The sequence below is a fragment of the Panthera tigris genome, chromosome A1 (genome assembly GCF_018350195.1).
Source record: "Panthera tigris isolate Pti1 chromosome A1, P.tigris_Pti1_mat1.1, whole genome shotgun sequence".
Classification (NCBI taxonomy): domain Eukaryota; kingdom Metazoa; phylum Chordata; class Mammalia; order Carnivora; family Felidae; genus Panthera; species Panthera tigris.
Genome location: NC_056660.1, coordinates 195,316,937 through 195,441,298, shown reverse-complemented (window position 1 = coordinate 195,441,298; position 124,362 = coordinate 195,316,937). Strand labels below are relative to the sequence as shown.

The following is a 124,362-nucleotide window of genomic DNA, read 5'->3' as shown; positions in this document are numbered from 1 at the left end:
GCAGCTGTGCCTGGTGGTGGCGGGCAGTGAGGAGCCAGGCCTGCCTCTGCGACGCGGGGAGAATGAGCCGATGATTGCAATGGGGGGACTGTTCCTGCCAGACTCCCCACCCCCCAGGGCCATGGCAGGCATGCGAGCCAGCACGTGTGCTCCCATCTGTAACACTCATGTGGTACTCAAGAGCTGGCCTGCATGCCGCGGGCTGGCGGCCAGGGGTGGGAGCCCAAGAGGTCACTGAGCACAGTTGTGGCATGTGAAGGTGGGGAACCTGAACGTGAATGCAAGCTATACCCTGGGTCTATGGGGTGGGATGGAAAAAAAAAAAAAAAAAAAAAAACCGGGACCAGGGCCAAGTTCCTGGGCCATAGCAGAGGTGGGAAGGGGGTGGGGGGAATCAGAGCCCGGGAAGCATTGTGCCAGCCCACTGTCATCCCACCTGCCACAGCCCACACACATACTCTCAGGCACATGCCCAAGGGCCTCAGGGTCCTGCAGGGCCTGGGCAGGTACCACAGAAAACGTGCCGTCTGAAGGGTCCCCACGAGGCCTGTCCCACTAAGGGCAGTGAGCGTGAGGGGCAGAATTGGTGGAAAGTGGGCCAAGAGAGAAATGATCCGGCAGAGGGTCTGGGTGGAGGGTGATGTGGTTAATTAACTGCAGTAAGTAATGCCAGCCTCAGACTCTGGAGAGAGGGAGGGGTCAGGGAGCATCGCTGTCCCCTGAGGGGGTCCCACATAGGAGACATTCCTTCCAGAGCAGAGGGAAGCAGGAAGCCAAGGGACAGAGGATGGTGGCTGCCGGGCCAACGTCTGCACAGCACAGCCTGCAGTTAGAGGACCCAAGTTCAAGTCTAGCTGTTGGCTAGGAGTGATTATGGCAGGTCTCTTTCCCACTGGGGCCTCCATTTCCTCCTCAGAAATATGGGGACAAGATGTTCCTTCGCTGACTCCAAAAATACGAGAAATAGTTATTTCCGCTTTAGAGCCAGGCCCTGTGCTAAGCATACTGCACAATTTATACCGCACCACAGATATCTGTGAGATAGGTATGATCACTGTGTATCTTGCAGAGATGTGACATGACTTACCCATGTGGGGTCTGTGTGACCTCTGCACCCCTGCCCTATGCCCTTTGGCCTACACAAAGGCTGAAAGGGCCCTGATGGAGCCCATGTCCCACACAGATGGAGACCAAGGCCCAGAGAAAGGAAGCTGCTGCTTCCTCCCTCGGCAGCAGAAGTCAGGGGCAGAGTTAGGACATAATCCAGAATTCCTGACTCCCAGAACAGTGCTCTTTCCCTTACCCTGCTCTGCCCTCCCTCTTTCTGGCACTGAACGGCTGCTTGCCTAGGTCCCAAGGTCCCAAGCGAGAGGAGGGAATACTGTCAAGGCCCAGGGTAGGGCTCAGAGCCCTGTCCCTCTAGCCAGGTCCAGGGCTCCCTCCCGGTTCCTGGGGGACTGGTCGTCCCTGCCCAGGACTCCACAGGCAGGGCCCAGCTTGGACAGGGCCCCCCCGGTTCTAATCTGGGTGGCAGATCTGCTGACATCTGGTCCAGCCAAAGGGGAAATAGAGGGGCTGTCTGGCATCTCTGGACTCCACTCCCCCAGATCTGTGACCTAAGGGGCCAGAGCTGCCTCCCATCCACCCCTCCCCACCAGGGAGATGGTCTGCTCTCCCATCCACCCCTCCCCACCAGGTAGGTGGTCCAAGCATCCGTCTAGCAATGCCAGTCAAGGGCCTAAAACAGTCCAGACCCAGGTGCCCTGGCTGGGGGAAACTCAGGGGCCACAGGAAGACAGGAGGAGATGGGCAGGAGCCATGCTGTCTGCTGGGCCCAGCAGACACCACAGCAAGCAGGCTGAGCCTCCCCTCACCACACTCTAGTCCTGGTGACTCCTTACCCCAGTACCTTCCACAAATCTCAGCCCTGGGTCAACCGCCAGCACCTTGGTTAGGCAGGCTTGGGGACTGCTGGGCTGTGGACCAGGTCGTTGGCTGAAGCTTGAGTGGGGCTCTTGGGCTGTGTGCCAGGTTCTGGGTTAGGTAGAACTCTGAGCCAGGCAAGCTTTAAGCTGGGCTTGAGATGAGGCTGAGCTTCCTTCTTAGGGCATCAGGAGCAGGGGCTGGCCTCTAGCCCCAGCTGGGCCCTCTATGTTTGAGGCCACGTCAGCCACAGGAGGGTAGGTGTTGGTGTCTGGGGAAGAACATAAAGGGACTTTTATGGTCCAGCTCTCATGGCCCCCAAAGGGCATAAGAGAAGCAGGGTTGGAGCTGGAGGCTAGGTCACCTAAGGCAGGGCCAAACTCAGCAGGCATGGGAGAGGCCTCCACTCAACTGGTGCAAGCCTGGATCCGCAGGGGAGCCCTGGCTCCACGCGGCTCTGGAAAGGCACAGCCCAGACAGCTGGGAGAGGCACCCAGTAGAGCCGGAGAATCCTGGGTAATGGGCAGACTATGAACAACCCATCTGTGGGATATGCTGGGCCTGGGACACCGTCTTCTTCAGAGTCTCCCTCCTGAGCAGGCAGAAGTGCTGGGGGTGGCCAGAATCCAGAGGCTTCAGCCAGTCCTGGCCCCTGCCCCACACAGCCCAGGCGTCCACATCCTACAGACAGAGAAAGCTCCAGCTGGAGGGGTGGAGGAAGGGGCCCAGGATGTGGACGGTCACCTCCGTCCTGCAGCCCCAGGCCAGACTCTCACTCCTGGGCTCAGCTACCTCTGCAGCTCTGGAACCAACACCCAAACCCCCTCCACTGCACCGCACCCACCCCCCCCCCCCACCCGTCCTGCTCATCCACAAGCTGACGAGTCCTAACAGGCCTCCTTTGCCAGTGACAAAAATAACTATTTTCAAAATTCACAGCAGGGCTTTCGCCTACACACGCTGCACCGACTGGAACCTGAAGGGAGATATGCAGAACGCAGTGTGTGCATGGAGGCGCGCTCTGCAGCGAGCAGGCTCTGAACCCCCCACGCCCCTCCTCCCACCACTCAGCCCATGCCCCCCCCACACACACGCACAGGGGTGTCCAGAATGACCAAGTAGGAGGGGCTCCTAAAGCATCCATTGTACACAGGGGGGCCCTGAGGCCCAGAGAGGGTCCAGGATTTGCCAGAGGTCACACGGTGGACCTGTGGCAGGACTGGACCAGAACCCATACGTGCTGCTTCCTAGCCAGGCTACCCACCTCCTCTCCCATTCACTTGGCTAATGGTGAGCTCGTACTTGCCCTCAGGATGCACGCGCACACGCCCCAGTGCGTTCACAGACCGCACCACAGGCCTGGCTTCCATGTTAGTAGCATTTTAATCAAGTGCACGGGCTCCTCCACAGCCATTACCTTGGCCAGTTCTCTACAACCCTGTGAGGTAGGCAGAGCTCAGGCTAGCATCCCGATTGGCAGTTGGGGAAACTGAGGCCCAAAGGTGAGAGGATGGGCCCAAGGTCAAAGAGGCACCCAAGTGTCCTGACTGTTGGTTCAGGGCCTCTTTGCACAGCTGTTTCCACCACCCTTGATCCTGCAGCAGCTAAGAGCCAGGTCAATCCTCTGGGTCCTGGGGGCCAGAAGGAGAGCTTTCTGCCATAGCCCCCAGCACCAGTCTGGCCCCAGGACTGACCCAAGCCATGTGAAGACCCATCCCTGCACCCCCACCCTCAGCATCAGAGGATCCCTTCAGAGAGTGGCCAGATCGCCATGCTTCAGCTGGAGTCCAGGCCTCGAGCTGCCTCCAGTGGCCCCTCACCCAAACAGTACCACAGAGGTGCAGGGTCCAAGGGCAAGGCTTTAAACGAGCTGGGAGGCGGCAAGGTCAATGGCAACTCCACCATGCTCCCAGGCACCAGGTCCACACCACAGGGCCACAACATCAGAACTCATTTACAGATGAGGAAACTGAGGCCCAGCTCTCATGCAGACCACTTGAGGTCACAGAGCAAGTCAGTGAAGAGGCAGGATTGGAATCCAGGCACCCCAGTCTAGTTTATTCTCCCCCAAGCCAAGCTCCCCACCTTTCAACCGAGGGGCTCGATGCCCCCCCCACCGATTTCCCTGCAGATGGGGGCTTGACCTCAGGCCCATCCCTGGGGAGGAACAGGGCCAGGTTTGAATGGGGAAGTACATCTAGAGGGACAGAGATCCTCACCTCCCCCCACTCCCCATCAGATCCGCTGTGACATCAGCCTGGTGTTGAGTTTACGAAAAAAGGATCGCAGCTTGCAAATCTTGCATTTTTTCTTGCGGCGTCCTCGGGAGAAGCTTCGAGCCCTGCCTGCCTCTTCCTCCTCTTCCTCTTCTTCCTCATCACTGGCCCAGGGCCCCCAAGCACCCCCGTTAAAGTCAGGGTGGGCCCGGGGATTCTCAGCCGGGTAGCGCACAGGGATGGCTGTGCGGTTATAGTCCACCAGACGGGCCAGCAGGGCACGGACCACATCAGGCCGCTGGCCAGCCAGGTCCTCCCGTTCATAGGGGTCAGCGCTGATATTGAAGAGCCACACTGCCTGGCGGGCACTGGCCATGCGCTCGAGGTTCCACCAGCTGCCAGGGAAGGCGGCCAGCGTCTGTGGTGGGATCCAATCGCCATAGCCAGGGTCCCCTGTTAGCAGCTTCCACTCGCCCACACGGATGGCGGCCTGCACGGCAGTGTTCCAGATGCCAAAGCCAGCCTCCAGGGAGCCGTGCCGGGCATGGTTGTAGAGGGGGTCAATGTTGTGCAGGATCTCTGTGCGCGGTGAGGCCCGGCCCTCGCTGATGGCCGGCCACACATCGTAGCCATCCAGCCCATCGGCCGCCGAGGCGGTGCCGCCTGCCAGACCCACCAGGGTCGGGTACCAGTCAGTGATGTGCACCAGCGCCCGGCTGGTCCGGCGCTTCCGCTTGAGCAGGGGGCTATGGACAAAGCCCAGGCCACGCACACCACCTTCCCAGTAAGTGCCCTTGCGTCCTCGCAGCGGCCAGTTGCTGCCCCCCGAGAAGGTCTGGCCGCCGTTGTCACTGGAGAAGATGATGACACTGTTGTTGTAGAAACCATAGCGCTTGAGAGCCCAGGTGATGTTACGCACAGCCTCATCCATGCAGGTGACCATGGCCGCATACTTCCGCCGGGCCACGTTGCCCATGGTGCGATAGCGGTACAGGTACTCACGAGGGGACTGCAGGGGCGTGTGCACCGCCTGGAAGGCCACGTAGAGGAAGAGGGGCCGCCGGGGGCTGTGGCTGGCTAGGATGTGGCTGACACGCTGGGCATAGAGCATAGTGGAATACTGGCCACTGAGCCCCCAGGCCACACTCTCGCCCTCGTGCAGGTCAAAGCCACACACCCCGGGCCCGTCGCAGTTGTCGTAGGTGTAGTAGTCCACGTTGCCCGTGAGCGAGCCCAGGAAGGTGTCGAAGCCCCGGCGGGTAGGCAGGCACTCCTTCCGGTAGAAGCCCAGGTGCCACTTGCCCACCATGTGGGTAGAGTAACCCGCCTCCTGCAGCTTCTGGGGCAGCGTCACCTGGTCCAGGGGCAGGCAGTTGGGCTGCCGTGGGCGGATGATGGAGTGCTGGAGTCCCGTGTGGATCTGGTACCTGGAGGAAAGAGGGGAGGGCAAAGAAGGCCCGGGTGAGCTACAAAGCACTGCTCTGGCCCACCGGCCCCCAGTTCTCACCCCGAGGTGGGCTCTGGGCCCAGCACTTCCGGCAAAGGTACAGCAGGTATTACGACACGTGACAAGCACTTCCAATGTATCACCTCATTGAATCTTCAAAATTAGTTGAGCTCATATTATGGTCATTTCGCAGATGAGGAGACTGAGGATCAGAGTGGTTAAACCACTCGGCCCAGGATCACGCAGCTAGGAGCTGGGGAGTTTAGAGTCGAATGCAGGTTAATCATGACAATGTAGCTAACATTATTCTCCAAATAAGGCAACTGAGGCTCAGTACATGAAATCGCTTGCCCACTGATTCAAACAATCTGTAACTGGAGTTGGGATCTGTATCCCAGGCAGTCTCCAGAGACTTCAGAATCCCTAAACTCGAAGCCACTAATTTGCTCTGGGGCCTAGAGCAAGTCCTGCCCTCCCAGGGAAACTCCTGCTCACTCTTCAAAGCCCAGTCCAAATGTTACCCCCTCTGTAAAGTCTCTTATAACTCTCTCCAAGAATGAGTCACTTTTGCTTCTGGGTTAAATTTAGTACACATGATCAGTGTCCTACTTGACCATGGGGTTCTACTCAGTTGTACATGTTCTTAGGCCCAATCATCTGTAATCGGATTGTCCTTTACTCAACTTTGTGGTCTTGGCACTCAGGTGACGTTAAAAGGACACTCAATTACTTACGGAATGAATGGATGAAAGAACGAACGAATGGTGGCACTCCCAGACAATTTTAGAACCAGAAGGGACCCAAGTCAACTTCCAGTGTATTTACCTTGTTTTAAAAACACAGTTCCAGAGGAGGGGAAGGGCCTTGCCCAAGGTCACTCAGTGGTCAGGGGCAAAGCCAGGACTTGAACATAAATCCAAGCCAAGTCCAAGCACAGGCTCCCTTCCAGCAAACGAGGCTGCCATGTCTCCTCCCCCATGGTGGCCTCAGTTTGCTCATCTATAGGGGGAGAGTTGGGTTGAATGGGAGATCTCTGAAAACCTTTCAGTTCCCAGATTTTGTAAGACCTGTTCTCGTGTGCCTACCCACAAGTTCATGTGGCCCCTGGATCCGGTCACTCACACATGCTACTGCTATGAGGCAGGAGTGAATGGTTAGCAGAATGCTATATTCCTCATTTATTCATTCAAGTCCCTTCTGTGGTCAAGGCCCCCATGCGATCTGCTTGGGGTGTCCCGCCTTTACTCAAGTCTTAAAAGTCCCAGGGTAAATAAGAAGCCTGGAACTTCACTAGGGTCTTAGAATCCCACACCTGAAGGCCTGACACCTTTAACCCAGGCACTAGGTGGGCTTTCCTGTTTTTAGTTTCCTTAACTTAAAGCTGTTATTGTTGTTAGCCATCATTAGCTACTACTGCCATTTTTAACACTATAGGCCACACGCATCGTTTCACTTAATCCTCATAACAAACCTACAGGGGAGACCATTATCCCCATTCTACAGATGACAAACCGAGGCTCTCAGAGGTACCGCAACAGGCCCGACTGCAGACAGCTCGCAAGCAGCTGCCCCGAGCTTTGAACCCAGGTCTGCACACCTCAGGCTGAAAACCTCTCGGTGATCCTGGCTCAACAGACCTCTCAGTCAACCTCATGAACGATTCCATTTAACAGAGGAAGTACCGTAGCGCCCGGTCACAGCCGAGTCTCTTCCTAGGGCTGGGCACCACGGAGCACTGGTTTGTAAAGTGGGTGGGCCAGCTCAGAGTCACCGAAGCTCGTCTGTAAGCGAGTAACATGAGAAACACTGGCTCTCTCCAGCTTCGCCCAACACGACTGGATGCATTAACAAAACACTAATGAGAGCAGTCAGCATCAGTCAGATGGAGCCAGCTGCAGGGGGCGGAGGGCAGACGCTGCCCAGCCACACTCGGCTCACTTCACAGATCAGGGGGTTGGCACACTGCCCCGTTGGCTGCTCATTCCCCTGCTTAAACCCAAAGTCACCTCTCGAGAGAGAAATGCTAACTTGTGCACAGTTCTCAGGAATGCAGATTCTTCTTCCCTCTCCTGGAGGTTGGTCAACATTTGGGCTTCACCACCACCACCAACGTCCCCGCCCACGACCCATACACCAGCCCCTCACCCTCTTCTCCGACGCTCTCTCTTGCTGTTCCCGGAGCTAAATGCTGAGTGCCCGAGTGAGGGAAGAAAAGGCACCTATTTTGACTCACGGCTCTGGGACCCCTGCCAACCACCTGGCCTCTCAGCCCCCTCCCCAACGGATGCTACAGACTCTAGGCATGAATTGGGTCCTCCCTGACTCCATGCCTCAGTTTCTCCCACCCAGAAACAGGGACAGCAAGGCTCCGGTTCCTGAGATCATACTCAGAGATGGAGATCTCCCTGGGTGGAACTTGGGAGAAGGCATGCCTTGGACCCCATCCAAGGAGGATTAGCTTCAGCCTTGACAAAGGATTTTCTCCTAAGTGGCCAAAGTTTGCCTTCTACACCCCCACCTCCTGTTTCCCTGCTCTTTTAATCCTGTAATCCTGCCGCCTTGCCTGTGGGCCACTCCTTACGGAGAAAGCAGCACGTCTCCTTGGGACTTTCGGCCAATTTAGGAGGACTTTGCAGATGAAAAACCAGAGGTTTGGAGAAATGAAGTAACTACCGAAAGGTTCCACCGGTCACGGCATCCTGTGCATATCTTTCTGCTCTATCTAGAATGTCTATCTATCTAGACATTCCCTGGCTTCCTTCCTCTCCTCGCAGCCATCAAACAGTTTGGGGACCCTAATCCCTCCGGTGACATGGGGGCTGCCATTTATTGACAGCCAAGCAGGTGACACACAACTCATCCCATCACCACTCTTTTTCAAGTAAACACTCCTCTTCACTCCGTTTATGAACAGACAAGAAAACGGAGGCTTAGAGAAGGGAAATGACTTGTTCGTGGCCTCAGGGTCTGTATACAGAAGCAGCGTTAAAACCCAAGGGTCAGAGACTGCCGTGTTCCTCCAACAAAGGGATGACCAGATGTCTCCTTCACATGGTGTGTAATGCGTGTCCTAGAACATCAGAGGGAGGAGACCTCAAAGATGGTCCAATCCACTCCGTGTACAATTGGAGAAACTGAGGCCCAGAGAGGATAAAGGACATAACTAATGATCACACAGGCGACTGGAGACAGTCGTGTCTGAGTGTCTCAGAACTGGCCCTGAGTCCTTGCTTCCCAGGTCCCAGAATGGGGGGGGGGGGGGGGGGGGCGGGACTGTGAATGCACAGGAAATCTCCAGACCGGATTCATTTGGAGCTTACACGGCCAGCCCCAGCAGCCTGGGTCATGCCTACCTGCCAGTGAGAAGTTGGCTCCGCGAAGGGGTGCAGATAGGCTGGATATAATAATTCTCCAACTTGACACCCTCAGCTGCCAGCCGGTCCAGCGTAGGGGTCTCAATATCTGAGCCATGGTAGCCCACGTCGTGGTAGCCCTGGTCGTCGGTGAGGATGAAGATGATATGGGGAGGCTGGGGTGGAGCGGCCGAGGGCTGCTCCACGCCCGCCTCCCCGGGACCGTCGGCCGCCAGGCTCGGCTTGGACCGGTCCCAGGACAGGTAGCCGAAGCTAAGCAAGCTGACCAGCGAGAGGCCAGTGAGGGCGTGCATCGCCATGCCGGCCCGCGCGTCCCGGCGCACAGGGTTCCCCGGGCCTCACCGCCTCGCGCGCCCAGGGCGCACGGCCCGCACGCCCGCCGGCTGGCCGGCCTGGACGCTGCGAGATCCTTCAGCGGCCCCGGGGGTGGCCCAGGGGCTGGTCCAGGACTGGCGGCCGGACCTGCGCGGCCGCAGCGGGGCGCTCTGGGGAGGTCAGGCCCGCGCCGAGCCGCCTCCCGCCGCCTGCGCGCCCGCCCTGCGCCGCCCTCGCTCCCTCTCCCCCAGCTCAGCCGGGCCAGCCTGAGACGCGGCGTGGCTGCTTCCAAAAAGTGCTCTCCACCATCCTCTGGCTCTCCCCTTCCTACTAGCCCTCGATTTCTCCCGCCTCCTAATTTCTCTCGCCTCTGCTTTCCCTTCCTCCTCCTCCCGACCCTCCAGCCCCCAGCCCGGCCTCTCGCCCCGCCCGGAGTCCGGAGAAGAGTCGGGCTCCCAGCAGGGAGGCGGGCAGGACCCCAGCGGGGAAGGGGAGGGAGGCACGGGTTGGGCGGGCCTGGGGGGGACACCGCGGGAGAGAATGCGAGAAAGTTGTAACATCTGCCGGGCCGAATCCCAGGTGGAGGGGCGGGACCTGGAGCAGCGGCTCCGCCCCCGGGCGGGAAGCCCAGGCCCGGGCGGCCCTCTGGCTCCGACCCCCTCCCGGGCCCCGGCCCGGGCCGGGGAAAGGAGGGAGAGGGGCTGCTTGGAGTTCAGTGGAACAGCTCCGGAATGGCCCGGTCAGACGTTCCTCGATCTTGGGAGTCTTAGCATCTCTGCGTGCCAGCCCTGGAAGGGACGCGCATAGTTTTCTATTCCAACCGGGTCACTGTGCAATTGGAGAAACTGAGGCCCTGAGATGGGTGGGAACTCGTGTAAGTCACAGAGCATGTTAGTAGCTTCTCCCCTGGCTCTCAGTGGCTGTTAGAGTGGCAGTAGAGGCAGCAGTGGAGAACAGGGATGACTTTAGCAAGCACGGCGTGGTGGGGGGGAGGGGGGGTCTGGAAGTCGGCAAACGCGGTTCAAGCCTTCGCCAGCTTCCCTCTCCCCAACCCCTCCCCCTCTTCATCCTGCGGTTCGCAGCAAGAATGCCAGCGCCGAAATCCAGAGGGCGGGGGCTGTTGAACACATCTCGTATCCACGGGGTCCAGAAGCTGCATGAGTACATGTTGCATGAGTCAATGGATGAATAGGCCTCCCGCATCCGGCAGGCCAACTCGCACCCAAGGAAATCTCCAGGGTGGAGAAGGCAAGCCCCAGGGACTCCTGAGCCAGGCAGGTACCATAAATGAGTGAAGCAGGGGATGGTGTATTAGGCCGGGGCTACAGGGAGCCAAGGACCACAGCCTTGTGTCCCGCCGACCATTGTCATGCAAGAATGTGGCCCAGTGTTTCCAGATCTTCCGATTTTCCAAGGACACCCAAATCCAGATTATTATGAGAAATATTCCAACTGCTAAGTGCTAGCAACTAATTTGAAGCACATTTAAGCACCGCACAGGCCAACTCAAACCTATCTGAGGAACAGTTTAGGGCGTCGGGAGTCCTTTGCAACTTCCACTCTGCAGCATTGTTTTCAGACGTTTTACTAGGCTACATTCGTAAATGGGAAAGCTGACTTAAACAAAACCAGTTAGGCTTCTTTACTACCAGGACTTCAAATGCTGGATATGCTCATCTCCAGGAGGGGAGTTCCTAGCGCTGTATTTTCCGATTTTATGTGAGCGAGGACCCTCCTTTTCAGAGCTTTTCAAAGCGCCAGTGTTTGGGGAAGTTGGGGAAACAAAGACTGGCCAGGTGTGTTTTCTCTGCTAGCATCTTTCCCCTGCTAGTATTCTGTCATGATCCCTTCCCTCTTCCTTAAAACCACTGTGTGTGGGGAAAGAAACCAGACCTCCAAAATAGCAGCCCGAGTGAATCCACATTTTGAAATGAGGGCTGCGTGGGGCTGGCCGCTCCTGTTTGCTCAAAGCCCCATATTTAGGGTGACCAGATTTATCAGAAGGGAAAACTGAGCCTGTTTTTCTGGCAAAAGAAATGTTGAGGACAGACAGGAAAAATACAGCCTCCTGAGGGGAAGGCTGTTAAAATGGTGCTCCGGGAGGCTTCAGCCTGAAGGCTGTCCTGGGGGGGGTCAAAGTGGGACAAGTCACAGGAGGTCCAGTGGACTCGGGTCTTGCATTCTGTGCATTGTCCCAGACCTCGGTCAGGAGGACATGGAGAAATGGCACGAGGAGAAACGGCAAGGGAGGTGGGGTAGGGATGCAGCCTGGAGGAAAAAAAAAAAGGTCTGGGGAGGCAAGCTCACAGGCTGCAGATCTCGGAGTGGGGGGTGGGATAGGGGGAGTGTCATAGGGACAAGGCCAGCAGAATTTCTAAGAGTTCAAGACTGGGCACCGACGTCAAATTGCATGTGTTCAAATCCTACCACTCCTTTGGGGTCAGGCCTTGGGCAAATCATTTGGCCTCCCTCGGCCTCAGTTTTTTCTTCTGTGAAATGGGATAATAATATAAATAAGACACAACACGGTGTTCAGGAAAATGCCCAGCACATAGTAAGTACTCAATGAATGTGAACAATTACGACGATTGTTCTCTGGGGTTCTGGGAGAAGAGACTAAGTCCTGTGGGTGAATGTTACGGGGAGGCAGATTTCGGGCCAATTTAAGGGATTACTTTTGTAGGAAATCTGGCAGTTTTCCTAATAAAAGGATGGCAGTGATGGGTGAATCACCACATGGAGAGGAGTAGGTGGAACTCTGGGGCCCAACTCTTGCTGCCAGTATTCACGTTTGAGAGCCCCTCATACTCACTGAAACCCACATGGCCTCAGAGGGCACCTTTTCCCCTCTAACGTCCTAGGGATATAAACACTGACCCTCAACTCTTCTTTTAATACCGTGACACAGCAGGGCCGGGCTGGAACATTTAAGCTGGACATTTCCAAAGGCTCCGGGATGACAAGGGGGAAATAAACAAAGAGTAACGTGAATCCAGGTCATATCGCTATTAAGTTGTGACTCACTCGTCTTCCCTTTATGTTCCCTACAGGATGCCTCCCTGCCTCCTTCCCCGGCACGGTGTCCATCAGCCCCACTGCAGCTCAGATGGACCCGAGAACTCCAAAATGTCTCAGGGTCAGGCCCAAAAAGTAAGTCACAGAGAAACAGAAGTTCCCTCTTCAGCTAAGCTAGTCTCTGCAGTTTCTAATTTAGGACCCACCTTTTTCCAAGGTGAATGACAGCGGGAATATCCACCCCTACAGATAGGGAAGATCTGACCCTCATTCACATAGATGCACGCTTACCCCTTCATCCCCCCAAGACCAGCTGCATTGAAACAGTATGAGAGTGGTGCCCCTGGGTGGCTCAGTCGGTTAAGCATCCGACTTCAGCTCAGGTTTGTGTTCTGCTGGTTCGTGGGTTTGAGCTCTGCATGGGGCTCTGTGCTGACAGCTCAGCCTGGAACCTGCTTCAGATTCTGTCTCCCTCTCTCTCTCTGCGCACCCCCCCCCCTTTCTCACTCTCGAAAATAAATAAACATTAAAAAAATTTAGTTAAAAAAAATAATAAAACAGTACCAGAGGGGCACCTGTGTGGCTTACTTAGTTGAGCATCTGACTCTTGATTTCGGCTCAGGTCATGATCTTACGGTGGGTCATGAGATTGAGCCCCAAGAGTCAGCCCGGAGCTTGCTTGGGATTCGCTCTCTCCCTCTCCCTCTGCCCCTCCCCTGCTTGTGAGTGTTCTCTCTCTCTGTCTCTCTCTCTCTCTCTCTGAAAAGAAATAAACATTTTTAAAAAAACAGTACCAAAAGCCTAACATCTGCACACAAAATGCAGATCAGATGTAGCAGGGATATAGTGTTGTTACTTCCTGTCGGGCTTAAAAAAACACTGCACTCCTCGTTACCAGCACTGTGCAAGGAAGACGTAAAGTGCCCACCTGTTCAGGAGGTAGGGAGATTCTGAACTAAAATGGGGGGCAACACTAAAGGACTTTGGAAGGTCTTTCCAACTCGAAAATGTTATGGTTTGCATTATGTATCCATAGAAAACTTTCTAGGATACAGAAATGTAAAAGTGAAAAAGTGGTGAGTCTGTTTTGTGGTGTTGTCTTTCATGGCTATGCATGTTGTGGGGTAGGTTGTACGGTGTGTGTGTGTGTGTGTGTGTGTGTGTGTGTGTGTGTGGCCGTCTTTGAGCTAAAATTAACTTCGTACAGATATTATTTTCTCCTGACGTGACTGACCTTGGCAAAGATCTTAGGCACAGATTATACACGCTGTTGTCCTCTGGAGGTCAATTTTCTAGGCTGGGCCAAATCAAGGACCTGAAAGATAAGACAGAAGGCCTCTACACAGTCACAAGTGTCACAGAGTTCAATCCCTTAATTCAGAGGAGAGCTTGTCAGGCCTTCCTCACTCCAGACCTACTGACTCTTGTTCCACACGCAATTCTTACAAAGCTAATGATTTTGTTCCCTGGCCCAAGAACATTGGAAGCAGTTCAGAAGGAATGTATAAGAAAGTGGCTTGAGGCGCTTGTCTGTCTTCTAGTAATACAGTTTCCCAGTGGAAACATCAGGGGGATACAAAAGAATAAGCATAACAATCAGACCGATGAATTCCAAAAGCCTGGGAGTTTGGGGCCCTTTGGTGCAAAGGCAAAGGAAGAGCTGTATGCATCTGAACAGACCCGAGGGCACCACCAAATCACAGCCGCACCACAGCAGTGAATGATGGGTCACCCTTCAGAGTTGACATTCTGCTCAAGGTTCTCTTTTTAGGAAAGCTGGAGAAGCCATCGGCAATTGTTTAAAGGTTTCCGTCCAGAATGGTTGCTTTGACAGGCCCACGGCGTAAGCTCGGCCAGAGCGGTACAACATCCCCCCCAGCCCCCCGGAGACGCGGGCCCAGGAAGCAGCATTGGCTGTGGCGGGTTCTGTAGTGAGGAGGACGCCGCGGTGAGGCTGGGGGTCCGGGTGCCCAGTGGTCAGCCCGGCTCCTTCACCTCCCGTCTCTCTTGCGGAGCCCACAGATGCCAGCATCACGTTCCCTGCCCCTTACGCCCCGCCAGCCTCTGGAGTTTGAAAGGGCACATGGCCCCGGAGCGCAGAATGCTACCGCCGGCACCCTTTCCGACAGTTATAGGCCATATCCTCCTAAGGAGCAGTTGCTCTATATGAAAAATGCCTCCATGAGAGAAAGTTCCGTGGGCTTCCTTGGTCATCTAGTCCTAGCGGCCACCGGTTCTCTCTTTACCTCCCACACTCACGTGTAGTGCATCGTTAATTACAATAGATTAATGATCAAAGGTGATGTCGGAGGTGTTTAAGACAGCCATGCTGGCTGTATTATAGAAAATATATTGTCTGCCCAGCTGAGCTGTTCTCACCAGTGGGTAGACTGAGGGGTATCCGAGGCCCGGTCCTTGCTGGATATTATCTGGGCAAAATGTTCTGGGAAGAGAAGCGTTTTCCTCCTTAATGCTGGCACGCCCCCTTTTGCATTTCTGGGAGGGGGGAGACACACAGCCCTCCTGACCCTTGCTTCCGGCCCTCTTGGTGGTCTCACCGAATCCCCCTTGCTTTAGTGTCAGGATCCCCAGATCAGACATCTGAACCCGGAGTGGCAAGAGCCAGGGCACCGTAGCCCCTTGCCTTTAACCCTTCACGGGGCCCCAGTCCTGGGCATTTCAATGGCTCCTTTCTCTGGCGCTCAATGAAACATTCTTCCGAGTAGATTATTGAAAGCAGAGCTCTGGGTCCACAATGGGCGCTCTGTGCTCGCAGCCGCTGCCCAATCTGTTTGCCCAGCCCGAATGCGGCCTCGCCTCTCGGCTCGTTCCCCGCCCTCCACCCACCGACCCCGGCCCCACCTGGAGGCCAGCTCAAAGGGAGGCCGTATGAAAGGACTTGTTCTCCACCTTCTCAGAAGTTCCCGCCATGGCCTCTGCCAGCCCTGGGAGGAATTAGCCCAACGGGACCCAGGCCTGCCTCCAGCCCATCCATCCGGGGCTCTGCCCACTTTGATGTCCAGAGGCTTCCATCCTCACTGGTCAGCTGGTTTCTCTCTCTCTCCCTTTCTCACACACACACACACACACACACACACACACACCAGGTGGGACTTTCAGAGAAAGAGGTGAAGTCCCAGAGCATCAGACTGGGGGGGGGGGGCACTGAAATCCAGATAAATGGTGGGGCTCCTAAAAGTGAGAGTGACAGGTTGCCCACCAGCACCCCCTCTTCTGGGTTCAGGGAAGGAAAAAGAGTACAGGGGTTAAATGGCAGACCCCTGGAGCCAGGTGGCTGTGTTCCAGCCCAGCTCTGCCATTTGCTAGCTGTGTGACTTAGCTACCTGAATCGACCTCTCAGTGCCCCAGTTTTCTTATTTGTAAAACGGGACTAATTATAGTAGCTACCTCATAAGGTTGTTGTAAGGATTACAACAGACAAGGCATGTGAAGCTCTTAGCACGGTGCCTGGTGGGTAATAAGCTCTCTCGTGAAATGATAGCTGTTGTTATTATTGTTACTATATTTAGATTCTATTGTCATTATACTTAGAGTCTATTCCTACAAGTGCATAGAGCTTCAGGGACGAAAATCTGCATTCCCTTGATCAAGTCCTTTTTTTTCTTCCAAAATGTTCAATGGCGACCGACTGCCTGTAGTAAATGGCTCAAACTTCTTGGCTTGGCTCGCAGGGACAGAACCTTGACTCCCTCCTTCTTGATAATAGTCACTGGACACTCGGAAGGTAAATGGGTCCCCTCGCTACCCTCACTGTTGTCATTGTCCTCGTCTGCTATATTTGGAGAACCTGGCTTTTAGCACAAATATAAGGAAACTCTGCCTGGTGGGGGGAAAGACACTAAAACAATACCCAATTGAAACTTGGAAGTCATAATAGTGCTATAATAACTTGCATTTATTGAACATCCACTGTGTGTCAGTTACCATACATGACTGTGTTTATTATCTCACTTAATTCTCATGCAGGCCTATGATGCAGGTAAAATTATGACCCTCATCTACATCTTACAGATGGGGAAACTGAGAAGGAAAGAAAGGGTAAGTAATTTGCCCAAGGTCACACAGCTAGAAAGTGTCAGAGCCAAGATTTGAACATATGTCTGGGGTCTAATGTCTGTTGCATTAAATACCCCACCATTCGCTCTCCTGTTAGAGACACCTAACCTGTCACTGGCGTCTTCACTTACGGTTTCCCCTGTGCTCTTAGTGGTTAGATGCCAACTCTCTCAGTGCGTTGGGATGCCCTGGTGGTCCCCAGGGGCCCTGGGAGGCCACGCTCCGGGAGGTACCCTCACACCCTGGCGTCCCGGATAGAACTCTACCCCTTGGCCACTTCTGGTTCTCAGGCCTGTTCCCTGCCCTTCGCATTCCCTCCCTGATGTCCCAGTGCCTGCTCTAGTAGCTTCGGGATGTCCCAAAGCCCTCTGAGGCAGAGGCTTCCCCTGGCTGGCTATTTTCTCTGAACCAGATGTCACCTGTCAGCTCTCCTCCCTATGAAACAAGAGCCAGTCTCCCAGGGCAGCAATCTTGCTGGGCTTTTCTTCTAAGGGACAGCTCAGCCCAGCCCCCGCTGCCTCCTGGCCCTGGCTAGACAGCTCAAAGCCAGGGATGCTCACTAATGACAGGGATGAGGCTTGCCTCTGTTCCTATGGCAACTGCTGCGCTCCACTTACTCAATCACTTTTTGAAGCTCCTGCTGGTGTGAAAGTTATTTTGCATAGACATGCTTAACTCTTATCCAGGAACTCTGCACTGGGCCTTTAGATCCTTCCAGATCGCTTATAAAGTTGATTTTCTCTCTCCTCCCTTTGTTGAAGTCCCTTTATCTTTCAAGCTCAGTTCAAATCCTACCTCTTCTAAGAGACCTTTCCAGGTCCCCTCCCCTCACCCCTCCCCAGGCGGAGTCAATCTCTTGCTCCCCACACTCCCCTGGGGCATGTTTATGGCTCTATTAGATCACAGTCTGCCTGTTTCACAGTTATTTATGTGTCTCCCTCTGAGCCCCTGGTGAGTGATCAGCCCATAGTAGGTGCTAAACAAACATTTGTTTGAATTTATTTGAATTTCCCTTTCAGGGTTTTAAAAAAATTACTATTATTAACAGTACAGACCATTACTAATAATCCCTATGCTTGTAAAATTATTTACAGTTTATATATAGCTTCATGCTTGAGGGCACTGCTTTAAACCCCAGCTCCACCCTTGCTAGCTATGTGACAGTGTACAAGCCTTATAACTGCTCTCAGCTTGCTTCTCATCGGTAAAACGGATTGTTGTAAATATTAAAATAAATGTGTCAAGAGTTGACTTAGCACAGGCCAGATGCCTGTGATGGCTCAATAAATGTTAGTCATTATTATAACTCACAGCCTTGGTGGGACCTCACAAAAGCTCTAGAATGAGGAGAAGCACTGGGTTTCTGTCAGGGTCGTCTTTGTCCCCAAGGACAGGTGAAGAGGGCGAGGCTCAGAGCGGAGAAGTTTTGCCTACACTTCAGGCTTTAGTCGAGTGCTATGGTGGGCACCTGCGGTCGGCCGTGGAGCCACCTCCCCTTTCCTGGTGATGAACCTGCATTTTCGTTTGCAGAACTACTCCTTCCTACTGGTGGGTCAACTCCAGGGCAGGCTTGGGTAATCAGAACATCAGATGTCCCTGGCCACAGGGATTAGTTTGGGAATGGACAAGGGACCCAAGTCTATCCAATGAGACTCACTTCTGAGATTTTTGTTTGAATTTCTGAGAACAAGATTGTCTCTTTTCTGCTGGACTGTAGGCCTAACTCCAGACCAACTCTAAGGGCTAAGAGAGAGGAAAGCCAAGTGCAGAGGTGGAGACAGATTCATCATATTGTCAGTTGAGCAGAAGAATCCTAACGTTATAATTACTCCGGGGACTTTGGCGATATGAATGGCTACAGTTGTTCCGTCTCATGCCAGGTGCATTGGTGTCTACCACCTGCAACTGAACAAGTACCAGCTCTTGTGATGTAAATCTATGGTCTCCTCCACGCAGAGGTCAAGGATCTCTCTATACCATTCATTCACACGACAAACACCTACTAGGGTGCCATCCACTTCCGTGGGGCTGAGACAGGGATGGACAAGACAAATCACCCGGCCCTCTTGGAGTTGATGGTCCATTGTCATCCCATTTGATATATGAAGAGACTGAGGCTCAGAGAGGAGGACACCCCCAAGGTGTGTGTCCTTCAAGTGATTCAGGGTGCCATGGTCCAGAATGAGGCTGGGCAAAAGCTGAGGCAGGCGGCTGGGACTGGTCAGTCACTGGCAGGAAGGACTTATGCTTCTGGCAGTCATAGGCTTCTGCTCATCACAAGTCAAAGATGGAAGAATGTTCTGAACCAAAGCAAGAGGTTGGACACAGGGGCTGAGGCTTTAGGCCCCGAGGTCTAGGACTCCTGACAGGGGACATTTTCCTGGGGAAAGGGTGGCTCTGAGGTCTGATTTGGGGGATTTTACTCCTGGCTTAATGGATAACCTCTCTTTGGGGGCTGTGTCCAGCATCAAGATTCTTCTAGGAGGAGGCTTCTTTTCCCAGGATCTTTCATTACACTTCTCAAAGGGAAAGGCCAACTTTCCAGCCCAAGCTGGGGCTAGTTTTTCTCCTCCATCTGATGACTCACCCCTGGGAGAGCCCAGTCTCTCCAGGGCTGGGCCCCCGGGGAGGTTGTGATGTCTAGAAGTTGGATTTGCTCTCAGCTTGCTTTGTTTGTCTCCGCTTCATCCGGATCTAGCACAGGCTCTGGCATATAATAGATGAACACGTCCTTCTTGAATGGATGTTTGTGGAGTTTTGTTTGTTTGTTTTCTGACTCGTGGAGGCTTTTACGATGGAGAGAGCCACTCATCCAGAGGCAAATCAACCGTGAAACCAGTCCAGTTTAAGCTTCAGGACCCTTTCCTGGCACAGGCCCCCCTCTAAGCCAGGGGAAAGGCCCTAGCAATGTGTTCACATGGTCATGTGTTTCTGTAAAAATTGCACAAGTCATTCTAACTGTAATCAGTTGAGATCATTCACTTTTTCCCCCTCTGACCTCCTTACTGCCAGATTTTTCTTGTTGTCAGATGGCTTTAGAAGGGTCCGTGGCATTTTGGGGTTCTGGTTAAGGGGACGTTGAGTTGGCGATACATTTAGTTTGCATCTGGTGGCTGTCTAGGCTTTACGTATGGTTAAGTCAGCTGTCTCTGGATAGACATGTCTCGAAGGACCCGCCCGCTGTCTCCTGAGCCCACTCACCTGGCATAAAGACACAGAGGTGAAGGTTCAGAGCTGCATAGCCACATGAACACGTCTTCCAGTACCTGGCAACAGAACTGTGCACGCTGGAAAGGAGGGATACTCTGAAATGTAGGAAGCTGGAAGCTAGACTGTAGATAGTTCTTCAAAATCCTCAAATGGTCAGGCCTCTACAATTGTAAGCAGAAGACTTGCTGTTCAGAGATACTTATGCAAAATGGCAGTTACTTCCTGTCAGGAATATTCTCTGTAATACAGTGGATATAATCGTACCCTAAATCTTTCTTGATGGAGGGATGGAGGGATATCTTGTTGTTTATGGTTGAACTGTGTCCCTCTGAGAGAGTATATTGTTATCCCACTCCCGGTATCTCAGAATGTGACCTTAGTTGGAAATAGGGTCTTTACAGAGGTAATCAAATGAAAATGAGGCCCTTAGAGCGGGGCCTAATCCAATATAACTGGTGTCCTTATAAATGGGGGGAAGTTTGGACACATAGACAGACACACAGAGAAATCCCACATAGAGATAAAGGCAGAAATCAGGGTGATGCTTCAATAAGCCAAAGAATCCCCAAGATTTCCAGCAAACCTTCAGAAGCTATACGAGGGGCCCGGACCGGATTCTCTCTCATAGCCCCCGAAAGGAACCAACACCTTGATTTCAGACTTGTAGCCTCTGGAACTGGGAGACAATACATTTCCATTGTTTAACTCACCCAGCACGGACCTTGGCTATGGTGGTCTGGTAAACTTATGTGCGTGGGAGATAGAATTTGTCAGAAGACCTGCGTCTGTGGGCCATGAACCTGGAGCAATTCATCGATGTGTGAAGTCCCATGTTTCATGCACTCCAACTATCACGAATTAAAAAGAAGAATTTAATTAACTGTGCAAGAAGGAAGAGTCAATTTTCTTTCCAGGAGCATGTCTGAGATGGCACGGGTGCCCTGCCCCATCCTCCAAGGACTACACAGCTCCCACCATCTGGCACTTTCTCTCAGTGTCCCCAATTAGGACTTCCCTACCTCCGCCCCCTGAGCCCTCATCTCGTTACCTGTGTGTGCTCCCCGGATCATATTTAGAAAACAACCAACTGGGCTCTGCTCCTGTGGGCCCAGATCCCAGATTTGAGATTCTAGAGAGAATTAAAGGGTAGAGTGGCCCGAGCCCTGTCTCTACAACCACCCTTCCTCATCACTTTCCATTTCTTCCCCCTGCCCAGAAAACCAAATCGGAGTTGTTTCCTCTCAGACCCTGAAAGAACATTGCCTTCATGGTTGGCCCCAGACGAGCTGTCTCAGTTACTCTGGAAAGGCCATCTAAACATTGGCGATTCTGCTGAGTTTTTCTTTCCACCTTTCCCCCCCTCCTTCCCCTGGCCTGGCCTCCAGCCTCTCTTCCATATTCCCTGCCCCACAGTGTCCTCAGGGGAACCCGGCCCTCTATTCCCACTACAACCCACCTCCCACCCACCCTTACCACCAGCCTCTTCTCTCTTATCAGATGACAAGCCACAGCTGTTTTCCTCAGGCATCTGTCTGAGGCTCTTGGCTGAGGACAGGAGCAGAAGCAGAGGGAACCAGAGGGCGGTTCGGCTGCGGGTTCCAGGCAGGGATTTGGCGTCTCACAATGTGGAGGGTTCCATCTAGAGTACCCTCAAACCCAAATGGACATTGCTGGTGGGACTGTAAAATGCCAGTGAGACCCGGCAATTAATCCCACACCTAACTATGTACCCCGAGGAAGTGAAAACAAGGACTTAAACACATACCTGTACACAAATATTCATACAGCACGATTCGCAATAGCCAAAAAGTGGAAACCGCCCAAATGTGTTTCAGTGGATGAATGGATAAACAAATTGTGGTAAATACACACAGTGGAATATTACTCGACCATAAAAAAGGAATGGAGTACTGATACATGCTACAGTGTGGATGAGCTCAGTGAAAGAAGCCAGACACAAAAGTTCACATATTGTATGATTCCATCCACTTGAAATACCTGGGTTAGGCAAGTCCATAGAACGCGGATTGGTGGTTGCCAAAAGAGTTGGAAAGAGGAAATGGCAGAGCAGCTGCTTAATTGGTAGGAGGCTTCCTTTGGAGGTGATGAAAAGGTTCTCGAACTAAACAGAGGTGGTGGTTGTACAACGCTGCCTTGAATTGAATTGCTCACTCGCTTTTAGAAAGTTAATTTTAGGCTATATTCAATTCGCTGCAACTTAAAAGCCCCAGAGAAGTGCTCTAGTTGGTCTACCTTGGGTCAGGTGACCACCCTGGCCGATCATTGAGGATTGGGGGTGACATCTACAAAGATGGCAGGCCTCCTTGGAGTCACATGGTTGCAGTTGGGGGAAGGTACATTTCCAGGTGCTCTTCTGAGAAAATGAAACTCTAATAAATAAGAGAATCACCAAACGTCAGGGCTAAAAGGGTTATCTAGAACTGCACCATCCCTTTGGTGCCTACTAGTTAAGAATGGCTGTTTAGATTTAAATTGATTCCATCTCTTTTTTTTTTTTTTAATGTTTATTTATTTTTGAGACAGAGAGAGCCAGAGCATGAACAGGGTAGGAGCAGAGAGAGAGGGAGACACAGAATCTGAAACAGGCTCCAGGCTCTGAGCTGTCAGCACAGAGCCCGACACGGGGCTCGAATCACGGACCGTGAGATCATGACCTGAGCCAAAGTCAGACGCTCAACCGACCAAGCCACCCAGGCGCCCCAATTGATTCCATTTCTAAATGGCTCTAGCACCTTCCAAGAGCTAGCAGCTACCATATTGGACAACAAAGAGGTAGAACTCGTCCATCATTGCAGAAAGCTCCATTGGAGAGCACTAATGTAGAGATTGTAGAGTCCAACCCTTCATTTTGCAGGTGAGGGAAATGAGGCCCGGAGAGAGGAGGGGACTTAGATACATAGACACAGCCAGCGATTTAGGGCCATCTCCAGAACCAACACTCAGGCTTCTTGACTCCTTTTCTGACGATGTGCTGCCTCTATGTTGGCACACAGTGTAGGGTGCTGTCTCTCCTCCGGGGGGCTCTCCGTTTCGTGGGAGAGGAGATGCGCCCACAAGCCGGGGCAACCCCTCCGATTCCGATCAAGGACGGCACTGAGAGTCTGCGGTGGGCCAGGCATCGGGTCACACCGGGAAAAGCAGTGTGTGCCACAGAGGAGACGATTGGCAAAAGGCCACAGGGGAGGTGGAGAAGGAGTTTTAAATTAGAAAGAAGCTCTAATGTCTTTCTGTTTATAAAAGCAACATGCTCGTCGCATGCAATTTAGAAAGCCTTGAAAAATATTAAGGAAAAATAAATATCACCATCATCTTCATGACTCAGAGATTGTCATGGTTAACGTTTTTATATATATCCTTCTAGGCCTTTTTTTTTCCTATGCATTTCCAATTATAGACACGTATATATGGATCAAAATGCATTTTATGCACTTTATTCTGCCTCCTGCTTTTTTCGCTTAATATATTTTGTACATTTTTAATGCAATCACATGTAGATTCATGACATTGTTTTAACATCTGTGAGAGATGAGTTTTGAATGGAAGGTTCTGCAAGGCTCCTCGGTGAAGCCACGATGGACCAGGCCCTTGAAGGACCAGGAGGCAGACAGTGGCCAGGACATCCTCAGCGGGGGGAGCAGTGTGGATAAAAGTCGAGTTGGTGACGGCCCACTCTGCCCACTAGAAGCTGGCTGTCGACAGATGAGGGGGTTGAGGGCCAGCGTGGGGGAGGTAATTCTACCAAGTCCACATGTGAGGTGGTGTTAAGGGTGAGACTTGAGACCAGGACCCCAGCCCTTCCCCAGGGCATCGGCCTCCACAAATTCCAGCCTAGAGTCCGCCTGTGGGCACTTGAGGTTCTCGTTCACTTTCATTGTCTTAACTGCAGATGACATCCCATCATGGACCATGCGGGGCCTCTGCTCCATGCACCCACAGGGAAATCGAGGCCCACCAAGGAAGAGCTATCTGGGTCACTGAGCTAGAGGATAACATTCGCTCTCGTGGACAGCCCTCACGCGTGTCAGGCCACGAGCTGGGGGGCTGGCCGCCACTCCACCTGGGGACTCTCTCCTCCCTTCCCGAGGGAGGGCTGTGCCTGCACCGCCCTGAGTCACAGCCGGCCTGCCTGTCTGCTGTGAGTCAGCAGCATTCCTGGGGGCTGAGAGCGTTGCAGCGGAAACACAGGCCCTGCCTTGTACCCCGGTGAGCCTGGCACATTCTCCAGTGAGGGAGACTAGACGTGAGAGAGTCAGCCAGATGAGTGGCCTCAGGTCATGGCCTGACAGCCTGGGAGCTGACCTGTAGGGGCCTCAGGGGTTCGGATGACTCAGAGAAACCCCAGCTGCCTCCTACTGCCTGGGAGCTGGGCGTTGACCCTACGTGCTCTCTCTGAAGGAACCTGGGGCGGACGGCACCAGCAGCTGCCCTGGCTGGGAGAGGCTACGGGGAGGCAGGGAGAAGGTTCTCTCTCCAGCCGGATTTGGGCAAGTCATTTCCCACCTCTGTGTGCAGGGGAGGATGTTAAGAGCACAGGCTTTGCCATGAGGCAAACTTGGGTTGAGATTGGGGCCCCACACCCTGCAGCACATGTGTCTGTGGCCCATTACTTAAGCCCACAGGGCCGCAGTAGGACCCAGTGAGATAATGTAGGCAATGCACATAGCACAGTGCAGGACACAGAGACAACGCTTACGAATTGGTAGCTATTGGGAGGCAAACCATAAGAGACTCTTAAGCACAGAGAACAAACTGAAGGTTGCTGGAGGGGTGCTGGGTGGGGAAATTAGCTAAATGGGTGATGGGCATTAAGGAAGGCACTTGTTGGGAGGAGCACTGGGTGTTATATGTAAGTGATGCATCACTAACTTCTACTCCTGAAATCATTATTACACTATATGTTAGCTAACTTGTATTTAAAAAAAAAAAAAGAAAAGAATTGGTAGCCATTATTAAGATAGTAAATATCATCCAGGGTCTTTTCTGGCACTCCCCTTTTATGCATTCACCCATTCACTCATTCATTCATTTAACCGGTATTTACTGAGTGCCTCCCAGGCAGGGACAGAGCTTGGAACGGGGCCTTCCGGGAACTGGAGGTCACTCAATAGCTCATGTTCATGGGTAAGGCCTTGGCTGAGCCAAGAAAATACAGATGTTGACAGTCACAGTCTCTGCATCATGGAACGTACATTCTAGTGGAGACAAGCGAGACCATAAAAAGCTAAATGGCCAATAAGAAAGAAAATTACAGATACATGGTCGAGGGTGACGGGATGGGCCACTTGGATGGAGGGGCCAGGCAGCCTCTCTAAGGGGGTGATGTTTACGCTGAGACGTGAGGGAGGAGCTGAGAAGAAGCCAGCCTTGTGAGGAGGCGGGAGGAGGGCCTCTGTGCCAGGGTGAGGACCAGGGCAAGGACCAGTGCCAGGAGAAGGTCTGCTAGGGAAGGCAGAGCGAGGAGCTGCACGGGCTGTGCAGAGAAGGGGAGCGGCTTGAGGTGAGGACAGGAAGCATCAGGGTCTTTCAAGTCAGGCGCAAACAGGTTGCCTTTCTAAATGCGGTTCCATGCCTCCGTAGGCTGGAGTTCCAGGCCACGACCCCGCAATGCCTGACTCAGATCTGAGCTGGCGAGAGCTTGGCCACTTTCCCAAGGGGCATCCTGTGTCCTGTTTGGGCTGCCGTGACTCTCAGCCTTCCCAGCAGCAGGGCCCTTGGAGGTGAGCCCCCCCTCAAGCAGGGAGACCAGAGCAAAGCCACTGGGAGGCTATTTCTGGTGGAGGGTCGGCCCTCCAGCTGCATTCCAGGAGGAATGCTGCCGGAATAGTTGTTCCTGGGGAGTGCAGAGTTCACCCCTACCCCAGATACAAGGAGCCTTTTCTCACCCAGGCCCCTGGGGGTGAGGCCTTCCGGGGCTGGAGGTCACCCGACTTCCGCTGTTTACAGGGAAGACCTTTGCTGAGCAGAGAAAACACAGCTGTCAGCCAGAAGCCCAGCATAATACCTGAAGGGAAGGACCTGGACAGGGGAGGGGAGGGAACCACCAGGCTCGCTGCGTCCTCTCCCTGCCTCCCTAAGTTCAGTCACCCTGGCATTCAAGGACCTGCATCTTCCTTGACCATGCTAAACAGGAATGACAGCTTCCCATACCAGAGATCATCCCCTGAACCCACTTCAGAGACAGGGACACTGAGGCCAGTGAGGGGAGAAGGCCACCCAGCTAGATAATAATAACTGCTGACATTGAGAACTTGTTATGGGTCAGGCAGTATGGTAAGAGCTTGACCAACATTTCACGACAATCCCGCGATGTGGTCACCCATGTTAGTGCCATTTTCCAGATAGGGAAACTGTGAGGCTTAGAGAGGTTCCCTTACATGCCTGAGGTCAAGGAACTACTAAGTGGAAGAATCCAGATTTGAACCAAAGCCTTCTGACTCAAAAGTTCACTCTAGTATTTTTTGTTGTGTTTAAAAAAAAAAATTTTTAAACGTTTATTTATTTTTGAGAGAGAGAGGGAGAGAGAGAGAGAGAGACAAAGCGTAAGCGGGGGAGGGACAGAGAAAGGGAGATACAGAATCTGAAGCAGTCTCCAGGCTCCAAGCTGTCAGCACAGAGCCCGACGCGGGGCTCGAACCCACGAACTGCGAGATCATGACCTGAGCCGAAGTCAGACACCCAACCGACTGAGCCACCCAGGCGCCCGCCCCTGTTGTGTTTTATTTAAATTACTTTTTTTCTCAAAGGAAACTTCTTATTACTGCTACTAATGGAAAATGCATGCTGGACAAAGGCAAAAATGCATGCCACAAAAGCCAAATAATATTAGTACATTCTAACTGAAGTCTGAAAATGCTGTTGTTGTTCACAGACCGGAACCCGAGAGGTGTTCACAGTTGACGAATGAGATCAACACAGGTTGGAAAGGGGTTGGTGATACGCTGGTACTGAAGGGGGCTTTCTCCTTGAAAGAATCTCAAAGCTGAAAGGAGATGGTGTGATGGTGTGCGTACCTTGTCCTTTAGTGCACCTTAGCTCTGTGGTTCTCATTAGTGCTGTCCACCGAGCATTCCTGGGTTTCTGCCTCCCGGCCTGGGGAAGGATGACACCACCTGGTCCCTTTGTGGCGGTAGGACCACATGACCAGTGCCGGTTCTGAATTGCACCATGTTATGAGCTGGAGCATGTCACCGCCGGGGGGGAGGCCCTCCAACACCCCCTTTTCCAGAGTGAGGGTCCCTGAGTGAGAAGGAGACATAGTGAATATATCACAGGAGCGAGAACTAAGCCTGGATGTTACAAGCCATTAAGACTTTCAGGTGTTGATTTACCGCAGCGTAATCTAAGTATTCTGACTAATATGGCATACCATCCAGAATCATGCTGAAGACGCAGCCCCTTCTCAGAGCCTGATCTACTGTGCCGTGCGGACACTGGCCAAGTCCAAGCCTTCATGTTCCTGTAGAAGCCATGGCTCCTTCCCTGAGTTCACTGCCTTGGAAAACTATTTCCCCAAAGTGCCCTTGACTCTTCCGTTCCTGGGGCTTAGCTTATGCATCTCTCTCTGGCAGGGATGATAAACGCCTCCATGTTTGCCAAAACCAGCATCATGGTAGAGATACACCGCCTGCGTTTGGATCTGGGCTCTGCTTATTACTAGCTGTGTGGTCCTAGATTCGTCACTTCGCCTCTCTAGAATGGACTGATAGGAGTATTAAAGTACTCAAGTGGAGACAGCAATAGTATGGTACTACTCTCAGAGCCATTGGGAGGATTCAGTGTGTGACTGTCTGTACAGCAATAGAACAGGGCCTGGCACATGGTTAGATATTTACAAGCATTAAACTATCAGCATGATCCTTGCTTACTGAAATCCTGCCTTGGCCTTGCTTCTGGCCTGTGCATTGAAGATCAGGGACCCTTCCCCTTATTTTGAGGGTCACTTTGCATACTAGGTAGAAAGATGAGACATCAAGTATATTAGTTTGCCAGGGCTCCCGTAACAAAGTCCCCCAAACTGGCTGGGTTAAAACAATAGAAATGTATTCTCTCACAGTTCTGGAGGCTAGATGTCTAAAAATCAGGTGTCAGCAGGGTCATGCTCCCTCTGAGACGCCAGGCAGAATCCTGCCTTGTCTCTTCCTAGCTACTGGTGGTGGCCGTCGATCCTTGCCTTGACATTCCTTGGCTTGCCCCCAATTTCTGCCTCTGTCGTGTTGTGGGGTCTTCTCCTTGAGTGTACATATCTTTGCATGGCATTCTTCCCTTCTAATAAGGACAAAGTCGTGTTGGATTAGCGCCCCATTCCCATCCAGGAAGACTTCAGCTGCAAGACTCTATTTCCAAATAAGGTCACATTCACAGGTGCTCCTGTCAGGACGGCAACAAAGTATCTTTCCGGGGGAACACAGTTCTACCCGCAACGCCAGGAGGCAGACCGCATGGCCCTTGGGCTTCTGGTTTTCCCTTGAGGGTGGAAGAAACTAAGAGGCACAAGGTTGAGCAGGAACTCTGGTCCTGGTACTGGGACACCTGGGCTCTGCCATCAGCACCCAAGGCGACCTCGGGCACTCCCCTTTTCTAGGCCATGTTATCCTTCATGGTAAGATGGAGAAAAGGACGCCCCACCCCCAACCAGGTTCTTATGAGACCCAAACGAGGCAGGGGGTGGGAAGGGCCTCTGCAGCCTGGAACCCCAGGCACAGATGCGGAGACTGGCCCTCAGCCTTTGACCTCTCTCTCATCGTCTCACATGAGCTGTTCAGCATTCCTGAAATGGTAGTTTTTCCAACAACGTTGCAAATTAAGCAGGCTGGGCCCTCACCCCCTCCCCCTCCAGTCCCAGAGTTCTCTCATGAACTCTTCCTTTCTCCTGGTTTCCTTAGCTCGATTACTTGGCTCTGAAACTTTTCCTGCCTTCTCTCTCACGTGGGGAGAAGGTTGCTACCACATGTGGTTGTCGCAAGGATTAAATTTGGAGGCAATGCAGTTAAGTCAGCACAGTGCCTGAGACACGGCAAACTTGAATGAACATCCATTAATATTGATTTGCTCATCACCACAAGGAAACAGCCTCTGCAACATAGAGACGCAAAATGCATTGCGGCCATCGCGTCTCCCTTTAGCTGGTGGGCCTCTGTTGATGCCTTTCTCCTTCAGGCTCGGATTCATTGGGCCCCTCTTGAGCGCCGTGCCAGGCTTCAGAAAGGACGGGCCCGGTTTGTTGGGACACCGCACTGGTTCTGCTCACTGTGTGGCCTGGGAATGGCCCCTCTCTCTCAGGCCCTCAGTCTCCTCATGTGCATAATGAGAGTATTAACCTGGGCAATCTCTGGGAGGCCCCAAGGAGCTCTCTGTGTGTCGCATGACTCTAGCCTGCTGGGGTCCCGTAGGGACTTCTGGCCCCCGACCTGGAGGGGCTGAGGGAAGGCGCAGTGGCGGGAACTCAGATAAAGGCCGGGACTCCTGGTCCTGCCCCCTGTGTGGGCAAATCCTTTCCCTCTCTGAAGCTCTTTCTTCCATCCCAAAAGAGGCTGGGCAGGATGAAAGCCCTTGCAGTCTGCTTTTCCACAGTTCAACAGCCAGCCCCGCTTTGGAACATGTCGGGGTCGTCTTCACCTGGCCTTAATGCCCACCCAAGAATATGAGCCCTATGCCAACAGGAACCTTCTCTGTCTTGTTCAACACAGCACTCCAGGGCCTAACATAGGACTGGGTGCATAGCAGGTGCTCGATGTACTGTGGAAGGAAGAGTGGGAAAGAGAGAAGGAAAGGAAGGAGGGAGGGAAGGATGGAACAAAGGAAGGAAAAAAGGAAACATTACCTACATCTCTGAATTTAGCCAAGATCACCTAAAATGCCTTTTCTTTTCTCACCATTGCTGTTGCTAAGTGATGTTTTTTTGTATTTATCTACTCAACCAATATTTATTGCCAGCTGGCTCTGCCCCAGGCATGGAGCTGAGCCCAGGGGATATGGAGGCCATCTCCTCTGGGTCTTACATTCTCCAAGGAACAGACAGTTAACGTTTTACCCAAACAAGAAACTAGGCTTACGGTCAGTGCAGTGAAGGAGAACAGGGGCACTAAGTTACACTGGAAAGGGTCACAGGCTGAGGGTCAGGGAGGAGTTAGGGAAGGCTTCTCTGAGGAAGAGACACGGGGCCCAAGTGGTCAGTCAGGGGAGGGGGAGGGAGGCTGGCTCCCTGGTGTGGACTGTGGCAGCCCCCGGGGCCTGGCCTGCTTTCCTAGGAACCCTTGCTCCCTAGCTGCCCAGTAAGACACCCTCTTCCAACCAAGCCGGGACCTCTCTCCTGTCTCTACAGCCTGGGATAACAGATCCTTGCTCTCGGAGCTGTCCCTGCCTTGCCGTGGGCTCCACTGCCTGACCTCTCCACAGGGCAGTCCCTCCCCGCCTCTCTTTGACACATGCTGGGGACAGGCCCTGAACACATTCCCCAACCTCTGCCCTGCTGCAGCTTACAGACCACCTCCCTCCCCTCCTGCCTTACCCCTGTGGCTCCCCTTTGACTCCCCTTCCCCTGTGGCTGGGGCACAACCCCTGAGGGTTTCCCCCCTGAGTCAGGGCCTGGCTGACCCCCAGGTGGTGTTGGAGGATGTCCCAGGAGGCCACCGTCTAGGCAGGCTCCATTTAACAGCAACAACAATGACGACAACAGTCATAGTAGCAGCAATAACAACAAACACAACAATAATAGTAACAACAACAATAAAGTGCATCCCTCCGGCACTTGTCTTAGTAGGTGGTTGAGCAGGGCCTTTGAGACAGGGCAGTGACACAAAGCCCTCTGTGTCTTTCAGAAGAGCAGGGTCTGTCCTCTCCCCGCCCCCAGGTCAGGGCAGGGCTTGCTGGGGCCAGCGGGGCAGAGGGGGGGTGCGGGGGGCAGCTAAGGGCCTGCTCCTTTTCCAGGGAATCCACTGTGCTCCCGTCCTGAGGGAGTCGGGGGGTAGGGTTAGGAAGTGATCAGAATCATGGATCTTTTCAAATATGGGCAAAACCTTGGAGACGAGAGTTAGATAGCTATCTTGCCCTCTAGACATTTCCATAAACAATAGTGATTTCAACAGCTATCATTTGTCTAGTGCTTACCATCCAGCGTCAGGCACTGCTCTAAACAATGACACGTGCATTGATGGCTTGATCCTCACAAAAACTGTTATCCCCATTTTACAGATGAGGAAACTGAAGTGGGGAGAGTTACATCCCCACAGCTACTAAGGGGATGTCCTGCCATGGAAGCCAGGAGGCTCCGAAGTCAAGCTCTTAAGCTCAGCTGATGAAACATTTCACAGTCGCTAACATGGCCCTGCACACAGAATCACCCAGGCTCACCCCCGACCCCAACTTGGAACACACAAGGGCCAAGGGGCCTGTCATCACAGCTCACATACACACCCAGCCCTTGTCCTCCAGACCAGGGGCCATTTTCACGGTGATGGGTCTGGATGCCTTTTAGAAGAAAAATACAATTTTCTTTTCCACTCAACAGGCCCGTGTTTCTCTCCCCTACCTCCAGCCCCAGTGTTTATTTCAGCAAGGAAATGGCCTTTGAAGTCCTCACTTCTTGAAAGCTGAGAGGGAAGGGAGGCACTACAAACATTTCAAAGCATGTCCACATTTTGGTTGGAACGTGGAATTTTTTTAAGGATTAATAACAGTTTTTGGAATCCACTGACCCTGCTGCTTTTTCAAGGCGAAAAAAATAACCCCTTGAATATCATAGCTGTCAGGGTCTGGCAGGGAGTGGGGGGAACCCCGCGAGGGCAGGGAGCAATGCCAAGGGTCTCCTTAAGCAGAACCAGGCAGAGTCTGATGAGGAACAGCCCAAAGTGTGGTCCAAGGGGGAGATTTCACTGTAGCAAAGTGAGAGTAAGAACAATCTAGTTGTTACCAAAGCTCCATTCACTCAGTTTAAAGAATTGTCTTTTGCTCAGGGGTTGTGGTTTGTTTGATGTCAAAAAGTACTCCCTGGGGCGCCTGGGTGGCTTAGTCAGTTAAGCATCCAACTCTTGATCTCAGCTCAGTTCATGATCTCACAGTCTGTGAGATCAAACCCCGCATCGGGCTCCATGCTGACAGCACAGATCCTACTTGGGATTCTCTCTCTCTCGCTCTCTCTCTGTCCCTCCCCTGCTCTCTCTCTTTCTCAAAATAAATAAACAAACTTAAAAAAAATGTGGGGGCACCTGGGTGGCTCAGTCAGTTAAGCGTCTGACTTCAGCTCAGGTCATGACGTCACCTCTCGTGAGTTGGAGTCCCATGTTGAGCTTTGTGCTGACAGCTTGGAGTCTGGAGCCTGCTTCAGATTCTGTGTCTCCCAGTCTTTCTTTCCCTCTCCTGCTCGTGCTATGTCTCTCTTTCTCTATGTTTCTCTCTCTCTCTCAAAAATAAATAAACATTAAAAAAAATAGACTCCCTTTAAGGAAATCATCACTATATTAAACGATAGCCTTTTAGAAGTGTCTTTAGCAAAAGAAATAGTTGCCAACCCTACTTTTGGTCTCCCAGTTTTTAATTTTTAAATCTTTTTGGAATGTGTCTGGTCTATGAAATACCAGGGCTGAGAGTACAGTTGGGGAGAAAGAAATCGCTGAACCTAAGCTCTCATAATCCAAAGTAGAAACTGGGGCCTCGTAAGACTCCACCAAAGTGCTGTAAGGTTCAGGGAAGGTCTCTCCAGATGCAGATCCTGGAAAAGGCTTCTTGGAGGAAGGGGCACTAGCTTAGACCAGGAAGAGCAGGGACCATCGGCCACCCAGGGCCAAGGCAAAGCTCCAGGGAGAGGGAAGGAAACGAACAAAACCACAGAGGAAGAAGCAGAATGGCCCTAGGTGGCACCTGCTTGCCCACAGCTTCCTCAAGCTGATCTCATGCACTTCTCATGACAACCCTGCAAGGAACATACTCCAGTTATCACCATCTGACACCCTAGGAAACAAAGTCATGGGCAGGGCCACACAGCGAGTGGAGGCAGAGCTGGGTGCTCATCCAGACCACCCTGGCATGACCAGCTAGAGAGTTTGCAAGCCCAGTGCACAGTGAACATGTTGGGCCCTGAGTTCAAACATTATTAAGAATTTCAATGGGGCGCCTGGGTGGCTCAGTCAGTTAAGGGTCCGATTTCAGCTCAGGTCATGATCTCGGGGTCCATGGGTTCGAGCCCCACGTTGGGCTCTGTGCTGACAGCTCGGAGCCTGGAGCCTGTTTCAGATTCTATGTCTCCCTCTCTCTGACCCTCCCCCGTTCATTCTCTGTCTCAAAAATAAATTAAAAAAAAAAAAAAAAGAATTTCAATGGGGCATCTGGGTGGCTCAATCAGTTAAGGGTCCAATTTCGGCTCAGGTCATGATCTCGCGGTTCGTGGGTTCGAGCCTCACAGCGGGCTCTCTGCTGACAGCTCAGGGCCTGCAGCCTGCTTCAGACTCTGTCTCCCTCTCTCTCTGCCCCTCCCCCGCTCACACTTTGTCATTCTCCTTCTCAAAAATAAACATTAAAAAAAAAAAAAAGTCAAAATGGTGACAGCAAAACATTCAGCCAAGCCTAGGGCCCTCCTAAGTGCAGGGCCCAGTGTGACTGCATGGGTCACACACCCAGGACATGAGCCCTGCCACCTGTCCCAGAAGTCCAGCTCTTTATATGCTGCTGGCTGATGGAAGTGTTAAGTGAAACAGAACCAAAATCTGCAATATACCTCATTGTTCCTCGACGGCTATGTTTGGGGGGTTTCGGACCACAGGTGAATTTTCGCTACGTTTCTATATAACTTACTTTTTAATACAAATACGAATTTCTTTAAAAGAGAAATGAAGACGGTGCCTTGACTCTTCATTTTGGTGGTTCTTCCTGCAGAACAGGAAGAATTACGGAGTTTCCTGGCCACTCTCTGCGCTTCCCTTTCAGCACCACTCCGCTCCTCATTGCCTGTCATTCCCTCTGACTGCAGACCCCCAGCCACCCCCTGTCAGGGCCCCAGCCTGGCCCTGGCCTGTGGATGACTGTCAGGACCGGAGTGTGCTGTGATAAACCAGAGCACGTGCACCAATGGAGAGACCACCGCCTGGGAGAGAAGGTAGGTCAACTTCCTGCTCTGCCACGAATGTACTGTGTGACCTTACGCAAGCCCCTTTCCCTCTCTGGGCCTGATGTCATAGTAAAGCCCTTTCATACAGAGCGGCCTGCAGCTCAATCACTGCAATGGTCAAGGAGGCAAGGCCACCCCACCCTTTCTTGAATGCCCTCCGTCTCCAGAGAGGATAGCAGGAGTGAAGCAGGACAGCCTGGGGAAGAGGCAGTGTGGTATACTGGGCAACACGCTGGGCCCGCCATCGGGAATTCTGAGTTGGAGATTCTTGTGGTGGGTACTATCTGGCCCTCTTGGGACCTCTGTCCTCTCTGTTCCAAACTCTCCATGGCTTCCAACTCTACCCAGAATAAACCCCAAACTCCTTACCATGGCCCTACGTGACCCATCTTGCCAGCCTCATCTGCTTGCATCTCTGCCCCTTGTTCAGAGGCCAGGCTAGCCACCCCCACCCCCCATGCTAGCCTCCTGCTTTCCCTCATTCGCCCTCAGGACCTTTGCACTGGCTGTTCCTTCTGCCTCGAACTGTCTTCCCCAGACCTTCCCGTAGCCGTCTCCTTCTTGCATTTGGAGCCCCAGCAGCAATGTCACTCCTCAGAGAGGTTTCCCCAACCCTGAGAACCGTCCAGCGAGCCCACGTCTGCGTCTTCACAGTCCTCCCAATCGTCTGAACATTTCTTGTTTGTGTGCTTTATTGTCTGTGTGTCTCCCCTTTCCCTGTCTGTGATAATCAGCAATCAAGCCAGCTGGGACCTTCTGTCTGGTTCCCTACAGTGGCCTCAATGCTTCCATTTGATGAAAGCGTGGAGGAATGACTAGCAGGGACCTCAATTTGCCTATCAATGCAGTGGGAGGGTGGGTGTTGCTCAGCTCTGGTCACAGATGCCTTTTCAAATATAACACAGTTTAGGGATCCTTTCCCTGAGAAAGCACCTACACACAACATTTTGCATCAGGTTTGGAGAGGGTGTCCCCAGCCCCTTTGAGGCCTACCCCAGAGACTCCCTGATCTTGCTGTGAGGTTTTCTGATTTGGGAACAGAAAACAATGAAGATCAAATGGCTGTTCCTTTGGTCGCAAAAGGTGCTCAGAATTCGGCACTCCCCTTTCATGCACTTTGCATTTCCTCATTTGGAGGCAAGGGTGCCCCTTGGTGCCCCCCCTCACTCCTGTTCCTAATGCAGCAGACCCCTCATAGTCTGGGCTCATTATTCTTACTCCTTGGTTGGCCACCCTGTTCCTTCTGGCCCTCTCCCCTCCTCTTCCTGCCTCTGGGATCTTAAGACAGCAAACTCAGGCCCCCTGGAGAAATGGTCTCCCTTAACACCAACATAGTCCCCGTCTACAAAACCTTTCAACTTCATAAACTCGTAACTGCAGAAATCTGTCCAAACATTCCGGGGCAGTTGTAACTATTGGTGTTGGCTTGCGGACCTGAGCCCAGCCGCCAGGGCTTTAATGAGGAAATACTTAACAGTCCCAGCCCAAGGTAACGGCCAGGGAGGGCGGGGAGCCCACTGACGGGCACCAAGGAGCCATGAGCTGGCCTCCACCGCAGAGTGGATAAGACGGGCTATGGAGCATTTTTCTCAGAAAAAGTGAAATTGACTTAATCCTTTCACCCTTTGCGGGTGTGGGCGGAAGAGGCTGAAGATGGGTCAGGACAGCTGTCAAAAGCAAGAGCTTGGCCAGGGCTGAACTTTTGAGTTCAGCATTCTCAAGCCCTGTAGCCAGACAGATGAAAAAGGCGCTTTCTCCCTCCCAGGCTCGGCGCGCTGACTTTTCCATGATTAATGCGGAGAGAATGGCTTCGACGCTTCGCAGGGCCGGCCGCGAGGACAAGTGGCCCTTTCCCTCTCCTCCTCAGGCGCCTGTCTGGAGGACGGTGGGCCAGGAAGGGTCAGCCGTGTTGGTGGGGTCAGTGGCAAGGTTGCCTGAAATTTGCACAGGAATCCACATCACTGAACTCCCAGGGCCCCTGGCTCCCTCAGGAAGCTGCTGCCACCCCAGCCGGGCAACTACAGAGAAGCAACCGCCCCCCGCCGTGGTATTTCCCCTCCCACAAGCCACATGAAACAGCTCTTGGGGGAGACGGAGAGAGAGCACACTTCAGAAGTGGGTGTGAAAATTTGAGCTTGGTGGATGAGGTGCCCTCCACGAGAAGGGGGCAGCTCTGTGGCCTTGGAGGCTAGTCCGGAGGAGTTCCCTCAGGTCTGGTCTTTGGGAGAAAGGGCACATTGGCTATGCGGTGGGGGCAAACCGCTGCCCCGCCGCACCCCTGCCAGAGGTCCCCTCTCCCTACAGAGTACGGACAGGGCCACACTCTGCACCCATGGCTAGTGGACAATTCTAAAATCCGGGTACCTGGAGGTACCGAATAAGAATAGCGTACCTGACTACCCCACATGGCCCAGCCTGTCACCATACCTTGGGGGCTTCGATTTTTCAGGGCGGTTGGCCCTGGGCCAAGGGAATCCTATAAATTCCAGGTACATGCAGAAATAAAGGTCATGCTTCTAGGAGCCAAGGGATAGGGTGTTTCCCAAGAGAGTGATGGATTTCTTCTCCCTTCATTACATCAACAGCCCTTAAGACCTTGCCTTACCTAGTGTCCTGTACCCCATTGACATTCTCCAAGACACCCCCGGGATGGAGCCTTATTCTCCTGACAGATAAGACCTTGGGAACTATGCTTGAAGCCCCGGGGGTTAGGAAAAGCACTGGTTAATTTCCTGACTGCTAGATGAAAGAAGAAACTGAGGCTCCAGAAAAAAAGCTGAACTCGAATCACAAAGTGGACTTTCCCTTGGAGGTCGAGGGAATCAGCAACAGGCTGATTTTGCATGTGGGACCCCTCCAGCTCAGAGAAGGGAGAAGACTAAATGTGCCTCCCGACTCCCCCAGTCCCAACACACATGCCACAACGCTGCATGATTCCCCCTGCCCAGGCCCCCTGAGCACGGCCTCCCCTTCTCTTCCTCTGCTCCCGTCTCTGGAGAGGGCGCAGCAGGCCCAGCCTCTGCAGAGGCTCCCCCAGCTCCCCGCAGAGGCTGGGCCTGAGTCAGAGTCTCAAGGACCTCATGAGAGCTGGGGGGGTGGAGGCGCTCGCAGGCAAGAAGGCAACAGACGCAGGGACGGGAGTCGTGAAAGCTGATTTCAGTCCTAGTTCTCCGCGAGAAAGCTGTGTGACTTTGAGGGGGCGCTTTTTCAAATATCCCTGATACTTGAAGAACCCATTATGTTTGACAAGGCTCTCTCACATATGTTATTTCATTCTACCCTTAGTCTCTCGGGGCCTCAGCGTCCTTGCGTCAAGATGAGGGGATCGAACCTTCAAGGCACGCTTGGTATCCACGTGCTGGTAGTTTGTGAGAGACCGTGTTTTATGGTATTAGGGATATTTTATTGTTCGTTTTAGGATATATGGTGCTGAGATGCCGCATTCTGGGGTTCTAGAATCTTTGGCTTCTAAAATTCAATGGCCTTTGGTTCTGAGAATATGTGACTTTTTTGTTCCATGGTTGCAAATGTCAATGTTTCCCAAATTTCTGTCGTACCAGAACCACCTTTACCACCGCGGCTATGTCTGCACACACACCTGTATTATTGTTCATTTAGTATTTTTCTTTAAATAGACTCTTTTTCACTTAAATAAATGTCTTTAAAATGGAAACTTTATATCACTACTGCAAATGGAAAACCAGTCTCACCTGCCATAAATAGGACCTAAAAGTAAAAATAAATACAATAAAAACAATGTTATTAAATTCTAACTAGATACTGTTGCCCTGCCAAAGGCTCAGAGCCCAGGGCCTGCTCTTAAAAAAAAAAAAATTTTTTTTAGCACACATGCACACACACACACACACACACACACACACACACTGGCAAGGCTTGGAGAGGTAGTAAAGACATGTTAGCATCAAATTAAAACAGTATAATGAGAAGAACTGAAAATATCACTGAACTTTTCATTTCCTTCTCCGTAAGTGATTCTGTGTTCACTGTTGTCCCTGGACACCACCCACATTCATCGTCAAGTGTATCCCTTCACCCTGCACGTCACCTCGCTCTACCCCACGTGGGATAAAGGAACCTGGGATTCTTGCCTCCCAGGCCACACACACATTGTCCAGGGGGCAATTATCCACACTTCGTCCAGCCGGTTTCTTCTCTTCTGAGCTTTCAGCCAAGGCTTCTTTGCATTATTGCAAAACTAGGCCCTCAGACTCCCTCTGCTCATCTCCCTCTGGCTACAAAGAAGCTAGAGAAAGCCTGGAAGCCTACCACCTACCAGAGCCACCGACGGGACTCGGCATAGGTCTAGTGACATCTGGGCCTGAGGGTGACACCTTCACTTGTAGGACAGAGAGAGCACACACTGCCCAGGCCATGCCACACCCCCAGAGTTAGGGAGGGTGGGGGCTGTGGGAAGATTCTGATGTTTCCCAGCACATACCCCCGTGGGTTCAAGGCTATGCTCACCTTCCGGCATGGAGAAGAGCTGGCCGCAGAGCTAGGGTGGCCTCAGGATGGGCACTGACCTGTGGGCAGGAAGACCCAAGCCCTGGTGCCCCCCTCCCCCCGCCTCGCCACTGCTGGCCCAATGTGGGACCTTGAACAAATCCCTTTTCCTCTGTGGAGCCACTTCCTCACTGTAAAATTGGGATGGATACACTGGCTCTGACTGTCACAACCGATCACTTATTGGATCACATTCTATCTTAAGCATCTGTTCACGTTCAAGTCAATGGCTGCTGCTATTATCATTAGAACAACAATAATCATTATTTGAGCCTCACGGTTGTTCAAGGAAGGGTAGGGTGGGCAGTAATTTTCTCACTGAGAGGGTCAATGCATATAAACGTTTTGGTACACAGTGGTACTTCATAAATTTGATGACAGTCCTATCTCCCTCCTTCTAGGCTCTCTGGTGCCTAAGGGCAACATCACTCACTAGACTGAATTCAGTTTCTGGAGCTGGCCACATGACAACTCTCCGTGATAGTGACTGGGCCCTACATCCAAGGCAGCCTCTGTCTGACTCTAGCGCAATTTATGAAAAGCCAAAAGTATCTTCCTCTCTGCTCCCTTCATCCTGTGCGCATTCTCACCTCTCGGCCTTTGCCCTCGCTCTTGCCTTCACTGGGATGCCCTCTTCTCTTCGCCTTGTTTGATCCAACCCCCCGGGACCAACCTCTGAGACCCAGCTGATGGTCCTGGCTGGACCCCTGGTTCTCTTATTGCTCTGGGTAAGTCCCATGGCTGCTCTGGGCCTCAGTTTTGAAATAAAGCATTGAACTGAGGGTCCTCTAAGTTCCTTCCGGTCCTGACGTTGCAAATGGCAGATACTGTAGTGTCCACCACAAGAAGGACATGATCCTGACTACTTGGACTCCCTCGGCTCATTGAAGACCTGTCAGACTTGCAGTCAGGAGAGTGGGGACAGTTGGCTGTACAGCCCATGAAGGTTTGTAGCCATCACCGCAGAGACTGTAGGCAACCAGAGGAGAGGGTTGGGCCTGTGTTTACTGACCCTCCCGTTCTCAGCCCAGCACAGTGTTCAACACCAAAGCTGCTCAATAAGTAATCAGCAAATGAATGCATGCATGTTTGAAAAGCAGTATGGCAAGTATTATTAGTAGAAGCTGAGGTTGGAGTCCAATGCAGTCAAGTTAGGGCTCCTTAACCTTAAGCTCCAAAGAGAGAAGCCCCCTTCCCCCACCTTTGTCTTTCCCTCCAGGCTCAAAGAGCTGCATCAGTGCGTTCCAGGAGTGTGTGTGTGTGTATGTGTGTGTGTGTGTGTGTGTGTGTGTGTGTGAGAGAGAGAGAGAGAGAGAGAGAGGAAAAAATAAGACTTTATTAACTTATTTTAACTAAAGAAAACTTTAAATCCACAGGCATCCTTTCCCCACCCAATATTCATTCGTTTATTTCAAAAAAATTTCTTGAGAACATCTGTGCTGTTGAGGCTACAGAGAGGGTTGGGCGGACAGGCATGGAATCTGGAGAGCCAGAACATTTGGTTCCTCACCCCAGCTCAGACAGACACTGTTTGTATGACTTTAGGCAAGTCACTTTCTTCTTAGTAGCCTAGTATCCTCATCTGTAGAGGAGGGGAACTGGTCTTGATAATATCTAAGGCTCTTTTCCTTTCTTATTATCTGTGATCAAGCTGCATGTTCCCCTGCAGAGGAGGGGCAGAGATTTTCTCAAAGATCTGGGAAGTTGTCCATGCAGCAGGCATCATCTGTAAACTAAATACGTGCAATCATAAGTCCTTTTATGTGTGTTGGAGTGAGATGGCGAATTCCTTCACAAAAGTGTCTCAAACTCTGAAAGGTAGAACCTCCAACGGAAATGGCACTGGCTCCAGTCCTGACTCACAGGGAGCTTACAGTTTTGCAAATAAAATAGAATCCGAGTAACTTGAACTACAAGGCAAGAAACAGATGTAGGTCCTGAAAGTTCAGAGGCATCAAGACCAGTGATTTTTTAGAGGTCACACCCCACTGAGGATCCGAGAAAACTACCAGCTCTCCCCAGTAAAGGTACCCTCATGTGCTAAATTTCATGGCAATTACTTGGTGATCACAGATCTCTGGCTCATCTCACAAACCTCAGGTCAAGAACCCTTGATTTAGATAAAGCCATAAACAGAAGTCCAGCAAGTCTGGAGCAAACGCCTAGCTTGAATTCTTGAACAAAAGCATCGCATGAATTATTAGGAGAGGCTAGGGATATATAGGTCCATAGCCTAGGGACCTAGGGGCAACGGTGCTGATCAGGGAGAAAAGAGGTGAGGGGGAAGCTTAGGTAAAATAAACCGTGAGCCATCCTGTCTGTTCCTTCTGCTAGACAAAGCAATTCTTTAAGCTGTTTTAAAAGACCAAACTCATAAGCTTCAAAACGTAAACAAGCAGAGCTTCTTAAATCATTGGGGAATTGTTTATGAATGTAATTACTGGACTACATTGTCTGTTCATAATAAACAGAGACTGGCTGAGAATCCACAACCTCTGTGATTGGGTGGAGAAGGGCAGAGAATCAGGAAGGGTCCCTGTTGGGATGAGACCCCGTCTAAAACGATCCTGTTCACAAGCAAGACCACAAGCTAGAAAACTGCCTCCGTTCCCAGAAACATGTTCCTTGGGGTGCTAGAAACCTGATGGACAAGCAAGCTTTGAAAGGTGAAATATGCTTTTGATCCTTAAGTGGTACTAATTTTGAAAGACACAGCCACAGCCACCAACACTAACAATTACACCCAGCAGTCTCATGGCAAAGGACAAAGGACCTAATGGCCAAGTGCAGTTTGATTGAGGCTGCCTGGCAGCCAAGGGCTTAGACCCCTGAGTGAGGTTGGGGGTGGACCAGCTGGGGAGGAGGGAGGAAGTACAGATCACTGAAAACAGACTGCTCACACTTTGATGCATATCTGCATCGCCTAGGCGTCTTGTTACAATGCAAATTCTGATTCAATAGGTCTGGGGTACACGGGGAGATCTGCATTTCCAGCAAGCTCCGAGATCATGCTGATGACACTGGTTCTCGGGCCATACTTTTATAGTTCCCTTCAAGGTAATGGCATGGCTAAGCCCATAAGCTTCAGAGTCAGACAGACCTGGGTTCAAATCCTGACTTCCCCACCTCACTAGCTGAATAACCTGTTACTTAGCCTCTTTGAGACTCAGCTCCTTACCTGTAAAATACGAACTAGAGGTAGGATTATTTGTTCATTCAACAAGTATGTATTTAGCATCAACTCTGTGTCAGGCTTGTGGTAGGCCCCGGGGATGCATTGGTGAGCTAAAACAGGCCCGGTTCCTGACAATCTTAGAGATAATGGATGTGAAGTCGTCAGCACAGTGCCTGGTACATGGTAAGAACTCAACAAATACCATCTATTTTTATTAGGAGGGGGAGGAGTATCATCCATTTTAAGCACCCAGGGGAGAGAACTCTTCTGTTAAATGCTGACTACATGGAAGGATTTGGAATTCGTTCTGCAAACCAGGAGACCCAGATGTGAAGTGTACATGGCCCCTCTCCTTGAGGAGCTCCTAGTCTAGTGGGAAGATGGGTGTGCAGCCTGAGTGGCCCCTGTAAACAACCCCCCCCCCCCCGCCGGCTCTCTCCAACAGCACACGTCAACGCGGATTCACTGTGTTCACACACTTGGTCCTGGCTGCCAGCCTCTGCTCACTTCTCCAAGCTGGCACCGGTTCTCTGTTCTCTCTTGATTGTCCCACCCCAATTTTACTTTTCTTATTCTGCCTCCCATTTGTCTACCCTTCCCTCACCCCCTTTGACTTGAAAATCACTATTCTCCCCTCAGGAAAGACCCTGCCCCAGCTCCCGCTTCACGGGCCAGACAGCCCGTAGACCTCCCGCTCGGAGCTGGGCACCACCCCAAGGGCCTCCCTACCGTCCTGACCATCGGGACCACACCAATCAGTCAATCCAGACACTGAGCGGACAACAGTGTCGTGGGTTCTGCGGGATGAAATCACAACAGCTTGGACTGCTCTGCAAATCTGCACACTATCCTCAGGCCAAGACCTAGCTGGGCCGGGATAGGCTTACGTCAAGAGGCTGGAGTTCATGGAAGAAGGAATGACAGCCCGCTTCCAGGTGGGGTTGGCCCGGACACCTGGGTCTGGGCCTCCCTCTGCTTCCTTCCTGATACAGGCTTCGCTGTAGTGAGGTTCTGAGTCGAGGCCAGAGAGAAGGAGCAGAGGGAACCTTCAAGAAACAGCCAATGACAGGAGACCTGGAGGCAGCCTCAACCTTCAAATAAACTTCAAGTGACAGGGACTTCTTACAAAACTATAGTGAGCAGTGCTAGGCCATGGGGACACAGTGGGGATCGGGGCTGAATCCCTGCCCTCACGGAGCTTACGGTCTAGCCAAGAAAGCCGATGTGTTGGCGGGGCATTTCAGCACAGCGCAGTGGGCACTGTCCAGAGCACGCGTGAGCCATCAGCAACGATTCCCAGGGGGCAGGACTTCAGTGAGACCTACCAGAGAATGAAGGCTAGGCAGAGAAGGTGAAGGGAAAGAGCATTAAAAGATGAAAAACAGCTCATGTGGAGGCCGGATCAAGAGGACTGGTCTGTATGGTCGAAGCGGCAAGTGTAAGAGATAGGTGTGGCAAGGAACGAGGCCAAGGGCAAGCCACGGAAGGTTGACCATTCCACGAAACTTGGGAGCTCTTTTGAGGGCAACGGAGGGTTCCACAGTACAATTCAGCAGTACAATGATTAGTTCCCTTTTACGGATAGGGAAACTGAGGCACTGAGGAGCAGTAGGTAACTGGCCTGAGGTCATACTACCAAAAAGCGACAGGGGCAGGATTCCATCCCGGCAGCATGAAGCCAGAGCCTACACTCTCGAGCACTTTACATACACAGACACAAATACACATACATTAAAACTAAAAACAAACAAAAAAAAACAACCCTGCACCCTGGGCGCAGGGCTCAGCCAGAGGCCGTGCAGGCAAACTCTATTTAAACCCGTTTAACAAGGAGCCTCTTAATGATCTCATTAGCCCGGACAGGGCCCTTAGGAAACTTGAGGCAAAGCCCTGCTTTAAATGGGGCTTCTTTGAAGTGGCCACCACCTGAAGCAGCCACCTGAGGGGGCGGGAACAAAGCCAGACTGTGAGGCCCACACTCTCTTGGGCAGGCGCCACACGGGGCTGCTAACGCTGTAAGACTTGGCCTCCGTGTGGCCCAGGGCACCCGTCGGGTTTCCATTAGCTCCATCCCAGCTACCCTCTCCACAGGCTTGTTCAGATGGGTGACCTGACTGGCCACAAATGAGGTCATGCACCATGATGGCGACAGCCAGGAGCCTGTGGCCTTCCTTAGGCCTCCCCTCTCGGGTTTGGACTTCAGGCTTCCCCGGTCTGGCTCATGACCGTGCATGGGTTCTCCCTGACCCCAGACTCAACCTCCACTCTCTGTATCCCCCATTTCCTGTCATCAGTCCTCCTGTGTCTAGACTGACCAACTCCCATCTCTCCATGACGCCCTTAAGGGCGAGGGCCTGATCTTCCATGAGAGCTGCTGTGGAGACCCCAACCGGACCATCCCCCACCCACATGAATGTCTGCCTCTCTGGCCAGCTCTGGGTCCTCTGCACTCCCTCTCCCTCCGGCTGGGTCCAGCATGAAGGGGCAGGGGCAGCATCCCAGCAGGGTCATGCCACTTCCCCAGCTGCCCCAGCAAGGCTCGGGGTGACCGACCTTCTGAGAAATAATCACCTGGCCAATTGTCCCCCCCCAGGGTGCAAAATCCAGACAGGCAGAAGGAACTGATTCACCTTTCCAGAACTACAAGCCGAGGCCCTCCCAGCAGGCTGTGGCTGAGGCCCCTGCCTATTAATAGTCAAGCAGATGTTTGCCTCCCTGAATGAGACTCTTTATTTGCAAGCTGCGTTGACAAAACAGATTCTGCTCCTTCCTGCCGGGAATATTTGGGGGTGGAGGGGCCGCAGAGAGATGTTTCTTCCAGGGAAGTTCAGAAGGTCAGCGTAGGAAGAGACCTTAGCGGTGACCCCCCTCGACACTGGGCAGACCAAAGCTAAGCTCATTATCACTGTCCTTTCTGCCCCCTCCCTCACTCCTCCCACCCTGGTTCCCAGTGTCAGCCAACAGCCCCATTCTTCCCCAGGTACTGCCTCCTCGGCATTCTCACCCCTCCTTTGACCCAGCCTCATTCTGGAAGCCAACAAAGTCAAGTCCTTGGGTGACTGCCCCCTGCTGACATCCAGGCCTCCTCCCCTGCACCCCCAGCCCTTCAACCCACTGTGTCTATGACTGCGTGCTCTCCCTTAGCTCCTGGCCTTGGCACATGCCGTTCCATCTGCCTGGGGTTCCTTTTTCCTGCCCTCTTCCCATGTTTAATGGTCCCTTACATCTTGGCCTAAAAGAAACCAGTAAGCCTTGCCTCCCCATACCCACCTCAGAGTGTTTTCATGCTCTGCTGAATTTACTCCCTCATCTGAAGTTCTAGGAGGGGCAAGTGAGGCCTTTTTTTTTTTTCGTTGCATTTCTCTACCAGCCACGAGGATACCACAAGACATTGAACTAAATCAGAGAAAGGGCATATGAATTCTTTCTTCCCCTTCTCCACATCAGTCACCAAGTCCTGTTAATTCAAACTGGTTAAGAACAGGAGATCTGGTGGGGCACCTGGGTGGCTCAGTCGGTTAAGCATCCTACTTTGGCTCAGGTCATGATCTTACGGTTTGTGAGTTTGAGCCCCACATTGGCCTATGTGCTGACAGCTCAGAGCCTGGAGCCTGCTTCAGATTCCGTGTCTCCCTCTCTCTGCTCCTCCCCTGCTTGTCCTCTCTCTCAATAATAAATAAATAAACATTTTAAAAAAAGAATATGAAATAAATCATGATAGCAAAACTTTACAAACTCTTAAAAAAAGAGCGGGAGATCCGGAAATGTCGGTTTGAATCACGGTTCCGCTGCTTACCAGCTGAGAGACCATGGTAAGTCCCTTAAACTTACAAAACCTCAGTTTCTTCACCTGTAAAATGGAGCCAAGCATCGTGCCTGCCTTGTAATCTTGTTGTAAGAAGTCAATGAGCTAATGCTTATAAAATGCCTAACCGAGTGCTTGACATATTCAGTAAATGTTAGCTGCAAAAATAACTTAACTTTCAACATTTTGATTCAAAGCAGAATCTCCCACCCATCCCTGCCATCCCATCCACTACCACCCATGAGAGTTATCGCTCCACCGCACATGCTTTGAGAAATGCCTGTCTAGACTAACCCCCCTGCTATAAACAGGCAAGGCATGGAAGGCCCGAAGGAACAGAGGAAAAACCCAGGAACCGATGGGTTAGGCACTGTCACATGGCTGCACCTTTACTTATTGGCCAGGGCAGCTGAGCCTGTGGCCACACACTGGCCCTAGAACCTACAATGGCTGGCCTCCCACAGAAACACCAGGCACCAAAGGGTTAGCTGTCTTCACATTAGAGCAGCCCAGGCATGCTTTTTGGGTCCCGAAGCCCCTCGAGGGTGCTAAGGCATGTTTGTGCCAGGAGTTAAGGGATTTTGTTCCTTCTCTGCCTGATGGGGGTTGACAGGGGCCTGGAACGGTTTGGGGAGGAAGGAGATATTCATTCAGGCCTTGGAGCTGGTGCTCTCTGCTTCCAGGAGGTCTGTCGGTTGTTCCTGGTCCCCTGGACTTCAAAGCCTTCTCAAATTGTCTTCAAAGAGTGAGTACTAATCTCTGCCCGGTGTAGGAGTTTTCAGTCCCCAAAGCACATTGACTTCCGTGAGCTCATTTGATATCCTAGCTGCCCTCCCTGTGAGCAGAGGAAGATTCTCCCTAACCTGGCCGATGGTAAATTTGAGGCTCAGAAGAGGCAAATGCCTTGCCTAAGGCCACAGAGTGAGGATGTCGCCATGCTGAGGCTGGAACCCGGGTCTCCTGGCTTCCCACCCAGCACTATTGGGTTCCCTGGCTGTTGTTCAAGGCGGGTAGCTAGCAGAATGTTCTTTGGCTGTTAGAGGCCCGGGCCCTTTAAGCAAATAGTTCTGAGCCCAAACAACATATGAAAAGAGGCTCAACCTCATTCGGGTTCAGAGAAATACAAATTAAGTCCATTATGAGATGCCATTTTACACCCACGAGATATTCAGAAAACCATCTGCTGTTATTTTCATAAAGTTGATCATTCACTTTCTCTACAATGTAGCAATTCCACTCCTAGACCTATATGTTTCCAGGTATATATGCATGAGTGCTTACCATTTTGACCACACTGGTTATTAAAATTTTGAAATAATTGCAGGTCAGTTGGAAAATAGCTGCTGTCCCAAGTCTCTCCACCCAGCTCCTTCACTGTATGGCCCCCCACCCCCACCCGTGCCCCCATGATCTGGCTGCCCCAGCCCCTCTCCTGGGGACCCTCCCAACATTCTCATGATCCGGGAACTATAAGGTTAACACCTGGCCTCTGGGAATACCCCCGGCTCCATAACATTCTTTCTGATCACTCCATGCCCTTACCTTTCCGGCTGTTTGTTATTATTATACATACCCCAGAGAAACTCTGGTTCACATTCACCAAGAAAAATGCACAAGTTTATTCATAGCATTTATATTCTGAGTAGAAACAACACCAACTGCAATAACCACAATAACAAATCAACTATAAATAACCCAGTGTGCGTGGATGGAAGATGCCCATCTGACCTACCTCCTTCTGTTGGGTCAGAGAAGCTGTCCGGGGGCTCAGAGATGAGCCTGTCTCCCAGCAGGGCCCAAGCCCCATCAGATGTCATGCTGGATAGCAGCAGGTCCTAAGCCCTCCTTTCTGTGCCAGGAGTGACATTCCTTAGGGTTGTCTCTTATTTCCCAGCCAAGGAGGCAGGTACTAATCTTCATCCCATTTTGCAGGGAAGGAAGCTGAAACGCCAAGAATTAAGGTGGTTTGCCCAAAGTCACACATTGTAGCGCTGATTGCAAAGCCCGGATTCTTCTTCAGCGCTGTGGGCTCACTGCCACAGACTGGGGGTTTCTGGGGTGCAAGACTTTCTCTGCTCAGGATCCCCAGCATCTAGCACAGAGCCTGGCATGTGAAAGATGCCCAGCCAACAGAGACCAATAACTGCAAGTCAATCAGCCTGTTGTGTCTGCCCTCAGCCTCTGTGCTGGCCTTACCCCTGCCTGGTCTCTGAAATCCAGGCCAAAAGGCCATTTCTGCCCTGAGTTCCCTTGCTTCCCGATCTCCTGATTTTGAACCTGGACTTGTTAGATGCATCTCTGAGGGGCCCCTCCAAATCTTTAAACACAAAGAATGTGACTCTGCTCACAAGCACCTACTATGTACGAGGGGCAGACTCAGCTTGGGAGAAACAGCTCTGACCACAAATCGTCCTTGCTTTCTGAAGCTCTCAGCCCATGCTGGGTGACCCCAACCCTGTAAGCACATCGTCCAGAAGTGTGGGTGCTGAAGTGAAGCCCACGTGCTCGGCTCAGTGGCCCGTCTACCAGTCGAAATGGTAAATCACGTTGGCACTGTGGTGCTTGGTTGGGTGTTCTGTCCCCACATGCCTCCTGTCTGACCTTTTGCCTGAGAAAGAATTTGTTTTTGCTCCGGGAAGAGAGGTATGGCTGTGGAAAGTTCAATGTGCTCATTTATTTGTTTGGCTTCCTTAATTTAATCTCTTTAACAAATAAAAATAAAGATAGTGTGTTTGCCCAAATAGTGACAGGCCCCATCTGAGATGTTATTATTACTCTTCTAGAATTAAAACCACACCACTGCTGCTGATGGACCTCGGTGCCCGGGGCAGGGGGAAAGTGCCGGGTGGGGTAGGATCCCGAGCCCCCAGCCCAGCTCCGCCAGTAACTGATGTCGGAAAAATCATCTCGCTTCCCCAGGCCTGTTTCCCTCCTTTATGAAATGAAAGAGTTGAACACGCTTATAAAGACAGAATTTTCAGGGCGCCTGGGTGGCTCAGTCGGTTAAGTGTCCGACTTCGGCTCAGGTCGTGATTTCGCGGTTCATGAGTTGGAGCCTGTTCATTGGGCTCTGTGCTGACAGCTTGGAGCCTGGATCCTGCTTCGGATTCTGTGTCTGCCTCTCTCTCTCTGTCCCTCCCCCACTCATGCTCTGTTTCTCTCTCTCACTCTCTCTCACAAATAAACATTTTTAAAAAATCTTTAAAAATTGTTTTAAAAAAGACAGCGTTTTCACATTCACTACCTCATTTTGCCATCATGATATCCACAAGGAAGGCTTTTTGATCCCTAATTTATTGGAAAAATTAAAGCAGAAGACTCTAAAGAATCCAGGTGACTCAGCCAGTAAGAAACAGAGACAGAACTTCAGTCCAGGCTCCCAGCCCCTGCCTGGAATGCTCTTGTCTTCACCAAGGGCTTCTCATACTTGAGTAACGGACACATGCCTTAAAAATGTCCCACTGACCATGCTCAACTGATTAAGTGTCCGGCTCTTGGTTTTGGCTCTGGGCGTGATCTATGGTTTGTGAGTTCGAGCCCCATACTGGGCTCTGCGCTGACAGTGTGGAGCCTGCTTGGGATTTCTCTCTCTCTCTCAAAATAAATAAATTAAAAAAAAATTTTTTTTCTCACTGACCTTAAGAATATTTCCAGGGATCTTAGGGGTCTACAGACACAAAATATAAGAACCTGCTCAGTTTGACCTTTGTGAAAATCTTGGTTTATTCAGGAGGCCACAGAGTCATTGATTATCCCAGTGCTGACGTGATCATAAATACAAACACTAACACAGGTATAGTCACACAGCTGTGCCATTATCAGGCGGACATCCAGAGGATCCAAAAATATTGCCTTTAATTGTTTTAGATTGTCATCAAAATGAACATAAAAAAATTAAAGTCTTAAAGAACTTGTGGGGATGCCCACCCCCCAGTCTGAGATTCTGTCAGGCGGCCTCCACATTGCCTGAAAGCCCCTCCCAGTTCTAACATTCTTCAAGTTTCCCTGGTAACCATCTGCTGGTGGAAATGACAATGAAGCTGTTCAGCTGCCTGGTTCACTTGGTTCCCCCCTCATGATGGCTCTGTGCCAGGGTCAAGAAGGCCTGAATTTACCCACCTTCAGTGACATGCCAAAGGAAGAGGGAAGCTCCCAAGGTCAGGGGTGAGTCTCACAGAAGAGAGTCTAAAAAGCCTCAACCTGGATGAACATCGTTCATTTATTCACCACCCCATCCACTAACCCATCCACTCTTCAAGTATTCACTCCTGCCCGTTATAGTCCAGGTCCTAAATTTGGGAGAGAGAAGATAGGGTGGAAAAAAAATAAGCAAAGTTTACCAAATGTGTATAATGTGCTACTCTCGATGTTATTTAAACCCATATATGTATACACCCTCCAATAACATTGCTTGCTTCCTCCTGGGGAGCTGGGGAGAAGGGTGGGAAGCTGGGAGACTTTTCTCTGCATCCTTTCTGTACCTTTATAGTTTTACATCACGCATGTGTGTGTCGCCTACTCCAGAAATAAGTTTCCATTGTAAACGCTCCCAACCGCCATCCCAGTGCTCTGGTCCCTTAAGCAGAGTAAGGTGATGGTGGAGGTGGTGGGGTGATTTGGGGTAAGTGGAGTGAATATCAGGCATCCTTTGACCTTATTGTCCATGGGCTCCGTGGTCTTGTCCAAATGGCTGCTCACCCCAGAAGGCTAAGCCCACCTCCCCCCCAGGCTTGATCCTGCCCCAAGAGGATGCCACGCCTGGGATGAATTGCGTGGAGGTGATGGGGGTAACCCCCTGCTGTGGCCACATGACACCCGTTTGTGTGGGCTGACATGTCATATATGAGTGAAAGCGACTGGACACGTGTGCCCTTCTCATCCCCCAGGTATTTTGCTTGGAGCCATCAGATGCTCTCCCAAGCCTGCTGCCGTGGGTAACTGGCTTGCAGCAGCCACGGTGTGCATCCTCCCACCTTTCCTGCAAGATCAGGAATGCGAATTCATAGCTGTCCCCACCTCCGGAGTCACCTAACACGGGCTCAGGGCACAGGGCCTGAATGGGATTGGAGGGGTGCGAGGTCTGGCTCTCACATGTCCAGTGTTCCTCCAGAGACGTAGCCACATTCTGAGATGTAGTTAGATTTGAAGAGACTGTATTGATCCCTTTGGACCAGGGAACGTTGGGATATCCATGCTGGATGGGTCTCAGGTGACAGCGTCTCTGGAGACTCATCTCAGCAAGTCCTCCCTCCCCTTCTGCGGTTGCCTTCCTCCCTCCAGCCTCATAGCATCCCTGAAGCTTAAGCCTGTCTTTATCCCTGTTTTACAAGAGAGGAAGCTGGAACCCAGAGGTAAAGTAACTTACTCCCAAGTTCACCTCACCTGAAGATCTCCCAGCAAGGGTTCAGCCCTAGCTGGCCCCCTTCAGGAGCCCATTCTCTTCCCACTCCAGCACAAGGCCTCCTATGGAGGGCGCCACGCCGGGGAAATGGCCTCTGCTTTCCACAGACTGCAGAAGCCCAGACCGCAGAGGGAGAGATTGACACTGTAATTATATTAAAATGTAAAAATCCTTGTTCATCAAAAGACTCCATAAATAAAGTGCGAAGACAGGCCACCGACTGGCAGAAGATAGTAGCAACAGGCCCAGGATTAGAGCTCCCACAAATCAGTAAGAACGACACAGACGGTACAATGGAAACACGGGCCGGAGATACAAAGGCAATTCACAGAAGAGGAAATGCAAGCGACCAGAGAAATGATGAAAACATTTCAGCCCCACTGATCAGAGACATACAAATTAAAAACACCAATGAGAGGCATTTGGCCCCCATCAGAGCGGCATAAATTCCAAAGTCTGACAATTGCTAGCATGAGTCTGGATGTGAAGCGACAGAAGCTGGCCAGCCTTTCAGATGCGGTCAGGCGATGGCGAGTGAACTGGAAGGAGATCACGCGCCCGCGACCCCTCCCCAGGCACACGCGGGAGACATGTGCAAGGACGTTCTTGGCAGTGAGGCTTGTCTGATGGAAAACTGGAAATGGCTCAAATGCCCATCAACAGGAGAATAGACTAATACATCGTAGCACATACTTGCAATGAAATGGATTAGAACCGTGGCAATGTATGTACTGGGCTCTGCACATAACGTGGATAAATTTCAAACAAAATGTTGAAAGAAAACAAGCAAGTTGCAGAAGGCTATATGTACAATATTATATCACTTACAGAAACTTAAAAAATCTGCAAAGCAATACATTACATGTTTTATGGATGTACACATATATAGCATAAACATAAAAATATGTATAAGAATAATTCACGCCAACCTCAGGGAACGGGGTGGTGACTGTCTCTGGGCAGGAGGGTGGGGAACAGGCTGAGACGCTCCTACTTACTTGCGCTGTCTTATTCCACAATCTAGGTCCTGGGAACATGGGAGCTATGTGTACTTTTCCCTATAGTTTTCATACGTTGAATGTTTAATTTTTTTAAGACAACGGCTCCAAGGTCAGTTGTCTCCCGGGTCACTGATCACTGTTAGCCACTGCTCCTAATTCTGTTCCTTGAGGATCCCGTGTGGTTGTGCAGGCTGGCAACTGCAGAGAGGAGGCTGAATCTCCCAGCCACCCCCTCTATTACCACCCCCTCCGCCCCTCACCACCCCTTCCAGTCTTTAAAGCAGATGGCTTTCACACAGCATGTTCTTTTCTGTGGAAAGTCCTTGAGAAGCCCAGACGCAAAGGAGGCTCAAAGAAATCCCACCACATTTGTCAGTGGCGCTCTCTCTGCTAACCACGGACTAGGCTCAACAAGGGATGCTCAGTGGGAAGTTCTGAGCTGGGCGTCAGGACATCTGCTGTTGATTTGCTGGGTGACTCTGGGTGACTCTGGGTAAGGGATAAACCTCTCTCAGCCTCGGTGTCTCTACTCAGGTGTGCTGAGTGAAAGGTGTGCTCTAACGTGACGGTTCCAAACCTAGAAGCATTAGAGTGACATCCGATTGTAGTGGCCCCGTGATCAGAACTGCCTGCGGTGGGGCCCTGCAACTGTGTTTCTGTTGAATTGCCAGCTGATTCCAATGCCCGGGCAAGTTTGGGAATCAGCCGGTCATTCCAGGTTGGGCACTCACATATGTGAGAAAACGCTGTCCACATCGCCTTATTTTCTCTCCCCATCCCCAGTGCCTTCCTGCATCCTTGTTAATCATCACCCTGAATAGTTGATGCCAAGCAGGGTGCTGGGTGAGAATGAGGGAGCAGATGAGCTTCCAGAATGCGGCCCCTCTCAGCCTCCCACTCCTTAGTAACCGCAGGGAAGCTGAGAAAGAAGGCGGGGAGGAGGGGCAGGCACTTGCACCCCTCCGCAGGTGGAGGAGGGTCCGGTGGGGGGGGGGACAGGACCCATCTGCTGAATTCCTGCCCCTCCACTCCAAGGCCTGGTGCCCCAGCCCCTGGAGGCAGTGCCTTCCTCCCTGCCCCCACCTTTGGCAAGGGCAGGAATCACCCCAAATCACAGAATTCTGGAACGTCAGAGGCAGACCAATCTTTTTCAGATCAAAACCATTCACTGCCGTCTTACCACCTGTACTATTATTTAATTGCTACTTTCTTTTACATTGACTCACTGTTTTTTTTTTACCTGAATGCCTACTTTAGCCCCATTCTAAGCAATAATATCTGTGAAATAACAGGTTTGATGTGCTAGTTATTTTTTGTCTAATACACATTAAAATAAATACATAATGATTTCCATTTTAAAACGTCCATCTATTTATCTCCCGAAGTCACTTTGTGCGTCACCGCACTTTCAGAAACCCGGAGCTGGTCCAGCCCTCTCGATTTACAGAGATGCAAACTGAGGCATGAGGAGAGGGGCAGCTTGCCAACGGTCACGCCAGTGGGGTGAACCTCATATTCCCACAGGCGTCTACACTGGAGATGAAGCGTGGACACCAAAGGGCTTGTGGTGGGCCTCGGTTACCCTAGTGACCTTGACCTTTAGGGAGACCTTTCTTTGGTTGTACACTGCCCCCTCCTGGTGGGTCCTTCTGCAATGTGGCTCCTCCTGGACCACGCGGCCAAGCGAGGCCCCCTCCTTGCAAGGCAGAGTTGACTGTGCTCAGGTGACACGCTGAGGCAGTCAGGGAAGGCACCGTTAAAAAGGTGGTGTTTGCACTTGGCTTTGAAGAATGACCAGACAGGGATGAGCTTGAACGCCTATCAGGCAGCTGTGATTTATTCTCCTGGTCAGCGGTTCACCCAGAGGAGGTTTGATAAGCAGGGGAGAGATGTGATGCCGAATGCAGTGTGGAGAATGGACAGGGGAGGGGGGAGTGGGGCAGATACAGCTGGAGGCAAGGGACGTGTGGCAGTGGTCCAGGGAAGTGGGGTAGGGCCTGCCTCGGCCTCTACCCCACTGGGACCTCACCAAGTTAATTCCTGCCTCTGGGCCTGTTTCCTTACCCGTGAGAGGAGAAAGCCAGGCTCCATGTTCTCCAAACACTCTCTTCCAGCTCTGAGAAATAAAACCACGTAAATCAGAAATTATGCCGATGAGGTTGTGAATGGCTCCACCCTTTTGGCAGTTAATCCGGCTTTAGCTATTAAAATAAACCAGAGCATCCCCTCTGGCCTACTTTCATTCCATTCTACAAAAATTAAAGCTCCAGTCTGTAAGGACGTATTTACCAGGGTGTTAGAGTGGTGCTGTCGTATTAGCCAGAAAATGGGAAGTGAATAACCTAGGCCATGCATGCTATCTCCTCCCTCTGTCCGTCAGGAGTCCCCCGACCCTGTAGCCCGTGTCCATCCAAGCCTTGCCCTGCACTCACCAGCTTCACGGCCTGGGCCTTAACTCGCTGAGCCTCACTTTCCTCCTCCGTAAACAGGGCAGGGAACCAGTTACCTGCTCCATAGGGTGCCCTGAGGGCTAAGCCAGGAAGTGCTCCCCACAGCACAGAGCCGGCTCATGGTTCAGGAGCTGCCACTCTTACTCAAAAGGCTGTGGCAGACCCCAGCGTCTGGAGAAATGGCTCTGATATATCACTAAGGGAAAAGTGTGAGTTGCAGCGAGAAAGAGAAGAGTGATGAAAACGCGCAAACGGGAAGGGAGGATTAAAACCCTATGCAGGGTGTCTGTCTGTGTTGGTCTGAGGGAAGGGAGGAAGGTGAAGGGACTTGACCCCAGGCCCCTGAGGTTACCAGCCCGTTAGGGGAGGTTCTGGAGGGACAGGGAAAGTGGGCTGGGAGTGGATGAGATGGAGGGAAGGACTAACTTGGTCTTTATACATCCCTGAATTGTTTGACTTATGATTTCAGTAATCACTTTTAAACCTTTTGTAAACCGTTAAAATCTCCGATGAGGCTGAAGAAAAAAGAAAGCAAGAAATTGTCATCCAGGGAGAGGGAAGGAGGCTATGGGAAACCTCCCGGCCCAAGTGATTTGGCCCAAGGCTAACCCATTGTTACAGTGAATGAAGGGGCCATCTTTGGGTCCAGGGGGGCAAAGGCAGTCTTCCCAGATGGGCTCCTCTTTTGAGAGTTCCAATGCCAGAAGGGCCTTTGTCTAACCTCTTCAACCAAAACAATTGTTGAGGATCAGAGAGGGCAAGAGACTGGCCCAAGTTCACACAGCAGAGCCTGGCCAAAAAGGCAGTTTCCTGACTCCTGGCTCAGTAGCCACCACCCTATATGATGCTACCTTCCAACTCTGTGCGGAAGCCATCCTGCTGGGAAAAGAAGAATATCATGTCCCACCTGCTTAACTTCTTTCCGCTCCGCTGATAGTCCTTCCTTCACTCATTTCCTGAGTGCCCTCACTGTGCCCTGCTTGAGAATTCAAGGTGACTAAGGCATGCTGCTTACCCGAGAGGCACTCATCGTTAAGTGGTCTGGAAGCTTCTGGTTTCTACCACTAACAAAAACATCTTTTTCTAACTGGTAAAAAAAAATGCTCTGAGGCTAATTTTTTTTTTAATGTACTGTTTTGTTTGCTGCTGTCTTAATTGTTGCCATGTTATATTTGATCAGTTTAATGTTTTAATTTTGTGCTTGGGCGCTGAGGCAATTCAGTGAAGGGTATCATTCAGAAAATCAAGAAAATTAAAAAAAAAAAATTGTCCACAGAAGAGGAAGCCTCCCAGGAGCTGAGGACAAAGCATAAGTGTCTGAAATGAATCTTATTAGGAACGAAACAAAATCAAACAACCTGTTGCCAGACAGAAGGTATTAGACCATCCTGGTTTTGGTTTTGTTTTTAATTTAATATCAGTTCTTCATTTTTCCCAACGTCAGCCCAAGAGTCATCATCCCGTTCCCTTTACATTGCCTTCTAGAAGCTTCCCCATTTCTGCTTCCAGGCCTGTACTCACAGTGTGTGTTCTGCCTGATCTGCCCTCTTTCTTCTTCAGGAGATAGGCTATATGCTCTAACCACCCTTGCGTTTGCCAATATTTGTTGACAGGTGTTGGGATAACACAGCCAGCAAGACAACCCCAAATCTGCCTTCAGGGAATTTATATCCTACAAAGGTGTTCATTCTCAACAGGGGTGATGATACCACAAGGGAGTGAAAATTAGTTCTTGGAGCTGTGAAAAACATCTTTGGTTTTTCCCAAAGATTTGTATGTTCATCAGCCTGTTGACTAGCTCAGTCGGTGGCCCATCCAGCCACCCAGTCAGGCACCCGGGCATTGCCATCAGTTTGAGTCGTCAACCATCTCCAGGCTCAGGCTGCTGGTTATCAGCCTCAGGGTCGCCCAGTCCACAAAGGCTTCCCCTCTCTCCCTGCAAACTGACCCTGTCTGTCTCCACTTCCCTCCCTGCCCAGAGCCCAGAGGTTGGGCACCTCTCTTGCCAACACTTTAGACCTCTGTGCCCCTTTCCCCCACCCATCTGGCAAAACCCGAGGCCTCCGGATAAACCCCACTAAGTACTTTCCCCTGGCCTGCACCTGGGTGGGAGAGCTACGAAGGGGGATATCACTCAGTGGGATGGGACAGGACACACATAAATTAACGATCGCCAGCCTCAACTGGGTTGTCAACACTGGGGATTTTGTGGGCAAGTTTGCTTCTCAACTCAGAATGCTCATTCTCCTCCTTCCTCCAGACTCTTCACCACCTCTTCCTCGCTCTCAGCAGAAGACCTTGCCTCCCACTTTGCAGAAAAAATAGAAGCTCAAGATGAAATCTCCCTTAACATCCCACTACAAACCTACATCTACATCTGCACCCGTCCTCTCTTTGTTCCTTCTTTTGGTTTTAGAGAAGTCATCCCTCCCCCTCTCTGAGACCAACCCCTCCACCCACATGCCTGATCCCTCGCACATGCCCGTGAACATCACTTACTGATTTTCTCCCCTATTCCCTACACCCCTAATTAAACTCTCTCCCCTTGATCTGCCTTTAAACAAACCCAGCTCTCTTGCGCCTTAGAACACACCTCCCCCAACACGCACACACTGACCCTGTCACACTCTCTCGTCCGCTTCACTCAGAAACTTTTCAAAAGACCCACAACCTCCCTCATCCCTCCTTCAGTCATCAGACCACTGCCACCTGACTTTCCCCATCACACCACAGAAGTGGAACTCCCGAAAGCCATCAACAATCGCCATACCTGTCATTAACCCAACGCTCTTGGCTCTCTCCTCACCCCATCTGACTTCTTAGAGCATTCCCCATGGGCTCGCCCCACTTTCCTGAAGCTCTGTCCTTGCCTTCCTTCCCTACACCCACGGTCCTGGGTTTTCTCCTGTCTGTTCACTCCTCAGTCTTTGCAGACACAACCTCCTGTGTGCAGCTCTAACCTGTGGGTGTGCCTCTGAGCTCCATCCCGGGTCCCCCTTCTCTCCTCTGCCCCTGTTCTGCTCCCTGGGCAATCGGCCCTCATCCACAGCCACGATGAGCATCTCTCTACTGACAGTTCCCCGTCTTCACGGGAGTCCAAACCCAGGCTTCCAAGTGCCTACTCAACACCTGGACTCGACGTCTCAAAAGCATTGCAAGCTCCACGTGGCTAAAGTGGAACTTGTGCTTTTCATGTCCCCCTCACCACCCTCCCCTCCTCGCTCTGCCCCCATCCCAGTCCTCTCCCAGTGGTCTCTCTTTCGCAGGGCAAGTAGCTGCCTGCCAGGCTGCACAGAAACCTCAGAGTCCATCCTGACACTCTCTCTCCATTCCAACACAGCTCGATGACAATTTTACTTCCTGATGACTCTGGAATCTTCCACCACACTCCACCTTCACTGCCACCGGCATCGCCCCATTATATTCTCTCTGGATGCCTGCCTGTGCTCCTACCCCTCACTTGGCTTCCAGCATGTACACATACACACCCTACTGCACTCTCCACTGAGAATTCACACAGGTCACATTAAAATGAAAAATCATCCTGTCCTTCTTGGACCTACACTGTCAAGTGGCTTCCTATCATACTTAAGATGAAAAGAAAGATCCTTAATGTGGAACCTGCCTCTGTCCACCTTCCATATTCCCCAATCCCCCTGTTCCTCTACGCCCTGCTACCAAGGGCCATTCTCGCCTCTTCTCTAAGCTGCACCTTCTGCCTCAGGCCCTTTGCACTGGTTCTTCCCTCTTCCTAGGAGTCTTCCCCTCTCATCCTCACCTATACATAGTTCATATTTCCTCACAAATATCACTTCCTCAGGGAGTCCTTCCCTAACCCCTCCTTCCTGTTAAATGCTCTCACGACAATGGTTAACACACATAGAAGCACAGCACTATTGTTCGGAGCCCTTCTGAGCATTTCTGTTTAGAAGGCAGTTACTCCTCGTGACAACCCTACGATGTAGAAAGTATAATTATCTCTATTTTACAGATGAAGAAGCTGAGGCACAGAGAAGTTATGTAACTTATCCAAGGTTCCCTAGTGAACAAGAAGCAAAGCCAGAATCTGAACCCTAGCCCTGTGACTCCTGCCCTGTGTTTACTGTTCCATAAGAAAACTCTATCCTTTTCCTATCTGCATGTCCTCGCTGTTTGTAACAATGTGTTTGTATGACTGTTTGTTAAGCGTGTCTCCAGCGTGTCTCCCGCTTTAGACTCTAAGCTCTGTTGGGGCGAAGATTGCTTCATCCCCAATAGTAGGTGCTCAATAAATATTTTTTGGTAAATGGCTGAATGCAGACTCGTCTCCTCCCCCTTTCTCACTCACTGCATTCAGTCACCTAGCCCTGGCCCTGGTTCTTCCCAGAGCAGCAGTAACCCTAGGAGGTTCAGTTATGTGTTTATGTGCATCCTAAAACTGGAAGGAAAATGTTACGTCTGTACACATTCAAAATTTTCTACAGCAGGGTGCCTGGGTGGCTCAGTCCGTTGAGCGTCAGACTTGATTTCGGCTCAGGTCATGATCCCTGGGTCGTGGATCGAGCCCTGCATCGGGCTCTGTGCTGAGTATGGAGTCTGTTTAGGACTCTCTCTCTCTCCTTCTGCCCCTCTGAAAAACAAAAAGGGGGGGGGGGAAATATTTTTAATTCTCTACAGCAAAGTCTAGGTGGTTCATGCTGTCTCCAGTTTCTCAATGGGTTCATGAAGTTAAAAAGAACCGATGCAAATATTCCCCAGCCTACTTCATCCTCTCCCTGCCAACCTCTCCTCAACAAGTACAACAACCTTACATCTAGTTTTTGCTCTCCACGCATCCATCTCTGCATTTTGATGATAGCAATCTTTTAAAAACACACACCCAGGTCACCCTCCTACATAAAACTGGAGATTCTCTATCACCCTTGGAACAAAGTGCAGGCTCTGCTGGGCAGGAGAGGGTGCTGTAGGGCCTATTTCTTCCCCCATCCTCCTGTGTCCTTACTCTTCCCTCTTTCCCACAACTACAGCCCACCAGCACAGACTGGGTTCTATGTTTGGGCTTCCCAGCCTATACCGGGTGGTTTCTCCTGTCTGTATACAGGCACTGCCCTCTACCTGGAATGCCAGTCCTGTCTTCTGCAGAATCAGAAATTCCTATTGCATCTTTAAGCCTCAAGCTAGATATCTCTTTGGGGTTAGGTGCCCCTCCTCCCTGCGTCCATAGGCTGTGCCTATCCCTGACAATGCGCTCAAGGCATTGAACCATAGTTGCTTGGTTACCGACTCTCCTCCTTTTGAGCTTTGAGCGCAGCCACCATTTCTTAGTCATCTTTTTATCCCTCCATTCTAGGTGAACACTAGCCTAAGGTATGGTGCTCAAAAACGGTTTATGCAGTGAATGAATAATTATAAGTAGTCATGGGTCCTAAAAAAAATCTGTGAAATGAATAAGAGTGGGTAACTAGAAGTTCGGGACCAGAGAGAGATGCAGATTTAAGATGTTCAGAGATGGGTAAGACCCTATCGCACCCGTCAGAGCTAACATGGAAGATAAACGCCTGCAGTGAACCAGTCTGGACGAGGTAAGGGGGAATCATTCATCTCAAGGCTGGGAGGAGGGTCTAGGTCTCAACACGCCCTCCTCCCGCCAATGGGAGGCCTCGTAATCCTCCAAGCCTCCGCCCCTTTCACCCGCTTGGGGCGGGGCCGGCCACTCCAGGAGATAAGACTACACTTCCCGGCGCGCCTCGCGGCCAGGGCGAGCGAGGAGCCGGAAGTGGGCCGCGCGAGGTCTAAGGGCACGAGGGAAGTGGCGGGCGGGGACTCAGGGGGGCGTGCAGGTGAGCCGACTGGCAGGGGTTTGCCGGCATGGCTGAGGCCAGGAAGCGGCGGGAGCTTCTTCCCCTGATCTACCAGCATCTGCTGCAGGCGGGCTACGTGCGCGCGGCGCGGGAAGTGAAGGAGCAGAGTGGCCAGGTGAGCGTGCGCGGGCGGTGTGCGAGGGCCGCGTGCTAGATCTGGAGAGGTGCTGCCTGCGCCCCCTCCCGTGGCGGCCTGGCGTGCGCCCAGAGCCGGACTCTGCGGTGGCCCGGGAAGCGACCAGGGGTACCGAAGGAGCCGCAGCCTCTGCACACTTCGGCTTCCTGTCGCTCTGGGCCTCAGTTTCCCGAGCTGTGCAGTGGGCGGGCCGGGATGGGAGATCCGACGCGGAGGGCTTTGTAATTCCCGCGCCCCTTACCTCCACCCCTTCCTGGTAGCGGCGGTTTAAAGTTTCCGAAGTCTCTGGCCACGTGGCTCCGCGGGCCGAGAAGGTTGCTGAGAGCCTGAGGGGTGGATCGCGACCAGCCCCCAGGGGAGGGTGAGGAGGCGAAAGAGGGAGGCGAAAGAGGGAACCGAGGCGAAGGGGCTCGTGGCCCCTTAGTTGAGCTGAAGCTCGGGCCCTTATCCCTCCCGTATGGAGTCGGGCAGCTTTGGGATTCGAGCTTGTGGTGGAGTCATTGCACACTTCATTCATTCTTTTCAGCAACTCCTGAACTAGCGCTCAGGGTGCTGATGATAGAGTGTTGAGCACAGTCCCCCGGCCCTACTAGAGTTTACGGTCTAAATCCAGTAGGGGAGGTAGACATAAAGAATCGCAAAAGTAACTGTACACTTAACACATTAAGTGCCAAGAATGAGAGGCGTAGGGCGATAAGACAGGGGTGGCAAGTTAGTTGCCTGTGTCAGGGACACCCAGGACAGCTTTCCTGAGGAAACGGATGTTGATTTGAGACCTGAGAGAAGAGAGGTGGATATTCAGGCAGAGGGGCACATGCCCTGTGGTGGGAGGGAACTCGTTGCATTTGTACTGGCCTCTGGAAATTCCATCGTGGCTGAAGGGTGGAGTACAGGGTGACCGGGGGGCTGACTGGAGCCCCGCGGTAGTCTGGTCTTCATCTGAAGAGCAGTGGTAAGCCACTGGAGAGTTTTAAATCGGTAAGGTGGATATTGACCTGATTAGTCAGCCCTCTGGCTGTGGTGTAGGCTCTGGTCCTGATGCTTGCTCCCAGGATCTGCATAGTCTAAAGGGTGATGGGCCCTAAGACATGATCAAAGCTTTTCCCAACCCTCTCGGGACCTTGACTGTCTTGGGCAAGAAACATTACCCGTCTTCATTGGGGCATTTGCCGAGGCAAAAGTATCCTGTCCTCATGGAGCTTACATCACAGCAGGGGCAGACAGATGACAAATCTTTAAAAACAAAAACAAAAACAAAAAAAAACTAAAGATACCGTGTGTCAGGTGATCATATGAGCCATAAAAATAAGGCAGGCAAGGAGGATAAGGAATGTCAGGGTTCAGTTATAAATAGGGTGATCAGGAAGCCCCACTGAGAAGGTGACATTTGGGCAGAGACCTGAAGGAAGTGAGGGAGTGAGCTGTGTGGTTAGCAAGAGAGAGCATTCTAGACAGACAGAATAGCAAGCCCGGATGGGGCCGGTGGCCTGACACATTTGAGGGACAGTGAGGAGGCCAGAGTGCCTGGGGCAGAGCAGGGTAAAACGGACTATTGGAGTCTCCCTGTTATCAGCTCATGTGCTGGGCACTGACTAGAATATCTTGTTCAGGCCCGACAGCACCCTGGGTGCTGCTCTTATCCCTGTTAGAAAGAAGGAGCCTGAAGTGTGAAGAGGTGAAGAGATGAGCTCAGCCAGTTAACACAGGAGCTCTGCCTGACTCCAGATGTACCCTCTTGGCCACTCTGCCCACGTCCCTGACACTGCTGTCACCTTACGTTGCTTTACTCAACCTCCCTGGGGCGATTGACACCCTCGGTTCTTGACATTTGCAGAGTGGGCCATCTGGCCTCGGCTCCAAAGGGCCGGATTCCACCCGCTTCCCTCTGCGTCTGTCAAGGGACTGGCGCCGTTTGGTTTAGTCTCTTCCCAGCGGATGAGTGGACTGCGGTCATGCCACCTGGATGCCTTGGATGTCTGGGCTGTGGTTCGTACTGCCCTGGGACGATTGACCCACCTGACCTTTAAAAGACTTTAGAAAGGTCAGGGGTAGAAAAAGCCCCGTCTTGTGGCCTCTGAGCGTGGTGAGTGTCAGGGAGCTGGATAATGCTAGCCTGGCACATTCCAACTCCAGGTTCTCAAAGGTACCCCTCACTAATGTGTTGTCTTAAAAGGTTTTGGCTGGAAGGACTTGCCCTGCTTGTCTCTGGAAGGTTTGAGTGGCACTGACGGGGCCAAGCAGACATATTTCCCTGAGCAAAAAGTCTCCCATGAGGCTGTGGAGAGTTGGGCCCAAAGAGGACCCTTATTGTGCCGAGGGGTTAATTGCTGCTTTCTCTTTACTTCTCTGCAGAAAAGTTTCCTGGCTCAGCCTGTAACCCTTCTGGACATCTATACTCACTGGCAACAGTAAGTCCGACGGGGCCTCAAGAGTGGAGTAGGGACAGCCCAAGCTGTCAGCTTGAAATAAGCTAGGATGCTAATCTGGTCTGCAGTCTGCCTCCATAGCCCAGTGTGGGCACCAGTGTTGCCCCCAGGAAGCCAGGTCGCACATGGGGGTGCCCGATAGGGAGAAAGGACGTTGGGAGCCGTAATCAGTGCTCTTAAGGACCAGAGCTTCTTGGCCGCTTGTTACTCATCCAGTCAACAAACACGTATTGAGTACCTACCTCCTAAATGCTGGGTCCTGCTCTAAGTATGGAGACACTGTCATGAGTGAGACAGACATGGTTCCTTCTTTCCTGGAGCCGATATTGGAGTCACGGAGGTAGGCACGCCTCAACGAATGAAAGAAAGAAATGTAAAATTAAAATGATGGTAAAGCTTATGAAGAGGACTTGGTGCCAAAACCAGGTAGGCTAGCCTCATTTAGGGGTTTAAGGAAGGTTTCCCTGTGGTGACCTTTGATTTGAGAGCTGCAGGGAGCGGGGAGTGAACCAGGGAGTAGTAGGTCTCATGAGGCAGGAGTTCACCTGGCATTGAGAACTGTGGGTGCTGAAGCCTATAGCTGCAGTCACAGGACGGATAAGGCTGGGCAGTTGGTGGGGCCCACCTCACTCCGGATCTGAATGTCTGTGGTGAGGAGCTGTGTCTTTGCCCCAAGAGCAGCGGGAGCCCCAAAAGGGGGGAGTAGAGAGCAGCGAGGTCACTGCAGGACAGCTTGGCTAGTCAGGGTGTGGACACCATCATCCAGGCAAGAGCTTGTGGCGCTTAGACGGGAATAATGGGGTAGACAGTCAGCCGATTCCAGGAATATTAGGGGGTGAGACTGGGAGCTGGGGATGGTCTAGAGGGGCAGTCTAGTTGACTCCCAGGTGCCTGGCTTGTGCACCTGCATGGAAGGTGGGCCTGAGTGTGGAGCTGGAAGCGAATGCAATTGGAGGGAAAGATTTCAAGGACCTGTTGAGTGCGAAATGTCTGAAACGTGCAGAAAGAAGGAAGGGGTGATAATCCAAGGGCATATCAACAAAGGAATGGTTTGGGAGGGAGGGAGGGGATAATCATTGTCTCCACAAAGTGGCCTGACCCACAGTCAACCAGGGAAGTGAAGGGCCTGCAATCATGTCCCATGGGGAATGATTGGAAAGTACTGAATTGTCCAGGGTGGAAAAGAGCAAAGGGGCAGGTGATGTGTCTGCACATCTTTGAGGACAAAGGGAGTGGGGCGTTCTCTGGGGCTCTGAGAGGCTGAAGTAGGACCCATATGTACCGTTTTAGGGAGACAGGTTTCAATTTCTGAATAGAAGCACTTGGTCATCAGAGCTGTCCAGAAATGAGATAGGCTATGGTTCCCTATCATCAGAGGTGTGTAAGGAAAGGCAAGAATGGTGTGGAAGAGATCGCAGCTTCCAATGGAGAGCTAAGGTCTTTGAAAGTCCTGTCAGCTCTCAGTTCTTGGCTTTCCTCTGCTGCTAAGGTAAGGTCAGAGCATAGGGCCCACCCTGCACTTCCTCTCCATCACCGCCTCCAACTTGCCCAGGTGTCTGGGTATGACAGCACTTCCTTCCTTAGAGAACTGCCTCAGTGAGCCCTTCCTTGTCACTGGCCCCTTCTGTGGGTGAGGGGTACTAACAAGAACGAGGACCTCACACCCACCAGAGGTGGCCTCGCCTGATGGTTCCCAGCAAAGTTCAAACCCAACAACTAGCTGTGTGAGCTTGGGCAGACTTGGCTTCCTTGAGTCTGTATGTTCATCTTTATCTGTAAAATATAATAATAGTAAATCAGGGGGCATCTGGGTGGCTCAGTCAGTCAGGCATCTGACTTTGGATCTCATCTCAGGTCTTGATTCTGAAGTTCAAAGGTCATGAGTTCAAGCCTGGTGTTGGGTTTTGCGCTGGACTTGAAGCCTATTTAAAAACATAAGAAAATAAAATAAAATAAAATAAAATAAAATAAAATAAAATAAAATAAAATAAAATAAAATAAAATCAAAAGGTAGTAAATCAGGTGCTAAACCTGACCATCAGAGGCATTTGTCCCGTAGGTATTTATTGAGCAGCTACTATGCATCAGAACTGTTCTTGATATATCTGGAAACAACCAGAGAGAAATCCCTGCCCTTGTGAAACATTCTGTTGGGAGGAGGGAGAGGGGCAGAATGAATTGATAAGTGTAATAAATGAAACCTGTTTTTCAGGGGGGATTCCCAACAAGTGGCCTTCCTGGGAACAAGGGACCCACATCCCAAACTGTGGCAGAGCATGTCTATCCCAGCTGGAGAAAATGGGACATAGACAGTGATTCCCTTGGGATGGGAGGGTGAGGTCACAGGAGCTGGTACTTGAAAGTTCCAGGGACTGAGCCATCTGGGTGCTTGTCCCGCTGATGCCCAAAACTTACTCTTTGACCCTGAGCAAGTCACTGAGTCGTTCATTTTTTGAGATGTGTGCTATGTGCTGAAGATACTTAGCGAGCTAGCAGAGGTTCCTGCCAGCCCCTCCCCCCGCCCCGGGTTTGACCTTGTAGTGAGGGAGTCAGGCAGGAAGTAAGTAGAATAACAGGAGAGAGAAAAGTGCTCTGAAGAAAATGAAACAGGATGACAGAGTGGAGAATGTCAGGGGGAGGGCAATCATGATCAGGGAGGGGCTTTGAAGAAGCTGTATTGGAGATGAGGCCTAAGGGACAAGAAGGAGCAGGGCTTCCAGAAAGAGGGCACTATAGGTGCTCTAAGTTCTGGAGGAGGGAGAACCCAGATGATTCTATGAACAGCCCACAGGTGCTGGCACATACCAGTCAGTGATGGTTAGCTGCTGTGACTATGTAAGGTTACTGATTATTTTGGAGACGAATAGTTGTACAACCAGTGTATGAAATGGGTGAAAAGGCAGAATACAAGTGTATCTACGCTGTGTTTTCAAACTCTGTGCGCATTTCCTGGCAGGGGTTGTGGGCGGGGGGGGGGGGGGGTCTTTCTTGTCAAATCTCCTGGCCTTGCCCTTGTCACCTGGTTGGTACAGCTAGTTACCCTTGTCCTGCAGGACGTCAGAGGTTGGCCAGAAGCGGAAGGCAGAGGAAGATGCAGCGCTGCAGGCTAAGAAGACCCGTGTGTCCGACCCCATTAGCAGCTCAGAGAGCTCAGAAGAGGAGGAGGAGGCAGAGGCCGAGACCGCCAAAGCCAGTACGAGTCCCACGCCCCGGGGGAGCCTCGGTCATTGGTGTTGGTGGGAGCTCAGCCCAGGGCCCTGCAGCTCTGGGGAACAGGCTTTTGGATATTGGGTTGTTTCAGGGGAGAGTCCACCTCCAGGTTCCCCTCCAGTGGGCCCTGGGAAGACCAGGACCTTCTAGAGAGAAGGTTGGAGGGCCCCACATACCTACTGCAGTATTTATTTGAACCCTTTCTCGTGGCAGACGTTGTGTCCGAGGTACTGGGAATCCAGTGGTGAACAAAAACTTAGCTGGGCCCTTACAGCCTAGCTTGGGGTACAACAGCCACATTTTTACAAGCCCCCAGGTGATTCTGACAAAGGTGGAAAGAAGCCTGCGTTTGTAGAAAAACCGCTGGAAAGATTGCAGAGAGGGCAGTTGGCAGGCACCTTTTCTGTGTCACCTGTGGCTGCTGGGGGAGTGGCTGGCTTTCCTGTTGTTTTGGACGCGTGCAGGTTAGCCCTGGAAGGCTGTCCCGGGCACTCTGGTTTCAGAGCATTGGCAGGGTTGACCCCGTGAGGCCTTCACAGCCCCTTCTCCCCAAGTCCTCCCGACAGTTTGTGTTTTAACCAACAGATTTTGACTCCACAGAGGAATCATCCTTTTTCTCTGCAAGGTTATTAGCTTTTGCTTACATAGAAGGTGATTTCTTGATTCTTAAATGTATTTTCTGATTGTAAAGGAAATACAGGATTCATTATGGATATGCAAATTACTTGTTAAAAAGGCAGGAAAAAAAAATTACCCACATTTTTGCCACCTATGATTTGGCAAATTATTCTTCCATTTATTTTTCCTGAGTATGTTTTTAAAAATATTCAAGATCATATTAAATACATATCTTATATCTTCATCTTTTAAAATTATAAATGCAAAACAAGTCCACTTTGAACTATATGTAAGCATATGGAAGAAAAATGAGAGGTTTTCTATTCTACCCTGGATGGGTCCCTTTTACCCCCTGAATGCATCCTGGTGGGTAGCTTTAAAACTGTCCCTTGCGCATCTAGTCATACAGATAGCCGTGCATACATGCATGTCCACATCCACACACTATGTAAAAGCAAAAATTGTTCAATTTCATACTGACTGATATTTGATCTTAATGGATTTTTATTTCATGAATTTTTTCTATGATAAGGGAATCGTTGCAAGAAACACGCTGAAATGTTTGTGGGCAACATGATACGATATCTGGCATTTTTTTTTTTTTCAGAATAGTACTTGATGGGGAAGGGTACTGGAGAGGCCGGTTGACATCACACAGGCCACAAGCTGGCAATGGTTGGGACTGTGTGGTTCGCTGTACTTCCTCTGTACTTACAGATGTGTCTAAAAAAGAGAGGGAGATGGAGTTAAATGCCAGGAAGAGAGTCAGACCATGCCATTCATCTCAGCAGTGTCCCATGTCACAGCATACCCTAGAAATCTTACCCTGTCTGACATTTGGGGAGACAAGTTTCCTGCTGGAAGATCACCCAGAATCTGTAGGTCTCAACATCTCACCAGTTCCCGGTCTCATAGTTCAGCTCCTTTTCCCAATACAAACTGTTGAAATCCCGAGCAGCTTTCTCTGTGGACCAGGGGCTGGCTGCCTGACTGCTGCCCCTGTCCTGCTGAGTGACTCTCGGGGCCGCAGCGTGGTAGCCTGTGGGGATGGCCCACCCTGAAGTCATGTGGTGCCTTCGAGGGGATCTGCAGCGGCACTGTGAGCCAGTGCTTCCTTTTCTGGGGTCTTCAGTGTCTCGTGCCATCAGGGAGTTGGGGCTCCATGGGGGATGCACACCCGTGGCTTTCGTGTTGCCCTGCTCTCCCGCTCCTGCTGGATGTGGCTCGTGCACCCCAGAGCTCTTTCCCACAAGTCTGGGCTCAGTCTCAGATGCTCAGGCCAGCACCAGGCACAGCCATACCAATTGAATCGTTAGGTGAGCTGAAACCTGTTGGCTGTTCTTAAATGAGAAAAAAAAGCTCATCTGGTTCATGCAGCAGGTGTCTGTGTCTTGCAGCCCCAAGACTGGCGCCCACCAACTCCTCGGTTCCGGGGGCAGTTGTGCCATCAGGCACGAAAGAAAAAGCCAGGGTGAGTAGGACCACCTCCAAGCTGTCGCCCTTTGGGAGTTACGTGCCCTGTAGGGGGACAGTCCCCTGTGTCAGAGAAGGATAGGGTTATGAGCAGTTACCCAACCTGGATTCAGTTCTGGGCCTTTATCACCAGCTGTGTGATCCTGGTGACTCCTTTACCTCTCTGGGCCTCAGTTTCCTTTTCTGTAAAATGGAGGTGATGCCCCACTGCTTTGGGCTGCTGGGCACATCATGCACCTGTAACAATTTCTTTCCTCCTTCATCCGTGCATTCACCTGTTCAGCCAACGGCCTGTTACTGATCCAGTTACTTTCCAGGCACCGTGGGAGGCAGTGGGGGCACCACAGTGAGTAAGACACCTGTGGGTCTGAAAGCTGGAAAACCATTTTCTAGACTGCAGCTCCTGAGAAGGTAGAATACTGTTGCTGGTAGTCCACAAAGCAGCATCACAGACGTGTAAAGCACACGTCCCTGAGATACCTGGAATGCCAACTACAGCACGAGGTAGTGAGGACGGCCGCAGCAGGCTGCCAGTTACCGCTTAGCCAGTAACTCCTGGGTCCCAAGAGCTGTAATTTGGTTTTCTCCGTGCCTCTGTGAGGGGAGGTACCGTTCTCAGCCCCATCTTAAAGATGAAGAAACAGACCAAGGGAGGTAATCTGTCCGAACTCCTACGCCTGGGAAGCGGTCTGTGCTGGTCATTCACCAGGCCACACCCAGCGTGTCTGTCACCCCCGTCCTTTGTAGGCAAAGACCAAGAAGGCCGGCAAGGTGGTGAACTCCACACCGCATCCTGCCGCTGGGAAGGCAGTGGCCCACCTTCTGTCTGGGAGGTCACCTAAGAAGTCAGCAGGGCCTTCAGCGAATACCATCCTGGCCTCAGAAACTGAGGAGGAGGGCAGTGTCCAGGCCCTCAGAACCACGGCCAAGCCTGGTGAGCGTCCCCAACTTGTAGACGCCAAGCCCCCTGAGTTTGGGCTGGGGAGGCAGGCCCGGCACTGCTTTGTCAAGCTCTGGGACGTTCTGGAATTTAGAGGTCTGTCTCCATGGCAGTAAGGCCCCGCGCCGCCCCAATAAGGGAGGGTCTGCTGCAGGGACATGTCAGCTTTGCTAAGAGAGTTTGAGCAGCCCAGGTGATGGTGGAGCATTTTCTGGTTTATTGCTCTCAGCTGGGTACAGGGCCCACTGTGGAGGCTGAGGCTAAACCGAGGCCTGGGTTCGCTCCAGTTTCTCGTGTGAAATAGGCGTTTGCCCTGCCTGCTCAGTGTGATGATGGAAGGAGATGCCCGGACTAGCAGACGGTGGCTTGTGTGTGGTAGGACCTAGCATGAGTCTTCCCGGGGTCACAGAGGTGTGGGCAACACAAGCATACGAGTGGCACGTGCCTCAGCTGTGGGGCTTCAAGGTTGGTGGGGCTGAAGGTCCGCACTCGGGAAGCAAGCACAGGCACCTGCGTCTCATTTCCTGGCCTGGCAGAGAGCCGGGGAGGGGAGTCCGGAAGGGCAGGCCCTCAGTCCTCTCCCGCTTCGTCCCCCAGGAATGGCATCGGCCAGCCAGGCTGACAGCTCCAGCGAGGAGACCTCCACCTCGAGCGATGAGACATATGTGGAGGTAATTGCCACCCGTCCTCGGGAGCTGCCTCTGCAAACCTCTAACCCTCCCAGGGGCCTGGCCGGGGCTTCGCACACCAGCGGGGCCAAATCAACCGAGCAAGTGTTTCAGGGTGACCGGGAGCTGGAAAGGCTGAGGCCTGGGGAACGGAGCCAGGTGCTGTCGTCACACCACGGGTGTGAAAAAGGTCTAGGGTTGTGGGGGAGAGACGCCGTCCAGTGTGTGAGACCAGGGAAGGCTTCCTGGGAGAGGTGGCACTGGAGCAGGGCCTTGACACACAGAGGATTCTCCAGGAAGGGATGTGGGGGCAGGGTTCAAGCAGAAAGAGCTGCATGAGCCCAGGGGCAGGCGGGTGGCCGACCTGCGGTGTGGTCCGGGTGAGTTAGGCGAGGCTGCTGAGTGGTTCTGGGTGGATGCCAGGCCTGGGCGCTTGGTCAGAGACGGTCAGGTCTTGGTCTGTGGCCTCATCTCTGCTCTGAACTGTGACCCGGAAGTCCTTCCTTATTGTGCAGCTGGGCCTTGGGAATCTAGTGGCAGCACAAGGTGCGTGATTGCTGCTGCTATGGGGACGTGGGAGGTGGGGGGGTCCCGCAGAAGTCTGACCTCAGTACTCATGGTTACTATAAAGGGAGAATGTAGAGAGCCCTGAGGGGCCGTAACAAAAATGTGAATGAGGTGAAAGTGCCTTAATTAAGAGGAGATCAGAGGTAGGCAGGGGGCCACATCCCTGGGGTGCCTGGAGTACTTCTCACCTCCTGCCTCACCCAGTAACCTGTGAAGGTGGAGACCTTCCTCCCATCCACTCCAGGCCTATCCTCTCCCCACGTCCATCCCCACTTTCAGGCGCTAGGTACAGCCATAAGAGCACCAGGCTCCCATTCCTACTTGACCCTGGGAAACCAGCAGCCAAACACACAGCATTGGTGGGCCAGAGGCCAGCACAGGGCCCTGGCAGCAGCGAGGAGTTTGCGATTGAGGAGATGGCTGCCCCAGAAACCCAGGGTCAGGTGAAATCTACCTGATGACGGAGGTGGAGGTAGGGTACTGCCTGCCTTAGGAACGTCAGAATTTTAGAAGTCTACGAAAGAGCCCATGGAGGAAAGGAATGTGCCCAGGGTACCTCGGCAAGCCTGGCATTCAGATCCTGGCCTCCCAGCCCCTGGGAAGGCCACCATGATCGGATACCCCTGTAGTTGAAGGGGCAGATAGGGTGGGCCTTCTGGTTGAGAGAGGCTGCCCCTGTGTGCCAGGCAGCAGGAGAGCATAGTGGATGGGAGTTCTGCCCACAAGGCGACACAGACATGGGTTCTAGTCATGACTTTGCCCTTAGTGTTGGTCTTGAGTGACTTAACCTCCCTGAGCTTCTTGTCCTTTTCTGGAAAATGGGTGTAAAGATAGCATCTGACTTGGAGTTCTTTGAGAATTGGATGATGTTAGGAAAGGGCTTTGTAAACCATGAAACCTCTCATAGCCCTCAGAGGCAAAGATTATTTCTTCTCTAATTGCATCCTCTTGTTCCAGGTGAAACCTTCAGTAAAACCACCCCAGGTCAAAACCTCACCAGCCCCTGCCAAGGACTCCCTAGGGAGAGGGGCAGCCCCAACCCCTGGGAAGTCAGGGGATGTGACACCCCAAGTCAGAGGAGGTGCCCTGACCCTAGCCAGCAAGGCCAAGAAGCCAGAAGAGGACTCAGAGAGCAGTGAGGAGTCGTCTGAGAGTGAGGAGGGGGCCCCTTTGGAGCCGCCCCACCAGGTGAGTCCTGGGGGCAGACCACCCCTCGGCATCCTCAGGTCCCCCGGAGGCTGCCGAATGGCTATATAAGGAGCACCTCGTCTCCTCTGCCAGATAAGACTCACCTTGGGGTTTAGGGAGCAGGAGATGGGGGTATGAAAACTGAAGGGCAAGGGCAGCTGGGCTTGTCAGTCCCCTATGGAAATTGCCTTCTTGTCTGAACCGCAGCCTGGAAGAGCTACTTCCCACAGGGTGGCCTTGCACCCTCCTCTCTGTCAGCAACTCCCCTTTACCTCAGTTTTCCTGTCTCGAGAATGGGATATGGCCAGCCGGTCCTATTGTGAAGGGACTTAAGTTTTAATTGCCTAGTCCTCTGGCTTCTTCGGCCAAGTCATGGCTTCTTAGCTAACAGGAATCTTTACCTTCCATCTGCCGGGACCCGCTCCTCTGGGCTGGGTGGCCAAGACTCTGGGTGCATCTGAAGGGAAAGCAGAGGGGCTGGGAAGCTGTTGGAGTCGGAGAGCCAGGAGGAGGAAGCATCAGACAGTGGTGGTAAAAGGCCCCAAAGCTGGCCCGGTGAGGCCCAGGAGTGGAGGTCCCAGCCCAGGGCCGGATGGTAAAGGAGAGGTACAATAAGTAAAATAAAGTTCATCTTGCTGGGTGGTAACGAGGAAGGTAAGGGGGCGGGGGGCGGGCTGTAGGAATGGTCATTAAAACAGCGGCTTAGGGAAGGCCTTACAGAGACGTTGCGGGCCTGAAGGAGCAATGCGGGGGTGTGTGCCACGTGGACATTTGGACAACGGTCGTTCTGCTGGGGAGCACGGCAAGTGCCCGGGCCCTGATGTGGCAGTGGGAGAGAGAATTGTGACCCGGAGTACAGTGGTCGACCACGCCAGCCGTGGAGCCTGTGCTCTCAGGGCTCACCCGCTGACGGGAGCCCAGCCAAGGGAGCCTGTCTCTGATGCCTGTGTGTGAGTGACTCCGGGAGCGGTGCAGGGGTGTCGGGGAGAACTGCCACGAGGAACTGGTGTGTATCTCGGACCTAGAGGAGGAGGCAGCGGTGGCCAAGTGAGCTGGGCAAGGCTGCGAAGGCCCCAGGACTGAGAGAGAAGCTGTCAGGCCAGGCCTGAGCCCCGGTCCAGGTGGAGAGTGAGAAGCACAGGGGGCTCTCGTGAGCCCCAGCTAAGGCCTAGGCTTCGTCCTGATGGCACACTGGAGGGTGAGGAGGGCAACAAAACCGCCCTTTCTCTCTTACTAGGCAAAGGCCTCGGAGAAAATTGTCCAGGCCAGGGCCGCCTCGGGCCCCGTTAAGGGGACCCCTGGGAAAGGGGCCACCCCAGCACCCCCTGGGAGGACAGGGCCTGCAGCTGCCCAGGCCAAGTCAGGGAAGCCAGAGGAGGATTCAGAGAGCAGCAGTGAGGAGGAGTCTGACAGCGAGGAGGAGCCGCCAGCTGCCAAGACGCCACTTCAGGTGAGGCCTGGGGAGGGAGAGTCCATGAAGCCCGTGCCCCTCCACAGGAGGCCTTCTGAGGACCGGTTCCGCTCTCTGTCTGCCAGGGCCCTAGACACGCTTGGAGCCCTACCCCTTCTCCCCTGCGGTGTGCGTGGCGTCCTTTGCCCTGTCCGGCCTCTTGTGTCTCCTCACGTCCACCATTGTGCTCCCTCCTGATTCTGCTTGTCTCCCTCTAGGTGAAGCCTTCAGGGAAGACCCCCCAGGTCAAAGCTGCCGCAGCCTCTGCCAAGGAGTCCCCTGGGAAAGGGGCCCCTCCAGTGCCCCCTGGCAAGGCAGGGCCTACAGCTGCCCAGGCTCAGGTGGGGAAGGGGAAGGGGAAGGGGGAAGAAGACCCAGAGAGCAGCACTGAGGAGTCCGACAGCGAGGGGGAAGCGCCAGCAGCCGTGCCCCTAGCCACGAGCCCTGGTCAGGTGAGGCTGCAGGACGCCCCGCAACGGTGCGGTCTGCCCCATTCTGGAGAGCCTGTCTGTCGGCTTGTCCCCCCCCCTTCCACACCTTGGGTCCCGTGCCCTGCATTTGCTCTCCTCACCTGGTCTTCCCTCACGGCTAGTCTCCTGTGGGCTCCTGCCCTGATCCTGTCTTTTGCTACTCCAGGCAAAGCCCTTGGGGCAAAACCCCCAGGTCAGAGCAGCCTCCGGTCCCGTGAAGGGGCCCCCTCAGAAGGCAGGGCCTGCAGCCACCCAAGCAGGGAAGCAGGAGGAGGACTCAGAGAGCAGCAGCGAGGAGGAGTCAGACAGCGAGGGGGAGGCGCCGGCCCAGGTGAGCTCCTGCCTGTATGTTTCTTCCTTCCCCCTCAGTGTCAGGAGCCGCCCCCACCCACCCACACGCTGACTCTGTTTGCCCTCTTGGTTACTGGTGTCTCTGCACACAGCCATACTTTGTGCTCCCTCCCCTGATCCTGTGTGTCTCTCTCTGCAGGCAAAGTCCTCGGGGAAGATCATCCAGGTTACAGCTGCCTCACGTCCTGCCACGGGGCCCCCTCAGAAGGCAGGGCCTGCAGCCACCCAGGGCAAGGCCGAAAAGTGCAAGGACGAGTCAGAGAGCAGTGAGGAGGAGTCAGACAGTGAAGAGGAGGCGCCTGCAGCCGTGGCTCCAGCCCAGGTGGGCCCGGGAGGGGCTGCCCCACAGCCTGACCTGAGCCACTGGCACCCGTCGGCTCCCCGGGGAGCTGTGGGGAGGCATGGCGGCGGCGCTCCGCCCCGGAACAGATGGGGGCTCTGAGCTCAGGCTCCTTCTTTAGCTTCTGACTTCTTCCTCTCAGGCAAAACCAGCTATGAAAACACCCCAGACCCAGGCCCCTCCAAAGAAGGGCACCCCCGTTACCCCTGCACCTGCCAAGGTTCCCCAGGTGCGAGTGGGCACGCCGGCTCCTTGGAAGGCAGGAGCCGCATCCTCTCCCGCCTGCGCCTCATCCCCAGCTCTGGCCAGGGGCGCCCAGAGGCCCGAGGCCTCTTCAAGCAGCGAGGAGTCGGAGAGTGAGGAGGAGACCACTCCTGCCCCACCAGCAGGACAGGTGAGGCCAAGTTGGTCTGGCAGATTCGGGGCTAGTCCTCTTGTCGCCCTTTGACCTCCTGAGATACGTGTCTGTTCCTTGTCATTCCAGGCAAAGTCTGCGGGTAAAAGCGTCCCGGTGAAAGCTGCCTCTGCACCCACCAAGGGGTCCTCGGGCCAAGGGGCTGTCCCAGTACCCGCTGGGAAGGCAGGGCCTGCAATGGCCCCGGCTAAAGCTGAGGTGCAGGAAGATTCAGAGAGCAGTGAGGAGGAATCAGACAGTGAGGAGGTGACCGCAGCCCCAGCCCAGGTGAGGCCTGCGAAGAGCCAGCCCATCCCGCCCACACCAGGGCCCGGGGCAGGGCTGAGGAGGGGCTTTTCTGGGCTGGGCTTGCCCCTGGCTGTGCAGAAGCCTCGAGAGCAGCCTCAACTCAGCCTGGTTCCCCACTTTTTACTCGGTCTCCTCCCCTGTCAGAGGTGCAGTCTCCCCCATGGCCTTCTCAGCTCCCATTGAGACTCCTTATGCCACCCGCAAGCTCTGTGGAGCGCTCCTCTGCCTGGTGCTGCCCTGTCTCCCTCAGGGAGTTCCCAGTCTAGATGGGGGCGTGGATGTGCACACAGGCTAGTCCAGCATAATGTGATAAGGTGGAAGATAGATCATGTACCTGGGTTACAGCGGGTGGTAGCGTCTCGGGTTTCCCCAGAGGGAAGGCCTCCTGGAGGAAGTGGCATTGGAATTGTAGGCTTGAAAGATCTGGCCAGGGGAAATGGAGTGTTCCAGGCAAAGAAACCTGCCTGTGCCCGGAGGGTGGGAGAGTGCCTGGCCTGAGGGAGCTGCCCCGAGCAGAGCATTTTGGTGGGATCACTGGGGGAAATGATGCAGTGGCAGACAGAGCAGGGGGCTTGGAGCCAGACTGCCTGGGTTCAAGTCCTGGCCCCATTTCCTACCAATTGATTCCTACCTATCAGGGCCTTTACTGACTCTTCTGTAAATTGGAAATTAGCCGTCACAGGGTTGAGAATTTAATGAGCTCTCACCTACCGTACGCAGCAAGGGCCCTGTGCACACAGCAAGCTCACTCCTCTGCCTCCCTTAGGGTGGGCCAGGCTGATGGGGAACAGAATCAGGAGTCCCCTCCCAGCCTGGAAGAGTTGAGCTGGGAAAAGTGAAGATGGCTCACACCTCATGCTCACCCATGGCTTATTTGTAATTGTCGCTCTTTTTTTTCCTCCCCAGTAACCACTCACAAATTAGTCATTTCTATTTTCCTTGTACCAGAGCACGTGTTTTCTATGGGATTTTCTTTTGTCCCCCTCTCACAGTTGCCTTGTGGGACCCAGGGTCCTGTGATTCCCCTGTGATTTGACAGGTGCGTGTGGGCCCTGTTGGAGTCCCAGCCCAGCAGCTCTTGTCCCGTTTCCACGCTGCAGACACATTCCAGACCAACGCCTGAAAAGTGTCACTGTGCCCATCGCCTAAGTATTTGTCTCCCCATCTGAACCTCCCACCAATACCATTAGATAGGTGTTCATTTGCTTTCGTTTCTGGAGGAGGAAATTAGAGCTTAGAAGAGTTGTTTGCTGACCAGCTTCAGCTCAGCAAGCCAATGAGGGTCAGCTGGGCCTGCGCCCCAGCGTGCCCGCCTCAGAAGCCTTGGCCTTTTATGCTTCCTCCTGCTCCATTTTGGCCCAAACTTTTCCAACCACAGACATGATTATGTTGTGGGGCCTTACTTCCTCCCAAGGTGCAAAACAAAGCGGCTAATCCCTCTCTAGGGGCCCAGCTTTCTAGCCTGGTGCCCTGTCAGGAGATGGTGCCTTGCCTAATTTCAAGAGGCCTGAATTGCCCCCACTGAGACCAGCGGGTCTGATGGGAATCTTATCTGGAGGATAAGGCTAATTAAGCTCCTGTTACGGGGTTAGGAGGATTAAATGAAATAATACTTGTGTGGCCTCACTCTCAAAATGCTGTCTGTACATACTAAGTGGGTTCCACACTGCTCAGTGTAGCTGGGGTCAGAAGTGAGACACGTAGCTGCTGGTCTGCTCAGAGACCTCACACAGCTCAAAGGAAACCATCCATGTGAGAGCTGAGGTTCAAAATAATGTAACAAAGACAGGATTGGTTCTGGAAAACCAGATGTGCCAGAGACCAAGGAAGGAGGTGATTCTTGATTGAAATGCTACAGGAAGAGAGCCTTTGTGTGAGAAGGGTGGGAGAGCTGGTCAGTCAGAGTGTGAGGAATGGCTGCGTGAGTGGTAGAGTGCCTTTGGAGTCTGACCTTGCCTTGTATGTTGATCTTCCATCCTGTGATGACGTTACATTTGCTTATCAATTTTCATGGCTTTTATAGATTCCCTAGGGTTTTTTATATATAGATCTTGTTGTCTGTGAATAAAGACAGCTTCACTTTTTCCTCTTCAATCTAGACGGCTTTTATTTCTTTTTCTTGTCTTACTGCACTGGCTAGAACCTCCAGTACAGTGCTGAATAGCAGTGGTGAGAGCAGACACCTTTGCCTTGTTTTTATTTTAGGGCACAGCACTCAGTCTTTCACTGTTTAATAGGATGTCAGCTATAAATTTTTCAAAGATTCCCTTTATCAGGATGAGAAAGTTCTTTTCTTTTTCTTTTTTTAAAGATTTTATCTTTAATCTCTGTACCCTCATGGGGCTCGAATCCACAACCCCAAGGTCAAGAGTCACATGTTCTACTGACCAAGCCAGCCACGTGCCCCAAGCTCTTTTCTATTCCTAGTTTGTTGAGAGTTTTTATTAGTTGAATTTTTGTCAAATGCTTTTTTCTGTTGAAGTGATCTTACTGGTTTTTTCCTTTGTTCTATTAATGCAGTGTATTACGCTTAGTTGGTTTTCAGGTGTTAAATCAACCTTTTGTTTTTGTGATAAGTCCCACTTGGTCATGGTGTGTACTCCTTTTTCTTGCCAGGTTTGGTTTGCTCATCATTTGTTAAGGGTTTTTGTGTTTATATCCATAAGGAATACTAGTCTATAGACTTCATGTGATGTCTTAGCCTGGCTTTGGTATTGCCCTGATAACTGGCCTCAGAAAATAAGTTGGGTGGTATTCTCTCCTTTGTGTTCTGAAGGTTTATGTTGGATTGGTATTATTTCTTCCTTAGTAGAATTCACCAATACAGCCATCTGGGCCTGTATTTTTTGTGTGTGGAAGATTTTTTGGTTTTTTAGTGTTTATTTTTGAGAGAGAGCATGCAAGCGGGGAAGAGGGGCAGAGAGAGCTGGGGACAGAGGATCCAAAGCCGGGTCTTCGGTGACAGCAGCGAGCCCAGTGTGGGGCTCAAACTCAAGAACTGTGAGATCATGACCTGAGCCGAAGTTGGACACTTAACCAACTGAGTCACCCAGGTGCCCTGAAGATTTTTAATTACTGAATCAATTTTGAAAATTGACTATTGGCCTATTCAGGTTTTCTTCCTTCTTGAGTCAGTTCTATTTTGTACCTTTTAGTGATTTTGTGCATAGTTTATAATTTCTGCCTTTCTAGAAACTTGTGTGTTTTCATCTCCATTGTCTAATTTGGTGGCATAAATTTGTTCATAATATTCCCTATAATTCTTTTTAATTTCCATAGCGTCTATAGTGATGTCCTGCCTTCTTCCTAATTTTCGGTAATTTGTGTTTTCTATTTCTTGGTCAGCCTAGCTAAAGACTTACCAATTTTGTTGTTCTTTTCAAAGAAACAACTTGTGGTTCCATTGATTTATTTTGTGGTTTTTATTTCGTTAATTTCCACTCTGATGTGTGTGTGTGTGTGTGTGTGTGTGCGCGTGTGTATATGTATGTATGTACCTACCTATATTTTAAGAGAAAGTGGGGGGCAGGAGGGGCAGAGGGAGGAGAGAATCTTAAGAAGCCTCCATGCCCAGCAAGGAGGAGCCTGATACAGGCTTAATCTCACAACTGTGAGATCATGACTTGAGCTGAAATCAAGAGCTGGAGACTTAACCCCATCTGCTTTGATCTTTATTTTTATTACTCCTTCTTTTGGAGTAATTTGCGCTTCTCTTTCTAGCTTAAGATGTGCATTTATTTTTGAGAGTGCACAAGCGAGAGAAGGACAGAGAGAGGGACAGAGGATTTGAAGCAGGCTCTGTGCTGACAGCAGCGAGCCTGATGTGGAGCTTGAACTCAGAAACCGTGAGTGAGATCATGACCTGAGCCAAAGTCGGAAGCTCAACCTACTGAGCCACCCAGGCACCCCAAGGCGGAATCTTAAATTGTTTATTGTATCTCTTGTTTTTCTTTCTTCTTTTTCTTATTTTTTTAAAATTTATTCACGTATTTATTTGGAGAGAGTGCACACAAGAGGGTGGGGGGGCTGGTTAGGGAGAGAAAATCCTAAGCAGGCTAGTGGAACACACACATACCGCCCCCCCGCTCCCCACTGACATCATGAAGCCCTACACCCTACTCAGGACCCATCTCACAAAATATGAGATCATGACCTGAGCAGAAAAAAGCAGTTGGAGGCCACCGGGTCCTTCTCCTTTTTTTCTAATGTAAGTGTTTAATGCAGTGAATTTCCCTGTAAGGACTGCATTAACTTTATTCCATGAATTTTGAAATGTTGGGTTTTTTATTATTCTTTGACCCATGGGTTATTTAGAAGTGGGTTAATTTCCAAATATCTGGGACTGTGCAGATTACTTTTTGTGGTTGATTTCTATTTTGATCCCATTGTGGCTGGAGAACATATTTGGTATGATTTCAGCCCTTTTAAGTTTACTGAGACTTGTTAGGTCAACTTTGTCCTGGTGTCTTTTGTTTTCTTAAATGTATGTAAAACACATTACTTCCCTCAGGATGACTTTTTGGTGCTGATGAGCACCTTGACCTTTATCAGACACAGTCTGTGCTCTAGAGGGTTTTCTTTCTTGAAGTCCTGATTCTTAATTTTACTTGGTCTTGTGTGGATGAGGGAAGCTGGGCTGTGGGGGATGTCACTGATTAGGTGGCCTCTCTGAATGAGGCAGGGGCCTAGACAGGCTGTCAAATTCCTCATTCTACTTTACATCAACAGGCTTTGCTTTCATACTCTTACCAACAATTTCACAAAGATTTTATTCTTTGTTGCTCTCATCTCTCTAGTCTGTGTTTGCTTGGATACCCCAACAGGCTTTTTGGGGATCACCTGGATAGCCGCTAAGATTAGGTGAAATGGAAGAAACAACAGTGGTTTTCTATCTCGTTCTGCCATGCTGAGTGTCGGCTCCCACCTCATAGACTAAGATGGCTGCTTGAGCTCCAGCTGTTACCTCAGCATTTCTTCCAGTTGGGAGGAAGAAGACACATGTTTTTTGCATGTGTAAGGATGTCGAATCGTGTACTCAACTTCCATTCTGTTAGCCAGAAGTTAAATTCATGGCTGCCTAGCTGAAAAGGGGCCTGGAAAACACCTGTGCTCTGGGTAGGCTTGTACTTAACTAACATTAAGAAAAGTGCTCACGATAATAAGTTTACAGGAATGCTTATTATGTGCCAGGCACCATGTTAAACATTATGAATCTGTCATTTAATCCTCATAATAAACCTGTGGGTGGGCCTTGTTATGACCTCCATTTTACAGAGGAGGAAACTGAGGCCCAGTGAGGTCAATGATTTGCCCAACTTCACACAGCCATTAAATGGAGGAACAAGAATCCAAGCTCGGGCCTCGGACTCCAGAATCCATGTTCTTGGCTAACCACCCTGCTGCACCTCACCTTGTCCGTTCTGTCATCCCTGTTTCTCCTTCTAGGTGAAGACCTCAGCGAAAACCCCACAGACCAAAGCTAACCCAGCTTCCACCAGAACAGCTTCAGCCAAAGGGGCAGCGTCTGCTCCCGGAAAAGTGGCCACTGCAGCAGCTCACGCCAAACAGGAGTCCCCGGCCAAGGCAAGGGGGACCAGAGGCCCCGGGAGGTGCCAGAGGTGGGGTGGAGAGGAGGACCAAGCAGTTGCCTCCTCCTGGACAAGGGCCCTGCGTGGGCGGAAGGGACTTCCGTACGGTCACATCGTGGGTGGGGCTTAATCGAAGTGGAACCCTGTCATCGACTTCCTTCCCCAATACACTTACCTCTTCATGACTCAGGTAAAGCCAACAGCAAGAACCCCCCAGAGCAATGCTGTCTCAGTGAGGGGCCAGGGGTCTGTGGCAGCTCTGGGGAAAGCAGTGGCCACGGCAGCCCAGGCCCAGCCGGGGCCAGTCGGGGGCCCACAGGAGGGCTCGGAGAGCAGCGAAGAGGAGTCAGACAGTGACGGGGGAGCCCCCGCTCAGGTGAGGCCCGGGGAGGACCGAGAGCAGCCCCGTGCTGTCCCTTTCACTCCCTCCCCTGACTCTGTTTCTCTCACTCCAGGCGAAGCCCTCGGGGAAGACCCCCCAGGTCAGAACTGCCTCAGCCCCTGGCAAGGGGTTCGCCAGGAAAGGGGCTGCAGCAGTCTCCCCCGGGAAGTCAGGAGCTGTGGCCACCCAGGCCAGGAAGCCAGAGGAGGACTCGGAGAGCAGCAGTGAGGAGGAGTCTGACAGTGAGGAGGAGGAGGAGGCGGCGGCACCAGCCCAGGTGAGGCCTAACGAGGAGGCGGCTGCCACGCGGGGCCTCTGAGCCACCGCCACCCACTCCTCTCTCAGAACTTGGGTTCGGGGCCAGGTGAGGAACGAAGACCAGATCGAGGCTTGACTCCCGGATCCTTATCCCACCTGCTGTCTTCCATGTCTCTAGGTGAAACCTGCTGTAAACCCCCCCCAGAGCAAGGCCTCCCTGACGAAAGGTGTCGCAGGCACTCCTAAATCTACCAAGGCCCCCCCAGCACGAGTGGACACACCTGCCCCACAGAAGCCTAGGCCAACGACTCCTGCCAAGGTAAATGAGGCCAAGAATCCAGAGATGTCACAGGGAGTCTTGAGGAGGCTTGGACTGGGAGGCAGGTACCATGCGTCCCCTGGGGAGCTGGAGGGAGTCCCGTCTCTCACCTGGGCCCTCATGTGGGCGTGTACATCTCTCCACGGAGAGCTCATCTGGTGTGAAGCCTGGGGAGTGGAAAGAGGGAGGGAATGAGGAACCAACTTTTTTTTCCGGATGGTCTTCCTTCTGTTTGCAGAATGCAGCAGGAGCAGCTGTGTCCTGTAGAAGTCCAGGGGGACAAACTCCAGGACTTCTCGGGCTCAGACATGTGCTGGAAATGATGTACATAGGCCTGGTGGTCAGCATCGAGCCTCGGTGTCAGGAGAGACCGTAGCGGGTGGTGGCAGCCAGGGCAAACTGGAGAGCTCTTGCCCCATCTAGAAACACGGTCCCTGTCAGCTCCAGCAGCCAGTTGTGACCTTGTAGAAATGTACCCTTCAGGTGGCCAGATCTTTTGTGTTGTTTTTTGTTCTTAATGTATGTTTATTTTTGAGAGAGACGGAGACAGAAGGCAAGTGGGTTGGGCAGAGACAGAGGGAGACACAGAATCCAAAGCAGGCTCCAGGCTCTGACCTGTCAGCACAGAGCCTGATGCGGGGCTCGAACTCATGACCATGAGATCATGACCTGAGCCAAAGTCAGATGCTTAACCGACTGCGCCACCCAGCTGCCCCAGATCTTCATTTCTTAAGGGGAATCGCTGTGCCAGGCTGAGCCCCATCCCCTCTTAGATTCCTGTTTTCTTCACGTGTAAAACAAGTACCAAGAAGTCTGTTGAGCACTCCTAGCACTGACTTCTGCCCTCAATGCATGAGACCAACTACAAGTGCCCTCTCTTGCTGGAAGACATAGAGGGATAAAAGATGTTGGCCCTGCCCTCAGTGGGACTTGTAGTCAGTAGGGCAAGATGAAGTGGCTGTATTATTGAGGAATATTCTGGTAGTGCTCTGTCCTATGGAACTGGGAGAACAGGTCTCTGAGAGGCCAAAAGAGATGATTGAGCAGAACTTGAAGGAAGACCAGGGGTTCACCAGACAAAAAAGTGGAGCTAGGCACTCTGGGGCCCGAGGGCAGGGGTTGCCAAGGGGAAAGGATGTGAAGTCAGGTGTGTTCCACAAAGGCCAGCCATCCTGTAGGCAATACTCACTTCTAGTTGCTTGTTACCAGTACCATTTTGGGGGGGCCTCAGTGCCAGACTAAGACACAAGGGTCCCGGCCGTGTTTAGACATGCAGTATTTTGGTGTGTTTTTAAGTTTCAAGTGGTTTCCTGTATCAGGACATCTGAATCTTCAGGAGAAAACCTAACTGCAAGACCTTAAAGGGGATTGGCCATCTCCTATTTTTGGGTACAACGTTTTGGGGTAACGCTGCTCTAAAGGTGGTCCATTCAGCTCGGCATCATTGGTAACCTCGATTTCTTACGCTCTACCTGCCTCATTGTCGGGGCAGGGCTGCAGCACCTCCAGAAAAGCTAGGAAGTCCCCCAGCTGACCTCCTTACCCCTTATCTCCTTGTCCAGATCTAGGACATGTACTTCCCCTGACCAAAAAAAAAAAAAAAAACCAACCCCAAACTGCTCATTGGTAAGGGTCTTGTGGTTCTGTGATTGGCTGGGAGAAAGGGCCACCCTCCTCAGAGCCTGGTGGGGGGCAGAGAGACTACCAGAGCAGAGTTGGGGTTCTGTTAGCAAGGAACACATGGGGGCATGGCAGTTGCAGCGTGGGTTGTAGCTGACCCATTTAAAGATTAGGAAGTGACACCATTTTCGGGATCTTCTAGTGTCTCTTGAGAAATTGGATTCGGGCAACCTAGGTGGCTCAGCCACTTTGGTGCTGGGCTGAGTAGTGAAGAGGGGCCTCTGCCCTGCCCTGGGCTCCCCTGAGCTGGTTTCCCCCGGTGCCTGCTCCTCTGGCCCCCCGACAGCAGCTTCTGCCCAGCCAGCCTTCCTCGTGTATGCCTGGCCTGGCAGGAGGGGATGGCAGCCTTGGGCCACCTCCAGCTGGCTCCTGCCTTTCCCTGGGGGTGTTACAGCCAGATGTGAGCTGTGCTGGGGCCGCTGGCTCACCTCTGCAACCTCATCCTGGGCTGCTCTGTCCTCATTCAGACGCCTGGCCAACAGCACTCCAGCCCTCAGCTTTTAGTGGGTCTGACTCGCGCGTCCCTTTCAAGTCAGAGTACACTCGGGAAAGGGTGTTCGCAGAGTGGAAGCCTGTGTTTCCACTGGCTATGGGGCAGGCTAAGCCGGCAGCTGTCCTCCTGTGCGTGTAGTAAGGGGCCGTGCTGCCTTCCGTGGACAGCCAGCGTGTGTGAGGGTCATTGCTCACTGGCTGTGGTCCCCCTCAGCTAACACCTTCTCTCCCCTACCCGTCTGCTTGTCCCCTCAGAAGGAGAGTGACTCCAAAACTGCCAGAAGCAAGACCCTGGCCCCAGCACGTCCAGAGAAGAATGCCAGAGGGTCCTCAGAGAGCAGTGGCGAGGAGCTCCCGGCCAGCCAGGTAGGCCCTGCCTTCTCTTTGAGACACTGCAGAGTCAGAACAGGGCAGTGGGCCTCGGGTGGGCGGAGTGGGGGCGAGGGCAGCTCTTTGCCATTTAAACGGCACTTCACAATTTCCTGGACTCTTCCCTCTGTTTTGATACATTCATTTTCACGGTAACTCCTGAGAGGTGGGCAACAGAGCACCCTTGAACATTAGGCCTCAGAGCCAGTGTAGGGTCAACACCAGCTCTCCCAGCCACCAGTTCCATGACCACGGGCACACCTTAACCATTCTGAGGCCCAGACGTTTCCACTGGAAGCAGGCAGAGTAACAGTCCCCCTCCTGCGTCTGTGCTCTGCTGTAGGAGGGCACGTGCTTTTGCCCATTTGCTGTGTCAGGAGTCAGAGCCCAGTGAGTTGAAGTCAATTCCCCAGATACCCATGACCCATAAGAAGCCAAGGCGGAGGTAGACGCCGGCCCCCTGCCTCCCTGTGTCTCTGCTTCGTGTGTGGCCCTGGGAGCCTTCCCCACGGGGTTCGTCTGAAGCCAGGGGGCAGACCATGCTGGCGCACCTGTGGCACACGTTCACGTGCTCTGCTGCACCCCAAGCCCTCCCCAGCTGCACCCCTGAGGTTGGGACCAAGCCCCCCGGGTCTCCCCAGCTTCCTAAGTCTACAAGACTGGTGTTCAGACCTGTGTGAACCCCAGCCTTTCTAGCAATTTCTAAAATTGCCCTTTGTCCTCTAGCCCCAAGTACCTAGAAGCTTCTGCCAGGTCCCCTCAGGGACGCAAGTCCTCCAGTTACCAGATGAGTGGGGTCTCCTTAACAGTCTCCCACACATACCATACCATGTGCTGACCACTCCATCAGCAAGTTCACATGTGCTTGCACACCCCGAGTGGTGGGGCATGGGGTTCACTGCCTTTCTCTTCTCGGTAGCAAGGATTATAAAAATCCTGATGAATGGCTACATCCGACGTTGTTGGTCACTGTGTGTGTGCCAAGCACTGTGCTAAATGCCATACTTCGTTATTCTGTGTAATTCCTACAACAGCCCTGTGAGGGTAGGTCCCTCTTTTATTCCCATTTTAAGGAGGAAGGAATGAGGCTCAGAGAAGTCGAGCGACCTACCCCAGCATCACACGGCCAGTGCCAAGTGGACAGACCTGGCGTTTGAACCCAGGCCGTCCGGGCTCTGCCCGCTGCCCAGCACTGCCTCCCCACTCCTCTCCAGGGAAGGAGGAAGGCGGTTCAGCATTGCCCTCTAGCTCTCCATGGCACCCTTACGAGGCCGCCTTCTCTGTGCCTTCTCTGCTCCGGATCGGGACAGCTGGGAGGGAGGGGGCCGCCTCGCCCTCCTCTGCGGGGGCGGACTAACACAATTACCATGAACATCACGCTTAAACTGAACCATTTAATTGGTACGTTAGTCCTGAAGATTCTGGAGTCCCTGTTAAAAAAGAAGGACAAAAGTTGACATTTTGCGCGTTTCCCTAGGATTCAGGGAAGACGGCACAGCCTGGGGAAGCCGCAGCCTCCTCCTGACTGGGGGTTTTTAGCACCTCCGTCCTCAGCGCGCTGTGATTATTATCATTATTATGCATTTGTCAAGCACTTCTCTATTGACAAGTTTCACTCTGTCTTTATTATTAGCCCATCAGTGGGGAAAAGGGATCGGTGCCAGGGTAGTGGGCAGAGCCTCAGGCTGGGAGGTGGGGAGGGGATTGTGACTCCATTCCCAGGCTCCCTCACTGTGCCTCAGTCTCCCCACCTGCAGGGATGGGCTCCAGCCTCTTTCTCTGAGAGGAATTCCTGGGGGTGGTCTGTGGCTCAGCCCTGTGGTGCTGGCAATTGCTAACCCCAGGCCAGGGTCTGTGCTAGGTCTGGGGAGGCACTGTATTAAGAAGACATAAGCCCTGCCTTCAGAGTTTCAGGTGGAGTCAGAGAACAAGGCCTGTAAGGAGCTAAATTAGGGCATTAAGTGGGAGCCCTGGCATGGTTCGTCCTGGAAGGAGCTCCTGTCTGGTGCCTGGAGAACTAACTTCCAGTACGGCTCTGGCACAGTTTGCTGGTCACCCTGAGTGAGGCCACTTGCCCTCTCTTGAGCCTCAGCCTTCTCAGCCCATGGGGTGACATTCCCTGGGGGCTGGTGAACCACCGAAGCTCCAGGCTCCTCCTTGGAGGGTGGGATTTCCTGGCCCCTTAGGGCAGGGCTGACCCAGGACCTGTTAACTAGCCCCAGGCAGTTCTCTGAGGCTCTTGGGGTGCTTTCTTGGCTCTGTTCTCCCCTGCCCACCGCCCCCCCGCGGGGTTAACAGCCTGGGCTAGTCGGCCCCCTCCCCCACTCTGCCGCAGACTGGAATGAGGGCACAGTTGGAGAGCTCAGCTCTGACAGAAGATCCCCAGGTTTGCTTCTGCAGTGGGAAGGGAGTCCCTGCATTCCCTCTGGGACCTTGGTGCCCACAGGGCGGCCCAGCCTAACGTTCAGGCTGCCTCAGCTTCCAGTGAGTCTTTGACTGTCACCTCTGTATGTGTATGCTGTGCTTTGCAGTTTCCAAAGCGAATCAGAGCCCCTCTGGTGAGCAAGCCCAGGCTGGGATTACTAATAGCCCTTTCAACAGGTGGGAAACTGAGGCCCATGAAGCTCAGAGGTTGGGCCACATGGTGAAGTCTGGCAGAGGGAGGATCAGAGGCGGGTTTCCCCTCATCTGTGGGTTGCATGACCCACCTTTTCAACTATCCACTGCCACTGGACTACTGTCGTGTCCCTGCCCTCCGAGCCAGGCCCCCTGCGCCACCCCCGGCCCAGAGGCCATGTGGGCAGGTGGAGCAGGGAGGAGGAGGCGTTTGCTGCCGAGCTGCTTTTAACATCCCAGACGCTATTGTTTGCCTTGGTGCGTTCGGTGCCTCTCTTCATCCCCGACAATCTGTTCTTCTGTCTTCTCACATATATATAGATCCCCCCTCCCTCAACTGTAAGCCTTCTCCCACTTTCCATCCTTCTCTCTTTCATCATGTGGGAAGGCAGGCTCTGGAAGTGGCAGATCAGAGCAGCCGCGGGGGAGGCTGTTTGGCAAGGGTAGGAAGGGCCCCAGCCCAGCAAAGCTTCCACCCTCCACGGTTACCCCTCTGCTTTACTTTTCACGGTGCCTCTCCCACTGCCCCCCTGCGCCCTGGAGGTGGGCAAGACTGGGCCCTAGACGTCGGCCTTGGGCAACTTCCTCCTGCTGCTCCTGCTTCCTGTGTTTCCCCCCAGGCCAGACAGGGAGTGGAGCTCAGACCGAGTCTGACCCGAGGGTGGAAGGTGGGCTCATCTGGCGGCCTGACTCCTGGCTCCATGCGTGCGACGTGCGCTTGCGAGCGGTGGGCATATCCACTGGAGCTGTGACCCCAGCCTGGTCCGCGGGATCCCGAGGAGCTGCCGCTTTCTCTTGTCTTTTGCTGTCTCGCTGGAAGATGGAAAGCCTGCCCAAAGATAGAACAGCATCAAAGAACCCCCACGTGTCTTCCCCAGCCTCAGCGGGTCTGCATTCGTGACCAGGCTCGCTTCACGCAAACCCTCCGCTCCTTCCCCAGTACCCCGGCTTCCTTTTTTTTAAAGGACAGCCACCATCCAACGTCACCCCTGAGAAGCTGACCCACAAAGTCAGTGTCTCCATTTCCCGGATTGTCTCATGAGTAATACTCTTTACATCTGGTGTGTTCCATGGAGTCCCTTAGGTCTTAATGTGTTGGGTATTTCCCCCTTGCGGTTTGTTTGTTGAAGACATTGGCTCTGTGTCGCTGGGTGGCGGCACCCTGGGCCACGTCTCAGGAAGCCGCATCAGAGTCTCTGGGGTGGGGGCAGCTCGATGATGCACAACTCCTCAGGTGAATGTGTGTTAAGGCCCAGGCAGCCGAGGGGCGTGGTGCTTAGAGCACCCTGCTGGGCGGGCATCTGGCCCTGGCTGTGTTTCAGTTAAGCTGTGCGCCCTTGGGCAGTTCTTTTCTCCTCTCTGAGCTTAGTTTTCTCATCTGTACAATGGAGCTTCTGCTGCTGACCTCAGGGGTTCCTGTGAAGGTCCAATGGGCTCCTATTGAGCCGTGAGGTACTGTGCAGGTCTTAGCAGGTGCATGGCCTGAGGGTGAGCCGGGAGTGCCCTGGGCGGCTGGAATGGCCTCTGCCTTCCCAGCGGCCCTGAGCTCTCTGGACCCCTTGCCCTGTAAACCCCCACCCAACTTCCCCTTTGCCTGGCCAAGCCTTTAATCACTCGGGGGGTATGTTTTGTTTTTGTTTTTCAAGGTGATTAAACCCCCTCTGATTTTTGTCGACCCTAATCGTAGTCCAGCTGGCCCAGCTGCTACCGCCACACAAGCCCCAGCTGCAAACACCCCGAGGAAGGCCCGGGCCTCCGAGAGCACAGCCAGGAGCTCCTCCTCTGAGAGCGAGGATGAGGATGTGATCCCTGCTACGCAGTGCTCCATTCCCGGTGAGCACAGGCCTGTAATGCAGGGCTGACTCCCCTGCCGCACCTGCCAGGCTCACCTGGGAGGGACCGCCGGCACGTAACATACGTACGCATGCACACATGCATGCACCAGCCAGCACATCCACACGCACAGACCCCATCGAGGCCCGGAGGGGAGAGGATGCTGACAGAGTCAACACAGCATGTTGCTCAGGCGGGGCTTGGTTCATCCCTATAAGGAACTACCTCCTATCTCCATTTCTGGAGGAGTATTTGCCATGACTTCTGTGTGCCGACTCCAAGGGGTGGAACCCACACTAGTGGCTAGGAGCTGCAGAGCAAGTTTGTACATAATCTAAGGAAGGGCTTTGTAGTGAATGACGGCCTGAACAGGGTAAATGGTAGTGAGCCTCCTGTTCTTGCTCGTATGTAAGGAGGGTTAGGTGATCCCCAGCCAACCGTTGTAGGCAAGGATTGCATCTGTCAGGGGAGATAGTGCCATATCTGGGGTTTCTTTTACTTCTGAGAATCTGTGGTACGACCAACGACATCAGGAAAGTGGTTAATATTGTAATGCTTTTTGTGAAGATAGTAATAATACCTGATCTTGGTAGGCTAATTAAACACAGAGCAGCACAAAAGAAAGAATGTCCCTGTAACCCCACTGTCTGGAATAATTGTTGATGTTTTATAGCTGTTAACTTTACAAAAACTTAAGCTTTGTATGTGTTTTTGTAAAGTGAGATCATACTGTATGTTACCCTCAGGAATTTTTATATATTTTGACGTTACGTATTTACCATGGGATGCCTGCTGGCCACAAGGCAGTCCCTTGGGTGGACTTAGCCTAGTTTACGTAGGCAGGGCCGTACTAGAGGGAGCGAAAGGTTTTGTCTGGGGGCTCTGGGACTAGCACGAATGGTGCTACGGTGAACACGTGGACCTGAGCCTTTGCAGATGACCGTGCTATTGTTGAGACTCTTCTAAATGCACAGAGTCCCATTTGGTACCGGTGCTCCCCACCATTACTCAAAGTAGTGGCCTGGCCAGCTGAGGGGAGCATCGTCGAAGACAGAAGAATGGGAAGGGGCAAAGGGAAATCCTGGGGTCACTGCCACAGCACCCTGAGCTTGTAACGTGAGATGGTGACAGCTCCTCCGTGCAAGACTGAGGGAGGGCATTACACAGGCTTCTGCGGATGACATGAGCCCTGGGCCAGGTCCCCAGGCTGATATCGGGGATCGCTCTTGCGTGCACTGACTTACATCCTCCTCCGCTCCGTCTCAGCCACTAGAACAAACGCGACCACGCTCGTGGCCCACCCAAGGCCCACTGTCAGAGCCAGCAGCAGTGAGGCATCCGGTCGGGTGTTGGAAGGCAAGAAACAGGAGGCACCGGTCGCTCAGGTACCTGGCAGGCGAGGGAGAGGGAGGGCTGTGCAGGCCAGCAGGGGTGAGGGGCCCTCTGTCCCCTCGGTACCCGCACATGCTGCTGGGTGGGACTGCCATTGCTTTTGTCCACCCCCCCCCCGGCCCTGACCGGGTTCCTGGATTCCTTTGAGCTAGGAGGAAGCATCGTCCAAAGCACGGTGTCCGGGCTGAGCTGGCGCTGCCCCGCGCACTCCTCGGCAGCCGTTCCGGCTCGGCTGTGCTTTTGGTTTCTTTTTCTCTCTCAGTTTGGAATTGCCGGGAACAAACCTTGCACTTTTGTAGCGTGGATAGCGGTGACTTCCTAGCTTTCACCACTTTCAGTGCATTTCTGTTGGGTCTTTGCCTAAATCCAGAAGCCTGAGCAGGGTAGAGTTAATGGCTCGCTGTTCAAACAACGGAGCTGAGTGCTGCCCTTCAACAAGACAGTTGAGATTTGTCCAGGATTATTCAGGGCCCGAACCCAGGTCTCCTCACAGCCGGTCCATTGCTCCTGGGGCCATAGCGGTTAGTTTTTCTGTCCCGTTGCGCCTCATCCCTTCTGAGAGGGCAGGAGGGAGCACGGGTGTTGGGTGGGTGGCTGGGCTGCGGTCACTGCACCCAACAGCCTGCACCCATTCGGCCGTTCAGCCAGCAGATGGTGCCAGGCACTGGGGATGCAGTAGGAAGAAGGCAGGGAGCATCCCTACCCTCACAGGCCATCAAACGAGGACGCCAGAAAATAAAAGTACTCACCAACTGGTGGGTGCTTGAAGGAAAGAATATAAGCTAGAGAACAACGGGATGGGCCGCTTTAGGAAGGATCGGCAGGACTGGCCTCCCCAAGGAGGCTAGAGAAGCAGGCGAGCCAGGGAGTTCTCCAGCCAGGGAAACGCAGGTGCTGGGACCCTCAGGGGAGGTGCTTGGGGGTAAGAGACGGAGGAAGCAGTAAGGCGAGAGGGGCCGGTCCGGACAGGCCATGGTGGGGGACACGCGGCAGCAGAGGGGGCCTGGAGGTTTTCAGGGGGAGCCCTGCCCACCTCTCTTCCAGTTCTCTCTCCCCGACTGCTGGCGTATGTGGGAAGCAGGAGCGGCAGGCACCAGGGAGACTTTGAGGAGGCTGTTGCAGCCACCCAGCTAGAGACTTGTCCGTTGTGAAGGCTTCGGATTGGGTTGGGGGACTTTGGGTAGGGGCCCAACTGCTTCCGACCCCTGGGCTAGAAGCCTTTGGATCCTCTGAGAATGATACGATTAGCTTATAACCTGAAGCCTGGCCCCATTTTCTGCCCACATGGTGGCATTGCCCCTTTGACTGTCCCTCAGTCCCCCACTCCAGCCCCATGGCTCCTTGTGCGGTTACAGGTCCCCTCCCGTGCCAGCCAGTATCTGTCCAGGGCACGGCATAGATGGCATCCTAAGAACTTGGGAGTCTCAGGGCTGCCTGTGGCTGTCCACAGGTGACAAAGAGGAACCCTGCTCACCTCCCGCTGACTCAGGCCGCCCTGAAGGTCCTTGCCCAGAAAGCCAGTGAGGCCCAGCCTCCTGCTGCCAGGACCCCGTCTTCAAGTGGGGTGAGCTGGGGGAGCCGGGTGGTGTTGGGGCCAGGCCCCACCCTGGAGGGGACAGTAATGAACGATTACAGAGCGCAGAAGGGAGGGCCCAGGAAGGGGCCCGAGTCCCAGGGCCAGCATTTGCCTGCTGTGTGACTGTGACGTGTACACTTGTCTCGTCCCCATACCCCGCACTCTCTGCTCCCTGGTCTGAGCATCTGTGGGAGGGCTGAGGCCTGGGTGCAAAGCAGCTAACAGTCGCCTAGCTGTAGGGACACTGGGTGTTCAGGAGGCACCAAGACTTATTTCCCTTCTTTTTTTTCCTTCCACTCTCTTTTTTCACCAAATTAGGTTGACGGTGCTCTGGGAACACTCCCTGTGATGAGTCCCCAGAGAGCCCGTGTGGAGGCCAAAGTGACCAACAAGTTCAGGAAACCTGAGGTTCCTGTGGTCCAGCAGGCCACGGCCACCCCTGCAGGACGCCCCAGAGCCAAGGCCTCTGAGACCTCCAACGACAGTGAGGACAGCAGCGGCAGCTCTTCAGGGAGTGAGGAGGATGCTGATGGGCCCCAGATGGTCCCCTCGGCCCACAGACTGGGTGAGGGTCCCAGGAGGGGAAGGCTCGGCGGGCCCAGAGGAGGGGAGTGAAGGCCTGGTGGAGCCCTGAGTTCAGGCCTGTGCTCTGGATCTTCACTTGTTCTGCATCCTGGGCCTGGTCATCCCATGCTGGGCCTCAGTTTCCCCACCTGTGCAACCCCATGAGGAGGTTGGTCCAAGTGATGTCAGACTCCGCTGTTTGACCACTCACAGCTTTTTCGTACCAGGCTCGTAACTGGTCTCCCAACATTCCAGGGGCATGCCCCCTTCCCCACCCCCAGAAAAGCAGAGAAGCGGAAGTAGGGCCTCAGGAATTAGAACAGAAGGTTTTGGCATTTGGATGTCTTACTTAGAAGGCTGCAAACAGCCGTTGACCCTGGAAGGGAGTCATAGGAGCAGGTAAAGCCTTGGGTGGGAGGGCGGGGGGCATGTGGAAATCTCAGGCCTTCCTGGGGCCTCCCGGAGGGCTCTGCCTCACCCCACGCAGCCGGCCTCCCAACAGGGTGCCTGTGCTCCTCCAGTAGGTCCGGCCCCCTCCACAACGGAGACCTTGGTGGAGGAGACCACAGCAGAGTCCAGTGAGGACGAGGTGGTGGCACCCTCTCAGGTAACTGCCAGGGAGAGGGCTGGCACCTCAGGGGCCTTGGGGCGGGAGCTCGAGGCCACCTGATGCCTGTTAGGCCGAAGCCATCCCCCGCGGCAGGGCCTGGTGTCCCTGAGGCCAGGCGGTCTCCTCCGCTGAGGCTCTATTTCAGCCTAAGGCCATGAATAGTGGACTCGGAGTCTGTAGAAAGGGCTTGCCTTGATTTTAGATGAGTCCCGGAAGGAAAGATATTTTGTAACAGATGGGATTTCTTTAAGGTTATCTTCTGTACACGGCAAGCGCTAGTGATTTTCCATTCGCCTTAGCTGTAAGAAATTGTCTTTTTAAATGTGCCTGACGAAAATAATGCACTAATTAAAATAGTGCAGGAGACCCATACAAAGGGCTAATGTGCCCACCACCGACAGGGTGGCCCGACTTTAGGGGCACCCCAGCAGGCCCTGTGCTCCAGGGCTAGGTGGGGCAGGGTTCCAACCTCGTTCACAGTGGGTTTCTTCAGTCTCTCCTCTCAGGTTATGTGACCCCTGGGCCAACTCTGGCCAGTTCCCAGGCTTCAAAGGCCACTCCCAGGACAGATCTCGACCCCTCGGCTTCCTCTACTCCCGCCACCAAAGATGCCCCAGACGGCAAGCAGCAAGTGGAGCCCCAACAAGTAGCAGGCACCATATCCCCTAAAACAGGTGAGTCAAGGGCCACAGGAAAGACACAGTGGGACCCGGTGGGACAAGGCAGTGGGCCCCTTCTTTTTCTCCCTCAGGAATAGTCCCACCGATAGGGTTTCTGTGTGTCACCAGGACCTTTCCAAGCAGGGCCTGGTGCCCCAACGCCCAGGTGTCTGGCCGTTATGATACGAGACAGCCTGGAAGTCGGGTTATCCAGCTTTGTGGGATGCTGGTGCATCTGGTAGGGTGAGCCCTGCCTTAGAGCAGTCTTGGCTCTTTCTAGCTGTGTCTGTTGACAACTGGGCTCGTGGTATGGGGTGTAAGGACTCGGGAGCTCAGACAAAAGGCAGGAGCCACGTTTGGAGAAGCTGCTAGCACATGGCAGAGACCCCCGGTGATGGACTGATTTGTTGTAAAGCCTCAGACAAGACCCTGGGCCACTCTCGGCTTGTGTGTCTAAACAACACAGGGCAGGGTAGATCCATCTAGTCAGCGTCAAGGCATGGCACATACAGAAAATAGTCACGTGGTATGAGGGCAGACTAGAGTGCTGAGGTCACCCGGCCAGGGGCATCAGCCAGCCCTGACTTGCCAGGGCTAAGGGACAGGGATCTCAGGTGGGCATGCCTGGGCCAGCTCTAGGGATTCAGTCCCCAGCTTTGGTGTTCCAGGGTATTTGTAGACAGGAAGCAGACAAGTGGGCTTCTGGAGGAGGAGGTTGCCAGCAAAAACTCCGCCCTCCTCAGCTGCCTTCTCCAACCCCGACCTTTGCCAGGAAGCAGCAGAGGACCGAATTGGGCCTCCCTCTGTCCCGGGACCCCCTCCGCTCAGCCTGCCGTGTCCACCTCCCCTCGCCCACCACAGCCCTGGAGCCAGAGCCGCTTCAGAGTTTGCTCCCTGGGCCCAGTGCATGCTGTGGGGCACAGCCCCCAGCCCCGTGATGTGGAGCTTGGCCGAGTCACCTGCGCACCTTCCAGAGCCCTGCGTGTAGGCATTCTCATGCCCATGAAGCCCAGAACACAGTAGAGAGCTGCCGAGTCCCCTGGGAAGTTAGGGGCAGCGTTGGGACACTGCCGACGTCGGCCCCCACATACACCCCATCCGTGGCTGTAGCTGCAGCTTGCCGGCACGGGTCAGCAGAGGAGTCATTGCTCACTTTCTTCCCCAGTGTTCTTTGTGAGAGGCGGGTGCGACAGGGAGACATTTTAGAGGGGGCTGTGGAAGGCTTTTTTCACACGTGTAGTCAGCACACAATTATCAAAGGAGAGCAGAGGCGTGGAAAATTCTAAACAAAGGCTGTACCAGAAGTCCCTCTGGCAGGCAGCAAACCTGCTTAGTCAGCCGCCACGTGCTTATACAGCATGCCCGTCACCCCCCAAGCTGCCCTGTCCCCTGACCAGCTTTCACCGTGAGTCTCTGACTTGGAATAGGGCCCTCATTGTTCATCTGAGCTCTTACTTTACAAACAGGGAGACTGAGACCCTGGGAGGAGCGTAGCCCCAGGCGGTAGTCAAACCTGGAATCCAAGGCCCTTGCCTCCCAGCTCTGGACTTCTGACTGGACAAGACCATCTCCCTCCTGTCTGACCTTGCGTTCTGTTGACAGATTCAGGCCCCTTCCTCAATTAACATTCTGGAGTCTTTCTCCACCCCCAGCGTGACTCGGGTTTTTCGTGTGAGGAGACAAGAGAGTGAAGTTTAAAACAGTAAAGAAAAGAGCTAAGTTAAAAGCTGCTGGAAAGGTGTGAGCCAGGAGACCCCGCTGGGGCAGAGTGACCACTGGGCTGCCCTTTCCCTGTCTGTACCACATCAGGGGAGGTCGGTCGTGTCCCTAGACCCTTGGCTCTTACACAGTGAGTCTGTTTCCTGACTCTCCCTGATCTGTGACCCCATATCCTCTCTCCATAGGCAGAAGACAGGCTGGTCCCACGCCTCAGAAGCCCCGGAAGCCCAAGAAGGAGGCTGGGAGCCCCCAAGCGTCCGCGCTGGCGCTGCAGGGCGACATCAGCCGGCGCCTCCTGAACGAGCCCTGGCCCCTGAACGAGGCCCAGCTCCAGGCCTCGGTGGTCAAGGTCCTGACAGAGCTGCTGGAGCAGGAAAGGAAGAAGGCTGCGGATGCCGCCAAGGAGAGCAGCAGGAAGGCCCGGGGGGGCCGCAAGCGGAAGCTGTCGGGGGACCAGACGGCTGCCAGGGCCCCCAAGAGCAAGAAGAAGAAGCAGCCGGTGGCCGGGGGAAGCGGGGAGGGTGCAGTCTCGCCAGAAAAGGCCTCCGGGACTCCTAAGGGGAAATCCAAGAGAGCCGGAGCGAGTGGTGACATCAAGGAGAAGAAGGAAAAAGAGTCTCCTGGCTCTCAGGGGGCCAAGGAGAGGCCAGAAGGGGAGCCGGGGACGCTGAAAGTGGAGGGTGGAGACCAGGGCAACCCCAAGAGCAAGAAAGAGAAGAAGAAATCCGACAAGAGTAAGTGGTGGACCGCAGCCAGGAGCGCGCTTCCTGCTGAGAGCGGGTCCCCGCTTGGCCAGCCCGGGCGAGCGCTCAGTTGCACAGAAGGGAAGGGCTGAGGGATGTTTGTTTGCAGTCCCCGGGCAGGTAGTGGCAAAGCCAGAACTGGACCCGAGAGCGGCTCTGACTTCTGGGGCGATGATCCGGCTTCTCAGGGGCCCGGGCACCTAGGTAGCAGGTTCCCCTCAGAGCTCCCAGAAGCGGCCCCCTCTCGAGCTCCGTACATGCCCGCATGCAGTGGAACCCCCTGTCATCCCCACGCTAGCCCTGTACCTTAGGTGACATTCCCATTTATGGGTAGAATGTAGCTTTTTAAAATAAATGTGTAGAGGTTTTAGAAAGTGAGTTAAAAATAGTCCAAGTGGTCTGTGGATGGGGCAGAAACCCTGAGGTGGGCTTCACGGGCTCTCAGGCCAGGGCAGGTGGTCACAGAGCCCTATGGGTCTGTGTTGGGATGGTTCCCCGATGTGTGGGGAGAGCCGGGACCTGGCTTCGGCAGGAGTGGGTTCTAGGACCCTGGAGACCTGCCCTGTCTCCATACTGACCCTGCCGCTTCTGGTACTAAAGAGGTTTACTTTCTTTCCTTAGAAAAAAAAGACAAGGAAAAAAAGGAAAAGAAGAAGAAAGCAAAAAAGGCCTCAACCAAAGACCCTGACTCGCCATTCCAGAAGAAAAAGAAGAAAAAGGTAGCGTGAGTTCCTCAGGGGTCTCTGGCCAGAAAAAGGATCCAGACCCCATCCTGTGCATGTCAAGAGTATGGGTGGGGTGAACCAGACCTGGTCCCTGCCCCCTTTCCATTCTCGGGGTCCAGAGGTTGGGGGTTTGCAGGTTGTGACACACTGGAGAGGACCAGGGGAAGGCAGGTGCCACCTGAGGAGGGACAAGGTCTGTGCATGTAGAAGCCGTGAGGTCTGTGAGGTGGAAGGATGTTCTTGGGGTGGGTGAAGGAGAGCCCCCAGGAGGCTGGAGGCCAGCCAGGTAGGCTGAGGTGAGAGGAAACCTTCCCTGGGATGTGTGTACCCCAGCTCGCAGGGTATCCCCACCACAGAATTATGGGTTCCAAAGACCGATCACATGAGGTAAGGTGGGAGTGGAGGGGGCTCCACCCCTTATATGGGTGCAGTTCTCTCCTCGGCCAGCGGGGCTTCAGCTGTGCTCAGAAAAGCTGAGCATCTGTTACTCAGAGACCCAGGCTCCTTCCTGGCCAGATGGGGCCCCATCCCTGCCCTTGGGGACCCCTATATCTGTTCTCGGGGAGCCACGAATCCTCAGGAGGGAACCATCGTATCGCTCCCGGTGGGGGCAGCATGGGGGGCGGGGCGGAGATGCTTCCAGTACATGCTTCTACTTGTCTCCCTCACAGAAGAAGACAGCGGAGCAGACTGTGTGAGGGGCACAAGAGGACAGGTATGCTTCCTGGCCCGGGGATCCCTGCTGACGTCCCCTCCCCCGTGAGGGTGGGAGGGCAGCTCTAGCATCTGGCGCGGTCACAGGGGGCCGGGCAGGCGGGCTGGAGAAAGTGGTTCCGTCCCTCAAGGTCAGTGGGACCAGCGAGGTGATGCCAGAAGTCAGAGCTGCAGAATCAGAAGAGTCCAGAACAGCAATGGCAGTGACCAACACGGGGCTCCCTGGGTGCCCGCGTGGCTCGTGCCTTAGGAGCCGGGCACGGGGCTAGTGCCTCTTTGTATATGAGGATGAGGCTTGAGGTCAGATACGGCTTGGTCTCTCCCCACCACTGTCTAGTTCCTTTTCCTTTTGATTTTGTAACTTTGAGGGCATCGTCCGAGGCAGAGGAAGACGGTTTAGTCAGGCCAGGCCATTCCTGGGGATCTGGGCTCGCTCTCGGGGTGGTGGTAGGAGGGATTGAGTGTTCCACCCGGCCGATCGGCCCCAGCAGCCAGCAGCCTCCTGGAAATGGGGGTAGCCCAGCCTGCCTGGGTGTGGTGAGGGTTAAGTGGATCGCTAGAGCACTCAGCCCAGTTCCTGGGACGCGGGCAGGGCCACCAAGTGCCCTCTGTGGTTAATGCTCCTTCCCTGCATCAGAGATACCAGGTCTTGCTTTTGTTTTCTTCTCTTCGGAGAAAAAGGTCAGAAATCTTCCATCTGGGTGTTTCCCTCACCCAGGGATTTCTTAGCCAGGCGGTGACCAGCCCCGTGCCTCTGCCCTCTGCCCACCATGGGTTGGAATTGAATCTTTAAGCTTCCCTCCCTCCCCAGAAGACGACAGCCAGCTGCAGTGTCCGTGCTGGCCGAGCGAGGGAGCCCTGCAGAGAGGCTGGTCCGAGGAGGAAGAGGAGGAAATGCATCCAGATCCAGTGACCTCCACTCACTGATTCCACGTCTGACTTCTGTCCTGACACCGAACGCTTCATATAGATGTGTACAGTATATATATATATTTTTTTAAGTGACCTGCCTCCCCCTTCAAACACAACATGCCCAGAGGCCTCGGGACTTTGCACCTCTTTGCCCTGCAGACCTAGCGAGGCCCAGCCTACAGCTCCTTCCATCCCTGGTCTCTGGCTGATGCTGAGGCCTTGTCCTCCTCTATCAGTTTTTTCCCTGTTTTGTTTGTGGTTTTTTTGTAACAACTCAAAATAAAAGGCTTGAAGGAAAGGTGGGAGTTCCTAGTGCATCGGGGACAGACGTTTTGCAGCTGACCTATTCTTGGAAGGGAGAGTCTGGCCGACACCTGCAGGTGAACAAACCATCGCTCAGGATTTGTTCTTTACACGTCAAGGCTCTGGGATGCTTTGGTGAGTGGGACAGACAGGTTGCCAGAGGAGACTCTGCAAGGTGCCCCCAGGTATTGAATCGGTGGGGAAGGAAAGCTTCCTGGAAGAAAGGGCGTCTCAGCTAAGGGGACCTCAAGCACGGTCATGGTCGATTTGCTAGGGCAGGCCAGGCAAGTACCCAGAGGCACGAAATGGAAGCGGGGGGTACTTTCCCAGCCACCTTTTGAAGTTAGGGTTTGAGCTGGAGGCAGGCCCTCTCGGGGAACCACGGGCAGAGGAGGAGCAGGAAAACCAGTTAGGCCTGAGGTGCCCTCGTGTCCAGGTAACAGAGGTTCTGTGATGGTGACGGTGAGAAACAAGGAACCCAAAAGAGCTGTCCGGGTGATCTCTGTATGACTTGGGGAGGGCAGCAGTGCGGTTGCCCAGAGCAGCGTAGGGCACCAGAAGTCATGGCGATTTCTCTCCAAAGCTTCGAGCCTTCTGCTAGTGGGAGTAGGAGGCCGTGCAGATAGAGTGCTGGGCCAGAGGCCTTGGGAGACCCAGGGTGGCATCCGGCTGCACCCTTAACCTGGGGCCCTGCTCCCGTGCTTGCCTCTGTCCCCGCACCAAGTGTGTCGGTCTAGAGCAGGTATGGTTTTGATAGGGGTGAGCCCCCTGGTTCTCCACAGCCCCCACTCGCTGGCAGGCCTGACACCGGGCCTGGGTCGTTGCCGTCTGTCCTCACACTCGTACTGTTCTTAGTACGGAAATGAGAACAGGGATCTGGGAAAATGGCAGCTGGACCGAGAGGAGCTTGAGCTTAAAGAGCGATGGGCAAGAGCCTATTTCTTTCTGGAAGCAGAGTATTTCTGTGCGTTAACATGGAGACCCAAGTATGTCTGTATCCAAAGAGTGCACCCCCACAGCCCGCCTGGCCCCACGGGCCTCTGGGGGGCTTCCTGGGCTGCGCCCTCCCACCCACACCACTGGATTCAAGGTCTCTGTTACCTCCTTGGGATAAATGAACCAGATCCCAACAACAGTCAGGAACCAGAAGTGTTCTACTTACTATGTTTTATTCTCAGAGCCTCAGCCCTGGGGCTAATGACAAGCTTGACTGCACACAGGGAACTGGGGGTTGGCAGAAAGGGAGGTGGGGTTGTGGAGAGGCTGGTTCTTCCTGGGTGTCGCTAGAGGGAAAGAGTGGCTCATCCCCCCCCCCCCCCCCAGTTAAATAGGCTACAAAGCCAAGGCCGAAAGAGAGCGACAGCAAACATGTTGGGTGTAGGGAAGCATCGTGCCCTCTCCCTGCACCTTCCCACTTCGTCCATGGGCCTGGATCTTGGGGCTCCATGTTGGAGGCTGAACTGGGGGTCAGCCTAGCTCTTGGTTCACCTTCGTGGGCCATGCATCCCTGCTGATGTATGGGGTTTGGGCAGCAGGGCCCGCATCGTTAAATCTGTGCTGCTCTGACAGGACGCGTGTCCAAGGACGATGGAGAGCCAGGTGCCAGGGTGTCATGGAAGGAGGCGCAGAAGGGGAGCTGGTGAGCAGGGGAGCGGAGGGGAGAGGGGCTAGGGTGGGAGGAGAGAGGGGAGCAGGGAAGCAGTGGCCATGCAGGGCTGGTTGTGTGCTGGCATCTGTGTCTGCTGTTCACATGACCACTATGGAGAAGAGAAGCAGCCGGTTAGGGTTGAGGTCCCCTGTTGTCCCTGACCCTTCCCAGCACCCTGGGATCTCAGAGCAGTTGAGGACTTGCCACCCCTGCAGCCCCTAGAGGTGGTGCTCGTGTGAAATGGTTGTCCCCAGGGAGGTTGGAGAGTGACCCAGGGTCATGCTGCACTGGCCATTCATCCGTGAGGGATTCGGCCCCTCTGGGGATACGTTGCTGGGGACCAAATGTCCCCTGCAGGAGCCCTTACCTTGGCCCAGGTCCGGCTTGGTCATGCCCAGCCCAGATGACAGGTCTTCAACGTCCACTGGCTCTGCAAAGGAGTAGCAAGTCCATTTGTCACTTGGCAGTCCAGCCTCCCACACCCACTGGCAAGGGGCCTGGGTCATTCTTCCCAGCCCAGCCACAGGACTCTTGTCGGATGGCAACAACCAGGTGTGGTCGGGGAAGGCCACGAGAGGGGATGATGACACAGGATGGGTGGGCCTGTAGGACTCCCGGATGCACTGTGGGTGGTGCAGGGCTGCGTGAGCATCACAGGTGAGGGACAGAAGGACAGACGAGGAAGTAGGTGAGTGGATGTGAGGAGAGAAAAGGTGGATGGACAAACACGTGAGGAATGCACGGGTAGGTGGATGGATAAAGGGGTGGCTGAGCGGCTGCCCCCAGGAGCTCGACTGTCCGGGCCACGTGTGCGCCAGGAGGGACTTCTCGCCCCCGCAGCCTTCCTGGACCTTCCTGCTCCTTTGACACTCCCTGGCCGAGTAGGCACTCTTACCACTGCAGTTACGGTGCCCGTGGCTCCTGGTGTGGGGGACCTCGGTGCCGTTGGGGAAGACGCACCAGCAGTAGCCGGTGCTCCCATAGCACTGGAGCGGCTTATAGTTGCCGTTCTCGTCGCACTGGGGCCTGAACATGCCAGGGTGGACGGCGGGAATGCGGCTGACCTCTTCCTGGCACTTGGTCAGTACTGAAGCGACAGGCATGGCGAAGACCGTGAGTGAGCAGGCCCTGGGCCAGGGTCTCGGCAGAACGAGAGATCCACATACCACTGCTGTGGGCCTGATGCCTTCTGCCCAAGTGGCCGTGCTCACTCTACCCCTTGCACAGATGGGGAAACTAAGGCATGGACCAACAAAGTCTGAGATCAAAGAGGAAGTGAATGGCCAGGTGGCTGATTTATCCCAGAACTTGATGATTTCTTCTGACACAAGGCCTATTAAAGTTTGGGATCGCACTTGTGAGTCTTATTTGTAGGGAAAAGCAATGGGCGTCTCGGAAAGTCTGAGCTGCTGTTACCGGGGTTATCCAAGTACAAATTGGGGCTTTGTTGAGGATGTAGAGGGAATTCAAACATCAGCTGGGAGTTGGTCGAAATGACACTGAACGTGCCTTCTGTGAACCTATGACGGAAAAATCGGAGGCCTAGGGTGGGGCGGGCCACTGTTCTTCTACTTCCAGACCTGACGCCCAGAAGGAAGACCCTGGCCCAGAGTTGCATGGCAAATTAGTGCCAGGATGGAGACCTGGCACTCTGCGATGCTTCAGGGCTGAAAATCCTGCCATACGTTGTCCACAAGATGGGAGAACCCCAAGGCCCTCTTGTCCGGCACCTGCTGGCTGTGAGCGTGAGGAGGTCCCTCTGAAGGTGGGGTCATGAGCCCTCCTAGCCCCCTCAGGAACCTGTGCAGTGTGGAGCGGGGAAGACCTTGTGATGACACCTGGGATGTTTTGGGCGGTTTTGCTCCAGGCCAACTTGTGCAGTGCTGACCTCCGCAAGGGAGGTCATCCCCTAAAAGGAGGCCTCTGCCTTGTGGGCCCTCAGGCAGGATGGGGGCTGGGGGTGGGGGGAGCAGCCAAGCCCAGAAGGAACAGGCAGGAAAGACAGGAATGAGAGCCCTGGAGAGTCCCAGTGGTTGGGTCAGGGAGTGCTCAGGTCCTTCCCTCTGCAGCTCCAGGAGAGTCCCGAGGGAGCCCCCAGAAGCTCTGGCAGCCCGAGGCTCCCACTCCCATACCTTTCAGTGGAATGTCGGCGGGGTGCTTCTCCAGGGAGTTCTTGCTCATTTCAAACAAGAGCCACTGATACATCCAGTTCTCGAAGACCTGATGGGATGAGGCAAGGGGTCAGGCTCATCAGCCCCCTCCAACCTTCCCTGGCTTTGCCCCTCGGGACAGACATGGGGGGTCTGACAGGGACTCAACACCCCAGAGTCCAGCTGCAGCCCGGACCCACGGAGTTTGGTCTAGGTGGTTCCTCAGCTGCAGCCCTCTTCATGGTTGTGGCTTTGTTGGTGTTGGCCAGACTACTGCAGCTCCCTGGGGATGGCTTCCCCGGACCCCACCCCCCTCCCTGTACAGCACCTTTTCCCAGCCCTGTCCTAATGTCGGGAACCAGAGGGAGCCAGTGTGGGGAAACCTGCTGACCTTCCAATCCAGGGTCCCCATGGTGTTCTTAAGGTGTTTCAGGTTCTCCGGGAAGTTCCCCTTCAGCTGCGGGTACACCTTCAGAGGGTCACCCTCCTGCAGGGTAGCAAGGCAGGAGGGAAGGTTTAAAAAGTGCTCCCCGGCAGGCACGGTGAAATGTGCAGCCCGTGTTCCCCTGGACCCTTGCCGTAACAGAGCCAGTGGGGACGGGAGGCGGCAAGGGCCGTCCAGCGGCACAGCTACGTGATCCCCAGGCTGGGAGTAGAGAAACCCAGGTTCCAGGCCCAGTTCTACCACTAACCCCCAGTCTTCTTTCTACTCCTTGCAGACTCTTCCTCACCTTTCAGGCCTCCCCTCCTCCACACCCCCTCCCCTGCTGTCACTCGGTCGGGTCCTCTGCTTCTTTCCATACAAAGCTCCCTGCGTGTCCCTCATCACCTGGTCACTTGTCTGCCTCCCACACTAGTCTGGGACTCCCATGGGATTAGAAGCAAGTCTGAGTGTTTCCCAGTGTGAGCCCAGAGACTTGCAGTGCCTGGCACAGAGTAGACATGCAGAAGAAATTTGGGGAGGAAAAAGTGGGCATCTTGAGCAAGTCACTCCTGGGCTTTGGGCCTCAGATTCTCTAACACTCAAAAAAGGGGATGGCAGGCCTAGACTATGACATTGAAGGGTCACACTGGCATTCGTTCACTGATCCGGTAAGCCTGTCCTGAATGTCTCCTGTGAGCCCAGAATGGTGCAGGCCTTCAAGCAGGCTTTCCTTTCGGGGGAAACCTGGGTGGGCGGACAGGGTCACTGGCTGGGTCCCACTCACCAGGAGCATGTGCATCACGTGGTCCTGTGTCATGTTGCCGTACTTGGTGGCGTTCTGCATGGGCTGTGGAAGGAAAGAAAAGGGGTTACCAGCACTGGCCCACAGAGGAGGCGCCCTGCAGCAGAGCCAGCAGCTGGAGTCTGGGTAAGAGGCCCAGGTGCTCAACAGGAACAGGCCCATCTCTGCCACCTCCAAGCATGAGAGCTCAAGCAGCTCACTTTACCTTCCTGCGTCAAGGTCCTTATTGGTCAAATCTGCATAAGCTTTCCTGTCCAGGGCTTTGGGGACAACAGATTGTTTTCTTATGAACAAAACCATCACCCATCTAGGACATCAAAAGCTTTGGGAAAGGAGGGGACTGAGATGCTCTGGGAAACGAGAAGCACTTTGTAAGCACCCCAGGGATGGCCCCCAGAGGCTCTTTCCTCCCCCACTCCTGGGAGCCCTCTTCTTCCTAGGGTGGGCCCTGTCCCACCCCTCACAGCAGTCCGCTCCCCCTAGCCATGCTTTTCCTGGCTCAGCAGTCCTCCCCTGTCCCTTGGCACCTGCCCTCCATCTGGCTACATAACACCTCCCCGCTCCACCGTCCTGGGGTCGTCCTTACCACCTGGAGCAGGCCTTGCATGGGCATCGTCTGCATCAGCATGGGGGTGGCTACCCGCAACTTGTTCAAAGGCTTGGCAGCTGTGGGAACAGGAGGTACATACAGTATGAGCGTGGGTGGCCCCAGTGCCCAGGGAAGAGAGTACTCAGATGAGGGAGAAGAAGGCAGGCCCGGCCGGGTGCCGGAATGGGGTCTCTGAAGCCAAGGGACGTGGGGTGGGGGAGGTCAGGATGGAGGCGGGGCACGCACGCTTGGGAAGCTTCATGCGCAGGTTCTCCAGCTGCAGGTTCTGTGCGGTGACCGTCAGCTTGTCCAGCCGGCCCTGCTGCTGGTACAGGAAGTAGGCAGTGGTGGCCTGGCCGGCCAGGAGCAGAGCCACCAGGACAGAAAAGCCTGTGTACAGGGCTCCTCGGCTGCACTTGCTGTTGGGGGGATGGAGAGATAGGTCAGAGGAGAGTCCACAGAGGTGGCTGCCCCAAGGACTGACAGAGTGGGGGGATGCCCCATTTCTATCAGTCCCTCCACCCCCTCAGCTACCCCTAACACACACACACACACACACACACACACACACACACACACTTTAAGCACAAACAAGTGCCAACGGACATGCAGCTTGAAAACATTCCCCAAGCCCCGTATTTCCAACCATTACTGTTCCTACGGTCCTCCTAAGCAGAAATCCTAGATCTGTCCCCTGGACTTAGGATGAGTGGGGAAGAGCCAGGGACAAGCGCCTTGTCCTTTCTACCAGGGGATTTCCTGAGGATCAGGACTGCCCTCCAGGGGAAGGCAGTTTTCATCCCCCACCTACCGAACCCCCGCGGTGAAATCAGAGAAAAAGGAAAGAAGTGGGACCTGGACAGCAGAGTATGTGGCCCACCTAAAAACGAGAAGTGAGGCCTTGACATTTCAGGGGCAGGTTGGGGACACTGGACGATGTCAGACTAGAACAGGGCCAGGCACCACCCCCTCTGGGGGCACATCCTCTGCCCCAGACTCTCAGTGTCTTTGAGCAAATCTCTGCCGTTCTTTGGGCCTGTCATGTGGATGGATGCCTCTCACCTCAGCAATTCTAGGATCTGGTAGTTTTCTTCTTTGAAGTAAGATCTGACTGTGACCACAGAAAATATTTCAAATGATGATACCTACCCAGGGGGGATTTCAGTGGGAGTGTGGCGCTGAACCTGTGTAACTGGGAGAGTGTCTCACATTCCCTAAACTGGATAGCCCTACTGGGAGGAGTAGCCAGATCTCAGCCCTTGGAGCTGTTGGCCTTGGATACGGTTTGTCAGGGCACATGGACGTGGTACAGTTTAGGGAAGGTAAGGATCCTGTGCCAGGAACCTGAGAGTTCCTGGCCTGTTTTCTCCCACCTCACCCCAGAGGCGGGACTACTAACTAGAACCCCAGTGGAAATTGTCGGGACGAGACTGCATTCTGCTTACTCCAGGAACCAACAAGGACACTTTAGGAAACTCCAGGAGACCCTTCTGCATAGTAACTCATGACGTCACAAACAGAGCTCATTCTCATTGGCTCTCTGCTTGCCAGTCCTCTGCATTTTCTGGGCCAAGGTCCAGACCAAAAGATTGTTGTTCTGTTAGGACAAAGCAAACACCCTGCATGGGGAAGAGGAGACCAGACAGGAGGGGAAAATGAAAACAAATCCCACTTCTAGGCCTTCTCAAGGAATAGGGGTGGCCAGCAAGCCAGGGTCTTGTCTGGGCGCAAGCTCTCCAGCTCATTACCTACAGGCTCACGCACGCCCCTTCCGCAACCCCACACCCAGTCTAATTCCGGTCTTAGGAGAAACTGAACGTCAGTTTCTCATATGAGCATAAGAATCTACACAGCCATATTGGAGATAAGGCCTGGTATGGAGCCCTGGCTCTGCACCCCCTTAGCTCAGGGACCAGGGGCAAGTCACTTAACCCCTCTGAGTAACCTGAGATAGGAACAGCTACTCAAAGGGTTGTTACAGAAAATAAGATCCTGAGGGTTAAGCCCTTGGCTCCATACCTAGGCACACAACACTGAACACTTTTTCAGGAGTTAAGAGTTAAAACTTAGCATCTGGTTTCCTTCCTCTTTTTGCATCTTGAATGCGGTCCCCTGGTTCTGAATAACTGCCAACTCTTGTCCCCTCTATATTCATTTCCTCCTTTCCACTACCTCCTTCTTAAATAAACAATAATTACCAGCTGAAGTCAGGAGCCAACCAGAACTAGCAGGAATCATGATACAAATGTTGCCAGGCAGAAGTGCTCACAAAAGGGTCTGAGATCAGCTCAAGGCTGGAAAGGACTGAGCACACAGGGCAGGTCAGTTTTAGAAGCAGTAACTAAACTAAAAGGAAAACCAGACAAAGTTTTGAGGAGGGGGCACCCTCTCTGTACACTGAGCCCATGCTGGGTCTGCAACTCACTGGGTGGCCTGAACTCAGAGGGCCTCCATCTCCCCTCCCTGCAAATCATGCTTCCAGATGGGGGCCAGATGGTTGTGAGCTCACACTTTGAAATCAGGCTAGTCCTGGGTTCAAATTCTGACTCCAACACTCACTAGCTGTGATAACTTAGGTAAGTTGCTAACTAACAAAGCCTCAATTTTCTCTTATGTAAAAATGGGGATGGGGTGCCTGGGTGGCTCAGTTGGTTAAGAATCCAACTCGATCTCAGCTCAAGTCTTGATCTCAGGCTTGTAAGTTCAAGCCCTGCACTGGGCTCTGTGCTGGGTGTGACGCCTACTTAAAAAATTAATTAATTAATTAATAATAAATAAGTAAGTAAATAAATAAATAATGTGGGGATGAGAAAAGTACCCGACTCTAGGGTTACTTTGAGAATTAGGATTGGGTTTAGCACATAACTAATCACAGTAATTACTAACAGTGACTGAGGACTGGTAACAGGTAGACAGTGAAAGGGGACTATTATCATGGCTAGTATCATCATTGTCTTTATTTTTACTGAGACCCAGAGAGAAGCAGTGATTTGTTGCCTGGTCACCTGTCTTGCAGAATGCAGTTCCTCATGACATCTCTGAGCGTCTCTCCCAAACCCCTTTCTGCCTGGTAACAGCTGACATCACAGCTCTAAATCCCTGTAATTTGCAAATTACCTTTTTCTTTTTTAAGATTCTATTTTTAAGTCACCTCTACACCTAATGTGGGGTTCGAACTCACAACCCTGAGATCAAGAGTCACATGCTCTACTGTCTGAGCCAACCAGGACCCCCAATTTGCAAATTACTTTTTGAAGACTGGGGACTATGGGGACACAGGGTAACTGCACTCTTTTTTTTTTTAATGTTTATTTTTGAGAGAGAGATAGAAGGGAAGGGGCGCAGAGAGGGGGAGCGAGAGGGAGAGAGAAAGAGAAGGAGAGAGAGGGAGAGAGAGGAAGAGAGAGGGAGAGAGGGAGAGAGAAGGAGAGAGGGAGAGAGAGAGAGAGAAGGAGAGAGGGAGAGAGAGAGAGAGAGAAGGAGAGAGGGAGAGAGGGAGAGAGGGAGAGAGGGAGAGAGGGAGAGAGGGAGAGAGAGAGAGAGAGAGAGAGAGAGAGAGACCCAGAATCTGAACAGGGTAGCTGCATTCTAACCCTGCTTTTTTTCAGGAAACATCTGGATGAGAGAATCCTGGGGCTGGGAGAGGGGTCCCGGGGTCCTCTGGGTGGCTGCTCTGGCCCCTTGCTACCAAGGAGAGGGACACAGGCAGGGCATGCCCACATCAACCTTCAGTGCCTTCTACAAATTTAGCCAGAGTCCCCCTTTGCAGCATCTCTCAATCCCTCCTGTAATGGCGGATGCGTCCATCTACTCAACAAACACCTGTGACTATACTTCCCTGATACAAACTCATACACTGGTCCGTGGGAATTAGAGAGAAACCCCACTGTGATGAGCTGCTTCTACCATCCTCTTTGCGAAACTCTGTTTCTCCATCTAGGATCCATAGCATTTTCCAAATCTCGTCCAAAGTTTCTAACCTAGGATTCACAGTCCAGCTTCCCGAGGTCTGTGAAGCCTGTGATATTGTTTGAAACTCTAGGGAGAGAATCCGGGGCTCTCTCCTGATTTTCAGAAGCGTATCGTGCAAAGAAATATAAAACTCCTGCCCTCAAGAAGCCCCCTCATTGTACAAGAGAGAGAACAGAAGACCTGAGCAGGCCAGAGACTTGCTCAACATCACGCAGAGTCAGGGCCTGAATCTCGCCGTCCTGCGGCTCCCCATCTAGTGCTCCTCCCGCAGCACCTGGGCACGTCTGTGCGGTCCGGGATTTGCGTGCTCTCTCCCGAAGTTCACACATACCTCTCCGGGGCTGCAGGGCGCTGGCCCAGAATGGGCAGCTGCTCATGGTTGGAGATAAGGTCGCGCTGGTCTTCCATGGTTCTGGCCTCTAGTCTTCCCCACCACACCTCCTGCTGCTGCTGCTGCCTCCTGGGTGTCTGGGACCCTGAACCCGTGGCCCACCTCTTGAAGTCGGGGCTGAGGAGGAATCTGATTCGTCCACAGGAGGCCACTCCGCCCACTAGTTAAAGTGGAAGTGAAAACCACAGAGCTGGAAATACCCCCACTTGGGCAAAGCTGCCTTTAACAGGGCAGGATGAGGGGGTGGTGATGCTCCCCAGACAGGTGGAAAGGCCAGCATACTTCCATTGGTTGCTCAGGGCCCTCGTCACTTGTTTCCGGGCAGACCTTTGGATTCATAAGGCACTTTGGATATTTCAACAAACAGGCAAATGTTCACTCCCTAGACAGGAAACCACTTTGAAAGAGAAAATGCCTTTGTCTCCCCTGTTCCCCCATAGATAGCTGGGTGCAGAAAGGGAGAGGAAACGGTGGGCTCGGTGATCCCCCTGCTGCCTCCTAACTTGAGCATTTCATGAACTGAGTCCATGTTTCTAAGGCTCTGGGACTAACATTAACTGCCACTTACTACTAAGTCCTCCTTTGTGCCAGGCACAGTGCTAATTGTTTTACATGCTTTGTTTCATTTGATCTTTACAGCGACTCTTTGAAGCCTGTTTTATTTTATTATTTCCATTTATAGGGAGGGACTCAGAGGCTTTTGAGAGGCTACGTGCTTGCCCAAGATCATGCATCCAAGAAGTGGGGAGTCTACGTTTTTAACCACTCGGCTCTTCCGTCATGCTGATGTCCAAACCATGTATTTCAAATTCAGGACAGTGGGGGCCTCTGCGGAAGGCCTGAGAAGGGAGATTTAACTGTGTTGGCAAGGTTTTATTTCTTACTATCTGTGGCTCACATACCACATTTGTTTTATTAATCTTTATGTCTTTTATGTGTTTCAAAATTTACATTAGTAATTTTTAAAATAATTTTAACAGCTTTTAAAGACTTTGTGGTTTGGGGTGCCTGCGTGGCTCAGTCAGTTAAGTGCCCAACTCTTGGTTTCAGCTCAGGTCATGATCTCATAGTTTGTGACTTTGAGCCCGACATCAGGCTCTGTGCTAACAGCACAGAGCCTGCTTGGGATCCTTTCCCTCTCTCTCTGCCCCTCCCCTGCTCACGTTCTCTCTCTCTCTCTCTCAAAACAAATAAATAAAGTAAAAAAACATAAAACCTGTTAAAAATAAAAACAAAATAGACTCTGTGGTTTGAAGATTCAATGAGTCTAAGATTTCAAAAGTCAAGGGAGATAGTATATGTATTTTGAGGAGACGGAGAAGAGCAGACATGGCCTTCAATGCACCAGACCGGAGTTCAAATTCCAAGTCAGGAAGACCTAGCCCATGACCTGAGCCAGTGCCTTGACCTTTCTGAATTGTTTTTCTCCTTTGTTAAGGAAGGACAATAATACTAAACTTCCTAAGTTGTAAGAGTAAATAAGCATTTAGCACAGAGCCTGGTAACCATAGGAGATGCTCAAGAAATGAAACTGTTACTCAGATATTTACTAGTTAAGATATTTTCTGGATAATCAAGACAAATGAAATTATGTATCCATACAAACTTGAGCACAAATGTTCATAATAGCCCTCAAGTGGAAATAACCCAAACCCAAAGTCACTAGATAAACAAATTGTGGTTCACCCATACAATGGATACTACTTGCAAAAAAAGGAATGAACTATTGATACATATACAATCTGGATGAATCTCAAAATAAGTATACTATATGAAAGAAGCCAGAACAAAAGAGTATATACTGTATGATTCCATTTAGATAAAGTTCTAGGAAATGCAAACTAACTTACAGTGATAGCAAAGAAATGAGTAGTTACCTAAGGATTGAGGGGGTGTATGGGTGCCTGGGTGGCTCAGTAGGTTAAGCGTCCAACTGCAGCTCAGGTCATGATCTCGTGGTTTGTGAGTTGAAGCCCCACGTCGGGCTCTGTGCTGACAGCTCAGAGCCTGGAGCTCACTTCAGATTCCATCTGCCCCTCTCCTGCTCACACTGTGTCTCTCTCAAAAATAAATAAATATTTAAAAAATTTTTAATGAAAAAAAAAAAGGATTAAGGGGGTGTGGCGCAGGAAGGGACAAGAAGGAGGGATGACAAAGTGGCACAAAGAAACTTTGGGGGCACTATCTTGATTGCAGAGCTTTATTCATGATGTGTGTACATGTCAAAGCTTACCAAATTGTACACTTTAAATACACAAAATTTATTATGTATCAATCATACCTCAATAAAGCTATTTTTAAAATAAGACTTTTGGGGGCACCTGGGTGGCTCAGTCAGTTAAGTGTCCGACTTCGGCTCAGGTCATGATCTCATCATTGGTGAGTTTGAGCCCCACATCGGGCTCTGTGCTGACAGCTCGGAGCCTGGAACCTGCTTCAGATTCAGTGTCTCCCTCTCTCTCTCTGACCCTCCCCTGCTCATGCTCTGTCTCTCTCTCCTTCAAAAATAAATAAAAACATTAAAAAAATTTTTTTAATAAAATAAGACTTTTTAAAAACATTCCTTTTTTTTAAAGTTTATTTATTTATTTTGAGAGAGAGAGCAAGCAGGAGAGGGGTAGAGAGAGGGAGAGAGAATCCCAAGCAGGCTCCAAATAGAGCTCAAATTCACAAACCATGTGGTTTCTAAGCTGAAACCAAGAGTAGGATGCTTAACTGACTGAGCTACCCAGGAGCCCCTTTTAAAAACATTTCTTAAAACACAAGCGACAAAGCAAAATAGTGTGTTGTACTTCAAAAGTCACTATAAAGAAAGTAAAAAGTCAGCCCCCAAATAAGAGAAAATATTTACAAATTATATATCTGATAAGGGTCTAATGTCCAGATTATATAAAGAGGTATTAGAACTCAAGAGTCAAAAGACAACCTAATTTCAAATGGGCAAAGGATTTAAGCACATCTTTCTCCAAAGATGTACAAATGGCCAATAAGCACATGAAAAGATGCTCCACATTATGAGTTATTAAGGAAATGCAAATCACAGCCACAATGAGGTGCCACCTCACACCCACTATGGTGGCCGTAACCGAAAAGACAGACAATAACAAGTGTTGACAAAGATGTGGAAAAAGTGAAACTGCCGTATTGCTGGTGGGAATGTAAAATAGTACAGCTGGGGCGCCCGGCTGGCTCAGCCACAGAGAATGCCACTCTCGATCTCAAGGTCCTAAGTTTGAGCCCAACATTGGGGGTAGAGTTTACTTTTTAAAAAATAAGGGGCGCCCGGGTGGCTCAGTCGGTTGAGCCTGACCTGATCGGCTCAGGTCATGATCTCACGGCTCGTGGGTTCGAGCCCCGCGTCAGGCTCTGTGCTGACGGCTCGGAGCCTGGAGCCTGTTTTGGATTCTGTGTCTTTCTCTCTCTCTGCCCCTAACCCACTCACATCCTGTCTCTGTCTCTCTAAAAAATAAATAAACATTAAAAAATTTAAAAAAAAAATAAAAAATAAAATTAAATTTAAAAAAATAAAATAAAATAAAATAAGGGGCACCTGGGTGGCTCAACTGGCTAAGAGTGACTCTTGGTTTCAGTGCAGGTCGTGATCTCATGGTTGTTAGATTCTCTCTTTCCCTCTCCCTCTGCCCCTCCCCACTTGCTCTCTCTCTAATAAACTTAAAAATTTTTTTTAAAAATTAAAATATGGTACCACTACTTTGAAAAACAATTTGACAACTCCTCAAAAAATTAAACAGGGTTACCATATGAGCCAGTAACTCTGCTCCTAGATCTGGAACAAGAGAAATGAAAGCATACCCCCACACAAAAACTCGCACACAAATGTTCTTAGCACCATTGTTCTTCATACCCCTAAAGTGAAAACAACCCAAATGTCCATCAACTGATGAGTGAATAAAAGTGGCATATCCATACAATAGAATATTATTTAGCCATAAAGAGGAGGTAATATATCAACAGAACTGTTTTTTTTTTCCAGAAACAATGAAGTACTGATTCATGCCACTAAATGTTTGAATTTGGAAAACATCATGCTAAATGAAATAAACCAGACACAAAAGGCTACATACTGTATGATCTATTTCTGTGAAATGTCTGGATTTCCATAGAGAGAGAAATCCATAGAGAGAGAAAGTAGATCAGTGGTCGCCGGGGGCTGGGTGGGGAGGGGAGGATAGAGAATGATTGCTAATGGGTAGGAGGTTTCCTTTTGGGTGATGAATATATTCTAGAATTAGATAGTGGTGATGGTTACACGACTTTGTGGATATATGGAAAACCACTGAGTTGTACAATTTTAAAAGCTTGAATATTGTGTTATGTGAATTATAGCTCAATTTAAAAAAAGATTTCTTGGTAATGATGGCTAGAACACACATATAGCTTCACTTCCTCTCTCAAATGACATTTTTTTAATTTAAACTATAAGGACAAGGAGGACAGAAGAGAAAGCAGCAGCAGAATTTTGGAAGCTGGAGAGCATATACACTAGAGGTAACTCCCATAGCAGATCCAGAAAGCTAAATCCTAAACCTGCAGCTAGAAAAGCTGACAAGCCACCTATTTACATGGCAGATGTAAATCTGCTCAGGAACTGGGATATTAGGCAACTGGGTAGGAGTAAAGGTGGGGCTAAGAAGAGGAGGATTGGTTGGAAGTCTGCTTACCAAACAGTTGGATGGATACCCACTTCCTTTCCTGCCATAAGTTCCTCCTCCCTCTCTCAGGGAAGACTGGAAGTTTATCCTCTGGCACAGCATAGGACATGGGCTGGTACTAAAGCTAAGAGTCCCAGCCTTCTCCCCACTCCCGGTTCCCCAAATGCTAGAAGGCAGGCCTGTCCCTCCAGGCAGTACATGAGAAGATCCTTCTTTGGGGAACATGACCATCCCAGGAGAAATGACCTAAATATTCTGACATTGGGGGTTCCTCAATGAAACGGATAATGCTATAGGGGAGCTCTCAGTGGATAAGCCCTACTCATGGGTCACAACTTCTACTTGGTTTTTTAGATCATCAAGGGTTATAGAATATCTGAAGAAAGCCTCTAACATAAAAGAGAATGAACAAAACAAATAACCAAACCCCCAAAAAGCACCACGGAGGAACAAAATGGCCATGATTAGCATTAGAGACATAAAATATGATACTATACCCATGAAACAAGAATAGATGCCCTTAGAAGAAAAACACAGCTGAAAAAAAAGAAGAAAAACGCAGCTATTGAAGATTAAAAGCACAAGGGCAGATATTAAACAATTGGTAGATGGAAGATAAAGGTTTTTTTTTTTTTTTCGTTTCTCAGAAAGATAAATTTCCCACAAAGACAAAAAGAAAAACTGGAAAGAAAAGAAAAGAGAATTAAAGACCAGTTTGGGAAGCCCAACAGCCAAATATCAGAGTTCCAGAAATAGAGAACAGAGAAAATCAAGGGGAAGAAATAATCAGTGAAATAAGTCAGTACAATTTCCAGAATTCAAGGGCATAAATTTCCAAACTGAAAGGGCCCAGGGAAGACCAAGGAAAAAGCATGAAAATAGTCTCAAACCAAGGCACATTATGGCGAGGCTTCAGAAAAATAAAGACAAAGAAAAGATTCCGCAAATTCCAAATTTCCAAAAAAGAAAAAACAAAACGTATACAAAACACCAGGAATCACAATGACTTTGGACTTCTTAACAGCAACCCTGCAAACCAGAAGATAATGGAGCAATGTCCTCAAAATTCTACAGGAAAGTTATTTCCACCCTGGCATCCTCACTGAGCCAAATTATCAAATATGTGAGGGTGTCATGAAGATATTCTCAGACATTCAAGATCTCAAAATTTTTCCTTTCTCAGAAAGCTTCAGGAAGGTATGCTCCACCAAAATGAAGGCGTTCACTAAAAATACAAGGAGACCTGAGACACAGGAAACTGAAATTCCACTTGTGAGACAGAATAGGGATCCCCAAGAGGGTGGTGCACAGAAATTCTAGGAGTAAAACGAAAACATTTACATTGGATCAGGCCCAAAGGCTCTGAAAGACATCTCAATGTGACAAAATTGATACATATCTGATATGTCTGATAGATATGTCATATGTACTGAGAGGCAATTTAGGTAGTTTTTGGAGAGTATAAAATTAAATTATGATAATTTCACTGAAAATTAAGTAAGTGAAGGAACACTCATACACTGTTGGTGGGACGCAAACTGGTGCAGCCACTCTGGAAAACACTATGAAGGTTCCTCAAAAAGTTAAAAATAGAAGTACCTCATGATCCAGTAATTGCACTACTGGATATTTACCCCCAAAATGCAAAAACACTAATTCAAAGGGATACATGCACCCCTATGTTTATTGCAGTATTATTTACAACAGCCAAATTATGGAAGCAGCCTAAGTTTCCATCAACAGATGAACCGATAAAGAAGATGTGGCACATATACACAATGGAATATTATTCAGTCATTAAAGAGAATGAAATCTTGCCATTTGCAACAACATGGATGGAAGCAGAGAGTAGAATCTTAAGCAAAATGTCAGAGAAAGACATATATCGTATGATTTCACTTATATGTGGAATTTAAGAAACAAGAAAACAAGGGAAAAGAAAAAAGAGAGAGAAAGACAAACCAAGAAATAGATTCTTAACTGTAGAGAACTGATGGTTACTGGAGGGGACGTGGGTGGAGGGATGGGTAAAAAAGGTGATGGGGGAATTAAAGAGCACACTTATCATGATGAGCCCTGAGTAATGTACACCTGAAACTAATATAACACTGTATGTTAACTGTACTGGAATTAAAATAAAAAACAATTTAAAAAAACAACAAAAAAAGAAGGGTTGCTGGGTGGCTCAGTCCATTGAGCAACCCACTCTTGATTTCAGCTCAGGTAATGCTTCCAGGGTTGTGGAAGCAAGCCCTAAGTCGGGCTCACGCTGAATGTGGAGACTGCTTAAGATTCTCTCTCTCCCTCTGCCCCTCCCTGACTCCTGCTCTCTCTCTCTCTCTCTCTCAAAAAAAAAAAAATAATAATAATAATAATAATAAAATTTAAATAAAAAAATTTAAAAAGGGGTGCCTAGGTGATTCAGTCAGTTGAGTAACCAACTTTTGGTTTCGGCTCAAGTCATGATCTCAAGGTTCATGGGTTTGAACCCCACATGGGTCTCTGTGCTGATGGTGTGGCGCCTGCTTAGGATTTTCTCTCTCTTCCTCTCTCTCTGTGCCTCCCCTGCTCATAGGCACATTCTCTCTCTCTCACAAAATAAATAAATAAACTTAAATTTTTTTTTAATAAAAAATAAAAGAAAAGAAAACAGGGGTACCTGAGTGGCTCAGTCGGTTTAAGCAGCTGACTCTTGATTTCAGCTCAGATCATGATCTCGTGGTCATGGGATTGAGCCCCGAGTCAGGCTCCATGCTAGACGTGGAGCCTGCTTAAGATTCTCTCTCCCTATCTCTCTACCCGTCCCCTGCTCACATGCTCAAGAAAGAGAGAGAGAGAGAGAGAGAGAGAGAGAGAGAGAGAGAGAGAGAAAGAAAGAAAGAAAGAAAGAAAGAAAGAAAGAAAGAAAGAAAATTAAGCAAATGAAAAACCAAGACAACTATTAAGTCTTGGGAAAACAAAAGTTATATATGAAATCAATAATAATCCTAGTATACTATGTAACTCAACTTGAATGTCATACACATTGTCATAATATGGTAAACATTGAATGCTGATCATAAATAACCAAACATATAATAGAGGTATAAGGGAGGAGGAAAGGACAAGAAAGAGTGACATAGAAGGACAGAGGAGGAAAGAGGGCTAAATCCTCATCTTCCACTGTGAAAAACCAACCAGGTAATGTTTAAAATTGAAAAATCAGGAAGTAAAATCAGAAGTTATTTAGAGATACAGAGATAGATACCAAAAGAATAAGCTAAAAAAGTTTAAGTGGTATAAAGAGGAAGATGAGGAAATGCTATTTTTCATAGTAAGCCTTACAGAAGTATTTGATTCTTTGAATATGTAAATTTTTGTAGCTTTGATACAAAGGAAAACTAAATTTAAAAATAATGAAAAAAGGGGCACCTGGGTGGCTCAGCCGGTTGAAGCCTCCGACTTTAGCTCAGGTCATGATCTCGCGGTTTGTGGGTTTGAGCCCCATGTCGGGTTCTGTGCTGACAGCTCTGAGCCTGAAGCCTGCTTCAATTCTGTGTCTCCCTCTCTCTCTGCCCCTCTCCTGCTTGCACCCTGTCTCTCTTTCTCTCAAAAATAAGTAAACATTAAAAAATTTTTTTTTTAAATAATGAAAAAATACATCAAAGTCAATTGATTGTAAGCTGACTGTGAAAACAAAATGGCAGGCCAAAACCTTTTCCTTGTGAAGCAACTTTAGGCTAAGGCCAAAGATGACCCCAAAAGTCAACCTGCTCTTGAGTGCAGGCGACTGGAGACTAATTCCAGCCAGGAGGGTGGACCCCAAGACTGAGTTTCTCCAGGGTGGGTGGGAGAGGGCTCTAGGCCCCAGTGCCTACTGAAGGAGACCTATGCCACCCCTCTCCCTGCATTGGGAAGGAGACAAAGTGGTGAGGAGCAGGAAGACTTGGTATCTAACACATCCTTAAGGTTAAGGCAGGATTCAATGACCCCATTGTTCAGATGGGGAAAGTCTGGCTCAGAAAGGGGAAAGGAACTGGCCCAAGGCCATACAGCGAGGTCACAAAACGCTGGGTCTGGCCCCTGCAGCTAAACAAAAGAGCCAGTCTGCGGCAGACTTCCTGTATTCACCTCCAAGTTCTAGTAGTTGGATCACAGGGCAGAGAAAACGAAAATACAAGGTAGGTGTGTTGGAGACATCAAGAGAAAGAAATGTTCAAAGACTACTGGGATTTGTCAGAAGGATCCAGGATCCAAATGGAATGGGCAGCTGTCAGTGAAACATGGGACATTTCTAGAATCAATTAGAATAATTTACCTGCTCTTTAGAAGAAACTATAGTTCAATCCCAGGTGATAAAGAAAAATTCTTCTTAAAAAAAATTTTTTTTAATCTTTATTTTTGAGAGACAGAGACAGAGTGTGAACGGGGAGGGGCAGAGAGGGAGACGCAGAATCTGAAGCAGGCACCAGGCTCTGAGCTCTCAGCACAGAGTCCAGTGCGGGGCTCAAACTCATGAAACGCAAGTTCATGACCTGAGCCGAAATCAGATGCTTAACAGACTGAGCCACATAATGCTCCCAATATTCTTTTTTTTTTTTTTTTTTTCAAATGTTTATTTTGAGAGAGAGAGAGAGAGTGTGTGTGAGCCAGGGAGGAACAGAGAAAGAAGGAGACAGAGGATCAGAAGTGAGCTCTGTGCTGACAGCAGAGAACCCAACACAGGCTGGAACTCACAGAACGTTGAGATCATGACCTGGGCTGAAGTTGGACGTTCAACCAACTGAGCCACCCAGGCGCCTCAAAGAAAAATTCTTCTTTACAGAAGAATACAAGAAAACCAACATAAAAGAAAAGATAGAATTAGAAAATCACCTTTTAATAACCCCCAGTGCAATAGCTGGTTCAGGTAAGGGCCACCAATGGATGCCAAAACCATGAGATGAAAGGTTGGAGAAGGAAAGGATATCATGCACTGAAGCAGCATCCCAAAGGTCCTCACTGGTTGCAAAGAGGGAAAGGCACTTTACGAGGGTGTAATCCTGCTATCAGCACCAAGTGATCAAACTTAGCATCACCAATCGTGGGACAGCCTGACAACAGGTTTCCTAATGGGATATAACACTGAGCATCAGCTGGGAAATATCTTTGCTAAAACATCATTAACCTGAATCTACCTTTTTTTTTTTTTAAGTTTACTTATTTAAGAGAGAGAGAACTGGGGAGGTGCCGAGAGGGAGGCGGGCAGAGAATCCCAGGCAGGCCTCACGCTATCAGCATGGAGTCTGACGCAGGGCTCAAACCCACAAACCGTGAGATCAAGACCTGAGCCGAAACCAATAGCTGGATGCCTAACCAACTGAGCCACTCAGGCATTCCAACCTGAATCTCCCTTTAGACCTAAGTTTCAGTTTACAGTAATTAGAAGAATAGAAGAACAAGTGAAATGACACCAGAAGGAAAAAGACAAATCCAAGGACAGTCCACAAGACAATGACTGTTACCATCAAAGAGTCAATGCCATGAGAAAGTGTGTGTGTGGAGAGGGTTCTATATTTTAAAAGATTTAAGAAATAAAAAAGAAAAAGAAATGTAGGGACACCTAGCTGGCTCGCTCAATCAAGGGAGCATGTAACTCTTGACCTCAGGGTTGTGAGTTCGAACCCCACGTTGGGTATAGAGATTACTTAAAAATAAAATCTTTAGGGGCGCCTGGGTGGCTCAGTCGGTTAAGCATCCGACTTCAGCTCAGGTCACGATCTCACAGTCTGTGAGTTTGAGCCCCACGTCAGTCTCTGTGCTGACAGCTCAGAGCCTGGAGCCTGTTTCAGACTCTGTGTCTCCCTCTCTCTCTCCCCCTCCCCCACTCTCATTCTGTCTCTTAAAAATAAGTAAACATTAAAAATAAAAATCTTTAAAAAAATAAAAGATTTACAAAATTTAATAACCAGGTGCAATTTATAAATCTTGACAAGATTCTGGTTTGGAAAAAAAAAGCTACAAAAGATATTTTTGAGAGGCTGAGGAAATGTGAATCTGGATTGAATATTAGAGGATATTTCGAAATTGTTACTGCTTGTCTTAGCAATAAGTGTGAAAGTGGAATTTTTGGCTGTTAAGTGATTATGTTTTCAGGAGCTGAAGACTGAATGAAATACTTGGGAGGTGACATGACTTGATGTTTGCAACTTATTTTCAAATGGTTCAGAAAAAAAGATACAGATAGATAATAGGTAAAATTAACTAACAACGGTTGATCATAGATGGTGGGTATAGGAATGATAAACTTTTCTGTATGTTTAAAATTTTGCATAATAAATGGTTGGCGGAATGGTTTTCAAAGCCTACACAGGAACCGTGTTGGGTACTAAGAAGACACTATGTTGCCATCACTGTTACGTTGACACTTGTGGGGGCAGCGGGCTCTTTTACAGCACAGGCACATGTGCGTCCTAATCTTTATTGGACTTTCTCAATAACTATTCAAAAGGTTTTTTTGGTTTTTTTTTCATAGGAAAAAAATCCAGCTCTACCACTTACTAGATGGGTGATTTTATGCCAGTTTACTTAACTCCCTTTTGCCTCAGTTTCCTCAAATGGGCATGCTAAGAGAACCTATCTTACTGGGTTGCTGGGAGAATTGAAGGAGTCAACACACACATGCCTGCCATAGAGACTAAGTGTGCAGAATTTAGGTAGCTCGGTGATATGATTTCCTTGCAAACTTGCCACGTCTGAATTAGGGACCCTGCCTGTATACAGAGATTTGGAGCCACTCAAGGAAAGGGAGCAGCAGGTATGTTTGTCTGAGCATGTGTATCCTCCCACCAGGGAACTTCCTGGGAGTCTCGAGGTGTACCCTTCAAGCTAGTCAGTTGAAATGCCTGCTCTCCCTTGGTGTGGACACTCTAGGCTCCAGAGGTGTGAGTTCCTGCCAGTTCATTTGGGTGAGCCAGGAGGCGGACTCTCTCAGGACCTCAGGCCCATCCTGTTCTCCTCCTCAGTCCCCAAGTCTCTAAGAGGGCGGAGCTGCCCCAGGTAGCAGGCCGGCAGTGCGTATCCAGCCCTGCCCACCACCCTGCATGGCCTGGCCACTCTTTTGGTGGGAGGTCTCCAAGGACTCTGGTACATTTGGGCTGTGAACACAGAGCCAGGAAAGGGGCTCTTTGTGGGGAAGGAACAGGTCCGAGCTCCAGTCCCACATCTGCTATACCTGCCCCAGGCAAGTTACTTACTTCACTTCTTCCATTCACTCATTCAACACTTACTTATTGCACATCTTCTTGGTGCCAGGCACCGTCTTGGGTACTTGGGCTACATCAACGAACAAAGCAGACAACCATCTCTGCCCTTATGGAATTTACATTCTAGTGGGAGATAAGCATGTAAACTATACTGTTTGTTAGAGAGAGATGAGCAAGCTGGGAAAAAGGGAAGGTATTGCTGGGGCAGGTGGATAGGGGTAGGCTGCAGTACTTTATAGGGTGTTGGAATGCGCCTCACTGGCAAGGCCAGATTTGAGCATAGACTTGAAGGTGAGGTTGTTTACTACGCCCACATCTGGGGGAAGAGTGTCCTTGGCAAAAGAAAGCCAGAGAAAAGGTCCCATGGTGGGGATGTGCTTGGCATGGTTGAGGAATGGCAAGGAGGCTAGTGTGGCTGGAGTGGAGCCTCTGAGATGGAGATCAAGTGCACAAGGTCAGTGATGTCTGGTGCCAGGCCCTCTTCATGGTCTGGTGTGGCCATCTTCATGACTTTGACTTTTACTCTGAGTGAAATCAGGAGCCATGGGAAGCCTTTGAACAGAGGAATGCTGTTATGATTGTGTTTGGCTTTTTTTTTTTAAAGAATGCTTCGTTTTCATGTTTATTTTTGAGAGAGAGAAAGAGAAAGAGGGAGGGAAGGAGGAAGGGAGGGAAGGAGGGAGAAGGCAAACAGAGACACAGAATCTGAAGTAGACCCCAGGCTCTGAGCTGTCAGCATAGAGCCTAACATGGGGTGTGAACCCATGAACCATGAGATCATGACCTGAGCCAAAGTCGAATGTTTAATCAACCCAGCCACCCAGGTGCCCCTCTGATTGTGTTTTAAAAGGGTGGCTTGGGCTGCTGCTTTGAGAATCTCATTGGACTGCTGTGAAGGTCTAAGGAGAGCCTGGATGGAAAACACTTTGTAACAAAAAGCTCTGGGGAAAAGAGACTAGCTGTTCTGCTTCTTCCCATCTTATCCAAGAGACAATCGAGTAAAGAAAGGATTTGACTTGCCCAAGGTCAGATGCTCTACAATCAATTTAGCATCTGGAACTCCCGGACTCTTCTCCCAGGTGCCATCTGGCAGGTAGGTAAATAGCTTTTGGACTTGTGGTCTCAGTGAGTGCATCTGAACAGGACCGACTGAGTGGTTCTCCCCCATGATTCGTTCATCCAGCAAATATGTATTAAGCACAAGTTCTCCACCCGGCATTAGGATATAGGGGCAATCGAAGACACCTGGTGAGGGCTGAGCCCCAGTCTTTGATGGAGCAGGAGTCAGATATCAGTCAGAGACCAGGCCACCAGCGGCTGGGGGTAAGCTTAGGGGTCGGGGGTCAGTCCATGGCTGGAATCAGCATGAGGCTGGAGGCAGAGAGACCAGTCAGGAGGCTGTGGTAAAAAGCCAAGCTGGAGAGGCAAGGCCTGGTGGAGCCTGTGGCTGGGAGCATGAGGAAAGGGAACGAAGAGTAAAAACGTCAGGAGGAAAGTCCACAGGACTTGGGGGAGACTGGATATGAAGAAAGGGGTGGGTCCAAGATGCTGCTGAGCATTCCTACTTGGGTGACAGAGATGATGTCATTCACAGAAACAGGAAGTCCTTGGCACATCTGAGGAACAGAAAGAAACGCCATACGTCTGAGCATAATGAGCAAGGTGGGGTGCGGTTTCAAATGTTGTTGCCGAGACGGGCAGGGGCCAGATCATACAGACTTGGGTCTTAGTGGGTAGTATTCCAAAACAGTGGGAAGCTAGCAGAGAGTGTCAGGCAGTAAGGGACTGTGCTTGGTTGATGTTTTAAAATCATGTGTGGCATACAGATTTAAGGGGGGCAGGAGTGGGAGCCTGGAGACCAGTTAGGATGAAGTAGCTTAGGCGAGAGATGGTGTTTTCCGGTGGTGGTGGAGACAGGGAGAAGTGGATGGATTCCATAGCTGTTTTGAAGGGAGAGATGTCAGGTGTGGGCAGGAGATCAAAGGAGTGCCTGGGTTTGGGGTGTACAATGGATGGTGGCATTCATCAAGATGGGGAAGATGGGAGAGCGCATTCTGGGATAGGCAGACTCCAGAGTTCGGCTCTGGCTACATTCTGTGTGACACCCACATGTAGACATCAGGTAGATGGTTGAAGGTACCAGACTGACACTTAAGAAAAGAATGAACACGGACATTTGTAAATGGTCAACTCGCAGATGGTATTTAAAGCCATGGGACTAGGGCTGAGCCCTGGGGACCCTCAACATTTAGAGATTGGATGGAGGAGCAGCCCTGACCAGTGTGGAGAAGTCGTCAGGGAGGAGAAGGAAAACCAGGAGAGGGTGCGCTCATAGACCCCAATAAGGGAGTAGGCGGGGGGGGGGGGGTTACTGCGCCCGATGCTGCTCAGAGAACCAGGAGAAGAAGCCCCATGGGCTCGACCACGTGGGGGCCACGGGAGATGGAGTCAAGAGCAGGTCGGCAAATTGGGTCAGGAGGTGAATGGGAGGGGAGGAAGTGATACCAGCATGAAAGGGGGGGGGGCAGGGAGTGGGGGCCAGCAGCTGGAAGAGGACTCAGGTCACGGCTCTCGAGCATGTTTTGTGGATGGGAAAGATGAAGGAAGGGGGCAGGGGCTTGATGGTGCTGAGGAGGAGGGGCCTGCCCAGCTCCTGCGCGGGGCGTCCTGAGGTGCTTCTGCACAAGCTGCCCCTCCAAGAAAGGCCGCTCTGCCATCCAGCCTCCTCCGCAGCGCCTCCCCTCCATGGCCTTTCTTCTTCTCCTCCTCACCACCCGGACCTCCTGCCTCAGCACGGCAGCTCATTCCCCCAGTGCTGCCACCACCAGCACCATCCACTGGATTTGAGCTAAGTGAAACCTCCGGAAGTATACCAAGGCCTTTGTTCCTGGCTTTCATTCCCTCCTAGGGTCTCACCTCTTTGAGTGCAACCTATTCCCACATGGTTGCTTATTGTATTGTCACAACAGCCCTGCGAGCCTCAGGGGGATTTAGGAGATATACAAGTACAGCTAAGCGCGCGGCTAGTAAGTGGCGAAGCTGGGACTTGAACACACGTCTAGGCTGTCTGCAGAGCCCATTCTAACTACCGTCCCATGCTGCCTCCACAGACCTCTCATGCCTTTTGGCCAGTCTTGGTGAAGGCGACGCCTCCTGTACTCCTGTTCCCATGGGATGGATTTGAAAGGCAGACGGGATTCTTTCCCCATCTGTGTTTCAGGGGGGCAATTTCTACAATTACTCTCCAGACAAGCTAAGTACCAGTTCACCAGGCTTCTGTCCTGCCCAGGAATGACCCTTTCTGAACATTTCCTCACATCCCTGAGAATCTGTTTGCATGCCTTCAGAGACAGAGAGCGTATCACTACATCCACGAGCAGCCTGTTCTAGGCAGGATAGCAGAGCAATCCAAAAATGGACTCCAACCCCAGATGCTTTGGCTGAATCTCAACTAGTATCCTGTGCCTCAGTTTCCTCATCTGCAAAATGGTAATGATAGAAGTGCCTACTTCCTAGTGTGATTACGAGGATTAATCAGATGCTACATTTAAATGGCCTGGGAAGTACATCATAAATTTCACTTATGAGCATCATCATCATGTTTCCTGAGGGCAAGCTACAACTCACTTTACTGCAACCTCCACTTGTCAGGCCCTTGGAATTCTACCCTCTTCTTCATTCACCTGCAGTTTAATCCTGTTGTTCTGCAGTCCTCAATTTTTATTTTCTCCTGACGCCAGGTTTGGTTTTTTGGGTGGTTTTTTTTTTTTTGGTAAGCTCAGTTATTTATCACGCAAACGTGATTTTCCTAAGATCATGATTTCTCCTTGACAGAGTCACTGGTTGTTTGCCAGGCAAGCGCAACAGTACCAAGCACATAACTAGGCTTGGAGAATGACAGCTTAAGGCCTCACCTCCTACCCTCACAAGCCCACTTGTCGGTTCCCAGGCTTTTGCGCTCCCTGGATTTGGAACCCTGTGAGCGGGCCCACGTGACTGCATATCTACCATCGGGGCAAGATTATGTCATGACGGAGAGCCCAGATTCTGGAGACAGAGCCAAGTTCAAGCCCAGACTCTTCTGCTTACTTGCAACATGTCATCTTGGCCAAGACACTCAGTGTTCCTGAGCCTCAGTTTCTTCATCTGCAAAAATGAGATGATACTACCCTTGTTTACTTTATCAGGTGCTATGAGGATTAAGATAATGTATATAAAATGCTCAGCACAGTTCTTACCTCAATAAACATTTGCCATGAATGTTCTAGGGCTATGCCATCTAATAGAGCAGTCACTAGCTCTCTATATGTGGCAGTTGAAGCCTGAAACGTGGCTAGTCTGAACTGAGATGTGCTGTTAAGCATAGAATACACCTTGGATTTCAAAGACTTAGTATAAGAAAAGAATGTAAAATCCTTTGATAACTTTTTATATTGCTTATATGTTGAAATGAAAACATTTTGGATATATTGTATTAAATAAAATATATTATAATTAATGTTATTTTTTCTATTAACAGGTCTTCTAGAAAATTTGGAATTATATGTGGCTCAGTTTTGTGGCTTACATTATATTTCTTTTGGACAGTACTGCGATGGTGGGGC

General features: G+C 51.8%; 3 protein-coding genes across 9 annotated transcripts; 1 reads left to right on the top strand and 2 right to left on the bottom strand.

The window, feature by feature from the left end:
* Window positions 1-3,294: 3,294 nt before the first annotated feature.
* On the bottom strand, window positions 3,295-9,802 carry ARSI (arylsulfatase family member I). Its single transcript, XM_042960118.1, has 2 exons — window positions 8,940-9,802; window positions 3,295-5,566 (listed from the first exon to the last, which is right to left on the bottom strand). Exons 1-2 carry the CDS (start codon window positions 9,257-9,259, stop codon window positions 4,159-4,161), a joined length of 1,728 nt encoding a protein of 575 aa, XP_042816052.1. The 5' UTR covers window positions 9,260-9,802; the 3' UTR covers window positions 3,295-4,158.
* A 50,069-nt stretch (window positions 9,803-59,871) lies between these two features.
* On the top strand, window positions 59,872-98,937 carry TCOF1 (treacle ribosome biogenesis factor 1). Of its 6 annotated transcripts, none has more exons than XM_042994298.1 (28): window positions 59,872-60,007; window positions 62,381-62,436; window positions 65,508-65,647; window positions 67,680-67,753; window positions 68,503-68,689; window positions 69,293-69,366; window positions 70,888-71,118; window positions 72,356-72,568; window positions 72,787-73,020; window positions 73,205-73,369; window positions 73,529-73,711; window positions 73,872-74,123; window positions 74,214-74,411; window positions 79,878-80,015; window positions 80,211-80,396; window positions 80,476-80,679; window positions 80,839-80,979; window positions 83,410-83,517; window positions 87,783-87,969; window positions 89,236-89,354; window positions 90,812-90,925; window positions 91,256-91,502; window positions 92,023-92,108; window positions 92,605-92,785; window positions 94,675-95,223; window positions 95,854-95,951; window positions 96,629-96,672; window positions 97,483-98,937. In XM_042994298.1, the coding sequence occupies exons 1-27, from the start codon at window positions 59,900-59,902 to the stop codon at window positions 96,653-96,655; spliced, it is 4,500 nt and encodes a 1,499-aa protein (XP_042850232.1). In that variant the 5' UTR covers window positions 59,872-59,899; the 3' UTR covers window positions 96,656-96,672; window positions 97,483-98,937. The 6 variants fall into 6 exon arrangements, with proteins under 6 accessions (XP_042850232.1, XP_042850223.1, XP_042850221.1 ...); XM_042994289.1 differs by having other exon boundaries at window positions 83,407-83,517; window positions 92,026-92,108; XM_042994287.1 differs by having other exon boundaries at window positions 83,407-83,517; window positions 97,486-98,937.
* Window positions 98,938-99,036: 99 nt separating this feature from the next.
* CD74 (CD74 molecule) lies at window positions 99,037-108,075 on the bottom strand. Of its 2 annotated transcripts, XM_007093390.3 has the most exons (9): window positions 107,803-108,075; window positions 103,746-103,918; window positions 103,497-103,576; window positions 102,893-102,955; window positions 102,076-102,171; window positions 101,667-101,754; window positions 100,430-100,621; window positions 99,902-99,964; window positions 99,037-99,643 (listed from the first exon to the last, which is right to left on the bottom strand). In XM_007093390.3, the coding sequence occupies exons 1-9, from the start codon at window positions 107,877-107,879 to the stop codon at window positions 99,633-99,635; spliced, it is 843 nt and encodes a 280-aa protein (XP_007093452.1). In that variant the 5' UTR covers window positions 107,880-108,075; the 3' UTR covers window positions 99,037-99,632. The 2 variants fall into 2 exon arrangements, with proteins under 2 accessions (XP_007093452.1, XP_042850267.1); XM_042994333.1 differs by lacking the exon at window positions 100,430-100,621 and having other exon boundaries at window positions 107,803-108,071.
* Between the last annotated feature and the right edge of the window lie 16,287 nt (window positions 108,076-124,362).

What these genes read in the sequence shown, in the direction of transcription:
- ARSI (XM_042960118.1), bottom strand. Translation starts at nt 9,259, where the DNA reads ATGGCGATGCACGCCCTCACTGGCCTCTCGCTGGTCAGCTTGCTTAGC. An exon ending in AGCCAACTTCTCACTGGCAG is followed by an intron (nt 5,567 to 8,939) that starts GTAGGCATGACC and finishes TCTTTCCTCCAG; the next exon opens with GTACCAGATCCACACGGGAC.
- TCOF1 (XM_042994287.1), top strand. Translation starts at nt 59,900, where the DNA reads ATGGCTGAGGCCAGGAAGCGGCGGGAGCTTCTTCCCCTGATCTACCAG. An exon ending in CTTTGGAGCCGCCCCACCAG is followed by an intron (nt 71,119 to 72,355) that starts GTGAGTCCTGGG and finishes CTCTCTTACTAG; the next exon opens with GCAAAGGCCTCGGAGAAAAT. An exon ending in TGACCGCAGCCCCAGCCCAG is followed by an intron (nt 74,412 to 79,877) that starts GTGAGGCCTGCG and finishes TTCTCCTTCTAG; the next exon opens with GTGAAGACCTCAGCGAAAAC.
- CD74 (XM_007093390.3), bottom strand. Translation starts at nt 107,879, where the DNA reads ATGGAAGACCAGCGCGACCTTATCTCCAACCATGAGCAGCTGCCCATT. An exon ending in CGCCCTGCAGCCCCGGAGAG is followed by an intron (nt 103,919 to 107,802) that starts GTATGTGTGAAC and finishes TCCCCCCAACAG; the next exon opens with CAAGTGCAGCCGAGGAGCCC. An exon ending in CGGGCACCGTAACTGCAGTG is followed by an intron (nt 99,965 to 100,429) that starts GTAAGAGTGCCT and finishes ACTCCTTTGCAG; the next exon opens with AGCCAGTGGACGTTGAAGAC.